This window comes from Oncorhynchus gorbuscha, linkage group LG22 (assembly GCF_021184085.1).
Source record: "Oncorhynchus gorbuscha isolate QuinsamMale2020 ecotype Even-year linkage group LG22, OgorEven_v1.0, whole genome shotgun sequence".
Taxonomy (NCBI): Eukaryota; Metazoa; Chordata; class Actinopteri; order Salmoniformes; family Salmonidae; genus Oncorhynchus; species Oncorhynchus gorbuscha.
The window spans coordinates 32,549,324-32,656,449 of NC_060194.1; the positions used below are offsets into that span (position 1 = coordinate 32,549,324).

Sequence of the window (107,126 nt, forward strand, 5' to 3'; positions counted from 1 at the left end):
ATCCAGAAGCTCTTTTTTGCCATAAGATACGGTTGCAGAAACATTATGTACAAATGTACATAATAGCACAATTGGTTGGGCGCCCATAAAACTGCTGCCATTTCTTCCGGCACCATTTTGTTACCAACCTACCTATAAATATGCTGACTTGAATAGCATGTACCCCATAGCAAATGTTATTATGCATTCTCACTGGCCAAATAGGTGTCTCGATCTGTTTCTCAGGACAACTAAACATTGCACAATGAACTATCAGCCAGCAACTACTAGAAGGAGGCACCTTAAATTGAAGCACTGTTGTTAAGGTAACTGTTGTTCAGGAAAAGCAGTCATTACACAGTGAGCTGTCAGCCAGCAACAACAGTCAATCTGACAACAACCCTAAGGTGAGGCAGAGTAACTGCATTAGACTTTTTAAAAAACACTTGTGTCTTCTGCATGGAAAGATTCTAATAATTATGAACATGAGTATACATGTGGAGAAAGAGGGATGTTTAGTGGAATCCTCAGTAAAAGGTGAGTCTAAGATCATCTGTTAAACAAATGTGTTTGTTTGCTTTAGTTACTTACAGTAAGAGTCTGTTAATTTTATAACTGCTCTACTGTTTTGTGTTCCAGGAAAAACCTCTCTGCACATAGTGAACTCTCAGCCAGCAATCACAGTCTGTCTAACAACAACAACCTTAAGGTGGCAGAGTTACTGCAATTAGACTTCGACAAAACCACCTGGGTCAGAAAAGATTGTCATCATTATGCACATGACATAAGTATATATGTTTATACTCATTAAAATGGTTATTCAAATTACACTGTGTCGTGACGTTGTATTAGTTAATGTGGCGACTGTTGTTCATCAAATGATTAAAGTTTCTAATTGCGTGATTAACTGAATCAAGCAATTATTAACTCATTAACCTGGGGCACCATGGGAAAACTAGTTTTTATTGAGTATCTATTTCCCAAATGAACTCAAAGAATATCGATTTTACAACAGCCGCTAATTAGCCAGTTGCCTCTACCAATCTCGTTCTAAATGTCGTGTAGCCCGTGAATCTGCACGGACCCGGGTCTCACCAATGAGTTTGTACCACACCAATCTTAGTTGAATATTTATTTACTAAAAAGCTAAAATGATGATAAAAGATACACATAGACAAAACACATTATATATTGATTAGAACTTAGTATAATGGGCCAACACGCTATGGCGCGTGTTACCCACAATGGGGATTTCAAAAGAGAGAGAAAAAAGAAAGTACACGAGAAATATACATTTGGGTGAATTTGTCAGCTATGCTATTCTAACCCTAGCCTTGCCCCCAAACTGCCGCTCTTATGGGTCAGAATACAATGATGTAATTACATGGGGATGATCTCTGAGGATTCTCTGCGTAGGCCTTCAGCTGTTCGATGACGCACTACTTCAGCTGTTCGATGACGCACCTCTCTGAGCGTCCTCCCGATGTCAGTGTCCTTTTTGCTTAGGAGTCTGTTCCCTCACCCTTTGCTCTGGAAGGGATCTTCTGAGGACAGACAACTCTGTTGCTCAGAGCTCACAGCATAGAAACAAAGCCCTTTAGATACCACGATTCGATGGGAGATGGAGGCTAGGTGGTTCGACTTGAATTCACCAGCTTAGACACAGCTACTCATCGATAGCTTGGGGAGAAAAGGATTTCTTTGTCTTCAAACTTGCGTTGCGTTCTGGGTTCGTTGACTTTTTAGACCTTGCTGCAGCTTGGGTCACGTAGTCTCGTCTGTAAATTCTATACTCACAGGTTTTATACCCTTGGGTCAGAAGTGGGCGTAACCGCCTTTAGGGCAATTCTCTGGGCATACCAAGTTAATGAGGCATGGTCTAGATTTTATTCAAATCCAATTTTAGACAACTAACTTAACATTTCATCTTCCCCAAAACATTCTCTTTGATTTGGATATTTCCCATACAATGCACAATGTATAAACATCAAACATATACTAGGAAAACTCTTCACATTACAATGTTTTCGTAATAACGTCATCTATTAACCTTTAATAACAAAACAAAAATGACATACATTTTCATATTCCATCTATCGTCATGACCACCATTGTGGCTGACGGAAACCATTGTTCCAAAGTCCCTTTATTTCATGTTTAATGTTCTGAGGCTGGTTCTCCATAGTAACAGGACAAAGGAATTTGTCTGTGGCCTGAGATTTTCTCAGGAGCGTGAGGGGTCAATCTTCAGACCCCTAGATCTCTCCTCCTCTGTTGGGATTGAGAGATAATCTGTAGGGTTGTGGTCTCCTGTAACCTGACCTGGTCAGGACAACTGTATTCTCCTAAAAGGAAAAAAGGTTATATTCCGTGGAATCCTCAAAAAGGGTGAAAGGGTGACAGGTAAGGTGGAGGTGATATGATCCTTGACTACTCTCAAAGCACATCATGATGACATGCCGGGGTGGAAGTAATTTAATTCCGTTATCTTTGCCTTCTTGGGTACAGGAACAATGGTGGCCATTCTGAAGCATGTGGGGACAGCAGACTGGGATAGGAAACTATGTGGGAGTGGAACTTTGAAAAGTACACAGAGTACAGCCAAGAAGGCTCTGAACCACTACATTAAGCATGTGATAAAGGAGGAGTGGGGGCAGGCTGGGAAGACCCTGATGATCAACACAGACAAGTTTATCAGCACCGTGCAGGGTCTGGTTGTGGCCAAAGCTGCCCAGGCCGTCAGCGTCACTGCGCTCATCATGTCCACCCGCGCCAAGTTTGCCACCAAGATCCAAGAGCTGTGCAAGGACCTGCAGGATGGGTTATTGGAGCTGAACAACGTGAAAACCCAGCTGCAGAAGACCAGGAATGGAATCAAGCTGGAGGAGGAGGATGTGAAGATGGATGATGGCCGGGAGTCAGACCCAGTTAGACTAGCTCAGCTTGACCAAAAGTTGGACAAGAAGGTCCAAGGGGAAAATAAAAAGGGAATAAGACCAATAAGGGGGTAGATAAGAGTTACGAAGAAAAGGAAAGTAAAAAGGAGAACAATAGTAATTAAGAAGGGTTATTACTTTAGATTATTTCTCTATTTTCTTTCTCTGCATTGTTGGGAAGGGCCCATAAGTAAGCATTTCACTGTTAGTCAGCACCTGTTGTTTACGAAGCATGTGATAAATACAATTTGATTTGAGAAGACGGGGACTAAAAATGAAATAATGAAATGGAAGAAGTTGTGTGAGACTGTTGGAGTTGGAGAAAGAGGGGACGTGAGAGTGGAGACACTAATGTAAAAGGTGAGAATAACGGTAGCGAGGATTAAAGAGAAGGGGCTGTCTGAGAATGAACAGAGAGTAGAAACAGCAAAGAAAGATGCACGGCAAGAAGAAAGTGTAGGCTATATAGAAATAATGATGCTCAAATTGAAATTCTTAAACAAAATAATGAGGATTTCTTTCAGCCTAACTGAAGTGTAGATTACATCTCACATTCCAGTGTTTGAATTTATAAACAAGGCTGCATGTGATTTCTCTTAATGTGACTCTGTACTGTCAATGGCAATGTCTGCTTGAGGTATAAAGCCGGGTCTCACGGCTGATTTCCTCCTCTTCGTCTGAAAAGGAGTAAGGATCGGACCAAGATGCGGCATGGTACGTGTTCATGACGATTTTAATAAGACAAGCACTGAACACTAATGAAATACAAAACAATAAACGAATACGGGCAAATAGCAAACCGAAACAGTACCGTGTGGTGAAATAAACACAGACACAGAAAGAATCACCCACAAAATACCCTAAGAATATGGCTGCCTAAATATGGTTCTGTTACAGGAATTATATTCCTCTATGTTTTAATACCCAATTAAAATGAAACACTCTGTCAATTCCTAAGAATTTATAAGACTCTTATTTGCATAAAATGGACAGAGACCAGTCTCAAATCAACCAGCTGCGTTTATTCTCGAGAGTACTGAACATGATACAGTTTACCACAGATTATAAACTGAAAATGCTGTCATTAGTTTTCTTAACACCCCGTCTCATCAACCAGCAGTACAATGGCTGTATAGTTCTCAAGCCTTCCCACATCGTCTCTCCCTACTAAGATAATTTACGACACAAGCCAAGGTCTGCCTGTGTAGATAAGCATTCTAGCCAGTCTGGCTATAAATTCATTCATTTCTACCAAGGAACAGACAGTCGTTGTTCTACTTCTTGATTATATGTACACACATTATATTCAGTACTGGAGTTAAAAGAAAATTCATACATCTATACAGTAACATAATAGTATTCTGATTAGTCAGTCCTGATTGAAATGTATACATAATTAGTCATTATTGATAAAAAATCCCTTAACAGGTTCCCAATCAGAGACAACGATAGACAGCTGCCTCTAATTGAGAACCAATCTAGGCAACCATACACATACAATTTACCTAGAAAGGACACAGCCCCATAAACTTACAAAACCCCTAGACAAGACAAACACATAAATTCCCCATGTCACACCCTGACCTAACCAAAATAATAAAGAAAACAAAGATAACTAAGGCCAGGGCGTGACACCGGGAGCTGCTTGTGGATTTGACAGCTCTAAAGCAGTTCCACTTCAGATACCATCAAACATCAGCTATACAGATTTTGGTTAAAGTGGATCTGACGGAATCAGGCCCTAAGAAACAAGAGGTGGTAGTGAGGAATACTTCTGAAAAAAAGATAGAAACAGGGAAAGCAAGCAGGCATGGCAGCAAAAGTGACAAAGAGCAAAACCAGAGGAGGAGTGAGAGGGATAGAGGTAGCAGTAGAGACGAAATACCAGAGATTGCTCTGGGATAAGACACAGTAAAGACCTAAAGCGAGGGAGCAAAACAAAAAAAACAGGTGAAAAGGAGTAAGACTGAAAAGGGGGAGATAGAGAGAGAGGGGTTAAGAGCTGGAGAGCAGAGACTGATAAGGGATTTATATCTGAGCAAATTATGAAAGACAAGAATTGTACTTTTCAATTCCGTAAAGTGAAACCAAGATGGCGTAGCAGTGAAGACGTGTTTGTTTGTCCTCTTGTGTACTTTTGTATTTTTTTGTATTTTTTTTGTATATATATTTCAATTGATTTTAATTCTCTTATCGATTTTTAATTAGATTATACCTTCCAGTAACCTGCCTCACCCAATGTGATACGGAATCGCTATTTTTTTTTCAATTTTAGAACACATTCAAGAACCTCCAGAAGCTAACCAGCTAATCAGCTACAAGCTATTTAGCCATTGTTAGCCACTGCTAGCGGCTTTTACCTTCTGCGCAGATACCAGCCCTGTTTTTAGCCTGGATAATACTTGCTAGTCTACCAGTATCAGACTGTCTCTCCACAACAACGTCGGATTCCTGCCATAATCCCTGGACTACTACTTCTGATCTTCACAGCTAGCTTGCAGCTATCTAGCTCACCGTGGCACCTAGTACCGAAGCTATCCCTGAGGCCCACCTCCCGGCCTACTCAGCTGTTCACCCGAACCCCACTCATACACGGCAAGAGCCCAATACTCCACCGGATCCTTGCTGTAAACTCTGGACCTTGGCACCGGATCACCATTGCTACCGATTGGCTATAGTGGCTAACGCCACTGCCACGAAGCTAGCACCAGTTAGCCGTGAGCCAGGCGCATCTCCCGGCTAGCAAACTAAATTCTACAATACCTCTTTCGCCATCTGGCTTGGATTCTCTGTCGACACGGCGCCCCCGCCGTACCACCACGACTGGTCTGCCGACAAATACTCCATCCGCTGTTCCTTCAACCGGCCTCCGTCGGAGCAGACGCTCCTACTAGCCCCGGGCTACTAACCTTAAACGCCGTATCGCCCGCGTGCTAGCGTAGTGGCGGCTTCCCATCTACTGCTGCCCCTGGACACTATGATACTTGGCTACATAGCTGATGCCTGCTGGACTGTCCATTAATCACGGTACTCCATTCTGTTTATTTATTTTTTATCTGTCGGCCCCAGCCGCGAACTCAGGCTCTGTGTGTAGTTAATCCGACCCTCTCTGCCTAGTCATCGCCATTTTATCTGCTGTTGTGGTGTTAGCTGATTAGCTTTTGTTGTCTCACCTGTTGTTTTAGCTAGCTCTCCCAATCAACACCTGTGATTACTTTATGCCTCTCTGCATGTCTCTCTCAAATGTCAATATGCCTTGTATACTGTTGTTCAGGTTAGTTATCATTGTTTTAGTTTACAATGGAGCCCCTAGTTCCACTCTTCATACCTCTGATACCTCCTTTGTCCCACCTCTCACACATGCGTTGACCTCATCCATTACCACCAGCATGTCCAGAGATACAACCTCTCTTATCATCACCCAGTGCCTGGGCTTACCTCTGCTGTACCTGCACCCCACCATACCCCTTTCTGTGCATTATGCCCTGAATATATTCTACCACGCCCAGAAATCTGCTCCTTTTATTCTTTGTCCCCAACGCTCTAGGCGACCAGTTTTGATAGCCTTTAGCCGCACCATCATCCTACTCCTCCTCTGTTCCGCGGGTGATGTGGAGGTAAACCCAGGCCCTGCATGTCCCCAGACACCCTCATTTGTTGACTTCTGTGATTGAAAAGCCTTGGTTTCATGCATGTCAACATCAGAAGCCTCCTCCCTAAGTTTGTTTTACTCACGGCTTTAGCACACTCTGCCAACCCTGATGTCCTTGCCGTGTCTGAATCCTGGCTAAGGAATTTCCATACCCAACTATAACATTTTCCGTCAAGATAGAACTGCCAAAGGTGGAGGAGTTGCAGTCTACTGCAGAGATAGCCTACAAAGTAATGTCATACTTTCCATACCCAAACAGTTAGAACTTCTAATTTTAAAAATGAATCTCTCCAGAAATAAGTCTCTCACTGTTGCCGCCTGCTACCGACCCCCCTCAGCTCCCAGCTGTGCCCTGGACACCATTTGTGAATTGATCGCCCCCCATCTAGCTTCAGAGTTTGTTCTAATAGGTGACCTAAACTGGATATGCTTAACACCCCAGCAGTCCTAAAATCTAAGCTCGATGCCCTCAATCTCATACAAATCATCAAGGAACCCACCAGGTACAACCCTAAATCTGTAAACAAGGGCACCCTCAAAGACGTTATCCTGACCAACTGGCCCTCCAAATACACCACCGCTGTCTTTAATCAGGATCTCAGCGATCACTGCCTCATTGCCTGTATCTGCTACGGGTCCCCGGTCAAACGACCACCCCTCATCACTGTCAAACACTCCCTAAAACACTTCTGCGAGCAGGCCTTTCTAATCAACCTGGTCCGGGTATACTGGAGGGATATTGACCTCATCCCGTCAGTTGAGGATGCCTGGTCATTCTTTAAAAATAACTTCCTCACCATCTTAGATAAGCATGCTCTGTTCAAAAAATGCAGAACTAAGAACAGATATAGCCCTTGGTTCACTCCAGACCTGACTGCCCTCGACCAGCACAAAAACATCCTGTGGCGGACTGCAATAGCATCGAATAGTCCCCGCAATATGCAACTGTTCAGGGAAGTCAGGAACCAATACACGCAGTCAGTCAGGAAAGCAAAGGCCAGATTTTTCAAGCAGAAATTTGCATCCTGTATCCTGTCATAAAAAATCCTACAATGTGATTTTCTGGATTTCTTTTCTTCTCATTTTGTCTCTCATAGTTGATGTGTACCTATGATGAAAATTACAGGCCTCTCTCATCTTTTTAAGTGGGATAACTTGCACAATTGGTGGCTGACTAAATACTTTTTTGCCCCACTGTATATCCATCCTGCCCTGCCTATCTAAGGTCTTCGAAAGCCAAGTCAACAAACTGACCATCTCGAATCCCACCGTACCTTCTCCGCTGTGCAATCTGGTTTCCGAGCCGGTCACGGGTGCACCTCAGCCACGCTCAAGGTACTAAACAATATCATAGCTGCCAGCGATAAAAGACAGTACTGTGCAGCCGTCTTCATCAACCTGGCCAAGGAATTCGACTCTGTCAATCACCATATTCTTATCGGCAGACTCAGTAGACTTGGTTTGATGACTGCCTTGCCTGGTTCACCAACTACTTTGCAGACAGAGTTCAGTGTGTCAAATCGGAGGGCATGTTGCAGTCTCTATGGGGGTGCCACAGGGTTCAATTCTCGGGCCGACTCTTTTCTCTGCATATATCAATGATGTTGCTCTTGCTGCGGGCGATTCCCTGATCCACCTTTACGCAGATGTTACGTTCCCCAGTTTATGTGTTGTAGTTTGTATGTTTGCATGTGTTTATTTCAGGAAATGGCTTCCTGAAATCCCTCAAGCAGCTGATTGGTCGACTCCATGGTTAATTGAAGAGCTGACCCCGCCCCCTCGTCAAGACACAGCTGTCTCCAATTACCCATTCCTCCAGAAGCTATATAAAAGCCAGTGTTCTGTTCAGGAGGAGAAGATTTGCTGGGAGGTCATTGCAGAGATTTTGCTAGAGAGTTTTGCTGAGAGGTCATTGCAGAGATTTTGCTAGAGAGATTTTGCTAGAGAGATTTTGCTAGAGAGATTTTGCTAGAGATTTTGCTGGGAGTTCATTGCTGAGAGTTGGTATGTTTTGTGAGTTTGTTGCTCAGATAGAGCTTATTTGATGTCCTTTGTTTCTTAGTTTGTTTGTGAAATTGTTTAATATTCTGTTTCATTTTTTCCCAGGGGGGAAGGGGAAGGCACCTTGGGAGTGTTTAGGCAAGAGGCCCGCGGGCATACATATACCCGTAGCATATTCGCTGTCTAGGCACACTAGGTAAGACCTGGGTGGACCACCCCCTGTATTTTGGTTAGGGCACCAGGTGGTGCTAAATTAGGTAAGTAGTGGGAAGGCAGGTAAGATAGGAGAGGGGGGGCTTTGAGATTTACTTTCTTTGCTTTGGTTCCGTCCAGCCCCTTTTCCCCATATTACCGTGTAAAGGAATAAAGTCCTTGTAAACGGTACCACATTCTGCCTGTTGTCATTCTTACTTGCATCTACAGTCCATACCTTTTTCTATTCACGGAGAGTTTAGTTGTAGCAGGGTGTTGCGTTCCCTCTTCATAGAGGCATGCGTAACAGCAGACGACACCATTCTGTATACTTCTGGCCCTTCCTTGGACACTGTGCTATCTAACCTCCAAACGAGCTTCAATGCTATACAACACTCTCTTCCGTGCTCTTAAACGCTAGTAAAACCAAATGCATGCTTTTCAAAAGTTTGCTGCCTGCACCCGCACGCCCGACTAGCATCAGCACATTGGATGGTTCCGACCTAGAATATGTGGACATCTTTAAGTACCTAGGTGTCTGGCAAGACTGTAAACTCTCCTTCCAGACTCATATCAAACATCTCCAATCTAAAATCAAATCTAGAGTCGGCTTTCTATTTCGCAACAATGCCTCCTTCACTCACGCCGCCAAACTTACCCTAGTAAAACTGACTATCCTACCGATCCTCGACTTCGGTGATGTCATCTACAAAATAGCTTCCAATACTCTACTCAGCAAACAGAAAGTAGGTTGATTCTAGAAGATCGGTTCTTCGGATTGGTTCAGGCTGGAGGTAGTCTTCTTGCATTGGCTCAGCTGGGCCGTCTGTCACTCTAGAATCCCGCCGTCACACAATGTTCAGCTAAAGGGAGAGATTTGGTGTGTGCGCTGGCCTGGCAGTTAGTGTGTGTAATGTGTGTGTGTATGGGAGCTATCCTGTAGGGGACCCAACATGCTTTACTGTGAAAATACGTTGCTATGTGTTGTCTCAGTTATAACAATGCAATAGCAGTAAGCTGGTCACCTGCATAAGAAATAGCACTTCCTTACATGCTCTAGTCGGCTAGCCCTCGCTACATATTCGTCGCCAGACCCAGTGGCTCCAGGTCATCTACAAGTCTATGCTAGGTAAAGCTCCGCCTTATCTCAGTTCACTGGTCACGATGGCAACACCCTCCCATAGCACGCGCTCCAGCAGGTGTATCTCACTGATCATCCCTAAAGCCAACACCTAATTTGGCTGCCTTTCCTTACAGTTCTCTGCTGCCTGTGACTGGAACGAATTGCAAAAATCGCTAAAGTTGGAGACTTTTATCTCCCTCACCAACTTTAAACATCTGCTTTCTGAGCAGCTAACCGATCGCTGCAGCTGTATATAGTCCATCAGTAAATAGCCCACCCAATCTACCTACCTCATACCCATACTGTTTTTATTTATTTACTTTTCTGCTCTTTTGCACACCAGTATCTCTACCTGCACATGACCATCTGATCATTTATCACTCCAGTGTTAATCTGCTAAATTGTAGTTATTCGCCTACCTCCTCATGCCTTTTACACACAATGTATATAGACTCTTTCTTTTTTTCTACAGTGTTATTGATTTGTTTATTGTTTACTCCATATGTAACTCTGTGTTGTTGTCTGTTCACACTGCTATGCTTTATCTTGGCCAGGTCGCAGTTGTAAATGAGAACTTGTTCTCAACTAACCTACCTGGTTAATAAATAAAGGTGAAGTAAAAAAATAAATACAAAAAGTCAGCGTGGAAGAGGTGAAACAATTATTGTTGTCTATCAACAATGACAAACCACCGGGGTCTGACCACCTGGATGGAAAATTACTGAGGATATTAGCGGACGATATTGACCAATCTTTAATTTAAGCCTACTAGAAAAGTGCGTGCCCCCAGGCCTGGAGGGAATTCCAGTCATTCCACTACCCAAGAATAGTAAAGCCCCCTTTACTGGCTCATATAGCCGACCAATCAGCCTGTTACCAACCCTTACTAAACTTCTGGAAAAATTGTGTTTGACCAGATACAATGCTATTTCACAGTAAACAAATTGACAACATACTTTCAGCATGTATATAGGGAAGGACACTCAACAAGCACAGCACTTCCATGACCTCTATACCAGTCAGTGGAAGGTCCCCCCAAAAATTGTCAAAGACTCCAGCCATCCAAGTCATAGACTGTTCGCTCTGCTACCGCCCGGCAAGCGGTACCGGAGCGCCAAGTCTATGTCCAAGAGGCTTCTAAACAGCTTCTACCCACAAGCCATAAGACTCCTGAACACCTAATCCAATGGCTAGCCAGACAATTTGCATTGCCCCCCTTTTACACCGATGCTACTCTCTGTTGTTATCATCTATGCATAGTCACTTTAATAACTCTACCTACATGTACATATTACCTCAACTAACCGGCCCCTGCACATTGACTGTGTACCAGTACCCCCATGTATATAGTCTCACTATTGTTATTTTACTGCTGCTCTATAATTACTTGTTACTTTTATTTCTTATTTCTATCCATATTTTTATTCATTGCATTGTTGGTTAGGGGCTCGTAAGTAAGCATTTCACTGTAAGGTCTACACCTGTATTCGGTGCATGTGACAAATAAAATTTGATTTGCACAAATGACTGATGATTGGCTAAGATAAAATGTTTGTGAGGGCTGTCTTGTTAAACTTCAGTGCAGCTTTTGACATTATTGATCATAGTCTGCTGCTGGAAAAACTGATGTGTTATGGCTTTACATCCCCTGCTATAATGTGGATAAAGAGTTACTTTTTTAATGGAAGCCTCTCAAACATAATCCAGGTAGAAGCAGGAATTCCCCAGGGTAGCTGTTTAGGCCCCTTGCTTTTTTCAATCTTTACTAAACTACATGCCACTGGCTTTGAGTAAGGCCAGTGTGTCTATGTATGCGGATGACTCAACACTATACATGTCAGCTGCTACAGCGACTGAAATGACTGCAACACTTAACAAAGAGCTGCAGTTAGTTTCGGAATGGGTAGCAAGGAATAACTTAGTCCTAAATATTTCCAAAACGAAAAGCATTATATTTGGGACAAATCATTCACTAAACCCTAAACCTCAACTACATCTCATAATGAATAATGTGGAAATTGAGCAAGTTCAGGTGACTAAACTGCTTAGAGTTACCATAGATTGTAAACTGTCATGGTCAAAACATTTTTATACAACAGTAGCTAAGATGGGGAGAAGTCGGTCCACAATAAAGCATTGCTCTGCATTCGTCACAACACTATCAACAAGGCAGGTCCTACAGGCCCTGGTTTTGTCACACCTGGACTACTGTTCCATGTATACCCCACAAGACATGCCACCAGAGGTCTCTTCACAGTCCCCAAGTCCAGAACAGACTATGGGAGGCGAGCCATGACTACATGGAACTTTATTCCACATCAGGTAACTGATGCAAGCAATATAATCAGATTTAAAAAGCCAGTTAATCTGTATGTCATTCCACTGTACTTGCTATTAATTCTATCTGACGGTGTTTGCATGTTTAAGTAAAAACACCCCCCAAAAATGTGCTTTGCTCAATCTAGTAGTGTGGTCAGGTACTTGGAGGTACTTGGGAAAATGTTAGTTGGCTCAGAACAGTGCAGCACGGCTGGCCCTTAAAAGTACACGGAGAGCTAACATTAATTACATGCATATCAATCTCTCATGGCTATGAGTGGAAGAGAGATTGACATCATCATTACTTGTTTTCGTAAGAGGTGTTGACAAGCTGAAGGTACCGAGCACCCATGTATACCCCACAAGACATGCCACCAGAGGTCTCTTCACAGTCCCCAAGTCCAGAACAGACTATAGGAGGCGAGCCATGACTACATGGAACTTTATTCCACATCAGGTAGCTGATGCAAGCAATAGAATCAGATTTAAAAAGCAGGTAAAAATACACCTTATGGAACAGCGGGGACAAAGGGACAGGAGACTGGGTGATGCTGAAAGGGACAAGAGACTTGGTGATGCTGAAAGGGACAGGAGACTGGGTGATGCTGAAAGGGAGAGGAGACTGGGTGATGCAAGGGACAGGGGAGAGGGCGAAAGGGACAGGGGAGAGGGCGATGCTGAGCAAAAGCCTCTCGGCCAAGGCTCTCGTTTGCATTATTAACTACTGAAAATGTGATTAAGTATTCTAAAATGGATTGACATGGTGTTTGGTTTTTAGAATATTTATTTGGGGGACAAATCAAAAGCCAGTCATTGTGTTGCTAATATTTGATCCTTATTTGAAACTAGAGCAATGGAACTTCAAATGGTGCCTTTTATACACATTTGTCATTAAACTTTTTTAAAGTGATTTTTTAAACAAGGTCATTGTAGAGATTGTTGTGTTAAAATATATCTCTGTCTGAAAACTGGTAGTGGATTCACACGGACTCAAATCACTTTAAAGAACAATGCTTGCTGCTCATGTGAATATCCTCAAGGTTTTCTTTCTCTGTTTAAATGTTTGCCATGACCACTTTTCCAATGTCAGAGATCAGTGTGTCACAAACTCAGGTGTTTTTTGCACAATTTGAATGCTGGCCTCAAATTACTTTTGGTGTGTTTATAGTAATGTTTTTGCCACTGAACTCCTAAATTAGTTCTTTATTTAATGGTTACTGATACATAGAGGTTAAGAGTATTGGCCTGGCAGTCACTCTGGATAAGAGTGTCTGCTAAATTACTAAAATGTCAATTCCATAAACATAGGTTTATGTTTTTTGAGGTGTTGGTTTCTGAGAAAAAAATAGAGCTAACTTCTAACATGATTTGTTTTTGCCACACTGAAATTATCTAAAAATGCTCGCTGTACTTTAGTATACGGCTTAAAACTAAAGCAGATACAGCCATGCTCTTACCACTTGAGGGCGACAGAGTTGTAGTACTAGAGGTCTCTTTTTCAAATGAGCCCCGTATAACACAACAAAGATCAAAATACAAGAAACACATTAAAATGTCACATCCATATACACATGAATATACTTAATATACACAACAGTACACAAAAACAAAACAAAATAATCAAATAATTTTAAAAAACTTCTTCAGTAAAATGGTGCCCTGTGCCACAAAATGCATAGATATCTATGTTTATAAACACAAGGTCGATACAGTTATCGTTATTTGTGGCACAGATCGTACATATTATTTTGAGTTAATTCTTTGAGGAATTATTTTTTGGTGAAAACTTGAGTTGGACCAGCCCCCAAGAGTATACACTGGAGTTGCTTACCAAGACAACATTGAATGTTCCTGAGTGGCCTAGTTACAGTTTTGACTTCAATCGACTTGAAATAACTTGGAAGAATTTTTAAAAGAATAGTGGGTAAATATTGTACAATCCAGGTATGAAAAGCTCTTAGAGATTTACACAAAAACCCTCACAGCTGTAATTGTTGCCAAAGGTGATGGTAACATGTATTCACTCAGGAGGTTGAATATTTATCTAATCAAGATATATGTGTTTTATTTTTCATTACTAAAAAAATAAAACAGAATACTTCTTCCACTTTGACATTACAGAGTATTGTGTGTGGATTGTTGACAAAAAAATTGCAATTTTAATCCCACTTTGGAACATAACAAAATTAGTAAAAAGTCAAGGGGTGTGAATACTTTCTGAAGGCATTATATGTTTGTTGACTGTTATACAGGCACTGGATTATGAGCTGTCTTGTTTGCAGGGTCGATTCCAGACATATGCAACATCAGCGGTCGCTTAGGGCCACCAGCCCATATGGATGAAAATACCCTCAAATTAAAGCAGACAGTCTGCACTTTAACCTCATCACTGTATCATTTAAAATCCAAAACGATGGAGTAAAGAGCCAAATTAACCAATGTGTCATTATACCATTACTTTTGGAGTTCACTGTATGCCTCAATGCGATCATATTTGTGGGTTGTTGGGGGTGTGGCTTTCAGTTAGTTATTTTTTGGCCATTGATAGAGGAAAATATAGTTTAGATGATCAATTATGTATACTTTAATGATTAGAACCATTCATGCTAATACTATTATGTTATGATTTGAAAAGTATGGGTTCTTAATTGTACTGTTACTGAAAATGTAAGCAGAAATTAATTGTGTCTGTGTCTCCTGGGAAAGTTTGAAGAAGGAGGGATAAGATAGATTTTCAAACAGATAAGAATGTTTTGGTTGGATTCCATTAGGGGAGATAAGTTATCCTTTAGACAGGTTGGAATGTAGTTTATGAGGGGAGTGAAACTATCTCCAGGACCGAATACTACGCCATTGTAAGGCTGGGAGAGGGTGTGAAACTGATGACGTCATTTTATGTCTTCTTTCTTTAAAATGTAATGTTCTTTGTATTTTGGGTCAGTACTCATCAAGAATAAATGCTGAACTTGTTTTTTAAGACTGGTCTCTTGCTAATTCATGCAAATGATAAACTTACAACTTATCATGAATTAGAAATGAGTGCGAATTTAATTGGTTTTGGCAATAAAACATAAGGGAATTTAAAATTCCTCTATCAGCCATCCATCCCATGAGAGGGAATGTTATTCCAGTTCATCTGTATGTCATTCCAGTGTACTGCTTGCTATTAATTCTATCTGACGGTGTTTACATGTTTAGGTAAAAACAACCCCCAAACATGCGTTTTGCTCAATCTGATTGGGTGGACCTGCCTCCCCAGTGGGTGATCTTCCACACTATATCGCAATTGAAATGTAAGGAAAATGTATCGAGTTGACATATGCAGCGTTTAGGATTACAAAGAATGCAGTCTCCGCATTCCGCTCTGTCTTTAAACTTTTATCGTGCTATAGCCCTTAGTAATAATAGCGATAACTTCATGCATTAGCAGCAGAGGCTACAATCAATAAAGTTTGATTGTTGATCCCCTTTTGTATCTGGTTTTCAATCAGCATCTGAGCAGAAAAGTTGTCCATCGTAACTTGAGTATGTGGAGTTATTTTTAACCTGAGTCTAACCTGCTGGTAATGAACCCAATAAAAGTTTAAGGGGAAGCTGTTTCACAACAGGAGGAAGTATACTGCAGGTTTCACCAGAAACACAATGCAACCTATAAAGAATTTAAAGGATACCATGTAACAAATGATGAACTACAGCCAGGAAGGTGTGTCAACTGAACCTGCTTCAGTAACTGGAGCTGATTGTGTTTTGTTTTTTTGTCCCATGATCCCTGTTATGATTACCTGCTCTCAGGTGGAACGAATCAAAGTGGACTTGATTCAAGAATGCAGACCAAAAGTCCCTTCTTTCTCTCTCCCTCTCTTTCCATGGCATGACTGTGGGTTTTACTGTTGACATCAAACCCAGAAAATGTGGAACACAACCAGTAAAACCATGTTTGAAGAATGAAGCATTTAGTGCTTTTAGCTATTATTCTGCTTGATTGTTTGTGTTGTCTATGTTTGCTATAGTTCACAATGGCCAAGACCTGGGTAAAATACTATACCTTTAATAGAATGAGCTTTGCGATATGCAGGTTAATAATAAAATGTGTGCATTTCATATGAAAATCAGGTAAAGGAAGTGAACCAGACAGTCTTCTGAAAAGGAAACGCTGACTGATCGTCGCGATCAGGATGCGTGCTGACCAACTGGCAGGTGTCTTCACTGACGTTTTCAACATGTCCTTGATTGAGTCTGTAATAACAACATGTTTCAAGCAGACCACCATAGTCCCTGTGCCCAAGAACACGAAGGCAACCTGCCTAAATGACTACAGACCCGTAGCACTCATGTCCGTAGCCATCTAGTGCTTTGAAAGGCTGGTAATGGCTCACATCAACACCATTATCCTAGGAACCATAGACCCACTCCAATTTGCATATTGCCCAAACAGATCCACAGATGATGCTATCTATATTGCACTCCACACTGCCCTTTCCCACCTGGACAAAAGGAACGCCTATGTGAGAATGCTATTCATTGACTACAGCTCAGCGTTCAACACCATAGTGCCCTCAAAGCTAAGCTAAGGACCCTGGGACTAAACACCTCCCTCTGCAACTGGATCCTGGACTTCCTGACGGGCCGCCCCCGGGTGGTGAGGGTAGGTAGCAACACATCAGCCACGCTGATCCTCAACACTGGAGCCCCCCAGGGGTGCGTGCTCAGTCCCCTCCTGTACTCCCTGTTCACCCATGACTGCATGGCCAGGCACATCTCCAACACCATCATTACGTTTGTAGACGGCACAACAGTGGTAGGCCTGATCACCGATAAAACAGCCTATAGGGAGGAGGTCTGAGACCTGGCCGGGTGGTGCCAGAATAACAACCTATCGCTCAACGTAACCAAGACTAAGCAGCTGATAATGGATTACGGGAAAAGGAGGACTGAGCACGCCCCAATTCACATCGACTGGGCGGTAGTGGAGCAGGTTTCAAGTTCCTTGGTGTCCACATCACCAACACCATTTTTTTACACTGCTGCTACTCGCTGTTTATTATTTATGCAGTCACTTTACCCCTACATACATGTACACATTACCTCAATTACCTCAACTAACCTGTACTCTTGCACCAATGGAGGCTGGTGACTTGAAAAATTGAGGTGGATAGGAGACCCACGATACAGGCGCTGAGCGCACAGAGATGTCAAAGTGTGTATCAAAAATCATCAAAAGAGTTATTTTAACCTAAAGCATTTAATAAAGATATGTATAGTACAATATTATGGGGATTGGGAATGAGAGGGCTAACTACACAGTGTTTGGAAGGGATCACAGCAATGATTGAATGAGGGTATGAGGCATGAGTTGAGGTGTCCACAGGCTTGACTTCAATGCAGATTTGCCTGGGAAGACAAAAAACAACAACACACTACAAAGTTAGGCAAAAGAACAAAGAATGAGTTAGTCCAAGCAAAGAGTAAAATCATTGATGTGTAATAATGTAAGTGTATATGTGATTGACTCTACATAGAGTAATGAGAGAAAATTGACAGGGGTACTCACAGAGCTTGGAGAGGAAACATGCAACGTGCCAGTGGATGAGCGGGCACATGAGACGTGGCTTCAGTTCATGTCAGGACAGAGTTGACAATGGTGGTAGAGTGGACTGGTCATCACCTCTTAAAATCAGGGAACAGCAGGGGACTTAGCTGGAAATAAAAAAATATCAGATATATTCCATTACAGCTGCGCCATCATAGGTTAGAAAAAGGTTCTCTGTGAAGTTAAACACAAGAGTTGGCATCTCGCCCACTTAATACATCAAAGTAGCCCAAGAAACATTATTGAATATTTGAACATCTTGGCCATGTTCTGTTATAATCTCCACCCAGCACAGCCAGAAGAGGACTGGCCACCCCACATATGCTCTCTCTAATTCTCTCTTTCTTTTTCTCTCTCGGAGGACCTGAGCCCTAGGACCATGCCCCAGGACTACCTGACATGATGACTCCTTGCTGTCCCCAGTCCACCTGACTGTGCTGCTGCTCCAGTTTTAACTGTTCTGCCTTATTATTATTCGACCATGCTGGTCATTTATGAACATTTGAACATCTTGGCCATGTTCTGTTATAATCTCCACCCGGCACAGCCAGAAGAGGACTGGCCACCCCACATAGCCTGGTTCCTCTCTAGGTTTCTTCCTAGGTTTTGGCCTTTCTACGGAGTTTTTCCTAGCCACCATGCTTCTACACCTGCATTGCTTGCTGTTTGGGGTTTTAGGCTGGGTTTCTGTACAGCACTTTGAGATATCAGCTGATGTACAGAGGGCTATATAAATAAATTTGATTTGATTTGAATAAACGCCCTGATCATCAACTGAGGGCTGAGTTTGCTTTATGAATGTTTGTATCATGCAGTCCTATGCAACTGTAGGCCTTATATAATTGTTTATTAACATCTGTCATCACTATTATGTTGATTGATTCTTTCCAATTAATCATTTTGGAGTGAAAACGTATTGGCAGCCTAGCCAGCCCGATTTGAGATATAAACAAAATTCGATCACATTCACATTTTCTGGACTATAAATACAGATGGACTATAAATACATAACGTTACCAATTAGTTTACCCTGACCAAATGGACAGCGAACATAGGCTGTATGCTCATATTAGTAGCCTACAGTTGCTCAGACTGAAAAGTTGTCTCGTTTTCATCCCATACAGCAAGTACCCCCTGTATATAGCCTTGTTATTTTGTGTTACTTTCTTTCTTTCTTTTTACTTTAGTTTGTTTAGTAAATATTTTCTTAAATCTTATTTTTCTTAAAACTGCATTGTTAGTTAAGGGCTTGTAAGTAAGCATTTCACTGTAATGTATAACACCTGTTGTATTTAGAGAATGTGACAAGAGAATTTAATCACACATTATTTCCTTCTATGTGTGATTTCACAATAACTCATTGATATACCGCCCAAGCCTAATGGAGATGATGCATGTAGGTTTGTATCTATCAATATAGGGTTGGTCAGTTGAAGAATTGAATTGACATCAGTACTTAGCCCACTAGTTCTCTAAGTTTGCTTACACCACTTACACCAATAATTGGTCTTTTGACCAATCAGACCAGATCTTTTGTCAACAATTGGTCTAGACCAGTGGTTCTCAAACCTTGACCTTGCCTTAGCACTACACAGCTGATTCAAATCATCAAAGCTTGATGATGAGTTGATGATTTGAATAAGTTGTGTAGTGCTAAGGAGAAAAACATTGGGTCCATAGGACCAAGACTGAGAACCACTGGTCTAGACTAATAGTTTCCTTCTTGTAAATACACAATGTGACAGGGCAAACGAGGAACTGAATTTCTGAATTCATACAGTATTATTCCATTGCGTGGTAACACACCTTTACCGGTAATCCACGCCCTGCCTCCTTCCACAGGAACATGTAGATAAAGAGTAAAACACATTACAGAATTTAGAAAGTATTAATCCCGCTGAGACAGTGTATTGACTAAAGGATAAGTTTATTAAGTACAGGACCAAGTAAGTCTTGTATTTGTATTTAAGAATACTCTGCATTTAGATTTAAAACATTTGGTTGATGGCTTCTTAAAATATGACAAATGTATTTCTCTACTATCAGAAAAGATAACGAGTGTTTTTAAAGTTATGTAAAAGGTTTTCTGATAATTGTTCTATTTTCTCCACCATTTACCATGTTCCCATGTAGGAATGGACAGAGGACTTCTCTTTGTGGCCTCTATGGTGATGGGCTGCCTGGCACCAGGTGTTAGTGGAAACGGACATCTCTCGTTTGCCAATAATACGGAGGTAAAGTTCTCAATCTACTCTTTCCAGCAACACCTTTATGGACCAGGGACCGGATTCACAAAACATTACTTACGAAAAAAATTAAGAAGCTACTGAAAACAAAAAAATAAGAAGTTCATAAGATGCGATTCCTCAAAATATTCTTGGGAATTCGTCGTTTTCTTATAAACTTCGTAAATATATTTCTTAAGAACTTCGTAAATATCGTCTTATGTGGCATTGACATTAGTGACGTGCTTGAAACTAATAAATAAGCCTATGTGTAACAAATGATAGGATTTGGCCCACTATAAGTGTTGGTGTTTACATTTGATTATTTTTTGCTTTATATGTCCAGAATATTTTTTTTGCTCTGTCTCCAACCCTTTATACACGCATACAAAAAAACGTGATTTTTCACACATTATAGGAAGACTAGCGTTAGCTACTGTACATCAAAATAAAAATTTCAGCAAACGAGCTTGAAGTGATGGTGGAGGAAATAGCTAGCAGCCAGGAAAAGGTTGCTGTTGGGGAGACTTGATAACTGCGGGGTCAATGCAGACAAAAAAGAGAGAGGACGGGCGAGTGGCCGAGTCTGTCAATGCTGTCGGGGTTATGGCAAAGGACAGTGACGCCTTAAAAAAGAAGTGATCCGACATCAAGTCGGCTGCTAAGAAGAAGGGAGCTGAGAGACCATTAATGTGGACCAGCTGGAGGAGAAGGTGGTAGAGGGACTGCGCAACCGGTAAACTAGGTAGCTAGCTACCTTCGCTAGCCAAGCGTCCCGACATTATAGCCAACAACATAGCTAACTTAGCCAAGTTCTTTGCAAATTGACGAGATAACGCTAGCTAATTAACACTTAGAATATTGTAATATATTGTTAATTACTAGTTAGCTAGATAATGCACGTTTAATGTGTTTTCTTTCTGTATTTAAATACCCGGTTGCCAGCTGTATCTGGTGCAAGAAAACGTTAATGTTTACAAAATTATCTAGTCGTCTCAAGACAAGGGTTTAGCTGTCCTAAAGTTCAGTACATTTCAAATAAGAAATCCTAAAGCATTATTTTCAAAAAGCCAATTTCATAACTTTCTTCATAGGAAGAAACTTAGGAAAAACCGAACATGTCCAATAAGTTTCTTGAGGAATAGCAACTTTGCTTAACTTTCTTCTTAAGTCTATAGTTATGAAAAATGGTCAGTTAAGAAATTTCTTCTTAAGAAAATTGTGAATCGTCCTAACTTAAAGTCATAGTTCACTCCCAAATCAAAGTTAGGCAGATGATTTTAAAGTCATTGGTATGATGTCAATGAGTGAACAGCCCACAAATGTAGATATTGAAATGAACTTGTGTGTGTGCATAACTTGAACTAGATTTGCTGTGTGTGGTTTGACAGGTGCATATCACACGGACAGGCTGTGGAGTGACTAAGCTGTGTGTAGAGACCCCAGAACAATGTGATCCTACAGGAAAAACAAGCTGCCTCTTCGCTTCCATCGTCACCACCGCCCCCTCTCCTCCTAATGGAGTAGACCTGTTCGTTGAGCTCCTTGGGGACTCCAGTGGATACGTCGCTCTAGGACTGACTGCCAACGAGACAGAGGTAACACATGCGCACACACACAACCAGAAAAACAAGGTGAACACACAACCACATAATTATTACTTTTTGGACTTCTTCCCAAAGACAAGACATTAAGGGACCTTTCTTTGGACATTAAATTGTTGTTGTAGTAGAGGTAATGATGATTGTCTGTAACCCATGCTCTCCCTCTCTTCTATGAATAGGGAACGTCTATGGTTTTTATCTGTGCCCAGAACAGAAATGGCAGTTTCTTCTTCCGCTCTGCCCAGCGCAACAACCTCAACAACACAATTTCTCTGACACAAAGGGTGAAGAGGCATTCATCTAATCAATTGACACTATTGAGGTTGGTTATTGACTGTAGGCAAACGTAACACTTTTTCTTGTGTTCCCAGATTGTGAAAAACATCACTGGCTCAGTCAATGGGACTTTCATACAGTGTCAATTCATGCTGCCAGCGGTTAATGCAACAACCAGGACCAGTCATGTCACCACCTTCGTCACCTTCCTCGCTGTGGGAAATGTCACAAACGGTAAGTGTTGACCTGATATTGGAACCAGGCACAGACCCCCCCCCCTCCCCGTAATCATTTTATCTTTTAAACATCTGCCTTCGGCTTCATCCCTACTTATTCAGGTATGGGTATTGGTGACATCAACATACGCTTGACCAATAAACCGTTGAACCTGGCTGACCCTACCAGCAACGTTGCAACAACAGCAGGCAGCAGCGCACTCACATCCCAAGGTAAGCAAATCAGGCTTGAGCTAGAAGTTGCCCTTAATCAACCATAGATCTGGTGAAGTCATGTCTATTCTAGTGCTTCCCAGTGTTCTGTCGGGTCCATAACATCCAGTCAATCCATACTTCCCTTTCAGCTGTGATGGTCCTGCTCAGTGTGCTGATGTATCGTCTTTCCTGAAGAGAACCTGAAGGTTAGCCAGCTTCAACACCAATGGAAAGAGAACCCTTTTACCCTAAATATTTGAAGGAAAATTGACTCCGTATCTCAGATGAATTACTGTTACGTGCAATGCTACTGTTAATGTGGGATCCTTGTAACTTAAATGTGTGTGAAAGGGAACAATTAGAATGTACGTATGCTAAAAGGAATTAATTGGTTCATAATGTACAGTTGAAGTCAGAAGTCTACATACACCTTAGACAAATACATTTAAACTCAGTTTTTCCCAATATTTAATCCTAGGTCAATTAGGATCACCACTTTATTTTAAGAATGTGAATAGTGATTTATTTCAGCTTTTCTTTCTTTCATCGCATTCCCAGTGGGTCAGAAGTTTACATACACTCAATTAGCATTTGGTAGCATCGCCTTTTAAATTATTTAACTTGGGTCAAATGTTTTGGGTAGCCTTCCACAAGCTTCCCATAATAAGTTGGGTGAATTTTGGCTCGTTCCTCCTGACAGAGCTGGTGTTACAGAGTCAGGTTTGTAGGCCTCCTTGCTCGCACACTCTTTAAGTTATGTCCACAAATTTTCTATAGGATCGAGGTCAGGACTTTGATGGCCATTCCAATACCTTGACTTTGTTGTCCTTAAGCCATTTTGCCACAACTTTGGAAGTGTGCTTGGGGTCATTGTCCATTTTGAAGACCCATTTGCGACCAAGCTTTAACTTCCTGACTGTCTTGAGATGTTGCTTCAATATATCCACAATATGCCATTTATTTTGAAGTGCACCAGTCCCCCCTGCAGCAAAGCACCCCCACTACATGATGCTGCCACCCCCGTGCTTCACATTTGGGATGGTAATCTTTGGCTTGCAAGCCTCCCCTTTCTCCTCTAAACAGTTCTAGTTTTGTTTCATCAGACCAGAGGACATTTCTCCAAAAAGTACGATCTTTGTTGCAAACCGTAGTTCAGCTTTTTTTGGAGCAGTGGCCTTTCAAGTTATGTCGGTATAGGACTTGTTTTACTATGGATACATTTGTACCCAGAACAGCGTCTTTGCTGTTCTGGGATTGATTTGCACTTGAGAAAAGTACATTAATCTCTAGGAGACAGAACACTTCTACCCGAGCGGTCTCATGTTTATACAAACGATGGTACGCAAGTACAGATTAATGTGGTAACTTCAGGTGTTTGGAAATTGCTCCTAAGGATGAATCCGACTTGTCGGTCTACAATGTTTCCCATGTCAAGCAGAGGCACGCCTTGAACTACATCCACAGGTACACCCCCAAAAGCCATGACAACTTCCTGGAATTTCCCAAGCTGTTTAAAGACAGTCAACCATTTTTATACACAAAGATGTCCTGACTTGCCAAAACTATAGTTTAACAAGAGATTTATGGAGTGGTTGAAAAAAGTTAATGACTCCAACCTAAGTGTATGTAAACTTCCGGCTAAACACTGAATACTGTTCCAATTTCATATTTGTGGATCCTTTAATAAATACTTATACCCTCCTTCCGCTGGTTAATTTCAGACATAGCTTACCAAAGTTGAGGCATTTTGTAGCCAAAAACATGCCATCACACTGCATTTACTTGAATATCGGATTGCATTCTTTTAACATGGATTGCTCAAAGCCCAGAAATAAGCAGTTTGTCGCCAATAGATGCATTGAATGTGTACTAAACATGAAGCTCATTATTGGATTTCAAGGAGAGGACCATTGTTTGAGTCTAAGTGTAACCATGATAAAGCACTTGCGGGGCCAGTCATCTGACATCCAAACAAAGTAACCTCCAAATAGTGGTAAAAAGCATTAATCAGAGTATTTAATTGCAATTTATTACAGTACAACTTAGTATAAAAATAATAACATGAATATAAGGAACATACATACTCAGGTGGGCCCGTTTCTTCAAACCTTAACCCAATCTTTAAAGTTGTCATCTCTTGATTAGTAATGCCAATGTGGTGATTTGACTTGTGGCTCAGGTCAGAATAAACAGCCATTTCTGCTCTCTGCTGGTCAAAAGGAACAGCAGCACAGCAAATCACGCATTACTGCTTGCTACCTACAGCTAGTTCCAATGTAATTGGCTGCAGGACAATGCTAGATGTATAACAATGATAGGAGGGGGCTGAAATGGGGACAAACTAAATTGCGTCAAGAAAAAAATATACCTGTGGGACAATGGAAGGGTGGTAGTGGGGGCAGGTGAGTGACATTTCATAGTGTGGGAATTAAAATAGGAGTCGGAGGTCCCACTGGAAGTTGTGGATGTGTTTGTCTGTACAAGTGTGCATCCGTCTGTCTATGAATCCTCATCTCCGTTGACACTGTCACCATCGTCTCCATCCACATGTTCTCCTTCCTCCTCTTCATCATCATCATCCCTGTCTTGACTCTTTACCTGAGAGACCAACAATTGATTAGGTGGTGAGTACAAACAATCCAATAAGCATAAATACACCACCATTCATCTGTTGCAGACTCATTACATTTCTCCCCCCCACCTCCTCTAGCAGGTCCCCCTCAGAGTCATTGAGCTCCTGGTTCTCCCTCTCTCTCTTGATGCTCTCCTCCTTCTTGTTGCTGGAGTGCTGCAGTGAGGACACCGCTCCAGGTTCAGGCTTGGCACCTTTCCCTTCTGCCCAGAGAAACAGGTCAAACCAGACAGATAAAAAGGCGACAAAGAAAGTTGAAGATGAAATCCATCTGTGTATACAAGTCTGCTGAATACGGAGATACATAAACAGTACAAACTAGCTCATGAATGCGTTTGTTAAACTTTGAACACATAGTTCAAGTGACCCTCCTGCACCCTACCTGACTTCTTGCCGTGGTCCTTCTCCATGCGGCCTAGGCTCTCCAGCAGGTAGTCTACTTTGTGTTTAATCAGCATCAGCTCCTTCTTGATGGTCTGCAGGTCATCTGTTTTCACTGAGAGAGGAAACGGGAGAATATAAAGGTTTTAGAGAGCTTTTTTGACCACACTGCCTAATGAAGCTGTTTGACAAGTGTCATTAGCCACGTGATTCATCTTAAGCATTGACAGCATGTACTGCACCAGAGTGCTGTAACTTTGCTAGCGCGCAACTGTATTATGAGTAGTATGTCAGTTGAGTGGTTAGAGCAGAGGGCTGGGTACTAACTTGTTCTTGATGCCCTCTGGCTGCTCTTGGAGGAGAAACTGGCCTTGGTGCGGCGGCTACCCCCTCCAGTCATGCTGACCCGCGGGCGCTTGGATGGGATCACTGCTCGGGACAGGGGTGGAGGTGGAGGGGGCACGCGGGACGGGTACGAGTACACTCTGAGAATAGAGTAATGAATGAACCAACTTTTTAATTTACTCTAATTCCTCTTGCATATTAAGTTTTTAACTTGAGCAAAAATAGGATATGGGAACAGACAAAGCACTGGGCTCACCGGTCATAGTAATCTCTCTGGAAGTCGTAGTCCAGATCAAATGTGGGACTGCTGTGGGGAGAAGAAAATTAGTGGTCAAAAAAAGATACATGCATGCAGTGGAAGAGGCAGAGGAGGAAAGACACCATGTTCATATTTTAATATTAGGTATTTAAAAACGTGGTTCTTTACATTGAATCGGACCTGTACATGTCTCCCGCAGATCGCTTTGTGGTCTTTGACCTGTGGGGTTTGGGTTCTCCGGCCAAGTTAATGTCTGAGGAAGAGAGGACAGAGTCAGTCTTGGAAATACAATCTTTATCCATATTCAGTAGTCACAAAGAGCCACCTTTAAAAACAGTTATCCTCCAAGCACCCTAAAGTACCCTAAAATGTCAGTTTTGTTCATTACCCAAAGAACCCTGAGGCCAATTTGAGGCATTGCTCATCAGCTCCAGAAGCTGGCTTTAGTTCTTACCCAGCACCTGTCCCACGATCATGCGTCCGTCCTCACCCCCTACGGCAGCCCGGGCGCATCTCTCGTTGACGAACTGGACGAAGGCAAAGCCCTTGTGCACAGAACAGCCCACGATCTTGCCATACTTGCTGAAGATGGCCTCCACGTCAGTCTTGGTGACCAGTAGCGTGTTGAGGTTTCCGATGAAGACCCGGGAGTTGAGCGAGCGAGGGTCTGTCTTGTTGGTCACGTTGCTGGCCATCAGGGCACTGGTGGTGGGGGACCGACTGGTGGAGACAGATGAAATCTCAATTATCAACTGTGTCACTGCAAGAACACTACTCAACCATCTTTTTATATAAATAACAGAGTGGCAGGGAATGTTCCTAATAAAACACCGTTGACCTTATTCAGGTCCTATATCAACAGCATCACCAAGACATCGAAAATAGTTTTGAAGCATCTTATGCTCCAGCCCTGTCACCTCCACAAATGATTTGTTTTATGATTGTGTAGCATCTTAAAAAGTCTCCAGATGTCCATGTGTTGGTAGTATAGTAGTTATCTTTAATATCGGTGGTACATCTTCTCTGGTGCAAATCCAAACAGTCCGACTGTAAAAAAGACCCCGAATAAGCAGCAATAATCAGACATCACCCATCACAATATATAAAAACACCATTATGTCATACTTGTGGCTGTACATCACACTTCAATTGATATACAAACCAAAACTCACTCAATACAATTTATTTTTTACAAATAAATGGATGCACGAGTGTCCACTGACTGTTCAGACAACAGGATATTAGAATGGTGTGGAGGGGGCAATATGCAGGTTTTGGAGCAGGGTTTGTTTTATATTGCCTGAATTGCAAATCTGGGCAGGGGTCACAGTTAACAAGCCTCTAAGAGTAGGAAAGATGTCACGCAACAGGACCAGGCTAATATTTAGCGCTCTAAGCCTACGGGCAGGAAAAGGCACGTGTGTACAAATTAGAAATGTGGTGCTCATAATATTAGTGGCACATGTGGTAATTTGTGGAAGGCTAATACGCAAAGGAGGTTAGGCACAATTGGACATTGGGGAGTGAGAATCTCAATGGCACCGCATACAACCAGTGTGTCAAAAAAGTAAGCGTTAATAACAACCAATGGGGGTTAAATAACAATCACTCACTCCATAGCGTCTTTGTGCACGGCGGTCGTCTGTCAGTTCTTTGACACTGAGGGCAAGGCCAGTGTGTGCGGGCGGGTGTCTTGGGTGCTCTCAGCAAAAACTACAACTCCAGCAGCACCCTCAGAATGCAGAACTTCACCCCACGACTTATACTGAGGCGGGCGACAGAGATCACACCTCAGTGACATTGTACAGGGTTATTAGTCTTACCTGGTTGGTTTAGTTCATAGTTATGTGTCAAATACAGAGGAAAAACAGGGTTATTGGCATCCTATAGAGGACAAATTATGTAAGACTAGGAGCAGCCTAGCCAATCAGAGATGCAATATGCTTCAAGTACTTGTAGTTGCACATTATGCAAATGTATCAACATGTTGATAGATTGTGTTATTATGGTTCAGGTATCCATTACAGGGATAAGTCATAGTAGATAATGTGGTAATCACTGACAAGTCTTTTCAGATTTACTATAAGAGTAGTCATTTGTAATGCACACAGGGAAATAACATTGGAATGTTGTTTTGCATGAACATATAGAGTTGCTAAAAGGTAGTACTACGCCTACTTTGAGGACTTCACAAGCAGTGTATGTTCTGCACAGGGGCCACCAGAACACTCACGCTGCTTATGGGCCAACAGCAGCACCGCATGAGGTAGTGTGTGGGAGGCGGGAGCTGTGCACTGCAGAGTTGAATGTCCCGACTCATTTTATAGAACTCAACTGTGCAGATATGATAGAAGTGAAAATAAAAAAAAGACAGTGTACTAGGCATGCACCACAGATGAGACCAGACCAAACTAAAACTTGATTAGCAGCCTAATGATGAGTGACATCTAACAAGCTAATCAATCAGTGCTGGGGTCTCTGGCAGGGAGAGGCCTGAGGCACAGCACCACAACTCTGAACATTCGTGTTTCACCACCTGACTTCCAAAGTAAATGCTAGTAGCTAGAATCGCTTTTGAATGGCACTTACTGATAACTTTAACACTATTGTTTAGTGTAAGATGCACCTTGATTAAATCAGGTTCATTAAAAACTACACAATTTTACCAGCCCACACCGTGCCAAGGCAGCCTAAATAACCTCAATCTGCACCATCGAGCTAACTAGTAGTCAAAGACTATAGTATTATATTAGATAAACCTAGCTAGTTTTATATTGCTTTTGGGTCTAGCTAAGAGACTGAGCAAGGACAAAGTACATAACTGCATCATTCATAAAGTAACTTTTAATTAGTGTAACAAAAATAACAAATGTCTGTCGTCGGTCACATTAATTCTACGGTTATGAACATAAAATAACATGAATCTATTCGCTAACAATGGACAACCAGCATTTCTTGCAAAAAAAATAAAAAATTCCCGCAAAAATAGCGTTCCTGTACCAGTCAGACTCCAAAACCAGCTAATCACTAAAATAAAATAAAAACACCACAATATGTGCAACATGTTATGGATATCTAACAACAAAAATGGTCAAAATTGAAATAAATTCAACAATGGTAGCACGCCAGAGATAAAATCCACAAGGTTAGCTAGTTAGCTTACATGTTAGCCAACCAGCAAAATTAACACATAGAACTGCAGCCGTGTTGTAGTTATCGTCCACAAAGAAAGCAGTCTTCGCAGTTATTGTCTTAAAAAGCTCTGCTTATTACAACTCAGTTTGCAAGACAACAAAAGCTGGCAAAAACTGTATAAAAAGTAATGGGATCCTGCTCGCTAGGCTGTTGTTGGGCCAACTTGCCATCTACCTAGCTTTAAGAAATGGAACCATAATGAGTTAGCTAGCCGCCTGCTCAAATAGAAAAATACATTTAAAAAAGTAAAATTCCAAAAATACTGCAAAGTCAGAGGAAAAAAATACTCACCGGGAGCTTAAATATTTAAATGGCTTATATTTCAGCTAAATCAGTCATTAGTGCTAGTTCTACGGTCTTCTTCTTGCGGCTAAAATAAGCTGTTTTCAACCCTGCACGAAATGGCGCAGCACCCAACAAAGGGGAGGTAGCCAAGACTCCTTCTTCTACTTCGGTATAATGCCGTTCGCACATTTAGTTAATGCATGCTGCCACCTACTGTGCGGTAGTGTGTATTGAATCACCTTACCTTTTGTGACGCAAAAGTGAAAAACTTGCACCACCAAGTAACCATACACATATGTCACTATTTAATAAATAAAATCACTACCCTATTCCACTACTTTTCCCCTAACTGATTCTACACCAGGCTGACAGCCTGGGAGGAGGGGAGTCCTTCGTTCAACACACATTGTAACTCTTCTGCAGTAAAACTTCCAATACGCCCAAGTAATTCTCTGCAGCTGCCACCACAACATCTATTTTCTATGATTTACGTTACATTTCTGCAGTACAGATGATAACCAATGCAATGATTGCAAAAGTAAGAATCTTACTTAAGCACAAATTTGTAACATTCTGTATTGGCCTAGGCCTACAACTCACTCTTGACCCATCATCCTCTACTCTCGTCACTGCCTGAGACCCTGGCAATCTCAACCTCTCGCACAGGACACAATGGACGCACAGTTTTTCCACCGATACTACACATTCCTTTGTCCCATGCCCTCCTGCACACATCTCACATCTCGGAATCTCCCTCCAACACACTTCTGCAACATGACCATAAACTAGGCATCTGAAAATCTTAGTGGGTTCGGCACAAATGCTCTCCCTGGATAACTGACATATCCTAACATGACTTTATCAGGTAAAGACTGCTTCACAACTCAAAAGGACAGTGTAAAATATGGGTTGTTTATGAATTCGAAGGATCAATAAAAAAATTTAGGCCGGTAGCAACCACCACCAGGTGCCCGTTCAGAACACGAGAAAGCAGTTGTTCCAGTTCAAGGATTTAATGAAGATCCACATGTAACAGATGTGAAACGGCTAGCTTAGTTAGCAGTGTGCGCTAAATAGCGTTTCAATCAGTGACGTCACTTGCTCTGAGACATTGAAGTAGTAGTTCCCCTTGCTCTGCAAGGGCCGCGGCTTTTGTGGAGCGATGGGTAACGATGCTTCGTGGGTGACTGTTGTTGATGTGTACAGAGGGTCCCTGGTTTGCGCCCGGGTATGGGCGAGGGGACGGTCTAAAGTTATACTGTTACATTGGTGCCGTGACCCGGATCACTGGTTGCTGCGGAAAAGGAGGATGTCAAAAGGGGGGTGAGTGTAACGGATGTGAAACGGCTAGCTTAGTTAGCAGTGCGCGCTAAATAGCGTTTCAATCAGTGACGTCACTTGCTCTGAGACCTTGAAGTAGTAGTTCACCTTGCTCTGCAAGGGCCGCGTGGGTGACTGTTGTTGATGTATGCAGAGGGTCCCTGGTTCGCGCCCGGGTATGGGCGAGGGGACGGTCTAAAGTTATACTGTTACACACACACACAACACCACTCTCTCTCTCTCTCTGATACTAATTGTGGTTCTGTAATGAAAAGAGGAGAACTTAGACTATGGCACAGCATGGGAATATATATGCCTATTTGCATGTCAACAACTAAACAGGCTATGTGGACCCAAAAACATGCTAGATGTCACTCCCACTAGGCCCGAATCATCCTTTGCATGACCATCAGGGCAAGGCTCGGATTCTGAGGTCTTCGACGAAAACCTGCCACCACAGGTAATTCATCCTCACTATTGTCAGGTTCACTTTCTGAGCCATCAGAGACAGCAGAATATGGTTTGTACTTGGCACCATTCTTCCTCAACACACATCTTCCCTCTGCAGAACTCAAGTCCTTCTGTTCATCTGATTTAGAATTCCTCACAATCAAATGTCGACCGCATTATCTACCAAGGGAATTCTCTTCGATTATAATCACAGCCGTATATATTCCCCCTCAAGCAGACACATCGATGGCTCTGAACTAACTTTATTTGACTCTTTGCAAACTGGAATCCACATATCCTGAGGCTGCATTCATTGTAGCTTGGGATTTTAACAAGGCTAATCTGAAAACAAGATTCCCTAAATTGTATCAACATATCGATTGCGCAACCAGGGCTGGTAAAACCTTGGATCATTGCTATTCTAACTTCCGCAACGCATATAAGGCCCTCCCCCGCCCTCCTTTCGGAAAAGCTGACCACGACTCCATTTTGTTGCTCCCTGCCTACAGACAGAAGCTAAAACAAGAAGCTCCCGCGCTGAGGTCTGTTCAACGCTGGTCCGACCAATCTGATTCCACGCTCCAAGACTGCTTCCATCACGTGGACTGGGATATGTTTCGTATTGCGTCAAACAACAACATTGACGAATACGCTGATTCGGTAAGCGAGTTGTTGGGGAATAATCAGAATTGGTTGGTAACATAGGTAAGATGTTTTATATTCATCATATGTTTGTAAGTTACTTCTCATCAGAATATTATTTTTGTATAATACTGTGGCGGGGTTCCAGTATCTATTCTATGTCAAGACTAAGTTGCTTGGGCCAGAGAGAGGGGAGAGGTCAAGTGTGTATCTCTTGGCTCCACAATGTCTGTGTGCCAGTCAGTGTGTCTCTGTGATCTTGTCAAGATAGGATGGATTTGATATATGCCTGTTGATATGGAGGATTGGTTTATGGTTCTGAGTTTGAGAAAATAACATAGTTTAGGAGACAAAGCTGAACGATAAATTATGCCTATGTTGTCTGGATATGTGTGTCTTTGCTATAAAGGATCTCAGTAACAATGTGTGAGGGACTCTCTCAGAGAATTCATTGATAGACACTGAATTGATCTGAGAGTCACAGGGTTGTGATAGAGCTCATATAACTAAAGATGGACTTTGTGTTAACTAACTCTGACTTGTGTGTGGAAAAAAATTTCCACGACATTTGGCGACGAGGAGGGGATGTGAATCTTCACTCTGTGACCATTCCTGACGATCTAGGTAAATAAATCGTGCACGAGGGATCCCCTAAACTTGGGATCTCAGGGAAACCACACTTCGGGAACGAAGCAGATGGACCAACCTTTGATCTAAGAGGAAGCGATCCGAGTGGATACCACATCTCGAACTGAGTTTTTTTTAAAGAAATAGGTGAACGAACCACACACAGATCTGAAGTCGAGTTTTTAAATTATGCCTGTTACATATACTCTGAGCACGAATTCCTTTGTAAGGAAGGCACCTTGGCGGCGTAAGCAGGGCCGAGTCAGAGGAGAGTAATCTGGGGGTTTTGTGGACTCAAAAGATACTCTGCACTGTCCGGTTGCCAGTGACCAAGAGCCCTCCTGACACTGAATTGATCACAGTGGGGATTTGGTGAGGTCTGTCGGGGTGATGGGCCAGGGGACTGTGTATTCTAGGTGAAACACGGCACTTGGTGAAGCCCTATTGGAAGAACGACCTCATTCTGTGCGTCTGTGTGATTGTCTAAGTGACCCTCGGAGGTGGTGAATTTCAATTATTTTAAATGTGCTAGCCAGGTATGCTCTGGGTTACTCTGTGTGAGTATATTGTTATGGCATCACTAGGTAATAGTTGTCGGACCGTTCTGTGTGAGCGGGGTAGGGTTGACTCTGTGTGGGCAAACGTTTTTATGTGCTGATGTTCTGTGTGGACGTCTGACCAGGTCTGTGTGAACATCTGACCAATCCTGTGTGGGTGATCCTTAAAGTTCTGTGTGAGTACCTAAGATTTCTTAAGTTTTATATGGATTCTGTGAATTATTTTAAATTATGATGAATTGTATGTGTGTAAAATCAATTACTAGAGATTTGATAAAGTAATGCTGAGAATGATTAGATACAATTTAAACCACCCATTGGTAGACGTACATAGGTTTTGAGTTGGTATCTTAAATGGATAATTTGATAAAGATGAAGTTTTTATGCACTATTAAAATAATCTACAAAATCTGGGAAATTGAGCTCTAGAAACTGATTAGAGTGTGTCCACTTTTGGTTATCTTACCCTAACGATGTAACTATAAATTATAATATAATATAACTACATATTGGATTATCTCCGTCTGGGTGAAACATTTGAAATTTAACTGCCCTTAAAGATGATATAAAAATAAAAAAAGTATGTTTTTTTCATTGTTTTATCTAAACCAGATCTATTGTGTTATATTCTCCTACATTCAATTCACATGTACACAAACTTCAGAGTGTTTTCTTTCAAATGGTACCAAGAATATGCATCCTTGGTTCTGTGCCTGAGCTACAGGCTGTCGAATGTATGCACACATGATTGTAAGTCGCTTTGGATAAAAGCGTCTGCTAAATGGCATATATTATTATTATATTATTCTTCAGGTGGAAATTGCACACAGTAGGGGGGAGCTCTAAGAGGTTCAAATTAACAAGATAAAACAAACATTCAGATCAGATGATGGGGACAATTTCAGTGAAAAATATAAGAGGGCAACAGTACTTGTGCAAAATTTCAGAATGATAACTTCCAAAATGAGGGGGCTACATGACATTTATCATGAAGTCACCCAGGTGTCCCATACAAGTAGCCCAAATGTACCCAAGTGGCCAAATTGGTGAAGGTATACATTTTGAAACAAATAACTATATACAAAATACCAAAATGGTATTCTAACACACCCCCCCCCAAAAAAAATGGAGAAAAAAATGGGGAAAAAATGGGATTTTTACAAATTATTGATTAAAAAATCTATGAAGAAAAAAATATCTACATATACATTTACAAAATAACATGGGTAACTATTTACACACTTTCAATATTTGGAAGACCCTCAGTCCTCTATCAAATCAAATCTATGTATATAGCCCCAGCCTAAAACCCCCAAACAGCAAGCAATGCAGGTGTAGAGGCACAGTGGCTAGGAAAAACTCCCTAGAAAGGCAAAAACCTAGGAAGAAACCTAGAGAGGAACCAGGCTATGAGGGGTGGCCAGTCCTCTTCTGGCTGTGCCGGGTGGAGATCACAGTGGTTGTAGAGGGTGCAACAGGACAGCACCTCAAGAGTAAAAATGAACAGTTTAGGTTTCCATAGCCGCAGGCAGAACAGTTGAAACTGGAGCAGCGGCAAAGCCAGGTGGACTGGGGACAGCAAGGAGTCATCATGCCAGGTAGTCCTGATGCATGGTCCTAGGGCTCAGGTCCTCCTCCGAGAGAAAGAGAGAATTAGAGAGAGCATACTTAAATTCACACAGGACACCGGATAAGGCCCCCATTCGGAGTCAGTGTCACTGTGAAAGAAAATGTTCAGCTAGAATAGTTTCACATATGAGCCCTTCATCAACAGGTATAATAAACAGATATATATATATAGAGAGAAAGTACAGGGAACATAAGGTTGAATCTATTATTATGACCTGCTAGATCTACTATCTCTTTTATATCATGACATTTCAGCTAGATCTACTGTCTCTATTATATTATGACAGACCATCTGTACCTACTGTCTCCATTTCACTTTGGCCATTGTTGTGGGCCTGCCCTCCCCTCAACAGCCTCAAATAGGCTATTTCATGTGGGTTGGGGTGGGGCGGCAGACACACGCATCTCACATTTCATGACATTACATGTTTACATATTGCTTTTAAAATGTAAATAAAATCAAACAATATTTTATATTATTAATTTCAAAGTGAGTCATTTCTCCCAACAGATGTCAAAGAAAAGCTCTCTCACACACACACAGCAAGGATGGAGTGACAAAGTGCGGTGCTTAAAGACATGCAGAGCCTGCAATGGCATTACCATAATCTCTAGGCTGTGCCGAGTTCAACGAGATGCCCCGCTTGACCGTTGCTTGCTCGGTCTGAGCTCATAATGAAGCTTGGCCCTAAATTGCAGGTGCCTTGGGTGACAGCGGGAGAACAGTTAGGGTTAGAAGCACAATGAGACCTCGGGAACATTTCTGAGGTCCTCTCAATCTGTGCAACCCTAACCTTGACCATGTGGCATTAACCATTAACAGTTAAAAGAAGTTGTTTACATCAAACCGTTTTCAATGACTTCTCTCCCAATAGGAATACATTGCCTGCACCCCTAAATTCAACCTGAAGCCTATGTGGGTTATGAATGTCTTATGAACCTGTCTTCCATGACAATCCATCAAGCCACTATGAGGTCTACCTGTGTTGATTCTAAGCTTCCTGGAGCAACCAGAAGTTGTTAAATTCACCCAAAAGGCGTTTTGATGTACATAACCTGCAAATGTGAAAATGACTGCATCCAACCCTGTGTAGATCAGTCAGTTCTTAACGTAAACACTTGAGTTATGTGGCTCTAGAATCTATTAAAAAAGTTAAATTGATATCTTCTACAAACACTAGCGACCATATCTTTCTAGGCAAAACATACAAATAGTTGAATTACAATCAAAGCATTTACCGGGAACCAAACCCAGGCCTCTCCTGTTGCAGGCGAGTATTCTTCCACTGAACCACCAAAGCTACGTGAATAACTAAAAACTCTCCGCACATAAACCCACTTTACATGTATCTGTATTCGTAACTCCGGCACCGAGACAACAAAAATAGCCCTAATTTAAAAGCCCAAGCTTTTCCTCAGCGAGTATTCCAATTAATCTCGCTGTCGTTGTTTCTGACTCTCGCTTTTTCTCCCGATTGTCGCGCCTGACCTTCCCCTTAGTTAAATCACAATATCGTGATTATGTCCTAACCTGTCACAATGTTTGCAGGGAGTTTTACACTCCGGGCGAGATGTCCTAAATTATTGCAATTGAAACATTTTCTCTTTTAATTTTCACTTACCCTAACTTTCTCTACCTCTATTATCCCTCCGTTGGCTCCAGCAGGCTCCACATATGTGGGTGGTGGTTGTGCGCGTAGCTCCTCCAGCCGTATTCTCACCACCACTATTTAATCAACAGGATTACCTCTGTATGCTTGGTATACTAGAGAAGGATATAGTTTGTTACTCTCAATCCTAAACATTTTTAGAACATCAAATCAAAGACAACTTACATCATTGCCCCCAAATTCGAAAATAAATAATATTTACCGTCGTCTTGCAGACTGGGAAAAGCAATGTTCATGAGAATCCGTCACCGTCTCTGTCGACCTTAGATATATATATATACCGGCCTGTTCTTTGAACCTCAATTCAGACGCCAGGTCTTTAAATAATGGGTCCAGACCTGCCGGTGCACGGTTTTCGGCGTACTACAGGTTTAGAAATCCGCTCAAAGGACCAATTGTCAATGGAATTCAATAATTCCTATATGTGTTCATTAATTAAAATCATTCTGTCTGTTTCTAAGAATTTGTAAGATTCTTATTTGCATAAAATAGACAGGGACCAGTCTTATTAAAATGAGATAATAGTATTTATTCTCGGAGCGCGCTCAGATTGAACCACGAACAACAGTTTATATCCAAAATATGACCTCATTGGTTATAGAATGAATCTCCTCCTCTCGACCAAAACAAAGCAGGTTCAAAAGTTTATTCCAACCCACTAGCCCACTCCTGACACACACAACACATCAAGATTAACTTCTGAAGTCTCACCATTATCTATCACTATTCAGCAGACAGTTCCAGATAACGAAAACCTAGGGAGGCTCTCGCTGTCTTATTTAATTGCCACAGAGTTATAGCTGAGTGGGTTCAGAGGTTAATGAGCCTCTTTGCTTACTTCAAACACACCACACATACCTCTCCAACTAAGTTGGAATGGTGTTTATTATGTTTAATTACTCCTTGTTCATGAATTAACATTATTAATCAGATATATTAATCAGATATTGTAAAACCGGGTAGAGTTCAATTAGTTACAGTTCTATTTAAATGTAGATATTGTTTAGTCATTATTCATAAAATTCCTATCACTTTTTCAACCTCTCCCTGTCTGAGTCTGTAATACCAACATATTTGAAGCAGACCACCATAGTCCCTGTGGCCAAGAACACTAAGGAAACCTGCCTAAATGACTACCGACCCGTAGCACTCACGTCTGTAGCCATGAAATGCGTTGAAAGGCTGGTCATGCCTCACATCAACACCATTATCCCAGAAACCCTAGACCAACTCCAATTGGCATATCGCACCAACAGATCCACAGATGATGCAAACTCTATTACACTCCACACTGCCCTTTCCCACTTGGACAAAAGGAACACCTATGTGAGAATGCTATTAATTGACTACAGCTCAGCGTTCAACACCATAGTGCCCTCAAATGCTCATCACTAAGCTAAGGACCCTGGGACTAAACACCTCCCTCTGCCACTGGATCCTGGACTTCCTGACGGGCCGCCCCCAGGTGGTAAGGGTAGGTAGTAACAACACATCCGCCATGCTGATCCTCAACACGGGGTCCCCTCAGGGGTGCGTGCTCAGCCCCCTCTTGTACTCCCTGTTCACTCATGATTGCACGGCCAGGCATGATTCCAACACCATCATTAGGTTTGCTGATGACACAACAGTGGTAGGCCTGATCACTGACAACAATGAGACAGCCTATAGGGAGTAGGTCAGAGACCTGTCCGTGTGGTGCAAGGACAACAACCTCTCCCTCAACGTGATCAAGACAAAGGAGATGATTGTGGCCTACAGGAAAAGGAGGACCGAGCATGCCCCCATTCTCATACACGGGGCTGTAGTGGAGCAGGTTGAGAGATTCAAGTTCCTTGGCATCCACATCACCAACAGACTAACATGGTCCAAGCACACCAAGACACTCATGAAGAGGGCACAATAAAACCTATTCCCCCTCAGGAGACTGAAAAGATTTGACATGGGTCCTCAGTTCCTCAAAAGTTTTGCTGGTCCTGCCATTCTCCAGGACCAGAGTTACCTGGAGTTATGACGCGTTCACTTGCTAGTTGGAACCAGGAAACTCTGAATTTTCCGACATGATATCTGCTTGAATGTGGAATGTGCAAAACTACAGTTTCCTAGTTCTGACTAGCACGTGAATGCAGAATAACTTGCCTTGCTGGCACGCCCTTTCGCCATTCATGCAGTTGAAAATTCTGAAAAAGGTTGTGAACTGCACACAGTATATTGATAGACGCCCACAGTGCAAATGTATTAACTGGTGTATGACACATGACTTCTCCTTTTCTAAATGGTAATTAATTTGTAGCCTACTGACCATGTCATAAATTGTGATCAAGTAAAACAAGGACATATGTTTGTTATGATAATGTGATATTTGTTATGAGAATCTTGTTCTCAATGTTCATAAACTGAACTTCAATTAAACAACTCTGTCTGTTACTAAGAATATTTAAGGTTTTTATTAAAATGAAACAGTCAGAGGCAGTCTACCATAGTCAGCAGTTTAGAATTTCCTGTACATTTGTCTATATACCTCACATTTCATCATAAATGTCCCTCCTCCTTTCAGAAACAATGACAATATAGTTCACAAGTCTTCTCCTACTCATACATGGTCTGCCACCTATTATACAATCTACTACAAGCCCAAGGTCTCTCCCCTCCCTGGGTGGGGACAGAATGTCCTGTAAGGAACACAGTAGTACAGCTTGTCTGTCGATAGCTCCTCTCATCATTTGTTTCACACTTGCACCCTGCTTGCATACTAAAAGGGCACAAAAAGTCCTAGTTGTAATTCTGACTAGAACTACACACATCAGATTTATGATTCTAATACATTTCATACAATCATACAGTGACAGGGTAGATTTCTGTGAGATATAGTTCTACGTTAAATGTTTACATCATTTAGTCATTATTCATCAAATTCATAACAATCCACCCTATGACTAAATATTATACACACAATCACACATCTGCTTTTATTAGAAATATCTATTGTATCCAAAATCAACCACACAAAGACCAATATATGTATTTACAATGACTGTTCTAGGCCTACATCAGAATCATAACTGTTCTTATCAGGATTTTCATTATAATCTTCATCAAAAAACAGTCTAAACATCAACACAAGAAGAATCCTAAACATTAAAACGGTCTCATGTAACACAGGCTAAGTGAAGGAGCCGGGTCCATCTACTAGATCTGGGGTCATGTATTCATCATTCCACTGGTCAGAGCTTGGAATCGGTCCGTATCTCATCATCTGTTGCGTCATCAATTTCTCCAGAGTCCTGGAAATGAGACCTCTCACGCAACATCCGCACAAAACTTACAGTCACACAGGTGAAGGTTGCCCACAACACAGCGATCATTACATTTTTCCATTTTCCAAACATACTGTCAACCCAATTTGTTAGAGAATTATCTACCCCAGAGTTCTCTGCCAGGGCCTTGGTCACTGATCCGTCTGGAGCTGTGTAATTCGGGATGCAGGTACAGCACATTGTTCCAAATATCACACAGACCCCTCCCTTCTCAGCTAATAACATATTTAATGCTATTCTATTCTGCCATGCTATCTATTGCATCTCTAGTATAATTGATGAAGCGCTGTTGATTATAATAGATATCATTGATCCAATCCACATTCTTATTGAGAGTGGACCACCAGAAAATGCTTGACTCTAGTCCTGCTAAGATCTGATTTCTTGCTTTAAACTTGTCTGGCACCCCAGATGGGACCCCAATATTATCAATATATACTCTATCGTCAAAAGACCCAGATGGAGAGCTTCTTATTTCCCGTCTTGCCAACATTATGTCATGGTGTTGGATGAGGGTGCATTCCCCCACACAACCACCAGATGTCAGCCCTTGGCCTCTTTATCTTACTGAAATCCCCAGAGCTCAACCAGCCTGTCAGATCTCTCGTAGTCTCATCAGTTGTAACATTCTCTGTCCTATTGCATGTACTCACTTCCCCTATGTCTTTCCCATGAGTGTTATGTAGCGAGCCATACAATAATAATGTCCTCCTGTAACTGTGAAAGGGGGAAGACTGAATGTAATGGGCACATGGGGATACAGATAATGCAGCTCAATGCAACTGCCATTGTCCGGCTTCCCTGCCCTCATGAACAGCTTTACCATACAGGCCATTCCCCTGGGTGCATCAATTCCATCAAATGGAAAGGGAATGGTTGTCAACTGAGGTTTTGCTGTGGGCAGGCATAACATTCTTATTTCGCTACTGATCTGGCTGTATACTGAAACCATTCTAATCATAGGTTAGAATCCCCATAATCCGTTTCCGCCTCAATCACTTCCTTAAGATTTCTCGTCTGCACTATCCGCACCGGCCCTTGGCTCTGGACGACTCTGCTGTCAGTATCTGTTTTGTCAGGGGCTCTGCTTGAATTCTATTCTGTCTGACCATAGAGCTATCACCTGCCCTAGCCTCTTCTTCCTGGAATGGCACTAGGGTATCAACCGAAACCTGATCAAACCCAACATACCATAACCCTAGATCCTCCTTCTTTATGTTCTTAATGGTAATTCATACCTTTATGCAATACTTCTCTCGCTCCGGATTGCAGTCAAAAACCCTCACCTTCACTATACTCCACCTCCTTCCATACTGGGCAAGCGGATTCCTATCGCCCTCTCTCTCTCTGTGGGCTATGACCTGCTTCCATGAACTACGTGGGGACCTGCACAGATATCTTCCATAATGGCTCATCGTCCTAGACTGCCAAGGAGTCAGAGACCCCATCTGGTCTACATAGAACTCCACTGAGACATCCTTCCCAATCTCCACGCTCACTTCCTGTTTATCCAGATCAAGTGATCTCTTATGCTTGGTTAATACAAAATCCTCATCGTCTAAATTATGGGTCAAGTTACCACCTTCTGCATTCTCGGGATGGGTCATGGTGTATTTAGGAATATTGCTCCCACAATAAGACAGCTCAAACTAATCAGCACTCCTGTAAAGCCCCACCCTTTCCCGGAGAACATATCCTCAGCTAGAGGCCAGCCCATACTTTCACTTCTATGAACGCACACAGGGAAGATAGGACGGGGTTAGGGAATCTTCGTTAGAGAGGTAACCCTCGAACCCTATTGGTTTCGGTTCTTCTCCTAATTCTGTGATTGTTAGACAGTGTCTGTGTCTTACCCTCCTGCAATGTGTGATATGCCCCAGGAATACTTGGTATGGCCCCTCCCAACAGGGCTGTTTCCCGTCTATTCTCCTCAGGGACTGGATTGAGTGAATCACCTTCTCCTGTAATTCACCTGTAGAGCATAAAATCTTGGACATACAGGTTTGGTTAACAAACAGTCTTCTCATTTGTTCTATCTGATTAGCTAGAATGTCATCCATTATTTAAAGAAATAGATCCTAGTAACCCAACTCTAGAGATAATATATTGACCTAATATTTTAGCTTATCTATTACAACATTTTTTTTTAAATTAGTTTATTATCCAATAGGCCCCAAGCGTCTTATCTTATCCCCCCTTTGATACATGGCTCCACCCCTGTATCACTATTGCCGCATTTCTAAACAATGACTTAAGCAAGATTAGTAAATTATCCTTGTCTAACATTATCATGTAGGAGCGCCCCTTTCATTCTCTTTATGTCCAATTCTCCCCGAGGCGTTCCGTCATGGCCATCATGTAACCATTCTCTGTCAAGCCAAACCCAATGAATATAGTTGGTCGCAAATGTTTGATCTTGAACAGAACTTACAACATCAATCAACATCTCTCAATCAAAATTGTACTGCCAGAAGTACAACAAAGAGTGGGAGTCTGTACCTGAACAACTGTCAAATCAATTTGAGTAACGCTATTGTGTATTCTACGTAATGACTCAGTTTTACGTTATCACGCAATGATATCACAACGTCATTTAGCAATAAATCAACCTGCCTCCAGCAATTTACCCTGAAAATTAGTAGGCAACACTGCAACCAACTCTCTTATTCCTGCCTCTAGGCAAAAATATACCCCCTACTCAAACTGAGTACTGCTTTAATTCTATCGTAAGAGTGAAATCAAACTTTCCAACTTTCTCTACTCCAAAATGTAAATTTATAACGTATGTCAGTCAATCCATAAGATTAAAAACATTTCAATGGGCTCAACTCGATCGTAATTATCTCTCTGTTATTATTTATAATTCATTAGATGTAGGTAACTGTCTCTTCTATGATTCGGCATTTTAAATACGACTCCATTCCCAATAGTTATTCCAGCGGACCATTTAGGCAAGACAACGTATTCCACTGAGATCGACTCGCTATTATTTAGAATGGATGAGTCTTTCAATTGAACCTAAACAAGCTATTAAAACGTTCAGTTTATATCTTTCACAAACCCTAACAACCGTATCTCTCCCGGCAAAACATGTCAATATTTGAGTTATAATCAGAATTAATTTTAGTCTATCGGTGCCTAGACTGAGATAGGAACCCGAGTCTCTCACGTTGTAGGCAAGAGTTCCACCCCTCGACCACCATCACTATTGGAATGACGGAGCCTCCCCGCAAACAACCCTATTATTATAATTGTCTGTTGTCACAAACTACGGCACCGAGACAATTCCCAGAAAATGGCCCTAATTTAAAGGTCCAAGCTTTCCCCAGCGAGGATTCTCCTTACTCTCGCTCTCTCGTTTTCTCTGTATGTCCCCTTATCTTGTAACCTTCTCTCACCCTTTCTCTATGCTTGCCTTCTTTTCCGGGATTCAGACAGCCCGGTATTTAACCCACGACCTGCTGTTTCCGTTGACTATCTACACCTTTCTTTTGACTGTCTCAATACACTTTTTTCAAGTTTGCTAAATGCTGTCCTAGTTATGTTATATCTTTCCTGACTTTCCCTAGGGCAGCTAACCCTATCCTTTCCTCCTCTTGCTCTACCCCTCCCTCGGCCCCAGGGGGTTCCCCATATGGGGGTGGTGGGACCGGAAGCACTGGCTGCTGTCTCCGCACCACCACGGTTTCATCATCAGGATTCTCTCTCCACGCCTGGTCTATCCGGGTGGGATATAATTTAGCCTTATGAGGGACCTCCAAAGAAGCTGTGGGAGTTATTGCTCTCTGTTGCTGGCAACTTACATCTTCCTGCTTTTTTACTTCTTTTTTCTTTTCTCTCTCTGCGCTCTTCCTTGCCTCCGCTAACCACATACGAGCACATGTCGAGCCCTTCTGTCCTTGCTTCTCTACCTTGTCCTCACAAACCCTATTTATTTATTTAATAATTGATTCCAGTTTTTCTTTATTTAAACGTCCGTCAAATTCATACTTCTTCCTCCACTTTAAACTGAAATAGACGTTTATTTAATCCTTTCGTTGCATATACCACTCATCTCCTGTTAATTCCGGAACCTCCTTTGAGGATTTACAACCCATTGTTAGTCAACCTTGCAGTTACTATGCTTATGCTCACAATCTAGGTGTATCTATTCCTTTGTATGTGCTGTAAACCGTTATCCAATTACTATAGTTGTGTATCGTTTTAACCTATGTGATGTTTGATGTGTGTTTCTCCTTTCTGGAAACTTTATCTATAGAGTTGACTGTCGATCGGACATTAGGTCTCACCTGTACAACTATCTGTTGTGTCATAGGACTTTTAATATCTCGTATCTCACTCTGCTATATTCGGCTTCCCTCTCCTCCTTTTTTTGGACTTTATTTCAGTATTGAATAGGTTAAGTTATCCTGTTCACATAGAATTACCTTCCTTTCTCACCAAGCCTAGTTTATATCCACACCTGTTTTAATATATCTATCGCTACTTTTCATAGTCTCAGACTACTTCCCATATACAGATAGACTATTTAGGTATTAGGACTTTATTTAGGTATGTCTTTTGAATTGGGTGTATGGCCAATTTACCGCATGCCAATTAACCATAAGTTATCCCATTTGTACAAAACGACCGTCCTATCTAACAACACCTATTTAATATCGCTTCCTTCCGTTATTTGTGGTAGTGCACGTTACCTCAGGTCTTTTCGGACCTGCCTTCCTTACTATCGATTTTGGTTAAACTACAAAGTAGAAACCTAGTGAATCTGTTTAGAATAATTAAGCACCCATTATTGATGAATTCTAAGCCGTTTAGCACATCAAATCAAAGATACATTAAATCACTCCCCCCCAAATTGGTAAATAAAGATTTACTGACCTGTCTTATAGACTGGGAAAAAGCAATGTAGGTTGGATCCCGTCACCGTCTCTGCCGACCTTAATGGAACCCCAATGTCAGGGGACAGGTCTTTAATTTACGGGTCAATGACCCGCCCGTGTATTTCGGCGTGGTACCTTTGGACGGCAGGGACAGGTATTGGGTTCCGGCTCTCAAAGGACCAATTGTAATGAGAATTTTGTTCTCAATGTTCAGAAACTGAACTTCAATTAACATACTCTGTTACTAAGAATTTGTCAGGTTCTTATTAAAATGAAACAGTCTACCATAGTCAGCAGGTTTATTTACGAGAGCTCTGCCTATCATTTCCTGTACATTTTCTAAATGGTAATTAATTTGTAGCCTACTGACCATGTCTTAAATTGTGATCAAGTAAAACAAGGACATATGTTTGTTATAATAATGTGATATTTGTTATGAGAATCTTGTTCTCAATGTTCATAAACAGAACTTCAATTAAACAACTCTGTTACTAAGAATTTGTAAGGATTTTATTAAAATTAAACAGTCAGAGGCCAGTCTACCATAGTCAGCAGTTTAGAATTTCCTGTACATTGGTCTATATACCTCACATTTCGTCATAAATGTCCCTCCTCCTCTCAGAAACAATGACAACATAGTTCATAAGTCTTCTCCTACTCATACATGGTCTGCCACCTGTTATACAATCTACTACAAGCCCAAGGTCTCTCCCCTCCCTGGGTGGGGACAGAATGTCCTGTAAGGAACACAGTAGTACAGCTTGTCTGTCGATAGCTCCTCTTATCATTTGTTTCACACTTGCACCCTGCTTACATACTAAATAGGAACAAAAAGTCCTAGTTCTAATTCTGACTAGAACTACACACATCAGATTTAGATTTATGATTCTAATAAATGTCATACAATCATACAGTGACAGGGTAGAATTCTGTTAGTTATTGTTCTATGTTAAATGTATACATCATTTAGTCATTATTCATAAAATTCATAGCATATTTCAGTTTAATTTTCATTTATTTTGCAATATAGGATAAACATCATGTCTCAAAGTTAGTTATGTTAACTGTGTGGGTCATCTACATGCACAGATGTGGGATGAACCAGCAAACTGGACCACTGTGTTCAAGTGCTGCAGCCAGACGTCTCAAGCTTATTCAGGAAAGTCGCCTGTTCTCCCCCAGATTCAAATTCTTCCAGCCATGTGTTTCCCGACAGGACATAAGAATAACTTAAAAACAACAGAAATGGTTTAATCAAAAAATCATTATTTCAAAATGAAATGTGGCATGTAATGTAAGAAACAAATCAAACAGATTAATTGTGATCCTAACCTGTCATTATCACCCAGTATTATGTCTTTTGGGTTGCCTATGAATAAATACAATTTATCCTTCTTCAAACCAAGAGACGTCTGGCACATGCGGTGGGCGTAGAAATCTCTCTCCGTTTTAACATCCACTTGTAAATCATTCCCTGTAAGACAGCATAAGCAATATCCATTACATGATTCCTCTGTCACTCTCTCTTTACTTTTTTATTCTCTCGAGGCGACACAAATAATGATTTTGGGAAAAACTGTAGTATTTACCAAGTTTATAGGCCTTTTGAATCTCCATTTTATATTTGATCAGGGTGTTCTCATCCTCTTGTATATGTTTTACTTGAATGTTGTAAACTGCAGACGGAAAACAGAGTGAAAATAAGTGGGTTTGACCAAATATGTTTTGGTAAACATACATCTGTGGCTATCCCTATTCTATTGTAGGTATAGTCATGGCCGCGTGGGAAGTGTTCATGATTCTTTATTAACCAAAACACTTGAACTAAATAACAAAGTGGAAAATCCTGAAACAATTCTGTAAGATGCAATAAACTACACAGAAAACAACTACCCACCAAACACAGGTGGGAAAAAGGCTGCCTAAATATGATTCCCAATCAGAGACAACAATAGACAGCTGCCTCTAACTGGGAATCATACTTGGCCAAAAACAAAGAAATAGAAAACATAGAAATAACGAAACTAGAATGCCCACCCTAGTCACACCCTGGCCTAACCAAAATATAGAATAAAAGCCTCTCTATGGCCAGGGCGTGACACTACCTGTGCTGCTGACGGATATTTAGGTCCACTCATACAAGACTAGTAAAGACCTAGTGCACTACTTCTGTACAATATATATATACATATATATACAGTGCCTTGCGAAAGTATTCGGCCCCCTTGAACTTTGCAACCTTTTGCCACATTTCAGGCTTCAAACATAAAGATATAAAACTGTATTTTTTTGTGAAGAATCAACAACAAGTGGGACACAATCATGAAATGGAACGGCATTTATTGGATATTTCAAACCTTTTTAACAAATCAAAAACTGAAAAATTGGGCGTGCAAAATTATTATCCAATAAATGTCGTTCCACTTCATGATTGTGTCCCACTTGTTGTTGATTCTTCACAAAAAAATACAGTTTTATATCTTTATGTTTGAAGCCTAAAATGTGGGAAAAGGTCGCAAAGTTCAAGGGGGCCGAATACTTTCGCAAGACACTGCATATACAGTGGGGCAAAAAGTATTTAGTCAGCCACCAATTGTGCAAGTTCTCCCACTTAAAAAGATGAGAGAGGCCTGTAATTTTCATCATAGGTACACTTCAACTATGACAGACAAAATGAGAAAAACGTTTGACCTCTGTCATTGCCAACAAAGAGTATATAACAAAGTATTGAGATAAACTTTTGTTATTGACCAAATACTTATATCCACCATAATTTGCAAATAAATTCATTAAAAATCAATCATACAATGTGATTTTCTGGATTTTTTCTCTCTCATTTTGTCTGTTATAGTTGAAGTGCACCTATGATGAAAATTACAGGCCTCTCTCATCTTTTTAAATGGCGAAACCTTCACAATTGGTGGCTGACTAAATACTTTTTTGCCCCACTGTAAATATTATTGTTTTCTTCCTATAAATGATTCTGAGTGCTGCAGCACCCTCAGCACTTCTACTTCCCGCGACTATGGTTGTAGTATGTGTCAGAAGGGTTTATTGGAAGTCAGAGAAATGTGAGTGCTGTTTTACCAGGGTTAGTCCCAACGCAGGCTTCCTCTTCACGGTCAGAAGCTGTTAACGACTCGGCCTTCTTCACGGATGGACAATTTTCTGTCAGATAAAATTAAGGATGGAAACAATCTTGGGGCGACAAAACAATAGAGTTTCCTAATGCTTAAGAGAACTGGCAAGCAGGCAACATAAAAGTCAAGCTTAGGCAGAGATGCTAAATATGAAGTGAAAAGATAGTACATGTGCATACTACAAAAGCAAAATAATCACCACCGTGAAATTTATGAAACTATAAAAATAAGGAATGGCTGCAAAAAAATTGTTAGTAGTAATGATTTGGGCTCCCGAGTAGCGCAGCGGTCTAAGGCACTACATCTCAGTGCTAAAGGCGTCACAACACACCCTGGTTCAATTCCAGGCTGTATTACAACCGGCCATGATTGGGAGTCCCATAGGGCAGCACACAATTGGCCCAGCAACATCTGAGTTAGGATTTGGCCGGGGTAGGCCGTCATTGTAAATAAGAATTTGTTCTTAACTGACTTTCCTACTTAAATAAAGGTTAAATAAAATAAATGTAAATAATTACGTTGCTAATTTTTTTTTGTACAGTTGTATAGCTAAACAATGGCCACTCAATAGTTATCTTACAGTAGATCCCTGAAATATCCACCAATATACAGCGGTGGTATGAAATAAGCATCTTACTGTCAATGCACGCACATCCATTGTTGCTGCAGATAATGTCCTCGTCTGTGCTACTCTTAAAGGGGCTGTAGAATCTGGTGCAGCTCTTTTCTGAAACACAGAGGAATATCATTCCGTCAATATTGTTCGGGTTCCATAGCTGTTGCTGGGCTGTACGACTATAAGTGAAAGCGTTTTATTGACGTTACAATATGTAACTTTTTTGGGCGACCCAACCAAATTTGTTTTTTACACTAGCTTTAAACAGTTGAAAAAACAATATTTTTGGTTATGGAAAATATATTTCACAGAGGTTTAGATGGTACAATGATACTTACATACTTCCATATTTTGTCACATAAACAGAAATTAGGCAAACTATTAGAATTTTAAGCAACCTAGGAATGTCAGAGCGATTTCTGCACAGTGCACCTTTAATTATTGTACAGTCTAAATTTGACATCAGACTCAAATGTTGACACAATGTTGTAAATAAAGATTTTTTACATAAATTCCAGGGGATTCAAAAGTCCTCTATCAGTGCGGTGGAAAGTAGCCGCACATGCCAGGTTTTTGACTGGTGGGGCGGGCACACAGTCCACTTAGTGTTTAAAAAAAAAATGGGAATATAAAGATACATAAGTGGTTGGACACAAGAACTTCAAATAGAAATTGAGAGCATTTTTTGAAACAGTTGTGTTGAACTCCCAAATCAATGGTGGGCCGAACCAAGGACAACCCGTACATTGAAAGGATCTTACCTGATTGGTAATAGGAATACACCCTAATTGAAGAAGGCTGTAGAAGGCGCACAGTAAATTCTTGATACAGAGTCACTGGTACGCAGTAATCAGAATTAGGACTAGGAGATAGCTGAAGAGAATGGAAAAAAAGGCATACACTCACTGTACAAAACATTAAGAACACCTTCCTAATATTGTCTCGAGGCTTAAAAATCCTTCTTTAACCTGTCTCCTCCCCTTCATCTACACTGATTGAAGTGGATTTAACAAGTGACCAATAAGGGATCATAGCTTTCACCTGGATTCACCTGGTCAGGCTGTCATGGAAAGAGCAGGTGTTCATAATGTTTTGTACACTCAGTGTATAGGCTATGGTTATGACACAAAGTTTGACTGATCAGTTCACAAGGTCAGGAAAAACTTGTCTTACCTTAGGGCCCAGTGCTTTTCCTGGTCAAGTAACCTGTACCTTCCAATTTGCAAGCCACTACATCACATTTTTACATCCATAATGCTCTATGGTGCCTTCTTAGTTGTTGTAGTTCTAACGCAGGTTGTTTAAAAATAAGGAATAGTTTGAGTTTTTTTTATCTGACTTAGAATGCCCCTTACTCCCTACCTTTGCCAGTGTTCTCAATAGGTTTCCAAATTACTTACATCGTATATGTGAATAATGAGAGATCCTTTATCAGAAAGCTCCTTGTCCAGTTGGTAGAAGTTAATCAACTTGTCCCTGCGAGACAACAACTACAAACACAGAAACATATGGAATGTTCTGTAGCTCAGAGTTCCATGATCAATTAGTGAACGAGTATATCCTTTTGTTGTGTATAGTGTAGATACTAAACATGAAAATGATACTTTCTACATACTGCTACTTTGTTTTGATGACTGTACCTCATTAAGACTTGTATAGTCAGGCACAAAACCTGAAGGAAGAGATACATCCAGAATGGCCATCTTGTTGGAGGTCCCTTCAAGAGGCCTACATTTAGAGAGAGAGATACATATTTAATATGTTAATTCAGATCTTCCACACCACCAACACTACTGTAAATACATTTACATATAGTACTTCGATACCCATCAGTCACTTCCAAAACTTCTACCACAATACATACTGTAAGCATATGCACAAGGGAACAACAAGGGAAATTCTGAGATCCTCAAATGTGTGTTCTCAATCTATATGTTGTATATAGCTGCAGATACATGTGTAATTATGTAGTTTTCCTCTCTACTGTCTGCTAACATAACAGGATTATATCATCCACGTGTACGTACAGTATACTGTAACTTCCCTTAGTTCTCACCTAACACATATGGTCAGCTTGTAGACACCGACAACACCGTCTGGAGCCTGTGCGTCATCTGCAACAAACAGAGCAGTTACATCCAAAGTGTACTGGCAAAAAAATGGTTGTAATTAAAATATGGTGTGATCAAATAACAGTGATAACATAAAGACACTTGGACAAAAGGGGTTGAGTAAAGCTATTCTTCAGAAAAACAGGAACATACTATTCTTTTCTATTGAATGGCTCATGTTAAATCCTTTGCAAACTGACTGCTCTTTCACAAGCATGGCGTAGTATGTTGTCAGGACCTGAAAAGAGCACAATGATGACAGTATCAGAATTCTTACAGTATGTCAAAGATATCATTTTATCATGAGTATGGGAAGAATATTCAAACACATCGAGTATACTACATTAACTGAAATATTTATTGTGCACAAATATCCAAATACAGCTGGAATGATCCACACACCTTTAATTTTGCTCTCCCTGACCCCGTTGCTTCGAAAGTGAAATCCATCAGCTGTGGTATCTGCAGTAATCAAGTGCATATAAAATAAAGCCACTAGAATGCAAAAGCCACTACACCATATTTGCCTGTGTTGTTCAAATTGGTTTGCTAGTCCAATGTAACTCACCCTTTCAGATCGTGACATAAACCTGGATCTCTGGTCTAAATTCCATTTGATAGAGCTGCTTTTGCCCGTGCGTTCAGGGCTGTTGACAGACAGGCTTACTCTTATGTCATTACCCGGTGGGGCAGGCTTCTGTTTTAGGAACAGAGAAAGGGCCTGGAACACCACTATGGTGCACTGGAGAGAGAAACACGAAGCAAGTAGAGGGGATAGAAGGGAGTGGGGTGGGGATGAGGGGGAGGGAGACAAGAGCATAAACCATTGAAATGACAGACTGTGTTTACTTCCATGAGTAGTACCATTTTCTGTCTATATTGTGTTGTTACCTGTGTGTTCCCAAATTGGCCATTTGCTTGACTCTTGGCCACCAGCCAGTTACTCACAGCCTCTGATCTCTTAAGCTCACCCAGTGTCACGAGTGCTGAAAGTGCATACCCTGTTGCCTCCACCCCTTTATCATCATTTCCACCCCAATGAGAGCCCCCTGAGGAAAGATGGAAAGAGACAGGTACAGGGTGAAAGTCTGATAGGTACAGAAAAATTACTAACAGAGAGAGATTTAATATCAAAGAAATAAGAATTTGATGTTTAAGGATCCCCATTATTGGGCTCCTGAGTGGCGTAGCAGTCTAAGGCACTGCCTCTCAGTGCTAGAGGCGTCACCACAGACACCCTGGTTCGAATCCAGGCTGTATCACAACCGGCCGTGATTGGGAGTCCCATAGGGAGGTGCACAATTGGCCCAGCGTTGTCCGGGTTTGGCCGGTGTAGGCCATCATTGTAAATAAGAATTTGTTCTTAACTGACTTGCCTAGGTAAATAAAGGTTAAATAAAAAATAAATAGCTGACGCCAGCTAGTCTTACCGGGGTCAGACACATAACAGACAAGACTAAAAGACATTACAGACAAGACTAATAAGATTAAAAGGCATTACAGACAAGACTAAAAAGACTAACAGGCATTTCAGACAAGACTAATAAGACTAACAGACAAGACTAATAAGATTAAAAGGCATTACAGACAAGACCAATAAGATTAAAAGGCATTACAGACAAGACTAAAAAGACTAACAGACAAGACTAATAAGATTAAAAGGCATTACAGACAAGACTAATAAGACTAATATTCCTAATATTGAGCTGCACCCTGTTTGACCCTCAGAACAGTTTCAATTCAACGTGGCGTGGACGAAAGCATTCCACAGTGATGCGGGCCCATGTTGACTCCAATGCTTCCCACAGTTGTGTCATGTTGGCTGAATGTACTTTGGGTGATGGACCATTCTTGATACACACAGGAAACGGTTGAGCCTGAAAAATCCAGCAGCGTTGCAATTCTAGACACTCAAACCAATGTTCGTGGCACCCACTACCACACCCTGTTCAGGGGCACTTAAATCTTTTGTCATGGTCATTCACTCTCTGAATGGCCCACACACACAATCCATGTCTTAATTGCCTCAAGGCTTACAAATCCTTCTTTAACCTTCATCTACAATGATTGAAATGGATTTAACAAGTGACATCAATAAGGGATGTTGTGGAATTATCAGAATATGTTGGTAACATTTGTAAGATGTTTAATATTCATCAAATGTGTGTAAGTTACTTCTCATAAGAATGTATTTTGTTGTACTATAGTGGGGGCCATTGGCAGTTATCTGTTCTATGTCAGGACTAAGTTGCATGGGCCACATGAGAGAGGAGAGGTCAAAGTGTCATCATGTGTAAACATATCTTATACTCCCTAACTTTCCCAGTGGGGAAAGGAGGGTTTGCAGTGTCTGGAATCATTCTATGCTCCCTCTTTGTTGACCTGTAGGGTCACTCTCCTATCCGTGAGTTTGTCCAGGAGTTTGTATTTAGAGTGGTTGTATCTAAATGACAATTTGATATATGCCTGTTGATTTGGAGGATTGGTTTATGGTTCTGGGGTTTTGGGAAAGGAGACAAAGCTGAACGATGAATTATGTCTATGCTGTCTGACTATGGGTGTCTATGGGTGCTATTAAAGGAACTCAGTTGCATTGTAAGGAGGCTCTCAGAGAATTCACTGGGGAGACCTTGAATTAATCTGAGAGTCACAGGATTGTGATAAGAGCTCATATAATTAAAGATGGACTTTTATAACTAACTCTGACGTGTGTGTGTGGTTTGCTCCCATGATTTGGTAAATAGAGGAAATTTCCACGACAGCGATCATATCATTCACCTGGTCAGTCTATGTCATGGAATTATTATTATTATTTATTTTTTACCTTTATTTAACGAGGCAAGTCTGTTAAGAACAAATTCTTATTTACAATGACGGCCTACACATGTATTCCTAATGTTTTGTAGACTCAGTGTATTTGAGAGAACACAGTAAAATGGCTTTAAGAGATAACTGGGGGAAACAATGGATGAAAGAAACACTAACATTAGCACTGAAAATATTACCTGTGCTTGTTCGATCTAATTCTTTTAAGATTTTCTCTTTCCATTCAGGTTTTTTAGTCAGTGCCAGGGCATAGGAAGATATGGCTACAGAGTAGGGACTGGATTGAGCAGGAAGTGCATTAAATAAGTAATCGGAGGCTTTCTTCATGGCTCCATCTAGCTCCTATGAGAAACACACACACACAGAAGAAGAATGACACCGTAATGAGACTAATAATTAATAACGAATCATTTGTTAATAGTTTGACCTCTTAAATCTGTAACAATAACCAGAATTCCATATTCATCGCAGAATAGAGGTCCACATTACTGAGCAGCACACTAGTCTTCACTGACGCTACCGTATACCAAACTATTACAGCATAGCCCCAATTGTCTACTGCAGAAAAAAAACTGATCTAATTTTTCGTCAGACCATCACACAGACTTACAAATGTAGTGATCAATACTAATTTTCACTAAGTCAAAAGTAGGCTACTCAAACCATCAACAATGCATCCCCTTAAAGTTATTTATCCTAGTTTACCGTGTATACATCCTTACAGATCCCGAGGGTCTCTTGCATGGCTATCAAAACAAAAGCAGTTGTTGCCACATCTCCTTCCGTATATGTCCCGCCCTGAGTGGAGATGGAAGAACAGATTTTAGTCAAGGAAATTATAGCTTTGAACATAGTACAATATTAGTGCTAAAACTTGTGCTTACATAACCTGAAACATACAAAAGTCTACAGGACAAATAGTACATTTCAAAAGGATTTACCAAACATGTTTGCTTGACATGATTTTATGTTTTATATTTATAATAGTGGACAAAAAGTATAAATGAGATAAACAACTTTACTGTGAGCCTCCAACTATTGATTGGAGCGTCTTCTTGAAAAATTCCTGCAGAGTTCTGTTTTTTTACAAGGAACTTCAAAGGTTTACACACTCTAATATCCTCCACGTCCCCAAACATATACACCATTGCAAACACCTTGGCAGTGTAAGCTGTCACCCTGGGGACCAAGACACAGTATTGTCTATTCTGGAGTCTGACGAGTCATATCATACAGTAAGTCTGATGTAAGCAGTCCTGTGTGGCTCAGTTTGTAAGAGCTTACATTTTTTAACTAAATTGTATTGTATTAACACTCTTAAATAACTGAAAAACTTGAAAATCATGTCGTTCTAAAATGTGATTATCCATAGGGTTGATTTACATAAGTTTTAGGAATCAGAACGCTGATGTGTGGCTCTCTGTTTCACAAGAGAAGGCTGATGTGTTTAACAATTGTAACTAACCACCATAATGCAGGTAAAGCAATCTACAATGATACACAACCATTCATGCAACTGCATACACCAATGACAATTGAGGCCCAGTGAGACAAAACTGATAAATTCACTTACCATGTGCTTGGGATTCTACCATTTGTATATGGAGGATACGTGTCATCAGAGTTTTTGTAACTAAGGTGTCTTTGATAGCCTATGGAAATCAACAACATGAGAGAGTGGAGGCAATATTTGGAGAAAGAGAGGAAGAGAAAAGGACGTTTGATTATATGTGATAGAATTAAAAGTGCCTTAATAATAACAAAATAATAATAGAGAATCATAATGCGTACCAGTATGTAATAATCTATTCATTTATCTGAAGGTTGATAATGCGATCTGTGTACTCAATTGATGTCTGTTCTGCGTTCGATTGGTTATACCTAGGAATTCGTATAGGGGCGCACAGGGCTTCCCAGCTCACTCATTACAAGCAACTTGAAGCCGAAGCTACATCTCCATGGGATCTATTTCCTCCTTTCAGGGGTATAACATGTACACATGTCCACCAAAGAAAGCAGGTGATGCCTCTATGGTACAGTATATTCACCTAGCTTTACATAATCAAGCGCCTCAGCTCTCTTCTCCACTCCCACCTCCTCCCAGGCATTGGCGTGGTCCAGGTAGTGTGTGGCGATGATGGGGGCAGTCATTGAAACCAGGTTCTGCTCTACACAGCCACCCGGCTTCTTAATGAGTTTACTCAGCACTGCGCCACCAATGGAGTTGATTACTGTATCTGCCAGGGCGTCCCCTAATCCAAGACAACATTTTAAACTTGTGTTTTCTTGTTTTAGAAAGGCAAATTCCAAATGCTGTAATCTATGACACCGTTCATGCTAGCTACAAAATTGTAGTGATCGGGTTTACCCGATATATGCAGCCTATACCGGATAATGCTTATTAGCCCACATGTACATTATTTTGTTATATATACACTGGGCCTGGTAGAACCAGAATGATCGCTGCGGTCACAATGGCGCCGGAGGGGAGGGCTGCCGTCTTATCGGCTCTCAACCAAGCATGCTATTTTTTTGTTCTAAACTTGTTTTTTACATAATGTTGCTGCTACCGTCTCTTATAACCAAAAAGAGCTGATTTGATTGATTTTGAGGTTATTCTTCAACAAGTCGGATGAGAGGATATACTACTACAGACACCCGACCAGCCCCAGATCCCTGTGATTCGTTGGAGAAGGAAACTGAGATTTCATGGAAAAAGATCCGGGTGCCTTGGTAGGATCAGGCGACGAGTGGCTAATCTGGCCTTGCCTTCCATCCTGCTAGCTAATGTTCAATCGCTGGAAAATAAATAGGACGAGCTGAAAGGACGTATATCCTCCAAACGGGACATTAAAAATTGTAACATCTTGTGTTTCACCGAGTCGTGGTTGAACGACGACGTTAAGAACATACAACTGGCGGGTTATATACTCCATCGGCAGGACAGAACAGCAGCCTCTGGTAAGACAAGGCGCGGGGGCCTATGCATATATGTAAACAACAGCTGGTGCACGATATCTAAGGTTTCGCTCGCCTGAGGTAGTGTGGTCTACTGCTTATCATATACCTAGAGTTTATCTGAATTTTTCGTAGCTGTCTACATACCATCACAGACCGATGCTGGCACTAAAACCACGCACAATGAGCTGTATACTGCCATAAGCAAACAGGAAAACGCTCCTAGTGGCCGGGGACTTTAATGCAGGGAAACTTAAATCAGTTTTAATTCATTTCTATCAGCATGTTAAATGTGCAACCAAACTCTAGACCACATTTACTCCACACACAGAGATACGTACAAGCAAAAATTACAAGCAAAAATTAAAGCAAGAAGCACCAGTGACTCAGTCAAAGAAGTGGTCAGATGAAGCAGATGCTAAACTACAGGACTGTTTTGCTAGCACAGACTGGAATATGTTCCAGGATTCTTCCGATGGCATTAAGGAGTACACCACATCAGTCACTGGCTTTATTAATAAGTGCATTAAGGACGTTGTCCTCCCAGTGACTGTACGTACATACCCCAACCAGAAGCCATGGATTACAGGCAACATTCATACTGAGCTAAAGGGAAGAGCTGCTGCTTTCAAGGAGAGGGACACTAACCTGGAAGCTTATAAGAAATCCCGCATTGCCCTCCGGCGAACCATTAAACAGGCAAAGCGTCAATACAGGAGTAAGATCGAACTGTACTACACCGGCTCCGACGCTTGTCGGATGTGGCAGAGCTTACAAACTATTACAGACTACAAAGGGAAGCACAACCGAGAGCTGCACAGTGACACAAGCCTATCAGACAAGCTAAATAACTTCTATGCTCGCTTCGAGGCAAGTAACACTGAAACATGCATGAGAGCAGCAGCTGTTCCGGATGACTGCGTGATCACGCTCTCTGCAGCCGATGTGAGTAAGACTTTCAAACAGGTCAACATTCACAAGGCTGCAGAGCCAGACGGATTACCAGGATGTGTACTCTGAGCATGCGTTGACCAACTGGCAAGTATCTTCACTGACATTTTCAACCTCTCCCTGTCCGAGTCTGTAATACCAACATGTTTCAAGCAGACCACCATAGTCCCTATGCCCAAGAACACTAAGGTAGCCTGCCGACTCATAGCACTCATGTCTGTAACCATGAAATGCTTTGAAAGGCTGGTCATGCCTCACATCAACACCATTATCCCAGAAACCTTAGACCCACTCCAATTTGCATACCGCACCAACAGATCATGCAATCTCTATTGCACTCCACAATGCCCTTTCACACCTGGACAAATGGAACACCTATGTGAGAATGCTATTCATTGACTACAGCTCAGCGTTCAACACCACAGTACCCTCAAAGCTCATCACTAAGCCAAGGACCCTGGGACTAAACACTTCCCTCTGCAACTGGATCCTGGACTTCCTGACGGGCCGTCCCCAGGTGGTAAGGGTAGGTAACAACACATGCTGCCATGCTGATCCTCAACACGGGGTCCCCTCAGGGGTGCGTGCCCAGCCCCCTCCTGCACTCCCTGTTCACTCACGATTGCACGGCCAGGCATGACTCCAACACCATCATTAAGTTTGCTGATGACAACAGTGGTAGGCCCCATCATCGACAACGATGAGACAGGCTATAGGGAGTAGGTCAGAGACCTGAACATGTGGTGCAAGGACAACAACCTCTCCCTCAACGTGATCAAGACAAAGGAGATGATTGTGGCCTACAGGAAAAGGAGGACCGAGCACGCCCCCATTCTCATCGACGGGGCTGTAGTGGAGCAGATTGAGAGCTTCAAGTTCCTTGGCACCCACATCAACAAACTAACATGGTCCAAGCACACCAAGACAGTCGGTAAGAGGGCACAACAAAACCTATTCCCCCTCAGGAGACTGAAAAGATTTGGCATGGGTCCTCAGATCCTCAAAAGGTTTTCCAGTTGCACCATCGAGAGCATCCTGACGGGTTGCATCACTGCCTGGTATGGCAAATGCTCGGCCTCCGACCGCAAGGCACTACAGAGGGTAGTGCGCACAGCCCAGTACATCACCGCTTCCTTCACATTGCTTCCTGCTATCCAGGACCTGTATTCCAGGTGGTGTCAGAGGAAGGCCCTAAGAATTGTCAAAGTTTCCAGCTACCTTAGTCAGACTGTTCTCTATGCTACCGCATGGCAAGCGGTACCTGAACAGCTAATCAAATGGCTACCCAGACTATTTTCATAGGCCCCCCTCCCCTCCCGGAACGCTGCTACTACTCTCTGTTATTATCTATGCATAACAAGCTTGCTGTCCCCAGTCCACCTGGCCGTGCTGCTGCTCCAGTTTCAACTGTTCTGCCTGTGATTATTATTATTTGACCATGCTGGTAATTTATGAACATCTTGGCCATGTTCTGTTACAATCTCCACCCGGCACAGCCAGAAGAGGACTGGCCACCCCACATAGCCTGGTTCCTCTCTAGTTTTGGCCTTTCTAGGGAGTTTTTCCTAGCCACCGTGCTTCTACACCTGCATTGCTTGCTGTTTGGGGTTTTAGGCTGGGTTTCTGTACAGCACTTTGAGATATCAGCTGATGTAAGAAGGGCTATATAAATAAATTTGATTTGATAGTCTCTTTAATAACTCTACATACATGTACATATTATCTCAATTACCTCGACACCTGTGCCCCCGCACATTGACTATGACTCTGTACCGTGTATATAGCCCTGCTATTGTTATTTACTGCTGCTCTTTAATTATTTGTTACTCTTATCTCTTACTTTTTGTTGTTGTTGGTATTTTCTTAAAACTGCATTGTTGGTTAAGGGCTTCTAAGTAAGCATTTCACTGTAAGGTCTACTACACCTGTTGTATTCGGCGCATGTGACAAATACAATTTGATTCGATTTCACCACTCCATTTCTCTTCACATATCAGTCTGGCCTACTTCTGTTTTGAGCCAACGTCTGTAATGAGGGGCATTATTCAAAACGTACTTGTCTGAAATTGGATCACCATCAACCAATCAGAGGACGGCCGAATTCAAAGCACAGTGTTTGGCCACGTGGCATTTTGTCATAAACCCACCCATTGCTTCTGAGAGGATGGTGATTTGATCAGTCATTTGCTAACTTATTCCAAATACCCATCTATTGGAGGAAGGCTAGACTGATACATGAAGTGAAACAGAATGGTAAACTCAGCGATGAGGCTGGTTCCACCAGGCTACACACTGACAGCAAAACATCAAAAACCATTGGATTGTTTCATTAATGTTTTCTTTTAAATATATAGTAGTCACAACACACTTATTTTTATTAGAATAAGCAATCTTTTAGGTTGAGGATACCTTCTATAGTGATGTAAGTACTTGACATTGTGCTTGGAAGCTTGTTCTTCAGGTTAATGTCAACTTTTCCTGTCTGCTTCCCTGTTTCATTTGAGAGGGAACAACACAAAAATAACCAATTATATGTTCACACCTACATAATATCAACCAATGTTGTTGATATCATAGATTTAGGCCTCTGTGTAATCTCAGGAGGACATTCTGGCACATTCTCGACAATGGCCTTAATACATTTGAAAGGAGTGGTTCAGGATTTTAAAACTTGTAATCCATAGTTCGGTTTTCTTTAAACGGCCACTTCAAACTTCAGTTAAATTTAGTCACCACAAGCTAACAATCAATGGATGTGATGAAGGCATTTGAGCATGTTTTTTTTCTCAGAACAAATCGCCTGAAATCAACTCAAATCAACTCCATATTTGGTTTGATCTTACATACAGGTGATATGGCCATTTTAATGTAAAAAAATACATTAGCCATACTTCCATTGATTGTTAGTTTGTAGTGGCTGAAGTTCGCTGCATTTTGTTGTGTCTGTTTAAAGTAAGCCGAACCATGGATTACAGTTTCTCTCGCCCATACAATACTTTCAAGGTGAGGAACCATCTAACATCAAGTTGTAAAGTTCTGTTTAAAGTAAACCGAACCATGGATTACAGTTTCTCTCACCCATACAATACTTTCAAGGTGAGGAACCATCTAACATCAAGTTGTAAAGTTCTGTTTAAAGTAAACCGAACCATGGATTACAGTTTCTCTCACCCATACAATACTTTCAAGGTGAGGAACCATCTAACAACAAGTTGTAAAGTTCTGTTTAAATTAAACCGAACCATGGATTACAGTTTCTCTCGCCCATAGAATACTTTCAAGGTGAGGAACCATCTAACATCAAGTTGTAAAGTTCTGAACCACTCCTTTAAGCCATGTTATTTTTTAAGATCTAATGGAGGGTAAACAGCTGTTTTGGTCCAAACCGTTCATAAAATCTGGTTGCAACAACCTTTCCTCTAGTTTGGCCATCTCCACTCCTTCTGGCTATGATATGAGCAGAAACGGGGAGAGAGAGAAACATTTTAAAGAAACATTTTATGTGTCCTCAACTAAACTGTGAGCATCACGAACAGGTGCAGGCAGCCTCACCACAACAAGAAGTTGTTTCTCTATGCCATCTCTATCATACTCGCTCCGGGCCGTTACAGTGATTTGGTGTTTGCCTGGTTTCATGGGAATGACAGTGACGTACAGGACTTTCTGTGACTTTTTGTCCACATTAATTATTTCCCTGTAGGATCCTCTGTAATTCGTTGCTGTGCACAGATCCTCACTGGTCTTTAACAAAACTGTGACCTACAAATAGAGATGAGAAGTTATTTAAGTTGTGTCTAAATCAGGGGAGAATGTCCCCTCTCATTGAAGCCACGAAAGTTCAACGCCAACCGCGGGCTGCAGGCCTTGTTTGCAATAAATAGGATCCCCCATTATAGTGAATGGAAAAATTACAATCTGTGTAAAAATACAAATTGAAGACAATGATGGTACCAATAATGGCTTCTAATACACCAGATGTTTGTCCTTGAACGGATTGTTTTTAAATCACATACAGAAGTTATAAGGATCATTCAGTTGATAATGGCATTCTGCAATACCCCAGTCGGCCTTCAACTTGAGTTACTCAATGAGAGGAGGCAGCACTGAGATGGCCGCCAACGTCACTTCCTGGACTAGGTCAAACTGCGTATGTTATGTCACCATCTTAACGTTAACTGAATTCATTTGGCTTCAATGGCCTATTGAGTCTTCACATAGGAATGAATGGTGTCACGTGATCGATGGCTTTGTCCATTCATATATATATATATATATATACATATACACACTGCTCAAAAAAATAAAGGGAACAATACATTTCACATGCTGTTGTGCAAATGGAATAGACAACAGGTGGAAATTATAGGCAATTAGCAAGACACCCCCAATAAAGGAGTGGTTCTGCAGGTGGGAACCACAGACCACTTCTCAGTTCCTATGCTTCCTGGCTGATGTTTTGTTCACTTTTGAATGCTGGCGGTGCTTTCACTCTAGTGGTAGCATGAGACGGAGTCTACAACCGACACAAGTGGCTCAGGTAGTGCAGCTCATCCAGGATGGCACATCAATGCGAGCTGTGGCAAGAAGGTTTGCTGTGTCTGTCAGCGTAGTGTCCAGAGCATGGAGGCGCTACCAGGAGACAGGCCAGTACATCAGGAGACGTGGAGGAGGCCGTAGGAGGGCAACAACCCAGCAGCAAGACCGCTACCTCCGCCTTTGTGCAAGCAGGACCAGGAGGAGCACAGCCAGAGCCCTGCAAAATGACCTCCAGCAGACCACAAATGTGCATGTGTCTGCTCAAACGGTCAGAAACAGACTCCATGAGGGTGGTATGAGGGCCCGACGTCCACAGGTGGGGGTTGTGCTTACAGCCCAACACCGTGCAGGACGTTTTTAATTTGCCAGAGAACACCAAGATTGGCAAATTCGCCACTGGCGCCCTGTGCTCTTCACAGATGACAGCAGGTTCACACTGAGCACATGTGACAGACGTGACAGTCTGGAGATGCCGTGGAGAACGTTCTGCTGCCTGCAACATCCATTACATTACATTTACATTTAAGTCATTTAGCAGACGCTCTTATCCAGAGCGACTTACAAATTGGTGCATTCACCTTATGACATCCAGTGGGACAGTCACTTAACAATAGTGCATCTAAAACTTAGGGGGGGTGGGGTGAGAGGGATTACTTAACCTATCCTAGGTATTCCTTAAAGAGGTGGGGTTTCAGGTGTCTCCGGAAGGTGGTGATTGACTCCGCTATCCTCCAGCATGACCGGTTTGGCGGTGGGTCAGTCATGGTGTGGGGTGGCATTTCTTTGGGGGGCCGCACAGCCCTCCATGTGCTCGTCAGCGGTAGCCTGACTGCCATTAGGTACCGAGATGAGATCCTCAGACCCCTTGTGAGACCATATGCTGGTGCGGTTGGCTCTGGGTTCCTCCTAATGCAAGACAATGCTAGACCTCATGTGGCTGGAGTGTGTCAGCAGTTCCTGCAAGAGGAAGGCATTGATGCTATGGACTGGCCCGCCCGTTCCCCAGACCTGAATCCAATTGAGCACATCTGGGACATCATGTCTCGCTCCATCCACAAACGCCACATTGCACCACAGACTATCCAGGAGTTGGCGGATGCTTTAGTCCAGGTCTGGGAGGAGATCCCTCAGGAGACCATCCGCCACCTCATCAGGAGCATGCCCAGGCTGTCATGCAGGTGAAAGAGGACCCAAAAGCGACTTAACAGAAACAGAGTTTATTTAAGTCCAAACAGGGAATAACAGAAATCCTCTAGTCTATAGAGGGGAATAACTGGAGAAGCGGCCACAGACTGCAGGTCGCTTCGGGTAGGCGCAGGCCGTAGTAGACAGAGACACCTGCTCACACGCAGCATCTGATGAAGGCAAAAAACACGACAGGACAGGGCGATACACAATCACAGCAAAAACACGACAGGACAGGGCGAAACGCAATCACAGCATGGTGAATACTAAACAAGGAACCGACGGGACAGGAACGGAACACAAAGGAATAAATAGGGACTCTAATCAGGGGAAAGGATCGGGAACAGGTGTGGGAAGACTAAATGATGATTAGGGGAATAGGAACAGCTGGGAGCAGGAACGGAACGACAGAGAGAAGAGAGAGCGAGAGAGTGAGAGGGGAGGGGGAGAGAGAGGGATAGAAAGGGGGAAAGAACCCAATAAGACCAGCAGAGGGAAACGAACAGAATGGGGAGCACAGGGACAAGACATGATAATAAATGACAAACATGACAGTACCCCCCACTCACCGAGCGCCTCCTGGCGCACTCGAGGAGGAATCCTGGCGGCAACGGAGGAAATCATCGATGAGTGAACGGTCCAGCACGTCCCGAGACGGAACCCAACTCCTCTCCTCAGGACCGTAACCCTCCCAATCCACTAAGTATTGGTGACCCCGTCCCGAGAACGCATGTCCATGATCTTATGTACCTTGTAAATAGGTGCGCTCTCGACAAGGACGGGGGGGGGAGGGAAGACGAACGGGGTGCGAAGAAAGGGCTTAACACAGGAGACATGGAAGACAGGATGGATGCGACGAAGATGTCGCGGAAGAAGCAGTCGCACAGCGACAGGATTGACGACCTGGGAGACACGGAACGGACCAATGAACCATGGAGTCAACTTACGAGAAGCTGTCGTAAGAGGAAGGTTGCGAGTGGAAAGCCACACTCTCTGGCCGCAACAATACCTTGGACTCTTAATCCTGCGTTTATTGGCGGCTCTCACAGTCTTCCCCGCAGACAAAGGCAGACCGGTAATGAAGCCTAAGGCGATGTGAGACCATGGTCGAGAAGGAATGGGGAGCGGTCTGAGACGACCGGCAGGAGGAGAGTTACCCGACTTAGTCTGCGCGCAGTCCGAACAAGCAGCCACGAAACGGCGCGTGTCACGCTCCTGAGTCGGCCACCAAAAGCGCTGGCGAATAGACGCAAGAGTGCCTCGAACACCGGGATGACCAGCTAACTTGGCAGAGTGAGCCCACTGAAGAACAGCCAGACGAGTGGAAACAGGAACGAAAAGGAGGTTACTAGGACAAGCGCGGCGACGCAGTGTGCGTGAGTGCTTGCTTAACCTGTCTTTCAATTCCCCAGACTGTTAACCCGACAACACGCCCATAAGGAAGAATCCCTCGGGATCAGTAGAAGCCACAGAAGAACTAAACAGACGGGATAAGGCATCAGGCTTGGTGTTCTTGCTACCCGGACGGTAAGAAATCACAAACTCGAAACGAGCGAAAAACAACGCCCAACGAGCTTGACGGGCATTAAGTCGTTTGGCAGAACGGATGTACTCAAGGTTCTTATGGTCTGTCCAAACGACAAAAGGAACGGTCGCCCCCTCCAACCACTGTCGCCATTCGCCTAGGGCTAAGCGGATGGCGAGCAGTTCACGGTTACCCACATCATAGTTGCGCTCAGATGGCGACAGGCGATGAGAAAAATAAGCGCAAGGATGAACCTTATCGTCAGACTGGAAGCGCTGGGATAGAATGGCTCCCACGCCTACCTCTGAAGCGTCAACCTCGACAATGAATTGTCTAGTGACGTCAGGAGTAACGAGGATAGGAGCGGACGTAAAACGTTCTTTTAGAAGATCAAAAGCTCCCTGGGCGGAACCGGACCACTTAAAACACGTCTTGACAGAAGTAAGAGCTGTGAGAGGGGCAGCAACTTGACCGAAATTACGAATGAAACGCCGATAGAAATTAGCGAAACCTAAAAAGCGCTGCAACTCGACACGTGACCTTGGAACGGGCCAATCACTGACAGCTTGGACCTTAGCGGAATCCATCTGAATGCCTTCAGCGGAAATAACGGAACCGAGAAAAGTGACGGAGGAGACATGAAAAGAGCACTTCTCAGCCTTTACGTAGAGACAATTCTCTAAAAGGCGCTGTAGAACACGTCGAACGTGCTGAACATGAATCTCGAGTGACGGAGAAAAAATCAGGATATCGTCAAGATAGACAAAAACAAAAATGTTCAGCATGTCTCTCAGAACATCATTAACTAATGCCTGAAAAACAGCTGGCGCATTGGCGAGACCGAACGGCAGAACCCGGTACTCAAAATGCCCTAACGGAGTGTTAAACGCCGTTTTCCACTCGTCCCCCTCTCTGATGCGCACGAGATGGTAAGCGTTACGAAGGTCCAACTTAGTAAAGCACCTGGCTCCCTGCAGAATCTCGAAGGCTGATGACATAAGGGGAAGCGGATAACGATTCTTAACCGTTATGTCATTCAGCCCTCGATAATCCACGCAGGGGCGCAGAGTACCGTCCTTCTTCTTAACAAAAAGAACCCCGCCCGGCCGGAGAGGAAGAAGGCACTATGGTACCGGCGTCAAGAGACACAGATAAATAATCCTCGAGAGCCTTACGTTCGGGAGCACAGAGAGTATAGTCTACCTCGAGGAGGAGTGGTCCCCGGAAGGAGATCAATACTACAATCATACGACCGGTGAGGAGGAAGGGAGTTGGCTCGGGACCGACTGAAGACCGTGCGCAGATCATGATATTCCTCCGGCACTCCTGTCAAATCGCCAGGTTCCTCCTGAGAAGTAGGGACAGAAGAAACGGGAGGGATGGCAGACATTAAACACTTCACATGACAAGAAACGTTCCAGGATAGGATAGAATTACTAGACCAATTAATAGAAGGATTATGACATACTAGCCAGGGATGACCCAAAACAACAGGTGTAAACGGTGAACGGAAAATCAAAAAAGAAATAGTCTCACTGTGGTTACCAGATACTGTGAGAGTTAAAGGTAGTGTCTCAAATTTGATACTGGGAAGATGACTACCATCTAAGGCAAACATGGGCGTAGGCTTGTCTAACGGTCTGAAAGGAATGTTATGTTTCCGAACCCATGCTTCGTCCATGAAACAACCCTCAGCCCCAGAGTCAATCAAGGCACTGCATGTAGCACCGAACCGGTCCAGCGTAGATGGACCGACATAGTAGTACAAGATCTAGATGAAGAGACCTGAGTAGTAGCGCTCACCAGTAGCCCTCCGCTTACTGATGGGCTCTGGCCTCTTACTGGACATGAATTAACAAAATGTCCAGCAACTCCGCAATAGAGGCACAGGCGGTTGGTGATCCTCCGTTCCCTCTCCTTAGTCGAGATGCGAATCCCTCCCAGCTGCATGGGCTCCGTCTCAAAGCCAGAGGAGGGAGATGGTTGCGATGCGGAGCAGGGAAACACTGTTGATGCGAGCTCTCTTCCACGAACCCGGTGACGAAGATCTACCCGTCGTTCTATGCGGATGGCGAGAGCAATCAAAGAGTCCACATCTGAAGGAACCTCCCGGGAGAGAATCTCATCCTTAACCACTGCGTGGAGTCCCTCCAGAAAACGAGCGAGCAGCGCCGGCTCGTTCCACTCACTAGAGGCAGCAAGAGTGCGAAACTCAATAGAATAATCCGTTATGGACCGTTCACCTTGGCATAAGGAAGCCAGGGCCCTAGAAGCCTCCCCACCAAAAACTGAACGGTCAAAAACCCGAATCATCTCCTCTTTAAAGTTCTGGAATTTGTTAGAGCAATCAGCCCTTGCCTCCCAGATAGCTGTGCCCCATTCTCGAGCCCGGCCAGTAAGGAGTGAAATGACGTAAGCAACCCGAGCTCTCTCTCTAGAGTATGTGTTGGGTTGGAGAGAGAACACAATCTCACACTGCGTGAGAAAGGAGCGGCACTCAGTGGGCTGCCCGGAGTAGCAAGGTGGGTTATTAACCCTAGGTTCTGGAGGCTCGGCAGGCCAGGAAGTAACAGGTGGCACGAGACGTAGACTCTGGAACTGTCCAGAGAGGTCGGAAACCTGAGCGGCCAGGTTCTCCACGGCATGGCGAGCAGCAGACAATTCCTGCTCGTGTCTGCCGAGCATGGCTCCTTGGATCTCGACGGCAGTGTAACGAGCGTCTGAAGTCGCTGGGTCCATTCCTTGGTCGGTTCCTTCTGTCATGCAGGTGAAAGAGGACCCAAAAGCGACTTAACAGAAACAGAGTTTATTTAAGTCCAAACAGGGAATAACAGAAATCCTCTAGTCTGTAGAGGGGAATAACTGGAGAAGCGGCCACAGACTGCAGGTCGCTTCGGGTAGGCGCAGGCCGTAGTAGACAGAGACACCTGCTCACACGCAGCATCTGATGAAGGCAAAAAACACGACAGGACAGGGCGATACACAATCACAGCAAAAACACGACAGGACAGGGCGAAACGCAATCACAGCATGGTGAATACTAAACAAGGAACCGACGGGACAGGAACGGAACACAAAGGAATAAATAGGGACTCTAATCAGGGGAAAGGATCGGGAACAGGTGTGGGAAGACTAAATGATGATTAGGGGAATAGGAACAGCTGGGAGCAGGAACGGAACGACAGAGAGAAGAGAGAGCGAGAGAGTGAGAGGGGGAGGGGGAGAGAGAGGGATAGAAAGGGGGAAAGAACCCAATAAGACCAGCAGAGGGAAACGAACAGAATGGGGAGCACAGGGACAAGACATGATAATAAATGACAAACATGACACAGGCGTTGTAGGGAGGTCATACAGGCACGCGGAGGCCACACACACTACTGAGCCTCATTTTGACTTGTTTTAAGGACATTACATCAAAGTTGGATCAGCCTGTAGTGTGGTTTTCCACTTTAATTTTGAGTGCTACTCCAAATCCAGACCTCCATGGGTTGATAAATTTGATTTCCATTGATAATTTTTGTGTGATTTTGTTGTCAGCACATTCAACTATAGTTATATAAGTATTTAATAAGAATATTTCATTCATTCAGATCTAGAATGTGTTATTTTAGTGTTCCCTTTATTTTTTTGAGCAGTGTATATATAGTCATCGGCCTAAAGTGACTGCCTTACTGATCAAGCGACTTCAAACAAGACATCTACCTTTTGAGACTCTTCATCGTAGTTGTGTATAACTACTTTGATCTGCACCTGTTCTCTGTTTACAACAGAGTATGGTAGGCGCAGGTCCACATAGAAGTTCTTTACAACAGTCATTTCTACAGGTTCTGCTACACATACACCTGCAAACAGAAAAATATAGTTTTAACGACTGTGTTTCAGACTGATCATGTCATAATAAATAACAAGTTGTTAATTGTCATCTGGGGTTGTTTGATAATGGCCAAAGAGGTACAACCTGTGATATTTTCTGCTGCTCGATGGTCTTTTCAATGAATCCTTTGATTCTTGAAAAATATAACATAAGTCTCCCATGAGCTTATGCAGTATAACTGTCTTACTTCATCATAACTCAAACTCAAACTCAAACCTATTGGGCAAACATTTACCTACGTTTTTGGTGGTGCAATTAACATCTGAATAAACCATAATTAAAATAGGCCCAAATGCAACCTTAAGGGACAGTTAGCTTTTTTAAAAACCAAATCTCTATTTCTGATGTAAATGGCATGTTATAGAAGTGCCCAGATACCCCACCAGCGAGTAATACTGGCGATACCTTCCGTGAGCGAGCATGCACGTGCTATCTATAAGCACTCTCATGCTCGCACAAGGAAAAGTATCGCTCTTTCCAACAAAATGGAATATAACATTGCAGATAAAGTTCAGAAGGACACAATTTCATGTGTACAACACTTACATACCTGCATCACTATACTGAGTGCATTGACGTTTCTAAAAGGATGAAATGTTGTGTTTTTGGAGCCTTTGATCATGTTTTATCTGTCCACTGGCACAGCAGAACAAGCCTGAGGAAGTCTATCGCTGGTGGGCTAAGTTTCTCAAAACCAAGTGAAATTGCAAAAAACATTTTTTTTTTACATTTACATTTAAAAAATGTGAGATTAGGTCAAGAAAAAAAAATGCTAACTTGTCCTTTAAGCTAGCATTGTATGGTTTCAAAATAAAACAAGTGAAACATTGCCATAGTGCAAAATAATTGTGCAAAGTGCAACAAATACTTTTAACCTCATTGTAATCTCACAGTGTGACATAATTTTAAAACTTTTGTTCGACAATGTGGATTATAATTTATACAGTGGTGTTTATTTAACTACGGTGTTGTAAATTGAGTAATACATAAATATTCAGCCTGGTTGCTCTGAGTAGATGTTTTTTGTGTCCCTCCAATTCCTATGATATGTTATGTTTGGTATACTTACTTAAGACAGAAACAAAAGGAGGGAAGTTTGTCGGGGAGGATACGTGGTCATATAACCCAATGACACAATGTTTTGCTTCTGAAGCGTAGATGAGAATTTAACTACGACTTGCGGGCAGTGGGTTCAGAACAACAATGACAAAAAATGTAGACAAACAATTTAACATTTTTGTGGAAATTATACCACCACCGAAAAGTGCATTTTGGAGACTGGAATGGCAAAGAGACATGTGCTCTGCCAGTGGTGTAAAGTAGTTAAATAAAAGTATTTTTAAGTACTACTTAAGTAGTTTTTTGTGGTATTGTACTTTTTACTCCATACATTTTCCCTGACACCCAAAATAACTTATTACATTTTGACAGGAAAATGGTCCAATTCACACACTTATCAAGAGAACATCCCTGGTCATCCCTACTGCCTCTGATCTGGCGGACTCACTAAACATAAATGCCTTGTTTATAAATTATGTCTGAGTGTTGGAGCGTGCCGCAGGCTATCTGTCAAAAAATGTTAAAAAGCAATTTGTGCCATCTGGTTTGCTTAATACAGTGGGGAGAACAAGTATTTGATACACTGCCGATTTTGCAGGTTTTCCTACTTACAAAGCATGTAGAGGTCTGTCATTTTTATCATAGGTACACTTCAACTGTGAGAGACGGAATCTAAAACAAAAATCCAGAAAATCACATTGTATGATTTTTAAGTAATTCATTTGAATTTTATTGCACGACATAATTATTTGATACATCAGAAACGCAGAACTTAATATTTGGTACAGAAACCTGTGTTTGTCGCTGGGCAATACGGACTTTCAGCTCCCTCCAAAGATGTTCTATTGGGTTCAGGTCTGGAGACTGGCTAGGCCACTCCAGGACCTTAAGATGCTTCTTACGGAGCCACTCCTTAGTTGCCCTGGTTGTGTGTTTCGGGTTGTTGTCATGCTGGAAGACCCAGCCACGAACCATCTTCAATGCTCTTACTGAGGGAAGGAGGTTGTTGGCCAAGATCTCGCTATACATGGTCCCATCCATCCTCCCCTCAATACGGTGCAATCGTCCTGTCACCTTTTTAGAAAAGCTTCCCCAAAGAATGATGTTTCCACTTCCATGCTTCACGGTTGGGATGGTGTTCTTGGGGTTGTACTCATCCTTCTTCCTCCAAACACGGCGAGTGGAGTTTAGACCAAAAAGCTCTATTTTTGTCTCATCAGACCACATGACCTTCTCCCATTCCTCCTCTGGATCATCCAGATGATCATTGGCAAACTTCAGACGGGCCTGGACATGCGCTGGCCTGAGCAGGGGGACCTTGCGTGCGCTGCAGGATTTTAATCCATGACGGCGTAGTGTGTTACTACTGGTTTTCTTTGAGACTGTGGTCCCAGCTCTCTTCAGGTCATTGGCCGTGTAGTTCTGGGCTGATCCCTCACCTTCCTCATGATCATTGATGCCCCACGAGGTGAGATCTTGTATGGAGCCCCAGACCGAGGATGATTGACCGTAATCTTGAACTTCTTCCATTTTCTAATTATTGCGCCAACAGTTGTTGCCTTCTCACCAAGCTGCTTGCCTATTGTCCTGTAGCCCATCACAGCCTTGTGCAGGTCTACCATTTTATCCCTGATGTCCTTACACCCTCTCTGGTCTTGGCCATTGTGTAGGCCATTGTGTAGAGGTTGGAGTCTATTTGATTGAGTGTGTGGACAGGTGTCTTTTATACAGATAACGAGTTCAAACAGGTGCAGTTAATACAGGTAATGAGTGGAGAGCAGGAGGGCTTCTTAAAGAAAAACTAACAGGTCTGTGAGAGCCGGAATTCTTACTGGTTGGTAGGTGATCAAATACTTATGTCATGCAATAAAATGCAAATTAATTACTTAAAAATCATACAATGTGATTTTCTGGATTTTTGTTTTAGATTCCGTCTCTCACAGTTGAAGTGTACCTATGATAAAAATGAGGAAAACCTGCAAAATCGGCAGTGTATCAAATACTTGTTCTCCCCACTGTATATGGAATTTGTAATGGTTTATACTTTTACTTAAGTACATTTAGGCAGTTCCATTTACTTTTGATACTTAAGTACATTTAAAACCAAATACTTTTAGTCTTTTACTCAAGTGATATTTTACTGGGTGACTTTCACTTTTACTTGAGTTATTTTCTATTAAGGTATCTTTACTTTTACTAAAGTATGACAATTGAGTACTTTTTCCATGCATGTGCCTGCACATAATATTGAGTTTGCAAAAGGCTTTCGTAGCAAGTTAACATTTAATTGAGAAGGTTTTTGGGAAAGCCTTTTCATCTACCAGAAAAGACGGTTAGGCCTATTATTAGCATCGTTATATTTTTCCTGTTTCTTAGTTGTTTGAAACCTGGACATTTTAGTTCATATTATGAGGCATGTCTTCCCTTGCTTCAAAGTAGCCTATAGCCAAAATCCGACCATAGAAACATGGAGGAAATTATTTTATAAAGACTTCCTCATATGCGTTCTCCTGTTCTATTAGTTTTCTTTCAACCTTCTTTCATTGTCTAGCAGACAAAGGCATTATCCTAGTCATTTTAGCAACCCATGATAGTTGTTGCATCTTCAGATCTTCTCTCTTTCTAAATTTCAAACTGATATTTCCATTGCTGCTCCTAAAATGTGAATAAATAATAGTTTATCAACATTTTAAGCTCAACATTCTGATCTGTTCCATCAGCCTATTAATTGATACAGTGTTTACCTACACTACTTTGATACGCATTGTGGGGATTAAGAAGAGAGTATATATGCTATCACTACTGCAAAATAAGTAGGTATATGGCGTATGCGTATACCCTCTACTACACCACTGTGGTTGCTTCAAGTTGTGTATTTACAGTCTTTTATGTATTGCATTGTCATAAACTCCAATTTCAATGTTAGTCCATTAGGCCTATAGCCTAATTTGTTAAATAGCCTGACCCATATTTGCTAAATATGTTGAACATGTTTGCATTCAGTATTGTTCTAATTGCATTGCTTCAATAAGGAAATATACAGTGCATTTGGAAAGTATTCAGACCACTTAACTTTTTCCACATTTTGTTACGTTACAGCCTTATTCTAAAATGGATTAAATAAAAATTAATCCTCATCAATCTACACCCCATAATGACCAAGCAAAAACAGTTTTTTTCTGGCAAATGTATAAAAAAAAAAAAAGAAATACCTCATTTAGATGTTTCTACAACTTGATTGGAGTCCACCTGTGGTAAATTCAATTGATTGTACATGATTTGGAAAGGCACACACCTGTCTATACAAGGTCCCACAGTTGACACTGCAAGTCAGAGCAAAACCAAGCCATGAGGAATTGTCCAATGAGCTCCGAGACAGGATTGTGTCGAGGCACAAATCTGGGGAAGGATACCAAAACATTTCTGAGAATTCAAGGTCCCCAAGAACACAGTGGCCTTCATCATTCTTAAATGGAAGAAGTTTGGAACCACCAAGACTCTTCCTAGAGCTAGCCGCCTGGACAAACTGATCAATCGGGGGAGAAGGGCCTTGGTCAGTTAGGTGACGAAGAACCTGATGGTCACTCTGACAGAGCTCTAGAGTTCCTCTGTGGAGATAGGAGAACCTTCCAGAAGGACAACCATCGCTGCAGGACTCCAACAAATCAGGCCTTTATGGTAGAGTGACCAGACGGAAGCCACTCCTCAGTAAACGCCACATGACAGTCTGCTTGGAGTTTGCCAAAAGACACCTAAAGACTCTCAGACCATGAGAAACAAGATTCTCTGGTCTGATGAAACCAAGATTGAACTCTTTGGCCTGAATGCCAAGCGTCACGTCTGCAAGAATCCTGGCACCATCCGTACGATGAAGCATGGTGGTGGCAGCATCATGTTGTGGGGATGTTTTTCAGTGGCAGGGACTGGGAGACTAGTCAGGATCGAGGGAAAGATGAACGGAGCAAAGTACAGAGGGATCCTTGATGAAAACCTGCTCCATAGTGCTCAGGACCTCAGACTGGGGTGAAGGTTCACCTTCTGTTACAGATACAGGTATCCTGTGTGTGTGTATGTATCCTGTGTTCTTTTCTGTCCTTCTCCCCTCACAGGTGAAAATCATCACTCCCCAAACAGTCACCAATCAAGCATCAATCAGAAGACACACCTCCTCCTGTTTCCTACCATATCACTGTTCCTTTCCCTTTGTTTAAAAACCCTGTCAGTTGTTTGCTGTGGAGCTCAATCTCTCTGTAAATGCCATGTCTGTAGATCTCTCTGTTTCACTCTCTTTATGTATTGAGCTATCTTTTGTTTGAGCACCTCCATAGCACTTTGTCATCACCTGTGAGTATTGTTTTTGGTTATGGTGTTTGTTTGTTTGCTGGTGGGAAAAGGGGGAACCAAGACAAGTTGCCCATGAGCATACACTACCCGTAGGTAAACTTTGTTAAATACACTAGTTAGAACTGGGCGGACCACCCACTGTATTTTTGGTTAGTTATTTAGCTGTTAAATTAGGCTAGTCTAGCTTAGGGGTGTTTTTGAATACTTATTGTTTCTTTCCTTGGGTCCAGTTCAGCCCCTTTTCCTGCTCCCCCCATTACCGTGTGTTTATTAATAAACCCTGAGTTTGACGGTAGATTTCAGTTGTCGTGGTTATTTCGTTCACACTTTTACTTTGTCACTATTATAAATTGCATGAGTTATGTTACGGGTCTCATTACCATCCCCCCCTAGACTGTCCGGCCAAAAGGGATTCGTAACACCTTCCAACAGGACAATGACCCTGAGCACAGAGCCAAGACAACACAGGAGTGACTTCGGGTCAAGTCTCTGAATGTCCTTGAGTGGCCCAGCCAGAGCCCGGACTTGAACCCAATCCAACCCGATTTGTTACTTTTTATTTAAATTTTTGACTTATCTATTTTTTACTTAACACTTCTTTTTCTTAAAACTGCATTGTTGGTTAAGAGCTTGTAAGTAAGCATTTCACTGTAACCTGTTATTTTCAGTGCATGTGACAAATAACATTTGATTTGATCTGCAGAGAGGAATGGGAGAAACTTCCCAAATACAGGTGTGCCAAGCTTGTAGCGTCATACGCAAGAAGAGTCGAGGCTGTAATCACTGCCAACGGTGCTTCAACAAAGTACTGAGTAAAGGGTCTGAATACCTTTGTAAATGTTATATTTCAGTATTTTATTCATAATAAATCAGCAAAAAAATAAAATAAATCTGTTTTGCTTTGTCATTATGGGGTATTGTTTGTAGATTGAGGGGGAAAAAATTTATATAAATACAATAAGGCTGTAACCTAACAAAATGTGGAATGCCACACAACCTACTGATGAGTAAGCAGCATGATGACAACGTGACCAGCAGAGTGATCTTCTTTGTGAAAAGGGGGAGAAGACCATCCCGGAGATGGCGTGTCCATGAGGGTGTTGAGGTCGTGTGTCTTCTCAGAAATTGGGACAAGTTGACCATGAAGATGTGTGTACTGTATCGTGTTTCGAAGAATGTGGCTACAAAGAGGAGAAAGTAACTGTATGTGGTTCCAGCCTCCATGAACGCTGTTGAAGGGTGTCCATGATGAAGCTGGCCACCAGGGCCAACAGAGAACAGTCTACTTGACAAGACAGAGGTTCTTCTGGCATGGCCTGGATAGGGAGGTTAAAGCATATGTGAAGTGTTGCAGGAGATGCGTTGTGAACGAGACTCCTGATCCGGAAGCAAGATCTCCTCGAGAGCATAATAACAACTGAGCCTCTTGAACTAGTGTGCATAGACTTTTGGTCTGCAGAAGATTCTTCAAACAAGTCCCTGGATGTGCTCGTTGTTACTGATCACTTTACCAACTTGGCTCATGCCTTCTTGTGTCCGAACCAGTCTGCTAAGTCTGTAGCTCATCAATTGAGGAACAACTATTTCTGTGTCTACGGGATGCCTCGCCGTATACACTCAGATCAGGGACCCAACTTTGAGAGTGCTTTAATAGACGAACTGTTGAGTGTTGCAGGTGTTCAGAAGTCTCACACCATGCCGTACCATCTGATGGGGAATGGGTCCTGTGAAAGGATGAATAGGACGTTGGGAAACATGATCCGGGCCCTGCCGACGAAAGCAAAGCACAGATGGACTCAGGCGCTGAAGTCCCTCACGTTTGCGTACAATTGTACAATCCATGAGACCACAGGCTTTGCCCCTTTCCTGCTAATGTTTGGGAGGAAGCCAAGACTGCCTGTTGACATAGTCTTTGGCTCTGTCATAGAGAGCCCAGAAGTTGTCGACTATGACCAGTTTGTTCAGTCCTTGAGGAGAGATCTGAAAGAAGCCATGAATACAGCACAGGCGAAGCAGTTGAAGAGGCTAAGCAGTTGAAGCGAAGCAGTTGAAGCAGTTGAAGAAGCAGTTGAAGAGGCATGCTGACCTCTATGACAGAAGAGTCAGAGGAGCTCCAGTGGAGATTTGTGATCGAGTGTTGCTGGCTAACAAGGGGGAGTGCGGAAAGCGGAACCTCGCTGACTGTTGGGAGGATACTGTCTACCTTGTCACTGGATTGAATGCTGAGTCACACTTTTAAGATTCAGAACAGCTCCACTGGACAGGAGAAGATGGTACATCGCAACCTGATAATGCCAGTAAACTTTCTTCCTCTTCCCCATGCTGCCATTGATGATGGAACAGACATGTCTGGATTAACAGAGTCTGAGGACATGAATGACGGCCTTGTGGTCTCAGCTGCCATAGACACTGCAGTGGATGATGATGCTGAGTACAGAATAAAAGTGTGGGTGTTGGAGTTGCCTTCTGAAGGAACAGGTGACACAAGCCTGGAGGGTGATGTGCAATCCTTGGATGCTTAGGATATTCCACCTTTGCATTCTGTGGAAGATATACTGCAGCTGGAAGGTCTGCCTCGATCAGAGAGTCTTCAAGAATCTGACCATGACCGTAACAGTGTCGTGAGTGAGCTAATTGGCCAGTCTGCTTACAATATCTGTACTGACCTACCAAACTCAGACCATTCCTTATCTGATCAGTTACGCACTGACTGTGTTGACAGACCCACTATTGCAACAATACACAACACTGTTACTCCTTATGCAGTTGAAGGTACTCTGGGTCATATTAGATCAAGGGCAGGAAGACTATTTAAACCAGTGTCAAGACTGATTGAGATAATGAATTAGCAGAAAGTTAGCTCTTGAAGGTTAATATGTAAATAGAGGGTCAATGGTATTGACATATTTTATTTGTTTTGTTTTTACATCATTGTGACCATGATTAGAGGTTGCAGGATGGTAATGTTATGGATATGATAGTCTCTTATGATATGATGGTTTATTTTATTACTTGGATGTTTTAAAGTCGCTGAGTGTACTTAATGTACACTTAATGTAACAGGCATGTTTACCTATGAGGGCTAAGGGGATTGATCAACCACTTTTCACTCTAATTCTCATGGAGAATAGTAATAATCAAAAATAATAATTGCTGGGTTCTTAATAACTTGTTTATTTAATTGTATTATATAGTCCACATTTGTGTAGTCATGGTGGTTCATATTTAATTTATTTTATGCTGTGACTAAATAACAATTTTAAATCAAAACCTTGAGAGATGATAATTTACTTTATTGTTAGAAATAGGCATACCATTGATTTTTAGGCTAATGAAAGATAAATAAGATAAGTAAATAAGATAAGTAAAAATGCATGTAATGTAGCATAACCAGATTGACCCTTTAAAGGCAGATATATTGTGGATTTTTTTTTGGACATCATCTCGGTTGTCATTCATCAATAATGGAAGACTCCCATTGAAAAAACATTGTCTCCATCTGAAATGTTTACCGTACTATCATGCTAGAAATTGAGATGGTACTTGGAGCCACTCACCTTTGGTTTCAGAGGTACTGATACCGAGGACCATCCACTGTGTGATGGAGTCTTGAAGAACCATGTTAGTCTTTTCATGTGTGGCAATACTGAATAAGGGAGCGAGAGAGAATGATATACATTTCTATCTGCTGGATGCATTTAACATGTGAGGGATTGCTTTAGCAGAACCAGTGGGAAATTATTATTATTATATTATCAAAAGTATCTAAACTACTACTTCCTCCACATCATTAGAATACAATGCATCATGCTGTAGTCTAATAGAAAACAGAACATTTGCTTGCAATTGCATTGAACTGGGGCTTCGCTTACATTTGAAAGCCCTTTGAATATCTTATCTTTGGTTGGTGAGATCTTGAGTATGTGAGATACCTACCTGATTAAATCCATCAATTTTAAATAATCAGTAACACATGAGGAACAATCATGTGTTACTGTCTGTTAAATGTTGTCTTTACCCAGCATGCGTTTCTTTATCACTAAGCAGTATGGTGGTCCACATCCAGCTGACATCAAATTTAGAGCGGATAATAATGTCCTCCTCATCGTCATCAAATAAATCTTCATTTCCTTCTGAAAAATTCAACAAGATTGAAGAAGAGAAAGAGAGTGAGAGAACTCGATAGACATTTATATTTACACAATCTATCGATTTGCCTATGAAATGTATGTCAGACAAAGACAGACTGAAAAAAAGAGAGAAAAAATGCTTTTACTGCGAGAGAGGATCAGTTCTGGGGTGGTGAAGCGTATCTTATCTTTCTGGATTCCTTGACAGCAGAGTAGAAAGGCCTCCACACACTTCGGCCCTTCTGTGATGTAGTGCGAGCGCTTCTCACATGAGTAGTCCAAGGGAAAGTCCATCATGCCATCATGACAGCACCTCTTCGCATTCTCTTCATACGGTCTCGCTTGGGAAGTAGATAACATAACGCAGCTATATCAGTTAATTCACCCTCATTCTATTTATGATCTGTTACATCAGCCCTTACTCACCTAGCTCATATTTGGCTTCCTGTAAAGACTCTGCCCGTCGCCTCCTTTTAGGTACCTCTGTGTCACAACTAAATCCTAAGAGATGATTGAAAAGCAACTGAAGCTGATAAAAGGGTCTAATCTTAACTAACATAATTGAAGAAACCAAGAGAACATCAACTACAGTATTTGTCCAGTAGCTTAGTAATTCAAATGCTGCAGTGATCAGTGCATCTCAACAAGCGTATGCTTATCTGGAATGTAGTAATAGTATATAAAATAATATTATGCAGATTGCTCCTACGTTGTCTAGGTGCTGTTTTTTCTTGATTGGATACAAACAGGAGGCCAGCATCTGAGAAAATTGCCATGTTGTTTCGCCCCCCTCCCCTTGTGCACCCTTTGTCACTCCTCTCTACTTCATCCCAGATCTGAAATAAAGTGAGATAGAAGGGGCGTGTCAAAATGGTTCAAGCAGCAGAATATAAAAATGTAACAAGATTTCAGTGAGTCACCTTGGCCTGCGTGAGATTGCCCTTTTTACTCAGCATGTAAGCAGCCTTGTCAACCACCACCAGCCCAACGTTGGCACCTGGGTCTCCCTCCACGTTCAGAGAGAACTCTTCTCTTGGGCGGAAGTCTGGACGTTTATTAGATTTCTTTATGGATAGTTTTAGCTAAAAATCAGAACATGGACAGATGCAAAGAACATTAAATGAGAACAAAAAAATGTGATGTGACATATTGAATGTACAGTACACTCCAAAAGTATTGGGACAGTGACAATTTTGTTGTTGTTTTGGCTCTGTACTCCAGCACTTTGGATGTGAAATGGTTAATGGCTATGAGGTTAAAGTGCAGATTGTCGGCTATAAATTGAGGGTATTTTTTATCAATTTCGGGTAAACTATTTGGAAATTACAGCACTTTTTGTACATAGTCCCCCCCATAGAAATGAATTGAAAACAATGTATTGTGTCATTTTGGAGTCACTTATAATGTAAATAAGAATATAATAAAAATATTTCAAATCACTTCATACATTAATGTGAATGCTACAATGATTATGGATAGTCCTGAATGTTTCGTGAATAATGATGAGCGAGAAAGCTAGACGCACAAATATCCTACCCCCAAGACATGCTAACCTCTCACCATTACAATAACAGGTGAGGTTAGCTTTTTTGGGGTGTCATGATGTTGGTTTATGACAGTCATAAATACCTCTCCCCCCTTTTCCCTCTCTCTACCCTACTAAGGTTACATTTGCAAAACCCTTGGTTAACATAGAGATTCTGGGAACGTCAGAATGTGGGGGGAAATGAACTACAGTGGGGCAAAGAAGTATTTAGTCAGCCACCAATTGTGCAAGTTCTCCCACTTAAAAAGATGAGAAGCCTGTAATTTTCATCATAGGTACACTTCAACTATGACAAAATGATTTTTAAAAATCCAGAAAATGACATTGTAGGAATTTTTATGAATTTATTTGAAAATGATGATGGAAAATAAGTATTTGGTCACCTACAAACAAGCAAGATTTCTGGCTCTCACAGACCTGTAACTTCTTCTTTAAGAGGCTCCTCTGTTCTCCACTCGTTACCTGTATTAATGGCACCTGTTTGAACTTGTTATCTGGATTATTTGGATGATCCAGAAGAAGATTGGGAGAATGTCATATGGTCAGATGAAACCAAAATATAACTTTTTGGTAAAAACTCAACTAGTCGTGTTTGGAGGACAAAGAATGCTGAGTTGCATCCAAAGAATACCATACCTACTGTGAAGCATGGGGGTGGAATCATCATGCTTTGGGGCTGTTTTTCTGCAAAGGGACCAGGACGACTGATCCGTGTAAAGGAAAGAATGAATGGGGCCATGTATCGTGAGATTTTGAGTGAAAACCTCCTTCCATCAGCAAGGGCATTGAAGATGAACGTGGCTGGGTCTTTCAGCATGACAATGATCACAAACACACCGCCCGGGCAATGAAGGAGTGGCTTCGTAAGAATGATGGAAATACCCTCAAATTAAAGCTTACAGTTTAACATCAGTCATTGTATCATTTCAATTCCAAAACAACAAAAATATGTCACTGTCCCAATACTTTTGGAGCTCACTGTCACGACTTCCGCCGAGGTTGGCTCTCCTGCCCGTTCAGGCGGTGCTCGGCGGTCGTCGTCATCGTCCTACTAGCCACTACCGATCCCTTTTCGTGTATCTGTTGGTTTTGTCTGATTGGTTTCACCTGTGTGTTGTTTAGTTTATTAGTGTCTGTATATATAGTAGGTTGTCCCGCCCTTATTTTGTGCGGGATTGTTTATTTGTCATCTATGTCTGTTGGTGTATCTTGTGTTCTTATTCTCCGGTTCATCTTTTATCCTGTGTTGGATTGTTCACCCTGTGTTATTGGGTTGACCGTGTTTCACCGGAGAATAAACTTTCATATCGCTATCTGCTCTCTGCACCTGATTCCACCCACCTTGATTAGACGTGACACTCACTGTATATTGTTAAAACACTTATAGTTTAGAGTTTACCTGTCCCATGCACTGGTCCTCCACGTCCACCCACAGTGAGTCAGCCACCACGTCATAACCTTGCAATGGCACAATGTAGAAAGCCACCAGGCGGAAGGAAGGGAGCATGTCTGGAGTTACTTTCAAGATTTCTTTGAGGAGAGCTTTGCCCTTTGAATTCCACTTCCCCATTTCAATGATCCGCCCTTTGCTGACCACCTAATATAACATTTAAACCGTAATAAAAATCGAAAATGTAGAATTGCAAAACGATAAAGAAAAACATAGTTAATTTACAGTTGTTTTACCATGTATGAAATGAAATCATGTTGAAAAACATTGACCCCATTTTCTCCAAGGAAGTTGACAGCAACGTTGAGGGACTCATCCTTCTTCACAACAGATTTGTCCACAGAAAGGTGGATGTACTCTTTGACAATCTTTGTCTCGTATGCTAAAAGTGTGATATCTTTTCGTGCCTGGTGACTAGAATCACGTAAACCAGAGACAGCGGTTGTCACTTGGACATTTTTTGTTTTGTCTGTGCGAACAGTGTTAATGGTGATGTGAGCTATTCCGTGGCTGTCTGTGAAGTATTTCAGTCCCTCACACTCTATTTCAATGCCATTTACAGGAGAGCCAGAAGTGTCAGTCAGGTACACCTGAAGAGAGAGAAAGAGAGAGGGTGTGTTTAACAGGGGTTGAGAGGGCATGAGTGTGAGAAAGGTTGCATGACCGTTTGTGTTAATGTGCTTGAGTTACCCTTATGTAAATGAAGTTAATAAAAAAAAAGTATACTGTACTTTAATGTATCATTTTGCTTAAATAATAAGTCCATGAAATGTTATTGAAATAAGTGTTTTTGAACTTTTTTGGTTTATATGTACTTCATGTCTTAAGATAGATTACTTTTAGTGTATTTTTTGTTCATATGTATTATTTTTAATATTTTGAATAATATCGTTTATGCATACACAGAATACATAACAAATAAAAGTGTCCTTTCTCTTATTTAGCCATTATCTTGAAAATGCATGTTTTTCAGAATTCCACACACGGTCTAATTTGTAGAATAATTTGATATACTTCAATAATATACTGAAAGTATACAGTATGTGTTTAAATATAGAAAAACTATGCTCCAAGTTAACTTTTTCAGAGTGAAGTTTTAGCAACATTAAAGTGCATGAAAACACAATTTTATTGCGAAAGTAATATATTCCTTGATATTTGAAAGAGAAATAAACATAGGTAACACATTACTTGACACCCAGTGTAAGTTGTGACACGATCATAACCATGTCATAATATGGTCATAACTGTCATGAATATTACTGAAGGTGACTCCCCTTCTTGTTCAGGTGGCGCTCGCGGTTGTCGCCGGTCTACTAGCTGCCACCGATCCTTTGTTCTGTGTTCGTTTGGTTTTGTCTAATTGGTTTCACCTGTTCCTTGTTTGGTTGTTAGGGTAGGGTTATTTAAGTTCGTTCAGCCCGCTTCTGTTTGTGCGGGCTTGTTCATCTGTATGTGTTAGAGTTTTCATTTGGGTTTCTCGCTGTCCTTTTATTTTTCACGATAGGGTACTTTTGTTCTGTAGTTATACCTGGTTTGGTATACTATTTTTGTTCCTGTGATTATTTCTGGACATTAAAGCGTGTTTTTCCCGCATCCTTTGCTCTCTGCGCCTGACTACACACCTATTCACTCATTGAGCGTCACAATAACACTGTCATGACCCATATATTTACACCTGTTGTGACATAGATTGCATTATTTTATGACACTTACATAAGTCTCAAAACCCATGGTTATTCAAATTAGTTTTTTCCCCTGACAATAAGTTCCCTTTTGTTTGAAAGTTTGTCTTTTTAATCTTTAGTTTTTGTTGTAATGAATTCATTAGTCACGCTTTTTTCATTGTATTTTAAATAACTTCATGATCCTGTTATGAAGCATTATGACCATCATGTGTCACTTTTACTTGGACTAAGAAAATACACTTTATGTTAATGTCAAGAAGCATTATGACCATCATAACCATATAACCCAGATAGGCCTATCACGTACATGCCCTATATCAGTCATCAGTTGTCCTGCTCCTGCATTCATCCCAGTCATCAGCAGCAGAGCATTGGGGTAGGTGCATGTCTGACATCAATGTTTGCACAATTACAATTATAATTTAACATGGTAAATTTCTAAAAAGTATATATAACAATCATACTGTTGATACGTAGGCTATGGTGTAACGGAATGTTTTGACTTGTGTGGTAGGTTTTGTGAGTTTTGACATTCTTATATAGGTGTCATAACCAGCTACAAAATAACTACAGTCGTAGGTTTTGTGGGTTTTTACACTCTTATGTAGGTGTCGTAACCAGCCATATAATAATGCAATATATGTCACAACAGGTCTAAATATGTAATGACAGTGTTATGACCATATTATAACAGGTAATTACACAGGTAGGCTGTTGTGACATATTATAACATGGTTATGACAGTGTCATAACGTGTTATGACGCTGGGTGTCAAGTAAAGTGTTTGCTAGACATGTAATAAGTAAATGTGTTGTTTCTATTTTTTATTTTTTAGAGTTACCGTACAATATACATTTAAGGACTTGGTAAGGGTATAATTCTGCTTCTTTCTAAAGACAAAAGTTTACCCTTGTGACGTATGCAACTTACATGAAGATTAAATGGTAGGCCTGGCTTGAAGAATTTGGAGGATTTGGTAAAATACATTGAGTAAGGAGATTTAACCACTTTGATGCCTGTGAGTTCTGCTGTTACAATGTCACTGCCTAGGAAAGAGACGGACCAGGAGAAAACAAGGTGTTATATGGGATGTAACAAATATAATCTGTGGATATTAGGGTCAAATACACATTCCAAATGCTCTTATGTATATTTACAGAAAAAAGGATGGGTGTCACTAGTAAAAGTCATTAGTAGAACAGCCCATCACAGGCTGGATTGAACATTTACATTTACATTTAAGTCATTTAGCAGACGCTCTTATCCAGAGCGACTTACAAATTGGTGCATTCACCTTATGACATCCAGTGGAACAGTCACTTTACAATAGTGCATCTAAATCTTAAAGGGGGGAATTACTTATCCTATCCTAGGTATTCCTTAAAGAGGTGGGGTTTCAGGTGTCTCCGGAAGGTGGTGATTGACTCCGCTGTCCTGGCGTCGTGAGGGAGTTTGTTCCACCATTGGGGGCCAGAGCAGCGAACAGTTTTGACTGGGCTGAGTGGGAGCTGTACTTCCTCAGTGGTAGGGAGGCGAGCAGGCCAGAGGTGGATGAACGCAGTGCCCTTGTTTGGGTGTAGGGCCTGATCAGAGCCTGGAGGTACTGAGGTGCCGTTCCCCTCACAGCTCCGTAGGCAAGCACCATGGTCTTGTAGCGGATGCGAGCTTCAACTGGAAGCAAGTGGAGAGAACGGAGGAGCGGGGTGACGTGAGAGAACTTGGGAAGGTTGAACACCAGACGGGCTGCGGCGTTCTGGATGAGTTGAAGGGGTTTAATGGCACAGGCAGGGAGCCCAGCCAACAGCGAGTTGCAGTAATCCAGACGGGAGATGACAAGTGCCTGGATTAGGACCTGCGCCGCTTCCTGTGTGAGGCAGGGTCGTACTCTGCGGATGTTGTAGAGCATGAACCTACAGGAACGGGCCACCGCCTTGATGTTGGTTGAGAACGACAGGGTGTTGTCCAGGATCACGCCAAGGTTCTTAGCGCTCTGGGAGGAGGACACAATGGAGTTGTCAACCGTGATGGCGAGATCATGGAACGGGCAGTCCTTCCCCAGGAGGAAGAGCAGCTCCGTCTTGCCGAAGTTCAGCTTGAGGTGGTGATCCGTCATCCACACTGATATGTCTGCCAGACATGCAGAGATGCGATTCGCCACCTGGTCATCAGAAGGGGGAAAGGAGAAGATTAATTGTGTGTCGTCTGCATAGCAATGATAGGAGAGACCATGTGAGGTTATGACAGAGCCAAGTGACTTGGTGTATAGCGAGAATAGGAGAGGGCCTAGAACAGAGCCCTGGGGGACACCAGTGGTGAGAGCGCGTGGTGAGGAGACAGATTCTCGCCACGCCACCTGGTAGGAGCGACCTGTCAGGTAGGACGCAATCCAAGCGTGGGCCGCGCCGGAGATGCCCAACTCGGAGAGGGTGGAGAGGAGGATCTGATGGTTCACAGTATCGAAGGCAGCCGATAGATCTAGAAGGATGAGAGCAGAGGAGAGAGAGTTAGCTTTAGCAGTGCGGAACGCCTCCGTGATAGAGAGGAGAGCAGTCTCAGTTGAATGACTAGTCTTGAAACCTGACTGATTTGGATCAAGAAGGTCATTCAGAGAGAGATAGCGGGAGAGCTGGCCAAGGACGGCACGTTCAAGAGTTTTGGAGAGAAAAGAAAGGATACTGGTCTGTAATTGTTGACATCGGAGGGATCAAGTGTAGGTTTTTTCAGAAGGGGTGCAACTCTCGCTCTCTTGAAGACGGAAGGGACGTAGCCAGCGGTCAGAGATGAGTTGATGAGCGAGGTGAGGTAAGGGAGAAGGTCTCCGGAAATGGTCTGGAGAAGAGAGGAGGGGATAGGGTCAAGCGGGCAGGTTGTTGGGCGGCCGGCCGTCACAAGACGCGAGATTTCATCTGGAGAGAGAGGGGAGAAAGAGGTCAGAGCACAGGGTAGCACACAGGGTAGCACAGGGTAGCACAGTGTGAGCAGAACCAGCGGTATCGTTTGACTTAGCAAACGAGGATCGGATGTCGTCGACCTTTTCAAAATGGTTGACGAAGTCATCTGCAGAGAGGGAGGAGGGGGGGGGGATTCAGGAGGGAGGAGAAGGTGGCAAAGAGCTTCCTAGGGTTAGAGGCAGATGCTTGGAATTTAGAGTGGTAGAAAGTGGCTTTAGCAGCAGAGACAGAGGAGGAAAATGTAGAGAGGAGGGAGTGAAAGGATGCCAGGTCCGCAGGGAGGCGAGTTTTCCTCCATTTCCGCTCGGCTGCCTGGAGCCCTGTTCTGTGAGCTCGCAATGAGTCATCGAGCCACGGAGCGGGAAGGGAGGACAGAGCCGGCCTGGAGGATAGGGGACATAGAGAGTCAAAGGATGCAGAGAGGGAGGAGAGGAGGGTTGAGGAGGCAGATTCAGGAGATAGGTTGGAGAAGGTTTGAGCAGAGGGAAGAGATGATAGGATGGAAGAGGAGAGAGTAGCGGGGGAGAGAGAGCGAAGGTTGGGACGGCGCGATACCATCCGAGTAGGGGCAGTGTGGGAGGTGTTGGATGAGAGCGAGAGGGAAAAGGATACAAGGTAGTGGTCGGAGACTTGGAGGGGAGTTGCAATGAGGTTAGTGGAAGAACAGCATCTAGTAAAGATGAGGTCGAGCATATTGCCTGCCTTGTGAGTAGGGGGGGAAGGTGAGAGGGTGAGGTCAAAAGAGGAGAGGAGTGGAAAGAAGTAGGCAGAGAGGAATGAGTCAAAGGTAGACGTGGGGAGGTTAAAGTCGCCCAGAACTGTGAGAGGTGAGCCGTCCTCAGGAAAGGAGCTTATCAAGGCATCAAGCTCATTGATGAACTCTCCGAGGGAACCTGGAGGGCGATAAATGATAAGGATGTTAAGCTTGAAAGGGCTGGTAACTGTGACAGCATGGAATTCAAAGGAGGCGATAGACAGATGGGTAAGGGGAGAAAGAGAGAATGACCACTTGGGAGAGATGAGGATCCCGGCGCCACCACCCCGCTGACCAGAAGCTCTCGGGGTGTGCGAGAACACGTGGGCGGACGAAGAGAGAGCAGTAGGAGTAGCAGTGTTGTCTGTGGTGATCCATGTTTCCGTCAGTGCCAAGAAGTCGAGGGACTGGAGGGAGGCATAGGCTGAGATTAACTCTGCCTTGTTGGCCGCAGATCGGCAGTTCCAGAGGCTACCGGAGACCTGGAACTCCACGTGGGTCGTGCGCGCTGGGACCACCAGATTAGGGTGGCCGCGGCCACGCGGTGTGGAGCGTTTGTATGGTCTGTGCAGAGAGGAGAGAACAGGGATAGACAGACACATAGTTGACAGGCTACAGAAGAGGCTACGCTAATGCAAAGGAGATTGGAATGACGAGTGGACTACACGTCTCGAATGTTCAGAAAGTTAAGCTTACGTAGCAAGAATCTTATTGACTAGATGCTCTTTGAATTATGTATCGTCCAAGACACCCAATGCGGCCTTAAGTGTTTCCATGTTGTTGTTTTTTATCTATTAAACTGAACATGCAACAGTAATAAAGGGATTATGAATACACAACAATGATTATAGAATACTTGAGATGTGCTTGATTTAGTTTTCCATGGAACCAATAGAGTAGCTCCAAAAATGCATGCACACACAAAGCTAATTCAAGCACACCTCAAATACTTTCAAGAATTTTGAAGTATTTTGCACAAGTATTTGACCTTGGTCTGATGGATATGAATGGATGAATCCATATAGCATTCACAATAGGTATTACCACACCTGAGCTAGTGAAGACAGTAGCTCTTGCATAGAGAGAACATTCAAGGATATCATCAATACTATTAACGTCTTTAGCGGCAGCAATGATTTGAGCAACTGTCAGTATGGCTGTGGTTGTCCCTGTCTGAGAGACAAAATCAAAAAGATGGTTAAATGTAGAATATCGACAAATCAGTATTCTAAGGGTACAGTGCCGTGAAGAAGTATTTCCCCCCTTTCTAATTGTCTCTACTTTTTCATATTTTTTAATATTAAATGAAAACCCACAAATGTCTCTGAGTTAAAGCATTTCTGCATGAAAGAGTGGGCCAAAATTCCTCCACAGCGATGTGAGAGACTGATCAACAACTACAGGAAGAGGAAGCGTTAGGTTGGAGTCATTGCAGCTAAAAGTGGCACAACCAGTTATTGAGTGTAAAGAGGCAATTAATTTTTCACACAGGGAAATTGTGTGTTGTATATCTTTGTTAATTAAATAAATAAAATAAGTATACTTTTTTTGTGTTATTTGTAAACTCATGTTCCCTTTACCTAATATTAGGTTTTGGTTGAAGATCTGAAAACATTCAGTATCAAAATATGCAGCAACACAGAAAATCACAAAGGGGGCAATACTTTATCATGGCATTGTAAATCCTGCCCTAAGTCACTGCTTTGAATTTGAGTTTGAATTGCTGAGAGATTGTACAATTACTTGATCAATAATATGCTGCCAAATAATACATAGCATACCTTGTGGAAACATTCCAGTGATCATAATAACTTTGCTGTAAGGGCTTCATCAGTAAAGCACAGTTCAGGAAAAACTTACTTGTAATTGGTGCCTTTGTAGTAAGGTGGATAACTGGATTTTCAGGCCATTTTTGCACACATATCCAAACATGACATATGCATAGCCTACAACCGCTGTTCCAGAGAAGTACCTGAGAAACAAGTGTGTAGCAGTGTTATAAATGAAATTGAACCTTCGCTTAAGCTCCGCCGCCCTTAGTTACTGTTGCAACCTCAGACAACATTTCCCCGTGAAACCCAATTCCCCATTCAACCATTGGCGAAATTCCCTCCCCAATGATCTCAAACTGTGTTTCTAATACACAATGAAATTAAACAGACTATCCCATGCTAATCAGGAAACTTTTGCTTATGTTGTGGTGGACTGTCATTACAATATATTCACGGGAACCTTGTCAAATTATGTTTGTCATGTGGCTAGCCACTGAATTGCTCTGAATTCACCTTCAGCATGCATGCAGTCAAAGCTATAACAACTTAGGAGCTAATTAGTGCTCTCTAATCGTATCCAGATGTTGACAGCAGATGGGAGTTGTATTCATAGCATTGCTAACTTAGCTAACATACATTTTGAGAAAACAAGTTATATTAAGTGGCTAGCTAGCTAGTGTTTGAAATGTTTGGAGGTCAATGAGACTGGGAGCTAGCTAGATAACCAGCTGACTTAGCAAGCAATGTAACAAAAGTATCATTTTGGATTCTAAAAATACTCCAACAGACTCTGCATTTCAGGAATCACAGGAGCAAGTACTTCTGGTGCATGTTGGAGCAAAACTCATGCCTATGATTACATTTCCATTATTAGCAGCATCTAGGCTGTCCACTTTGAAGAGCAGAGACAGAATGGCTATATAAGGAATGGAACATATAGGACCAGGACCCCGCTACCATTATAACCTATGCAGCTTTCAGATGTGGGCGTTAACAAGCAAGAACTGAGATGAAAAGATAATGGTGGAGAAAGGTCAAGGGAAACTATTTTGATATATAGAGAGGGGACTCTATACTTTATGCAAAGACAGAATACTATACTTTATGCAAAGACAGAATACTATAAAGGCAGGACTCTGTAATATGAGAATTTAATATTTTCCATGGAAGGGCTCGGCTCTGTTACGTGTGTAATAAAGTCTAAATTGAATTCACAAGTTCCGGTATCTGTGTAAATATTTGACTCAAGATTTTCCACAACATGTACTGTTCAACTATTTATTAATTTAAACATGTATTTTTTTGAAGGAAACTCCATTCTTGCCAAAGCATTCATGCGATTTAAACATAAGCTTGTCCGAGGTGTCGGACTAGACAAGAGTTGGTATCCATTGGAGCACTGCAATTAGTTTCCCAAAGGTCTGGGGCGGGGCTTAGTGAAGGGTCAATTGAGATTTACTTCTTGAATTAAAATTGAAATAGAGTAAATACTATAGGATGTCAATGTTTTATTTATTATAGAATTTCATTAAAGTCAATACAATTCCAATGCTTTATATAATGTATACTTCAAGATATTATCAATGGCATATTGTTGTAAAGACTTATTTTGGGTTATGATGGAGAAAGAAATATATGCTAAGCTCATGGCAAGTTTTTTTATATTTTTTTATCAATGGGGTAAATATCAAGAATTGAAATGACCGTTGACCAGATTATTTAAATATAAAACGTACAGTGCATTCGTGAAGTATTCAGACCCCTTGACCTTTTCCAAATTTAGTTACGTTAAAGACTTATTCTAAAATAGATTAAATATAAACATTTTCTCAACAATCGACACACAATACTCCATGATGACAAAGATGACAAACAGTAAAAAAAAAAAAATGTTGCTAATTTGAGTGGGCAGACTGAAGCCACTTCTCAGTAAAAGGCACGACAGCCTGCTTCGAGTTTGCCAAGGCACTTAATATACTCCCAGATCATGAGAAACCAGATTCTCAGGTCTAATGAAACCAAGTTTGAACTATTTAGTCTGAATGCCAAGCGTCACGTCTGGAGGAAAGCTGGCACCCTCCCTACAGTGAAGCATGGTGGTGGCAGCATCATCCTGTGGGGATGTTTTTCTGCGGCAGGTACTGGGAGACTAGTCAGGATCGAGAGAAAGATGAACGGAGCAAAGTACAGAGAGATCCTTGATGAAAACTCAGGACCTCAGACTGGGGCGAAGGTACACCTTCCAACAGGACAATGACCCTAAGCACACAACCAAGACAACGCAGGAGTGGCTTCGGGACAAGTCTCTAAATGTCCTTGAATGGCCCAGCCAGAACCTAGACTTGAGCCCAATCATCAAACATCTCTGGAGAGATGTGAAAAGAGAAGTGCAGCAAAGCTCCCCATCCAACCTGACAGAGCTTGAGAGGATCTGCAGAGAAGGATGGGAGAAACTCCCCAAATACAGGTGTGCCAAGCTTGTAGCGTCAAACCCAAGAAAACTTGAGGCTGTAATTGCTGCCAAAGATGCTTCAACAATGTACTGAGTAAAGGGTCTGAATACTTAGGTAAATGTGATATTTCAGTTTTTATTCAAAAAACATTTGCAAACATTTCTAAAAACCTGTTTTTACTTTGTCATTATCAGTTATTGTATGTAGATCGATGAGGAAAAAAACAATTTAACACATTTTTAGAATAAGGCTGTAACGTAACAAAATGTGGAAAAATTCAAGGGGTCTGAATACTTTCCAAATGCACTGTATATTAGCCTCTGACATATCTACAGTGTTAGCATAGGTTCAAATCTCACCTACTGCCCTTTGACACAACCTCTCTCTCTCCCCATTATCATCTTCGCTCACTATCTGTTAAATTAAATGTCAAATAAAATACATTTCCCAGAGGGCATCAGATCAAGCACCCCAGGCTGGATATTGTTTTTCAAACTCACATAGCTTCTAAATCCACTTGAAAGTCTTCATCCAGAACATGTAAATACTGCTTCCTGGTTTTCAATGTGACCTCAAATGTTGGCAACACTATAACAACAACAAAAAATACAATGACATAATGACAGCGGACAGTAAAAAAATGTTTTTTAAATCCTGCCGTTAGATGGATAATCTATACTGTTGTGTTAGAATGGATGTCTCACCATGTTTCTTCACATCAAATGAGGTGTTAAAGACCCTGTCAGGTTCACTCTGTAATTTCACCTCGATGGTCCACGTTCCTTCCTCCCTGAAGGGAATAGAATACATGAGATTATTTACACATTGTAAATAATGTTACACTTCTAATTTCACATTTTTCAATGTGGAGTAACAAAATAAATGGAACACTTTTTGGCCACATTCATGGGTGCACAGACACGCACGCACGCACGCACACACACACGCACGCACGCACACACACACACACACACACTGGTGGAAAATTTACCCAATTGTCATACTTCAGTAAAAGTAAAGATACCCTTAACGATTGGCATACAATGGTCGCGCACGGCCGGAAATTGAATTAACATAATACAAAAAAATCCCCCTAAAAATCGGTCTGTTTAAGTGAGAGATGGTTTTTTTTGCATGGGTTGCGTCTCAATCCATCTCATCCGCCAATATTGCCCTTCCACATCTGGGGTGAAAGGTGGCAGAGCTAGAGCGGTGTTTGTCAAAACATAAGACATCCCGAAAATCGTGTTTTCTCACAAACACATCTGTAGCGTACAAATGCTTTTGCCTACAATGACCACTCTATTGAAAGCTGAGACTCTCACGAACACGAAGGGGTTCTCCATTTTGCACTAGGACGCCCACAAGCCTAATCTGAAGGTCCAGGTACCAGTTTAAAAATGAATGGAAGTATAAATTAAGATATTTTAGGCACTAAAATAAGGGGATAAATATATTTTGAAAAATATATATTTTTTTGTTTCCTGATCTTATATCTCTGTGATATAGGAAAGATACTTCAGAACATACTTCCTTTAGATTTTTTTTGGGGGGGACTATCTGTTTTCCCATGTGGTGACTCTGTTATTCAATGTGTTTCTAATATCAGTAATGCCAAATTCCATGTTGCATACAATCATTTTTTAATGTATTTTTTTATAACTTGAGGGGTTTTAAAATTGAAAATATAATAGCTAAATGATCTTTGGTATGACCATCTTAAAATTCCACATGTTAGCTTAATAGCAAATGACTCAAGTAAAAGTGAAAGTCACCCAGCAAAATAAACTCAGCAAAAAAGGAAACGTCCTCTCACTGTCAACTACGTTTAATTTCAGCAAACTTAAGATTCAACAACTGATGGCATAATTTGTCAAAAATAATATATATTATATATATATATATTTACGGATAGCTGCTATGGGCACACTCCAACACTGAGACATAAATGACAAACAAATCATTTGTTGTTTAGTGAGTCCGCCAGATCAGAGGCAGTAGGCATGACCAGGGGTGTTCCCTTGAAAAGGTGCGAATTGAACCATTTTCCTGTTCTGCTAAGCATTCGAAAAGTAACAAGTCATTTTGGGCGTCAGGGAAAATTTTAGTAAAACATACATTATCTTCTTTAGGAATGTAGTGGAGTAAAAGTAAAAGTTGTCAAAAATATATATAGTATAGTACAGATACCCCAAAAAACGACTTAAGGACTACTTTCAAGTATATTTACTTAAGTACTTTATAACCCTGCGCACACACACACACACACACAGACACACACAAAGGTAATTAATCTTACTTGATGATATCTGGGAGCAAAAATTGTTGGGCAAAAAGTCCATCGACACTCAGACTCATTTTGGTCTGCGAGATTATAGTGCCATCAACACTCTGTTGAAAAGCATAAAATAAAATAATTAACATTATAAAAATATTTTAAGGAGCACCTTGAAATTATTCTTACACCAGCTGATCCGGTAAAAAAATATACCGTGGGGAGAACAAGTATTTGATAACCTGCAAAATCGGCAGTGTTTCCTACTTACAAAGCATGTAGAGGTCTGTCATTTCTATCATAGGTACACTTCAACTGTGAGAGATGGAATCTAAAACAAAAATCCAGAAAATTACATTGTATGATTTTTAAGTAATTAATTTGCATTTTATTTCATGACATAAGTATTTGATACATCAGAAAAGCAGAACTTAATATTTGGTACAGAAACCTTTGTTTGCAATTACAGAGATCATACGTTTCATGTAGTTCTTGACCAGGTTTGCACACACTGCAGCATGGATTTTGGCCCACTCCTCCATACAGACTTTACGCAATACGGACTTTCAGCTCCCTCCAAAGATGTTCTATTGGGTTCAGGTCTGGAGACTGGCTAGGCCACTCCAGGAACTTGAGATGCTTCTTACGGAGCCACTCCTTAGTTGCCCTGGCTGTGTGTTTCGGGTCGTTGTCATGCTGGAAGACCCAGCCACAAACAATCTTCAATGCTCTTACTGAGGGAAGGAGGTTGTTGGCCAAGACCTCGCGATACATGGCCCAATCTATCCTCCCCTCAATACAGTGCAGTCGTCCTGTCCCCTTTGCAGAAAAGCATCCCCAAAGAATGATGTTTCCACCTCCATGCTTCACGGTTGGTATGGTGTTCTTGGGGTTGTACTCATCCTTCTTCTTCCTCCAAACACGGCGAGTGGAGTTTGGACCAAAAAGCTCTATTTTTGTCTCATCAGACCACATGACCTTCCTCCTTCCTCATTCCTCCTCTGGATCATCCAGATGATCATTGGCAAACTTCAGACGGGCCTGGACATGCGCTGGCCTGAGCAGGGGGACCTTGCGTGCGCTGAAGGATTTTAATCCATGACGGCGTAGTGTGTTACTAATGGTTTTCTTTGAGACTGTGGTCCCAGCTCTCTTCAGGTCATTGACCAGGTCCTGACGTGTAGTTCTGGGCTGATCCCTCACCTTCCTCATGATCATTGATGCCCCACGAGGTGAGATCTTGTATGGAGCCCCAGACCGAGGATGATTGACCGTAATCTTGAACTTCTTCCATTTTCTAATAATTGCGCCAACAGTTGTTGCCTTCTCACCAAGCTGCTTGCCTATTGTCCTGTAGCCCATCCCAGCCTTGTGCAGGTCTACAATTTTATCCCTGATGTCCTTACACCCTCTCTGGTCTTGGCCATTGTGGAGAGGTTGGAGTCTATTTGATTTAGTATGTGGACAGGTGTCTTTTATACAGGTAACGAGTTCAAACAGGTGCAGTTAATACAGGTAATGCGTGGAGAGCAGGAGGGCTTCTTAAAGAAAAACTAACAGGTCTGTGAGAGCCGGAATTCTTACTGGTTGGTAGGTGATCAAATACTTATGTCATGCAATAAAATGCAAACAAATTACTTAAAAATCATACAATGTGATTTTCTGGATTTTTGTTTTAGATTCCGTCTCTCACAGTTGAAGTGTACCTATGATAAAAGATAACAGACCTCTACATGCTTTGTAAGTAGGAAAACCTGCAAAATCGGCAGTGTATCAAATACTTGTTCTCCCCACTGTATATGTAGGCCGACAGTTACAATGAGCTCAGAACTGTTCAGAGATCAGAACAATTGTGTTGTGATATTCATGTAACACTGAACAAACTCAACATGTAAGGTGCTGGTACCATGTTTCATGAGCTGGAATAAAATATCCCAGACACATATTCCATACGCGCAAAACGCGTATTTCTCTAAAATGTTGTGCAATGGCATGCTGACTGCAGGGATGTCCACCAGAGAATGTAATGCTTCTGAACAATTCTACATTAACGTGGATTCTACCATAATTACGGAGAATTCCTGAATCAATCATGAATAGTGATGAGTGAGAAAGCTACTCCGGCATAAATATCATACCCCCAAAAAATGTTTTGCTTGTAATGGTGAGAGGTTAGCATAACTGGGGGGTATGATATTTGTGGGTCTGTAACTTTCTCACTTATAATTTTTCACGATTCATTCATGGTAGCATCCACATTAATGTTGTGTTGAGAAACATTCTATTCTTACTTACAATAAAAGTTACTCAAAACTGACACATTACATTATTTACCATTAATTTCTGTTGGGCACAAAATAATCTGAAACAACCAAAGCAAACAGCAAATGCATCCAACAAGTTTGTAGAGTCACAAGCTTGATGTAATCATTGCATGCTATGAATATGGGACCACATACTAAACCTTTGACAACTATAATAGATATAAGTGAATTGGTCCCAATACTTTTGGTCCCCTAAAATGGGGGGACTAAACGGTTCACCGATATGAGTAAAAATAGCCTCATATTAAAGCTGACAGCACTTTAACTTCATAGTCAATGTATAATTTCAAATCCAAAGTGCTGGAGTACAGAGCCAAAACAACCAAAAATGTGTCACTGTCCAAATACTTTTAGAGCTCACTGTAAATCAGATTAAGCCCGATCTGAGCGATGTAGTAGGGAGTTGTAGTTTCCAACAGGCTAATAGTATCCATAGTTTAGTGCAAAAAAATTTGGTAATTAACTACAAAGACCAAAATCCATTGCGCTTCATCTTGTCCGGTCTGTGTGGGGCAGACACAGAAAAGAGACCGAAGAATGCTTAAATCAAGAGGGATAGAGAGCAGTTGCTTCGTGAGGTATCTCTACCTGAAAATACATGATCTAAGTGATTGATATTCATTTAGCAGTCAAGTATGCCTTATTTACTTTGAAGAACTTCTAAAATAGTGATTTTTCAGACAGCATAGGCAGTAGCTCAACAGCGATAAGATGACTTGGAATTAAATAAAGTCATTAAAAAAAGTAATATACACAACTGAAATATTTGATTAAAGTACAGTAGAATAATGTGAATAAATGATGGTTAATAAGTGATTATCAGTAATGGGCAGTCACTACCATCATGGGACTTTTATTAATGATTTATTTCAACGCACATAATGATAGTGCGTTTAATTTAAAAAAATACTAATCTAAATCTAAACCGAAACTGAAAACCAAGATCTTTTTATTGAATTGAACCTAAAACATACTGACTTGAAAAAGCATTTATCGCTCAGCACTACCATCTAGTCAATACCCTGTTACAGTCATGAATTAACTGCCCTATTTCCTTTTCTCTTGCAACAATTAACAAACATCTGACCAATCAGACTAGAGCTAAGTAGTTGCTAGGTAGATAATCAATTGTTATTCTAATTCCAAACAACTGATTCAACATATTTTAGAAGTAACAACCAGTGACTTACAAAATCGCTCTCATAAAATAATCCTACATTCATCTGATTTAAAAAAAAATTGTTCTGTGTTGATCTATATTTCACTGTGCTTTTCCAAATATGTGATACCTGTAAAGTAGGCTATTGCATAATTTTATCTTACCTTTAAATCAACACCAACAATACCTTTTGCTGCCTTTGCTTCAAGGTTTGTGACAAATAGCCTGTACTTAACTAAAAAGGGGAAACCACATTTTTATTATGCACAAATGGGAGGATTATTCAAGTAAAGTCTAAAATTAAACCTAATGTGAAGCTCTCTGGATCTGAATTACCTTTGTAGGCTTCATAACTGCCTATGATTATTTTTTGTATGCATTGCACCTTAATAATATGGTGATGTATGTGTTAAGACATTCTGCCATTGTTGACTGAATACACTAAAAAACACATTTTGTATATGCAAAATGATGGAGCACTTTGAATGAGGCACGGGATAGGTTTGCTGCATACTTACCGTCCTCTCCAGGGTTATAGATCGGTTTATCTGTCTGGAGGAAGACATAACCTGCCTGGAAGGACACCAAAACAACTGTCTCCAATTGTCTGCCTCTGAATGTTGCTGTCAGGTACACATACTGATTGCCTCTAACATTGCTTTTGAAGTCAAGCTTCCAAGAGAGAGAGAGAGCGAGGGAGAGAGAATGGATGTTAGTGAAGCTTGTTCAAAGGCATGATAATTATTAATAGCTAACAAAACATTTTTCCCAAATGCACAATGGTAACAGTAGCACTACACATAAGGTACCATGTTAGGAAAATTATATGATTAAATAACTGAACAAATCATTTTAAATGGAACTGTAACTAAGAAAACTTATACTCTGTTTTATTATATCCGATTAACAATATGAGTTCATAAGAAGGGATTGTGTGACACGGACAAGGAGTAATTAAAGTTAATGAACACCATTCCAACTAGGAAGAAAGAAATGGGTTGTGGATTAAGTAAACAGATAAGGTAGTTAACCTATGGTTGAACTGACGAAACTTAGCTCTGGAGTGTTTTAGATAAGACGGTGAGTGCATTCCTAGGTTTTCTGTTAATTAGAACTGTCAGCTAAGTGGTGATCGATAATGTTGAGGGGTCAAAAGTGAATTCAGTTATGTTGGGTGACCTGTGAGTGTGTTAGTGAGTTGGAATGAACTTTTAACCTCACTTGATTCTAGGTCGGGAGGAGGGGATTCATTCTAGAAGCAATGAAATGACGTCATGTTATTGTATATAAACTGTTGCTCGTGGTAACGTAGCAGTGCGCTCCGAGAATAAATTCTGTTACCTATTATTGAAAAGACTGGTCTCCGTCTATTTTATGCAAGCAAGAATCTTACAAATTCTCATAAAATAGATTAAGGGAATTCTATTAATGAATACATATTGGTATAATTAAATTACAGTAACATACCCTTTATTATGTTTTATCTCCCTATTTCAAAAGGACCAAAATGACAAGCACACATTTGTTAATAACCTTAACAATATGTAATAAGGCAGCGTTTCTCCAACCTCGGTTCTGGGGACACCAAAGGGCTACCACTACACAGCTGATTCATATAATCAACGCATCACGATTTGATTATCTGAATTAGCTGTGTAGTGCTATGGCAAAACCCCAAAATGAGCACCCATTGGGGAGTTTGCTAATCACTGTAATAAGGCTTTATAACTGATTTATAAACTATAAATGAGAATAGTGAACAATCTATTAACCACTTTTAAATCTTGTATGAAGCCTTTATAAAGGGTGCCTTACTGTAAAGCCTTACAGGGACAATTAAAGGGATGGTTTGAGATTTTTACCCCAATCTAAATTGTATTCTTACCTTGAGAGAAGGGAAGTGTTAAATATATATATATATATACTGTAAACAATGCATGGAATTTAAAATAATAAGGTATACATCATGTAAGTACATAATGTAAGAACGCAGCCATACAAAATGTTTTCCCTGCATACTGGCGCCACAAAAATATGCAAAGTGTGCAGCAGCACAAATGTTAACTTGCGTAAGGTATACATTTGGCTTAGGTCTGTGTTGTGAGCATGTGAAATTCATCCAAATCAAATATCTTACCTTTAGCTGATGCAGAGCCTGCTTGTTGACTCCAAGGATCTGTTTTTTTTCATAAAGCTTAGATCTTTTCAAAGGAAAGTCCATCACAGTAAGGTTCACCTCACCACCCACTGAGCTCTCCAAGTATATGTTCTCCTCACTGCCAACCCGAAGGATGTTTGGGGCCACCATTATGTACCTGCAACAAACGGACACATTACTAAAATAGTACTCATAGTTTATAATGTAGGTGGGCTTGAAATAAAATATTAAAACAGCTAAATATTTGCGACATTTTTACAGATGTCAATTCATTTTTTTTTTTGCAAACCATTGATCAGTTCAGCATTGCTTTATGGTGAACAATATAGGCATTGGTTGAATCTCAGTGCTCAAATCTCCCTACCATCATATCTAAACCAATATGACACCAATCTCGATGACAATTCACAAATCAACTTGATTAGAGATACATAACACACTCCTCGCCTCTCCTCATGAACCTTCTGTCCTTTACCGAGAACCAAATACCGGATTTTTAAACAGAGTCCTTAGCATTAAGGTTGTCAGACAATGTTTTGCCCAGAATGAGCTCAATATCTAGCCTTGGATAAGAATGAGACTACACCGAGTTAAAGCCAGACGGATATTCGCGCTTTCAAACCACTTGAGCCACAGACTCCAAATAAGTGTCATGATGTTGGAAAAATTGCACAGGTCATATTTTAGACGATTTGCAAAGCTAATAAACATGCGGAAATGTGAGCAGCATTTTGTATTCCTAGTTTAATTAGTTAGGGAGCGTAAACAAAGTACAAACATTTTTTTTAAACATTTGAATTTCAATAGCTCCTTGGTCATGTGACCTACTGACTTCAAACAAGGTTCAGAATGTACACTCAGTGGGCCTACACATTGCACACCCTTTAGTTTGTCCATTTTCAACTCACACAATCTTATATACATTTTTCAAAATAAAAAAATTAAATAGCTCCTTGCTCATGTGACCTAATGACCTCAAACAAGGTTCAGAATGTCCAATGATTACCCTTCTATATTGAACACCCTTTAGTTTGTCCATTTTCATCTCACACGTTTTTACATTAATTTTTCAAACTTTAGAATTTCAATAGCTTCTTGGTCATGTGACCTACTGGACTCAAACAAGGTTCAGAATGTACAACCAGTGGGCCTACACATTGCACACGAGTTAGTTTGTCCATTTTCATCTTACACGATTTTACATGAATTTTTAAATCTTTAACATTTCAATAGCTCCTTGGTTATGTGACCTACTGACTTCAATCAAGGTTCAGAATGTACATTCAGTGGGTCTACAAATTGCACACCCTTCAGGTGGTCCATTTTCATCTCACACGATTTTACATTAATTTGCCTGCTTTGCCCCCCTGAAGGACAGTGTCACTCACTCACCTATTCACTTGGCCCTTCTCCCTGGGGCCTTCCTGACCTCCAGGCAGGCCCCCATTGACCGAAACAGGCTCTGTGCTCCTGGTGACCCGCCTGCATTTTTTTGTGATCACAGTCTAAGTCCCCACTCCAACCTCCATGGCCTGAGTGCTGTCCCCAGCCCCCGAGTCCAGCTGCCCTTGCTTGGACTCTAAGTGCCCCCCGCCATGATGGAGGACTCCTTGTGCACCTGGTAATTTGAAACAAGCTCTGCGCACCTGGTGACCTTTCCGCTTTTATCCGCTCAGAGCATAAGTTCCCAACCCAACCTCCACAACCTGAGTGCTGCCCAGCCCGAGTAACACCCGGTGGTATCATCAGAGGCTTTTCTGTCTTACAAACTGGACATCAGTTGCCGCTACTAACCTTCAGCAGACTTTAAACTGGGTTTTTACACCCAATCGACATCAAGTGCCAGCGCATTACTTATAAGCTTGAGAACCAAATACCCCTCTCAGTATCTAGCGGCACCATCAACCGGGTGTCGGAAGAAGCAACAGAAAATATTCATCCCCTTTCAATCATCTGCTTGCCCAGTCAGGCTTTTTACATTTCTTCAAATAACATTATTTCACCTTTATTTAACCAGGTAGGCAGGTTGAGAACAAGTTCTCATTTACAACTGCGACCTGGCCAAGATAAAGCAAAGCCGTGCGACACAAACAACAACACAGAGTTACACATGGAATAACAAAACATACAGTCGAGGTAAGATAAGGGAGGTAAGGCAATAAATAGGCCACAGTGGCGAAATTATTACAATTTAGCAATTAAACACTGGAGTGATAGAGACTGGAGTGATAGATGTGCAGGAGATGAATGTGTAAGTAGAGATACTGGGGTGCAAAGGAGCATATATATAAATAACAGTATTTGGATGAGGTAGCTGGATGGGCTATTTACAGATGGGCTATGTACAGGTGCAGTGATCTGTGAGCTGCTCTGACAGCTGGTGCTTAAAGCTAGTGAGGGAGATAGAGAGTCTCCAGCTTCAGTGATTTTTTGCAATTCATTCCAGGCATTGGCAGCAGAGAACTGGAAGGAAAGGCGGCCAAACGAGGAATTTTGTAAATGACATCACCGACGTCATGGATCGGTAGAATAGTCAGTATTACGAGAGTATGTTTGGCAGCATGAGTGAAGGATGCTTTGTTGCGAAATAGGAAGCCGATTCTAGATTTAATTTTTTATGTGAGTCTGGAAGGAGAGTTTACAGTCTAACCAGACACCTAGGTATTTGTAGATGTCCACATATTCTAAGTCAGAACCGTCCAGAGTAGTGATGCTGGACGGGCAGGCAGGTGCTGGTAGCGATCGGTTGAAAAGCATGCACTTAGCCCAGAACCATAGGAACCACCTTTACCAGCACTTAATCGATATTCCTCACTTTGGGGGGGGAGGTCACAGTCACCCCATGGGTGATTTGAGTGTGACCGCAACAGACATTTAGTGACCTGTGCCCAGTGGGAACCTAGGCCTTTTCCGTCCGTTTTATGGTTCAGCAGCAAATGGTTCAAATCAATGGGCGTGAATGGTACTACCCACATCAGATGTAGGCCTCCCTTCCCAGACAAGCTGGAGATGCCTCTCCCCACATTGTAGGGCGTGAGCCTGATCCATGCAATGCCTTATCACTGTGGGCGCAATGGGTTTAGTCTCCGCCTTAAGTCTAGTGAGCTTAGAGGAGACCTTCCCACCTACAATGTGTGGGGTCGGCGAGCGCCGTAGCTGGGGAGATCCGCGATAAGGGCCTGTCGTGCGTTCAGAGTTGCCGCCGCCAACCCCCCACCGGTCCGCCTTCGGCCCGCCGACAGACACCACCTCGATGAACCCCCGCATGCAGCCCCTTGCGGGACCACACACGAGAGACCGCGAGATGGGCTGCACAACAAACTTCAAATGGTGGTGAGAGGAGGGTGACGGAGCGACTGCTCCCCTAACCGGGGCACGGTCCCAGCCCTGCTTCGCACACCAGCCCAAACCTTAGACAATCCTTATCCTGAAGTTATGGATATTTTTTTGCTAACTTCCCTTACCTACATTGTCATAACATGCCAGAGGCTGTTCACCTTGGAAACCTGTTGCGGATATGGGTACGGCCCTGCGTGAGATTTAAACCATCTCCCCCGGATTTTCAAGGGCCAGGGAGAGCTCATCGGATGCAGCCGAAACCGCAACGCTTTCCAGGGCTTGGGACCCTCTCTCGGGGCGAACCCATTCCAGGGTGCCCTGCCCTTCACAAAGAAAAAGAGAACTCTCCCCGGGGCTCCCGACAGATTCTCCGGGATTGGTCACATTACCGCACTGGATGCCTCGTGAGCCCGTGACCGCCAGTCCATGGACATTCCGAAAGTTGTTTGAGGTAGGTAGGTCACATTACCAAGGAGCAATTGAAATTCGAAAGTTTGTAAAATTGCATGAGAAGAAAATGGACAAACAATGTGTAGGCCCACTGATTGTACATTCTGAACCTTGTTTGAAGTTAGTAGGTCAAATGACCAAGGAGCAATTGAAATTCAAACATTTAAATAAATGATTTTAAATAGTGCGAGGTGTAAATCAACAACAAAAAAAGTGTGTGCAATGTGTTTCTATGCCATCGGGTTTGCTAGAGATAATGAAATGTGAAAAATTTGATTTGTCACTGTTGACGGTCCCTAACTGCTTTTGGAGGGCGTAAGGAAAACTACAGGCGAATAACCAACCTGAATCTGTCTTTACCTTGGTGGAGACGACAGCATCCATAAAGTGACCAATAGACTTGCCAGCTTTAGGACTGAATATGTTTGTAGTTTTGATTACATTTATAATTTCTCTCTCATTTTTGTCTGTTAAGAACCAAGAATGTGTTACCTTTATGTAGCATTTCTGATGATACTGTAACGACCCTGGGTTTATAAGTTTCATTACAATACCAACATATTTTCAGCCGAATGTCAGAGTTCGAACACCGGGTAGGTTGCTTGGCAACAGAGCTGCTTGCACCATGCCGCCAGTCTTAAGAATTGTTTGCGAACAAACCTATGCTATTGTATATAGCTAGCTATATGGTGGTATTCAAGCTTAATTTAATAAATGCAAGCATATATTTTAATTAGCTAGGTAGCTAACTAGCGAACGTTAGCTTGCTAGTAGAAAGTCCAGCAGCTAGCCTCTGTAGCTAGCAAACAACAGTCACCTGAAAGCTAGCTACTAGCGAACAGACAAATAAGACAATGAACGTGCTTTTGTTTAGATTATTTAGCTAGGTAGCTGGCTAGCGAACGTAACATTATACCAGTCAGATGAGAGCTAACATTGGCTAGGTAGCTAACCAACGAACAAGGAAAGCTAGCTAGCTATATTGCAGAGTTCTGTCCTACTATCCAGGTCTGTACCCAAACAATTTAAACTTCTACTTTTAAAAATACACCTCTCTAAAAACAAGTCTCACACCTTTGCCGCCTGCGATAGACCACCATCTGCCCCCAGCTGTGCTCTGGACACCATTTGTGAACTGATTGCCCCCCATCTATCTTCAGAGCTCGTGCTGCTAGGCGACCTAAACTGGAACATGCTTATTAACACCCCAGCCATCCTACAATCTAAGCTTGATCCCCACAATCTCACACAAATTATAAATTAACCTACCAGGTACCACCCCAAAGCAGTAAACACGGGCACCCTCATAAATATCATCCTAACCAACTTGCCCTCTAAATATACCTCTGCTGTTTTCAACCAAGATCTCAGCGATCACTGCCTCATTGCCTGCATCCATAATGGGTCAGCGGTCAAACGACCCCCACTCATCACTGTCAAACACTCCCCTGAAACACTTCAGCGAGCAGGCCTTTCTAATCGACCTGGCCCAGGGTATCCTGGAAGGATATTTATCTCATCCCGTCAGTAGAGGATGCCTGGTTATTTTTTTTAAATGCCTTCCTCACCATAAGCATGCCCCATTCAAGAAATGTAGAACCAGGAACAGATATAGCCCTTGGTTCTCTCCAGACCTGACCGCCCTTAACCAACACTTCTGGCCCTTCTTTGGACACTGTGTTAACAACCCTCCAGACGAGCTTCAATGCCATTACAACTCTCCTTCCGTGGCCTCCAATTGCTCTTAAATACAAGTAAAACTAAATGCATGCTCTTCAACCGATCGTTGCCTGCACCTGCCCGCCCGTCCAACATCACTACTCTGGACGGTTCTGACTTAGAATATGTGGACAACTACAAATACCTAGGTGTCTGGTTAGACTGTAAACTCTCCTTTCCGACTCACATCAAACATCTCCAATCTAAAGTTAAATCTAGAATTGGCTTCCTATTTCACAACAAATCCTTCACTCATGCTGCCAAGCATACCCTTGTAAAACTGACCATCCTACCGATCCTCGACTTCGGCGATGTCATTTATAAAATAGCCTTCAATACCCTACTCAATAAATTGGATGCAGTCTATCACAGTGCCATCCGTTTTGTTACCAAAGCCCCATATACTACCCATCACTGCGACCTGTACGCTCTCGTTGGCTGGCCCTCGCTTCATACTCGTCGCCAAACCCACTGGCTCCAGGTCATCTACAAGACCCTGCTAGGTAAAGTCCCCCCTTATCTCATCTAGCCGGTCACCATAGCAGCACCCACTTGCGGCACGCACTCAAGCAGGTATATCTCTCTGGTCACCCCCAAAACCAATTTTTACTTTGGCCGCCTCTCCTTCCAGTTCTCTGCTGCCAATGACTGGAACGACCTACAAAAATCTCTGAAACTGGAAACACTTATCACCTTCACTAGCTTTAAGCACCAGCTGTCAGAGCAGCTCACAGATTACTGCACCTGTACATAGCCCATCTATAATTTAGCCCAAACAACTACCTCCTGTCGTGGTAATTTCCTGTATTACTAAACATTGAGACAGCAAACCACACACAAGTCAGAGTTATACACTGCTCAAAAAAATAAAGGGAACACTTAAACAACACAATGTAACTCCAAGTCAATCACATTTCTGTGAAATCAAACTGTCCACTTAGGAAGCAACACTGATTGACAATACATTTCACATGCTGTTGTGCAAATGGAATAGACAACAGGTGGAAATTATAGGCAATTAGCAATACACCCCAAAATAAAGGAGTGGTTCTGCAGGTGGTACCACAGACCACTTCACAGTTCCTATGCTTCCTGGCTGATGTTTTGTCACTTTTGAATGCTGGCGGTGCTTTCACTCTAGTGGTAGCATGAGACGGAGTCTACAATCCACACAAGTTTGCTCTTCTAAAACGAAGTTCTTATCTCGTTCTTGGTACAACATAGTACCAAACCATTACCTCATCCAATGGCATATATCAATTGTCAATTCTAGATACTCCCATCTCAAATACACCCCCTCCTGGACAAGATCAGAAAAGACAGTGAGCCTTTTAGGTCATATACTAGGTCAACAGAGGGGACATACAATGGTTCCAGACACTGCCATACTCTTCCCCCAAATGGGAAAAGTAGGGAGTGACTAGCACACAGACATTGTGGAGCCAAGAGATAATTGGTTCCCCCTCAATCATCTCTTCACATGGTTTAAAAGATACGTTCACATATGAAGAAAAGGCTGACCTCTCCCCTCTCTGGGGCCCAAGTAACTTTTCCCACATAAGCATACTTATGAAAATTGATAATACATCTTATTTAGCAATGTTACCTAACTAATTCTTATTCTGCCACGCCCCCCCCCCTACTGTATTTATTTACTTATTTTGCTCCTTTGCACCCCATTAATTCTCTCTCTAGCTTGCACATTCTTCCACTGCAAATCTACCATTCCAGTGTTGAACTTTTTTTGCCTTTACCTTTCAGGAAGGCCCTTTCCGGTTTCAGCATGGCAATGTCCCCGTCCATACAGAAATGTTTTTTTGAGATCGGGTTGGAAGAACTTGACTGGCCTGCACATATCCCTGACCTCAACCCCATCGAACACCTTTGGGATGATTTGGAATGGTGACTGTGAGCCAGGCCTAATCGTCCAACATCAGTGCCCGACCTCACTAATGCTCCTGTGGCTGAATGGAAGCAAGTTCCCACAGCAATGTTCCAACATCAAAAGGGGGACCATTAATGCCCATGATTTTGGAATGAAGTGTTCGATGAGCAGGTGTCCACACACTTTTGGTCATGTAGTGTTTACATATACATACACACACACACCGGTATACATAATTTTAATAGCACGACACTGTAAAGTCCATTATCAATCTTTAGAGTATGAATTAGGCTGTTTGAGAAGGTTTGAATCCTCATCAATATGCTTACACATAGCTTGAAATACAATACCAACATAGCTACTGTAATAGGTCAAAGCTGTGTGCTGGAAAACTTTGGTAGGCATTGTGGTGCTCGTGTAAAATTGATTTCTTTTTCGGCTTCAGACCAATGCCTATTGTCACTTAAAACATTGTTTTATATATTATAGAAATGTATAAGATCACAACTAAGTCATCGTGTAACCAGTTACCTGAGAGACAAAACAAGGTTTAGAGACTTACGTTTGACCCAGAGATGAACAGCAGAGGGAGAGGATGAGAAGGAAAGCTGCAAGGAGCTTTGAATACCCCATGTTGTCAGCAATGAAACCACTGTCCAGATGAAGTGCCTAGTCCCCACTAATGTACTCAGTCAGTGTTAATTTTTAACTTGGAGTGAGGACCTAAACTACGACTGTTTACCATAGCAAAGGAACAATGACCTGGACCAGACTGAGACAGACAGACAGACAGACAGACAGACAGACAGACAGACAGACAGACAGACAGACAGACAGACAGACAGACAGACAGACAGACAGACAGACAGACAGACAGACAGACAGACAGACAGACAGACAGACAGACAGACAGACAGACAGACAGACAGACAGGACAGACAGAAACACGCACCCCCAATTTTTAACAATTGCAAAAAAAAATCTCACATGTTCAAAAATTAAATCTGATGGATTCATTCTATCAACCGCATACTGCAAAAATCACTTTTAATTGTCAAAAAGTATAATCCCAAATCCAAATCCCCCAAATGATGCAGCAGCTCTCTCTCTCCCTCTCTCTCTCTCTCTCTCTCTCACTAACACACACACACTGAAAAGGTAGTTTTGTATGCTGGTAAACAGTTTATTTGACAACATAATGATATTTACAGTATAAGGCCTATTTGTAACTGGTTGCAATGTGGGTTTCACTAAGTTGAGTACAGTGTCATGATGTACAATGACACAGAAGTATTTATCCAATTTCCACAGTCGTATACATAATAAGATGCTTGTAAAACACAAAAGATCATTTTCACAACTGTCATTCACCCTGGCAAAATCCCTAATTATTTCTCGCAATACTTACTTGGGATAATGATTACAATGACATGC

General features: G+C 41.9%; 3 protein-coding genes and 1 long non-coding RNA gene across 6 annotated transcripts; 1 reads left to right on the forward strand and 3 right to left on the reverse strand.

Moving 5' to 3' along the window:
- The first annotated feature begins 19,475 nt into the window (after positions 1-19,475).
- Positions 19,476-22,851, forward strand: LOC124009931 (putative ferric-chelate reductase 1). The gene is made up of 7 exons (XM_046322184.1): positions 19,476-19,738; positions 19,926-20,026; positions 21,409-21,615; positions 21,801-21,905; positions 21,993-22,131; positions 22,236-22,346; positions 22,478-22,851. Exons 2-7 carry the CDS (start codon positions 19,928-19,930, stop codon positions 22,519-22,521), a joined length of 705 nt encoding a protein of 234 aa, XP_046178140.1. The 5' UTR covers positions 19,476-19,738; positions 19,926-19,927; the 3' UTR covers positions 22,522-22,851.
- A 1,471-nt stretch (positions 22,852-24,322) lies between these two features.
- On the reverse strand, positions 24,323-29,588 carry LOC124009790 (heterogeneous nuclear ribonucleoprotein C-like). 3 transcript variants are annotated; one of them, XM_046321959.1, is made up of 10 exons: positions 29,432-29,573; positions 28,179-28,279; positions 27,559-27,710; positions 26,400-26,665; positions 26,114-26,198; positions 25,943-25,993; positions 25,669-25,826; positions 25,343-25,456; positions 25,030-25,163; positions 24,323-24,926 (listed from the first exon to the last, which is right to left on the reverse strand). In XM_046321959.1, exons 3-10 carry the CDS (start codon positions 27,561-27,563, stop codon positions 24,828-24,830), a joined length of 912 nt encoding a protein of 303 aa, XP_046177915.1. In that variant the 5' UTR covers positions 27,564-27,710; positions 28,179-28,279; positions 29,432-29,573; the 3' UTR covers positions 24,323-24,827. The 3 variants fall into 3 exon arrangements, with proteins under 3 accessions (XP_046177915.1, XP_046177916.1, XP_046177914.1); XM_046321960.1 differs by lacking the exon at positions 28,179-28,279 and having other exon boundaries at positions 26,126-26,198; positions 29,432-29,588; XM_046321958.1 differs by lacking the exon at positions 28,179-28,279 and having other exon boundaries at positions 29,432-29,588.
- A 5,599-nt stretch (positions 29,589-35,187) lies between these two features.
- LOC124009270 lies at positions 35,188-36,882 on the reverse strand. Its single transcript, XR_006834265.1, has 3 exons — positions 36,523-36,882; positions 36,273-36,415; positions 35,188-35,353 (listed from the first exon to the last, which is right to left on the reverse strand). It is a non-coding gene; the product is annotated as an uncharacterized LOC124009270 (long non-coding RNA).
- Positions 36,883-45,006: 8,124 nt separating this feature from the next.
- Positions 45,007-106,405, reverse strand: LOC124009958 (complement C3-like). The gene is made up of 40 exons (XM_046322225.1): positions 106,255-106,405; positions 98,279-98,456; positions 96,660-96,813; positions 96,306-96,376; positions 92,683-92,774; positions 91,088-91,173; positions 90,884-90,971; positions 88,019-88,130; positions 87,208-87,331; positions 83,384-83,499; positions 81,002-81,355; positions 80,715-80,912; positions 78,690-78,851; positions 78,479-78,605; positions 78,196-78,270; positions 77,916-78,110; positions 77,658-77,772; positions 77,197-77,285; positions 68,065-68,204; positions 60,669-60,875; positions 60,503-60,563; positions 59,526-59,606; positions 55,256-55,459; positions 54,781-54,859; positions 54,230-54,386; positions 53,913-54,005; positions 53,387-53,549; positions 51,273-51,430; positions 50,950-51,123; positions 50,784-50,843; positions 50,535-50,619; positions 50,327-50,384; positions 49,911-49,998; positions 49,671-49,760; positions 49,032-49,143; positions 48,292-48,381; positions 47,602-47,682; positions 46,104-46,190; positions 45,847-45,988; positions 45,007-45,743 (listed from the first exon to the last, which is right to left on the reverse strand). Exons 1-40 carry the CDS (start codon positions 106,323-106,325, stop codon positions 45,638-45,640), a joined length of 4,923 nt encoding a protein of 1,640 aa, XP_046178181.1. The 5' UTR covers positions 106,326-106,405; the 3' UTR covers positions 45,007-45,637.
- Positions 106,406-107,126: the final 721 nt, after the last annotated feature.

Excerpts from the sequence above, each read along its gene's own strand:
- LOC124009931 (XM_046322184.1), top strand. The coding sequence starts at position 19,928 with ATGGACAGAGGACTTCTCTTTGTGGCCTCTATGGTGATGGGCTGCCTG. Across the intron at positions 20,027-21,408 it reads CGTTTGCCAATAATACGGAG|GTGCATATCACACGGACAGG; the intron begins GTAAAGTTCTCA and ends GTGGTTTGACAG. Across the intron at positions 21,906-21,992 it reads CAATTTCTCTGACACAAAGG|ATTGTGAAAAACATCACTGG; the intron begins GTGAAGAGGCAT and ends TTGTGTTCCCAG.
- LOC124009958 (XM_046322225.1), bottom strand. The coding sequence starts at position 106,325 with ATGGGGTATTCAAAGCTCCTTGCAGCTTTCCTTCTCATCCTCTCCCTC. Across the intron at positions 78,271-78,478 it reads AAAAACAGCACCTAGACAAC|GATTTAGTTGTGACACAGAG; the intron begins GTAGGAGCAATC and ends ATCATCTCTTAG. Across the intron at positions 77,286-77,657 it reads GATAAAGAAACGCATGCTGG|TATTGCCACACATGAAAAGA; the intron begins GTAAAGACAACA and ends TCCCTTATTCAG.
- LOC124009790 (XM_046321958.1), bottom strand. Across the intron at positions 26,199-26,399 it reads GATCGTGGGACAGGTGCTGG|ACATTAACTTGGCCGGAGAA; the intron begins GTAAGAACTAAA and ends TCTCTTCCTCAG. Across the intron at positions 25,994-26,113 it reads ATGTACAGGTCCGATTCAAT|CAGTCCCACATTTGATCTGG; the intron begins GTAAAGAACCAC and ends TTCTCCCCACAG.